Genomic DNA, 137,710 nt, shown 5'->3' with positions numbered 1-137,710 from the left:
AGAGACCTAGACAACCTGACAGAAGGGCCAGTGGCAGGGGGTGGGGTGGGGTGGGCAAGAGCAGAGCCCTGTTAGGAGTCAGGAGTGTATCTGAGACCCTGGACTGCTACTAACCTTACATAACCTTGGGCAAGTCACTTAGTGTTACTCTTTGAGCCTCATTTATAAAGTTTTTTCAGTGAAGCTCTGATATTTATAATTTGATTAAATGGTGTACAGATATAAGTGGCCAATAAACACATGACAAAATGTTCCATATATTGAGCAAAAATGTTCAATAATGCATTAAGGAAATGCAAATCAAAAACCACAGTGAGCTACCACTTCACATCACTAAGATGGCTAGAATCACAGAGACAGATAAAACAAGTGTTGGCAAGAATGGAGAGAAATTGGAACCCTCATCCATTGCTGTTGAAAATGTAAAATGGTGCAGCTTTGGAAAACAGCTTGGTGATTACACAAAATGTTAAACATTTAAAGTTACTGTATAACTCAGCAATCCTACTCCTAGGTATATATCCAAGAGAAATAAAAAATATATGTCCCCACAAAAACTTGCACATGAATGTTCACAGACAGCATTATCTATACTAGCCAGAAAGTGAAACAACCCAAATATCTACTGACTGATGAACTGATACCCACAGTGTGGTCTGTCCATACAATGGGCTATTACTCAGCATTTTAAAAATGAAGTACCTATACATGCTATAACATCGATGAATCCTGGACACACGATGCTAAACCAAGGAAGCCAGTCACAAAGGCCTCATAATGTATGTAAAATATTCAGAACAGGCAAATCCATAGAGAATGAAGTAGGGCCTAAGGGTCGTGGCAAGAATGAGGAATAATTGCTGATGGTGATACAGGGTTTTTCTAGGAGTTAAATCAGGAGGTCTAAAAATTAGATTGTGGTCATGATTGCACAATTCTGAGAATGTACTAAAATCTACTAAACTGTAAACTTTGGTTGAACTTTATAGCATGTCAATTACATCTCAATAAAGCTGTTAAAAATCGGATATCGATATCCACTAATCATTCGTTCATACTTTACTTATTGTCTCCCCTCTGCCAGGAGCTGAGCACACCGAGGTGAATGAGACAAAATCCCTAGCCATTATGGGCTCCTGATCCCTGGGGACGACACACGGACACAACGTAGTAAGTGCCACGAAGACAGCTTGCCCAGGTTACTTGGGAACACCGAGGCCACTTAAGTCAACCAGGAAGTCTAGTAAAAGGCTGAGAAAAGGACAGGGAGACAGACATTGTGTGCTGGGGGTGAGGTGGAGGGTGACAAGACCCATCCCTCCTCTCTAGGAGGTTAACTGAGTGTAGAGGAAGTGCAGATACACAGGGCGGAGTGTGATAAGTACCATGAGAAGTTACTACGTGCCCTGGAAATTCAGAAGAGGGCAATGTAATGACTTGAATGTCATTCTTCTGAATGTTCAGAGAGAAATGGGATATAATTTGGTCCTCTGAGACTTAACAATTCATCTTTAGAACCCAAAATTTAGGGCACACAGTGTGAAAACTGCTGCTATCATCAAAACGTGCCCTTTGTTTTGCACTAATAACCTATCATATTTTTAACCAAATTCTGTAACATGAAGAATATTAAATTCAGTTGCTAAAGAAGTATTAGTTGATTTCTGTTGATCAGAGTAACATGGTCTGTGGAATTAAAAATAATTGCTTGTACCTTTGTGGTGCCAACATGATCAGATTCAACCGCACAAAAATAATTCTCGAAACAAGATACGATTGGGGCAGAATACACACCCAGCATACGGATGAGCTACACCCTGACATTGGGACCCCTGCAATGTGACCCGTGCTGTGAGAAGGAAGAGGGGAAGCTGCTGTGAGTCCCTCAGGGACGAGGAGGAGGGGGCAGGACACTGACGCCCCCAGCTGTTGTCAGAACACCAGTCAGGGTTCCAGGTGACCTTCTGATGCCAGCTGAGAGCAGGTCCTTTTTCCTGCTGGAACCAGTGTGACATCTAGGGAGGCCCAGGGCACAGCTCCTAATATATTGGGAGCTGAACCAGGTCTGCAGCCTATGCGTGGTCTCTAGACTCACCTTGACACCTGGCTCAGGAAGAGCTTCTGGGCTGTCCCTATACGGTGCCACTGAGTTTCAGCCCCACTGGAAATTGTGCCCCTGACTGCAGGGGTGGGGAGAAGATGTCCTCACACCTGTTGGCTGCGGGCATTCACAGCCTGCCTTGGCCCCATTGGTCCTCTACAGAATGCAGCCTCCGTTTCCTGCTTTCCTCGGCCCTCTTGCCATGTTCCACCAGTGTAGGACGGTCCAGACCAGGACCAGGAGGCGCCAGCTTGGGCCCCAGCTCTGTGACTGTGCAAAGCCCAGGGCCTGCGGACCTCGGTTTTCTCACTCATTCAAGAGGGCTAGCTTGCTGTTTGGAGTCAGAGAGACCCGGGATTAAATGCCTGCTCTGCCCGTTGACAGCCTCATGACCCTAACTGAGAAGGGACAGCTACATCGCAGGGTGTTCAGGAGCCGAGCACATGGCACAGCCGGCATTCGTCCAATAGTCATTGTCACCCATGATAAGCTTCCTCAGAGACATGCTGGTCCCAGGGATGCCCATTCCTCCCTACTTTTCAGGCTGACACTTCAGTTCCCTCTGAAAGATGAAAGAGGTGACCTGAGGAACCTGCTCATGACAGATGGTGGCCGCTGTCACCCCTGATTTCCTGACCCTGGCTGGGACAGCCTGGTTCTCACCTTCAGGCTTCTTCCAGGAACCCTGCTCCTCACGTTTGTGTTTGTGCTTCTTCTGCAGCAGCGGGATAGGGGCCCTAAATCCTGTCCTAGAACAAACCCTGTACCCCATGAGATGCAGCTGCTGTGGAGCGTGGCGCCTTGGCGCCGTGATGCTCTGAAGAAACCGTCTCATTCACTAAGCCGAGTCGTGGGCTCCACCTAGGATGAACGCTCAGAAACCTCTTCTCCAGGGAACAGAAACACCCCCAAGTTCTGCAGGCAGACCCCCTGAGGCCTTTGCGTGGATTCTCGGGGGGCCACAGACCCCACGTTGAGAACCCCTCAGTGAGGGACACTCCCTGTCCGTGTGCAGCAGCCTCTCCCAGGAAGCTGGGCTCCAAGTGCTCGCCTGCTCTCTGGAAGGTAACATATTCAGGGTGCCTGGGCCCAGGCGCGGCTGCTGAAAACGCGGAGGACCTGCACCCCTCCTCCCAGGGAGACCAAGGGCCCTGAGTGACCCAAGAGGCCCCCCAAGATGTCCACATGTTCAGGGAGAATCTGGCCCAATGTCAACATTATAATCTGCAAATTGTAAGTAAAAATCTTAAATTTCTTTAATATAATTTTCCTCACAGTAACAAGCTTTCAAGCAGTAGAATGGACCACTGGTGTTGTTTGCTGGATGATGGTAAAGGGTAATTTATATATTGTTCCCCAGACGTAAGAAGCAGCAGAATCACCTGGGAAGTTTAACATAGATGATTGGACCCCACCAGAAACATTTTGAATTTGAATCTTCAGTGGAGGGGCCTAGCAGTCTGTATTTTAACACGTGCTCTTAGAGAAACTGTGATTAACTAAGACTGAGACACAAAGACAATACGTTTAATGTCTGTAAAGAAATTTGTGGAGAAATCAAATACTTTAAAGTTACATATCCCAAATATGTTTAATGTATTTATGAGTTCTACCACATTTTTCTATAACCTAAGGCATGTACATAAAACACAGTAAGATTATTTAACTGAAGTAAGAGAAATGAAATTAGTTAGATTTTAATAGGAGTTAAATTAATGCTGCCTGGTAACTTCATACTTCAGATTCCACGGAGCAATTCCCACTCTCTTATCTCCTCCCCGCCACAACCTCCCTTTATTCCCATAAGTGGATTTAGGGTAATCTCAAGCTGGACCATTTCCTCAAACTGTGAGTCCACATCTAATGACTTTTTTACCCATTAGGCAAAAGATTTTTATTAAAAATCCAGTGTATCTGAAATACTTAGGGCATGTTCCTGGAACATTCCAGACTATCTGTGGGATTTTTCAGTCTGTCCTTGAGAGTGGCATGGTGAGCTCTCCCTCCTCCGTCTATACTTTCCCCTACAGGGCCCCTCCTTGACATCATCTCCTAAAGGCCACTTCATCCTCCTCTCTCCATCCTTCCTTGTTTCAGTGGTACAAAAACCTATACCACAGAGCAGAATGCCACCTCCTCCAGGAAGCCTTTCTCAGTCCTTCTAGGGAGAATGAATGAGAACCAAGAATCCTTGGCTGCATTCTCCCACACCTTTTGTTGAATTTCTCCAGCAGCTCCTACTTCATTCTGCTTTGCTTTATATGCCATCCCATGTTTACACATCCCACACTCCCATACATGAGGAAGGCTCAAAAATGGGGCCAGGGCTTTATTCATTCTGTGAGCCCCGCCCCAGCTGGGGCTGCATGGGTATCTGCATGTCCCAGGGCTCCTGGCTGGCAGAATGCAGTCATCCATTAATCCAGTGTCGTGGAGCAGCTGAGCTTTGCTCTCCTGTGTTGGGTTCTTGGGAGAGATGAAAAGGCCCCGGCAGAGCCACTCCTCCTAAAAAGCTTAGAAATCCATGGTAGGGGTAGGGCAGGCAAGACTAGCATCCTGCAAGTGCTAAGGGCAGTTGTCTCCAACCTGGGGGGAGTGCACACTGCAGGAACACATGACGAGCCCTGGGATGCAGGAAGAAAGGCCCAGAAATTCTGTTTTGTTGTACTGTTTATTTGAAATTTAGAAAAAAATCTAAAAACTTAGAAGTACATATTGTTTTATTCATTCTTGCAGTCTGGCTTTTCCTTAGCACTTCCTAGGTCCACAGGCAGACAGCCAGAGTCATGTGCTAGGTGGCCTGGTCTTTTGCCAGCAGTGAATCACCTCTCACTACAGTTTAGTGTTACAGGTTGTCCTCATCATGGCTACTTTTATAAAGATGAGACCTTTCAATTGTAGGATTTTTATAGTATTTTGTAAATGAAATGATGGAGGATGGGTGTGGCCATGAAAATCTTTTGAACCACATACAGGTTTTTGGATTGCTCATGGCAAAGTACTTAAAGGAATGGCTGGACTTAAAGATGAGTTATGCATTTTTCTTTAACAAACAAATTAAAGAAAAAAAACCTTAATTGTTCTAAATTTGCTGGCCTTTCCTGTGATAAGTGGTTTAGTAGTACGCTACTAACGAGTATTTTTTAAATCAGGACCTTCAAGGAATGGGTGAGATCTTTTTAATAAGAGTGAGAAGAAAGCAGCTTCACAACAGTGGTAACTGCTGCCATAAAGAGTACATTTTGAACATGTCTGGAAATATTGCATCAAGATGTAATTTGTGGCCAAAAATGATGTCATTTATAAAAGTTCCCACATCTGCACACTTAGAAAACATAAAGTTTTATAGTCTTCCAAATTAAGGGTTCATCTGTTTAAAAAAAATAAAACAAAATACCTTCTGGTGTCAAGGAGATGGGAAAAAAAGCTTTGTGTAACTGGTGGACAGAACTGAAAAACTAGTTCCAGGAATTAGTAAGTGCAGCCATTAACATAATTTTGAATTTGAATCCAAATGTCAGTATCTTCTGCTATTAATAGCCATTAAAAAGCCAAGCGTAGATATAAACTTCTAGGCCTTTGAATCATAAAGTATTAAGCTACGATTTTAAAAAGGGAATAAAGTATTTCCAATCACAATCTTGAGAGTAAAAAGCTTTTGCTTTTGCTGTGCATAAATAAGTAACATAAAAACTTAACCGTTTACAGAGGGAAAAGGGTATATAGCTCAGTGGTAGAGCATGTGCTTAGCATGCACAAAAGTCCTGGGTTCAATTCCCAGTACCTCCATTAAAAAAATGATTAAATAAACCTAATTACCTCTCCCCCTCAAAAAAACTCAACTGTTTACAATTTTTCTTTTATTCACCTTTAAAATATATTTTTGTGCTATAGTGTACACATACATCACTACATTAGTAGTAGCTACATTGGTAGCAAAATACGTGTTATGCTTATTGATTGAGGTATGTGATGAAAAATGTTTGGCGACTACACATTAGTGTGCTACAGTGATATGGGCTATACCTTCTGGTATCTACTCTTTTCTTCCATCAAAATTCAGGGTCCCATTTTCCTTGGCGATGTCCCACCTTGCTTTGTGGCAATGACATGTGCTGCATGAAGCTGATCCCACCTCAGCTCCAAGTGTGGCCCCTGTTTGGTTTACACCAGTCAGAGGATCCCATCCCCCTCAGGCATTGTTATTGGTTCAGGGATGAGCACAGGATCCAACCTGGTCCTCACAGAGAAGGGGAAATACCTATCAAGGGCTTCTGACCAAGAAGCTTCCTAGACCTTCCGGGCACTGCTAGAAGAGGTTTCTATCTTTCTCTGGACCATGTGGCCTGCAGCTACGAGGCTCTGCCTGGCACTGCTACAGTGAGTTCTGCAGCCCAGGGATGAGGCCAACATTCAGAGGAGGTCAAAGTAGAAAGAATCACAGAGACATGGACCCAGAACCCTAAGATAACATGAACTGCTGGATCAATCCATGCCTGAAATTTTCCCCACCTTTGGGGTTTTTTTGTTTTTTTTTGTGTTGTTTTTTTTTTTCAGTTATCGGAGCCAAGAAATTCCTTTTATTTTGTTGGTATTTGATATTACTCAAAGTCCTCATTGAAACAGTTAGAGAATAGTCAATTTAGCTGAACCAGAGAACAGAAGCCTCATAAGTGTTCTGGAATATCACTAATGGGCGGCTGCACTGCTGGTCTGGAGCAATGCCCAAACTGGAGACCTGAAGCATAGTTAGCGCTGCACTTCAGAACAAAGTTGAGTTTCTGGGAGGGCCCGATTCTCAGGGCACCTCATCTACCCAGTTCCAGCAAAAGTTCAACTTGTTCAAAAGTTCAAAAGTCAGCATCTGATGTTTTCTGCCTCCCTTTTGGTAACTTTACCCTGCTCTCAGACAATGTTTCTTTTCACCTGTTTCATTCTAAGGGGTAAATAAATTATGACTCCAATGGATTCTCCCTCCTAGAGTGTGGTTTGCAAGAGACAGAAACTGATAATTCAGAGAGCTCAGGAGATGATCGGAATTTGCATGTATGCTCAGCTCCTGGCCACAAGGTGGCAGGAGGAGATCAGTAAACACAGGCAAAGCCCTGCATCTTCTGGGCTATGCAGAAAATGGCCCTGGGGAAGCCTGCTCCACCTTGACTAAACCACAACCTGCCAGCGCCTGGCCAGCTTCTCCTTCCGGGTAAGTTTGTAAGGAGAAAAATAATTTTCTTGTTTTCTAGAGTCCCCCTTAAAACAAGAGGTTCTGGCCCAACCAAGTAGATGCTGCGAGGTTTGATAGCGAAGGTAACCATTAGGGAGGATACGTGTTTCTGCTTCTTCCTCCTGCCCTCTGCCTTTCTTTCTCCCTCTGCAAAATGGGGGTTCTGGTTGTGGCTTATCTCACTGTGATAAAGCAGATAAGAGATGAGATGAGTGAAGTGCCCTGAGTGCTGCAGGTGAAAGATGTTTGTCTGGGAAGATAGGCTTCAGGATGCCGTGTGTGTCCAACCCTCCTGGAACCTTCCAGGACTATGCGAGCTGCCCTGGGATTCCATTGGCTGGGGTACCTGGGGTGATCTTTACATGCTGATGTCAGCTACTTAAGTAAGACAGGGACACCAACTGAGTTACAAGCACTCGCCAGAAAGCCTCACCTCTTGACGAGTGTCGGAGGCAGTGGAGAGAGACTTTTTCTTTGTCAGGGAGGATTCTGGGGAGGACGGATTTGGAGCCAGGTGCTGGGGTTGAGACCTTAGCCTTGTTCTGATCACCCTGACTGTCTCAGCCTTGACTCCCCCACCTGGAAATGCAGGCAAAGCCCGTCTCATAAACCCTCGCAGGCTCAGCAGAGTTGAGAAATGTTCATTCTGATCCAAGCAAACTTTGTACATAATTGTGTGGGGCAGTTAGAGCAGACTGCCTCTTTGTTTGATTTCTCCCTTTTCTCAGGGTATCTGGTTGTCCTCCCCGGGGAAACGTGGTCGCTGTGTTGAGAGGAGCCTTGTGGCATGAGAGGTGTGGTGGGATGCCACTGGTCAGCTCGCTTTGGCTTCTTTCTCCTTCTTGTGAGTGACTTCATTCTGTCTTATAAACATCACTGTTGTTTCTTGGCATCTTAGGTTGTGAGAGAAGCCTGTGTGTTTTCATTTTAATCAGGAAATTCTTCTCGAGACTTCACCAAAGTTCTTTCTGTTCCCCTCCTGACCCTCCAAATGTCTTACATGCGGCGGCTGGGAGGTGAAAATTAAGATGAATTGAAGACTCAAGTTATTAGGAGGAAGACACTAGAGGAGGTGGCAGGTGCTTAGGTCTTGGTATGGAGGGTCTCCCTAGGCGGCTGGTTTTCTCCAAGTGCAGCCACGGAGCAGCCCCTGACTGGGATCTGGGGAACCTGGGAAGCCTGGCCGAAGAGCAAACCCTTCCTTGGCTGGGGTGTTTTCTGGATTGGGCCACGGGGAAAAGACTGGTGGTTCCAATGAAAGGAACCTGAGAGACAGAATTAAAGTGGAGACATGTCATTGGTACATTGGTCAGACTTCAGTAGGTGGGGAGGTGGCAAGTCTATCCCTCCCCCCACTATTCCCACCCTTACCCCAGGTCTGGAAGTCTGTAGGTCTCTTTTTCTGAGGGCCAGGAGTTGTCATGTGAGTGCAGGAGGGCACCCTGGCTAAGCACGGGAGAACATGGTTGAGCAAACAAGAATTTTGTATTTTACACTTGAGTTAGGGACATGGTGGCAACTTTGGGAAGGAAATGTGATTGGGGCATATTCATAATAAATCATGGGCCACCAAGAAGTTGGCAGAGCCCATAGATGGACCAGGTAAAGAAAATCAGACCTTCCTAAAGAGCATCTCTGAAACACACTAACACAGATGAACAGAAAGCAGGTTGCCTTACAGTCATGCCAATTCAGCAGAAAAAGGGATCCTCCAGGGCAGATTTTCTATGGTTAGGAGCCAGATGAGCCTGGCAACTTTATTATAATATTTTCCTCTTCTCCTTTGCATTCAGGAACACTTGGCATCCTTTGTCAAGGCCATGATTACATTAGTGACCTGCAAAAGGCTTTGATAAAAATAATGTAATTTTATCTAGCTCTGATGATTTGCTGATTCAGTAATAGGTCAGAGCCTGCTACCAATGACACCCGCATGAGCAGGACTGTAGTTTAAGTATCTTTGTGTTCAGTGGTATCCCAGGTATGGAGAATTCCAAAGGTCAGTCCTCCCTTCCTTCTACCTGTCTTTCCTTCCTTCTGTCCTTCTGCCTTTGTTGAGTGCCTCGTATGTGCGGATATGAAGACAAGCTAGACACAATCTCTGGCCTCGTCAGGCTTCCAGTCAGTTGGGGAAACAGTGAAGAAGCCCTTAAGATAAAAAGAACTAAATCTAATAGTTATAAGTAGGTAAACCAGGAAGAAATAACAAATACCCTCAAACATTAAACCAGAGAAAACAAAACAGCTCCATGGCATTATACCCAGGTATCAATGACATGGGCCGGAAGTTTTGTTTATAAAAGGGTGCAAACAGAAGGTGTTTGATAAGTGCTTGTTGAAGAAATTAATACAGTCAGATGCAAGTGCTAGAAAGTGCCCCTGAGACTCTCCATTCAGCCCTTTTGTTTTATAGGAGAGGAAACTGAGGCTCAGGAAGGTCAAAAGGCCTGAGTGAGCCAAGGATGGAGCAGAGAATGGCAGCCATGTCTCCTGGTCCCCGTGTTCTTTCCTCCATGTGCATGGCCTGGGCTTTCAACTTATGATTTGTTTATTTTATTTTAACCACTAATTGAGGTATGACCAAAAAAGCTATACATACTTTACATAGATAACTTGATGAGTTTGAAGATGAGAATACACCCATCACCTCTGAAAGTTTATTTCTACCCTATTTCTTCCTTTCTTTCTGCTTTTTTTTCATTGAAATTTTTTTCTTTGGTAGTAGAGCACTTAAAATCTACCCTGCTAGCAACATTCTGTGTATACAATATAGTACTGTTAACTCTAGGCCCCATGTTGTACAGACCTCCAGAATTTATTCATGTCATGTAACTGAAACTTTGTACCTCTGACTGATGCCTCCCCAAACATACAATTTTTTAAAAAGAGATCAAGACACTGTCTTTGCCCTCAAGTATCTCTGAGCCTGGGAGGGAAGATCTCACTGCAAAATGGCTAAGGCTGAAGCTGAAAGAGAATAGTTTCTGGGCATTAAACAAAACACAATAAGCCAGTGAAAAAAGGAATCCTTTAATTTGGGGGGGGGGGATTAGGTTTGTTTGTTTGTTTGTTTGTTTGTTTATTTTAAATTTAATTTTAATTTAATAATTTTTTTATGGCAATACTCTTGGGGATTGAAGCCAGGACCTCATGCATGTTGAGCCTGCACTCTACCACTGAGCAATACCTACCCTCTGAAGAGGAATCCTTTAGAAAGAGAAAAACTTGGTTCTGCCATGTTAGTGCAGTGAGGCCTCTTGTGATGTCTCCTTCAGGGGTGAACACTGTCAGCTGGAGCCGGGTGTGTGAGGTCAGAGCCAGGGCCCAGCCCCCAGCGAAGGCTACAGTGGTCCATGGGCAGCATCCCTCCAACCCAGCCGGCTGTCTTCCAGGTGACAAGGAGCAGAGACAGAGACTGGGGCGGAGACGGCATGGCAATGTGGAGGGACTGCGGTCTTTGCAGTGAACCAGACCTGGGTTCACGTCTCAACTGTGACCTCAATGTCCTCATTTCTGAAATGGGGAGAACATCACCTCCTTTACATCACTGTTGTGATTAATGATAATTAATAGAAGCTCCTAGTATAGGCACTGCTTCTTAGCAGTTGCTCAGTAAATCTTAATTAAACCTAAATTGTTTAAATCCATCATCACTAGAAGAAGAATATAAAAAAATTAAGCAGTCCAACTATCCCAAGTGCTAGTGAGAATGTGGATAAGGAGCTCACTTGAGCGGTGTTGGTGAGAATGTAAACTGTACAACCACTCTGGAGAGCTGTCCGGCATTCACTGACGTGGAAGATGTACATGATTGTGACTTAGAAGCTCCTCTATTAAGTACATACTAAACTCACGCACACATGCCTAGGAACATTCAGAACAACAATGATTGTGGTTGCCCTGAACTGGAAGCAACCCAATTAGCCATCAACAGTACAATAGGTATATATAGATATCTGTACATGGATTATAGACAGATAATTCTTCATGCAATGGATGACCTTGTGAATATGAACAGGAATGAAGTGCAGCAGCACACAGCAACATGGGTTGCTCACAAACAGAACCTCACAAACAGAATATCAAGAGGGAGAAGCAAGACATGAAAGAACATGCAGTGTGATTCTATTCATGTGATGATCAAAACCAGGCAAAACTAAATGGTAGTGTTTAGGGATGCAGACATAGGTGGAAAGCTCTGAGGAAGAGCAAAAAAAACATCACCACAGAAGTTAGGAACGATTACTTTTAGGGAGAGAGAGGAGGGTTTTGATGGGGAAGGTACCCCAGGAATTTGTAGGATGCTAGTAACTTTCTATTTCTTGATGTCGGTGTTAGTTATATGGTGGTTCTCACTCTCTCTCTTTCTTTTACCATGGTGTCCTCTTGATATCATTCATCAAACTGTGTACTGTTACACAGACTGTACACTGTTCTGTGATTTTCTGTGAATGGGTTATATTTCTCAACAAAAAGTGAAAAAAAAAGTACATGCCGAAGAAGGAGGTGGGAGAACCACCTTCATAGATATAGGACAAATAAAAATTATAGGTGTCTTTTAAAACATTTTAAGTGCCTGGGTTTCATATTGGATAAATTAAGACATTAAAGGTTAATAAACTTTTATATCTGAAGGAAAGAAGTAGCATTAGTGGGAGCACATTAAGGACTTTTAGAAGGAATTTTTCAAGCCATCTAACATTCTCATCTTCTGAGTACTTCTTGAATTCAGAAGTTAAGCAACAATGATAGGTGAATTTCCACCTGGCCTAATTTCAGTATTGTACAGCAACTGTGAAAAAGTGGAGGGGACTAACTTAAAACCTATAAGACAAACAAGTCTTATACTTTTGAGAAAGGAATGCAATTCTGGTTGTTCACTTGGGGATCAATTAGTTTGAGAAGAACAATTTATTGGTAATATTGAGTCTGTAGAGGGAAAAGAGGTCCAGATGGCCACCTCTTTTAGATTGGGCCTCATGGAATTCTTTTGCCTGTGGTTTCCCCAGGGCAGGCCTGATTCTCTACTCAGCAGGTAAACCTGTCTTTGCCACTTACCACAGAGAGTTACCAGGTCTGGGGAGGGGGGAGCTGCTGACAATGGTTTCTGAGGCTCCTGACTGTCGGGCCCTCCTCCCCGCCGCCCATCCACTGGAGAAAGGCCGCCTGTGCAGTGCATAGTCCCTCCCATTTTTAGGCTCCAGGTCAGTCACAACCCTTCCAGTCATTGTCACGATAGCCAGTTAACTCTCCAACAACACATTTTTATGGCACAAAAACTTTAAAAAAGGCCCAGCTCAGACCTCATCTTTTTATCAGTTGGCAAGATCCCTACAAACTCCAAAAGGCATTTAACTCTCCATAGAGAATAGGAAAGCCTGACCCAAAGTGTCTGGGCTTGGGCAGTTCCCTACACAGAACAGGTACCCCAGGGTTTGTATTCTTTTTTTTTTTTTAATTGAAATGTTGTTGATGCATAATGGCATGTTAGTTTTAGATGTACTACATAGTGACTTGATATTTGCATACATTATGAAATGAGGGATTGTGGGGGTTTTTTTATGGAATTATTCACTTGGCTTGGTTATTTGTTTCCCAAATACAGATTTTATAAAAGTCATTTTAAGTGTAAAAAAAAGCCTTCAAGTTATACATTTGAGAATTGAAATCATGAAAGGACTCTAAATGTGCAAATGTGTGTGGTTCAAATGTGATGCTTTCACAAAATAACCCATGTTTGGAGGCCTGGATGCTTCCCCCATCACATATGTCTCACTTGTGATTTTGTCACCTACTTTGGTGGCATCAGCTGTCCTTCCAGAAGTGAGCACAAGCAGCCCCTAAGAGGGCACAGAAATGTGGTACTAAAGGAGTGTGAACTACTCAGGAGAGCAGGGAGGGAGTGAAGGTGAGCCCTTTCCAACCTGAGGAGAAGAGCAACCTCCTGAGAAGAGGAGGCTGAACCACCGACCAGAATCTCTTCTCTAGTGGGAAGCTGGGGGCTCTCAGGCCAGACGCCTTGAACGCCATCCCCTGATGTTGGCCAGGTGGGCTCACAAAGCATGTTCCACGAGGACCTGTACTCTGATAGGTCACCAAGAAGGGTTCTACCAGGAGTTAAACTCAGAGAAGAGTCCTTCCAACAAAGGAAAAACGTTCTTCTGAGATGTCTGAACCATCTTAGATGAATAGCTTTCAAGCTCAAATATACCATCCTCACAGCAACGCTGGGAGCTTTTGGTGGTATTTTTCCCCGTCAGGGTTTGCTATCACATAGGCACAGTCCTCATACCTTGCTAGCTTGAGAGTTTAAAACTGTTTACATCATACTTGCAAACTTTGCCGAACTGTAAAAACTGTCATCTTCTTGTTTCACAGGTTTATTGCACTTCCAGGTGTGGATTTGAGAGAGGCAAACATCAGATTCAATGTCTCTTATCACACCCCGTGGAGGCTTTAGTATCAGACTATTCCAGGAAACTTTACACATTAGGGGACCTGCCAAATTGCACCAGGGAGATCCATACATTCTGAAAAGTAATGAGTGGTTCCAAATGGCTTTGATTTCATTTAAGGAACACATCAATGTTTTAAAGTAATTTGTATTTAAGATTCCAATCTCTTAAGCATTTTAAAATAGATTTTCTACCAAGTGGACATGGACACATGCTCACTTCACAAGTTTTCCCAAGATGAGAAGTGGAGTAGATGGACCACTTTACCAAGCCCAGTGCCATCTGCTGCAGGCCAGTCAGCAGGCAGCACTGCATTCAGTCTGCCTTCATGTCTTCCTTTCCCTTAGATGTGATTTATTGGATTTTACAATAGAATATATAAAAAGTAATCACAAACTCAGTTCTGACTGCTGACTTTCTAAAGAGGAGTTGAGTACTTCTTTCCTTCATCTGGCAAACAATAACTTACGAGGTGCTCAGCCTGGTCCCTGTGTTTTCAAGGGGCCTGCATCCCAAAATCTAGTTGGGTGAAGAAAATTAAAAACAAGAAAGAAGTGCTTTTATTTCAAATCAACTCAATTTTTTTGTTTGTTTTGTTGGGGATTTTTTGTGTGTGTGTATGATTTTTTTCAATTGTTTTTTTATAGACTCTTCTTCCTTGCTTATATTTTCAAACTTCTCTTTTACTTTTTGAAATATATTAAGCACACTTACTTTCTACATCTGCTTATCCCAGTACCCCAAATCTTCGTGTGTCTGAGCTTACTTTTTGTTTCCCTCTGCTCTTACTTATGCAGTCCTTCTTTCTTGTGTGTTTTATGTTTTCTGATCATGAGCTTCTGTTCCTGCAGCTTTATCTGTGGGCATCCTTTGGGGCCTAGGTTCAAGACATTCCTCTGAAGAGGTGTTGTGTGTGCTTTTGCCAGCTGATTGGAGGACTTCAAACTTGGAATTGCTAAGATTTTTAAATTCTGTTGTATCATGAACTTGGGTCACAATCTTACATGCAGACCACACCATAGTTATGAACTCTCAAGGAAGATTTAGATATCTTTTTTATTCCTCCATCCAGCACCAGGATCAAGACAGGCACATTTTTCAGGGTCCTCTTCTGCCTAGCAGATCAACTTCACATTTCAACTTGACTCTTTGGACTCCTGGTTTTATGGGAGAGGTTCTTTTTTTTAATATGTAAACATTTTATTTTGAATGAACTTATTTTTTCCTGGCTTTATTGAGATATAACTGACATACATCATTATGTAAGTATAAGGTGTACATGATTTGTTATACATATATATTGTGAAATGGTTACCACAATAAGGTTAGTTAACACATGTCACCTCACATAGTTACTTTTTTTTTTTTTTTTTTTGGTGTGGTGAGAATATTTAAGATCTACTCTCTTAGCAATTTTCAAGCATACAATACAGTATTGTTAACTGTAGTCACCATATCATACCTTAGATCCCCAAAACTTATTCATCTGATAACTGAAAGTTTACACCCTTTGATCAGCATCTCCCCATTTCCTCCATCCCCCAGCTCCTGGCAACCACCAATCTACTTTCAGTTTCTATGAGTTTGACTCTTTTAGTTCACACATATAAACAAGGTAATGAGATCATACAGTCTTTCTCTGTCTGACTTATTTCACTTAGCATAATGCCCTCAAGATTCATCCATGTCGCAAATGGCAGGAGTTCCTTCCTTTTTATGGCTGAGTAATATTCCATTGTATAAATACACCCTACAACTTCTTTTCCCATGCATCTGTTGACAGATACTTAGGTTGTTTCAGTGTCTTGGTAATTTGAATGAATGGGCGGGGCGCAGATATCTTTTTGATTTAGTGATTTCATGTCCTTTGGCTATGTACCAGAAGTGAGATTGCTGGATCATATGGTAGTTCTATTTTTAATGTTTTGAGGAACCTCCATACTGCTTTCCATAGTGGTTGTATCAGTTTACATTGGGAGAGATTCTTATTTTGCTCATGATTTTGTGCAGGCCTGAGGCTTTATCTGCTGTCTCTCAGCCCCTGCACGCCTTAAATTGTGGAAACTCAAGACACTGTTGTTTGACACATTTTCTAGGAGCTTGCTTACTTCCCCAGGGGTCCCACTTTAACTTTGTTTTTGGTTTCTGTGGTTTTCTGCCCAGCTCAATGGTTCATTAAATTTTTTTAAAAAATATTATCCAGCTTTAGTTTTTATCAGGAGGTTTGTTCTGGGAGTCTACCAATAATATTAAATGGACATACTTTAGAAACAAGGTTAGATAATGTATAACCAGTTGCTAAGCAGAGCTGAGGTACAGCTTCTCACGTGCTTCTGTTCCCTTTCTCTTCAGAACCAATCTTTGTCCTCAGGACAGCAGACAGTGGCTGAGGGGAGTAGGGGTAATGGTGTGCTGGCAAACTGGCTCTCAGAAAGAAGAACAGAAGACTTGATTGTTAGCATTTGCCATGTCTATGGGCTAAATACTCCCACAGCAGTCCACTTCAAGCTACCAATCTGATTCACTGAACAAGGAGTCTGGAAGAGACATGCACAGTTATTTTGCCTGCATGGGAAGGGACCAGCTCTAGCATGCCTCTGCAGAGGCGGAAGGTGTAAGGTAGGGTGTCTGAGTCAAGTGTCTGGAGACCAGTCAGGACACATAAATGAGGGAAGAGGGCCTGAGGAGGAGGAGGTGAACTGGAGAGCATGTACCGGCTCACTGTTGCCTTGTGGAGATGGTGCCAGATCTGATTCTTTTCAAGAAGGGTCAGAAATCTGATATTTAGGTGAAATATCCTTTTTAAATGTTGGCAATTGACTCAAAAACTTTAAAAATGTACAAGACAGCTGAAATACAACCTGAGGGAGGCAGATTTGGCCAGATCACCACCAGCTGTGGAGTAATTGGGTTAATGCTTGGGGTTCTGTTTGCCTATCTAGTTCTAGCCTGTTTCTTTAGGCCAGCTGGCCTACATAAAGCAGTGCTGTTGGAGAGGCAGTGCAGGGTTGGAGGAGGGACACATGCCATGGATTCAAGCAGACCTGAGTTCAAATCCTGGCCCTGCCACTTACTGCATAACCTTGGGCAAAATCCTGTAAAATGACAGGGATGATTATTCTACAGGTAAACTGAGATATACTGTGTCAGGAACCTATGTATAGTGAGTTAATGGCTCTGTCCTCATTCTTAAGCAGAAGCCAATTTGTCATAGCTGAGGGCAAACCGTGGAGTGTGCAGAAGAAAGACTTCCTCACCCTTCACTGCCTTGGATTCACCTAGTAAATATTTAAAAAAAAAATCAATGCCAGACCCTACTCTTAAAGATTCTAATTCAGTCGGTTAAAGAATTAGCCTGGGCACCATTATTTTTTAAAGTGCCCCTCCCACACATATTCTAACCCTAAATGCTTTAGATTCATAATCTCATTTAACCCAATCATTCCCAGCAATCTTAGAAGGTATTCTCCTCATCTTATGAATGAGGACCTGAGGCTCAATGGTTAAATAACAGCCCAAGTTCATATAGCTGGTAGGTGAGAGGATTAGACTCAACCTCAGAACCTGAATTCTTAACCCCCCTGCCATTTATTCATTTATTTTTAAAAATTTTCCCAAATAAAAAGATTGAAGTATACTTGATTTACAATGTATTAGTTTCTGGAGTACAGCATAGTGATTCAGTTATACGTATATATATATATACACCTATTCTTTTTCATATTCTTTTTCATTACAGGTTACTACAAGCCACTGAATATAGTTCCCTGTGCTGTACAGTAGGACCTCGTTGTTTATGTATTCTGTACGTGGTAGACTGTATCTGCCAATCCCCAACTCCCAATTCATTTCTCCCTCTCCCTTCCCCTCATTGTGACCATAAGTTTGTTTTCTATGTCTGTGAGTCTCTGTTTTGTAAATAAGTTCATTTGTGTCATTTTTTAAGATTCCACATATAAATGATATCATATAATATTTGTCTTTCTCTGACTGACTTCACTTAGTATGATTATCTCTAGGCCCATCCATGCTGCTGTCATGATATTGATTATTTTCAATGGCTGAGTCGTATTCCATTGTGTGTGTATATATATGTATGTATATACATATATCCCATTTCCTTTATCCATTCATCTTTTGATGGACATTTAGGTTGCTTCCATGTCTTGGCTATTGTAAAAAGTGCTGCTATGAACATTGGGGTGCATGTATCTTTTTGAATTAGTTTTCTCCAAATATGTGCCCAGGAGTGGGATTGCTGGATCATATGGTAACTCTTATTTTTAGTTTTTTAGGGAACCTCCATACTGTTCTCCAAAGTGGCTGCACTGATTTGCATTCTTACTAACAGTGTAGAAGGGTTCCTTTTACTCCACACCCTCTCCAACATTTATTTTTAGACTTTTTGATGATGGCTGTTCTGACCCCAGTGTGAGGTGACACCTCATTGTAGTTTTGATTTGCATCTCTCAAATAATTAGTGATGTTGAGCACCTTTTCATGTGCCTGTTGGCCATCTGGATGTCTTCTTCCCCATGCCATTTAGCACTACTCTACCTATCACATTTGGTCTTTGTGAGGCTTAAAGTGCTTAGTTCAGGGCCTGGAACATATTAAGTTTCACAGGTTAGCTATCATCATTACCTCATAACACCCAAAGAATCCTTCCCACTTTTTCTTGTCTATGCAATTCCATCTCAGGTACATCTTCACCCTTTTTTGGATCTTTTGTATTTTTCCCCCTGAAAACACACATACTTGCCTTTCAACTGAACCACAGGACAGTCACTATAACGACTCAGGAGAGGCTCTGCCAGGGTATGTCAAGCCTGAAAGAGGTAAAGGGGAGGAGGTAGGACAGGAGCTCCAGAGCCTTGGAGAGGGTGATGATGAAACCTGCCTGGATTGATGCCCCAGAGAACAAGCCAAAGCTCAAGGTCTTTGGTAATAATGTTCAATAAGTGTGTTTTTCATTGGAGTAGTTTGCTGAGGAGCAGGGAGGCAGAGGAAGGGACTAATGAGGGTGTCAGACAAAGGATGGGGAGCAGGTATAGACCTGAATATTGGGGATCCTTCTTTCCTTCCAGCTGGATCACGTATTTGCCGGGAGGCTATATTATATTTGTGTTTCCTGCCTTCCTTGTTGAGATGGACACAGAAGCCAATCCAAGAGGGAAATGAGCACTGTGCTCAGTCCTTATTGTTTGGGCTCTGTGGTCAGAGGGCGTATCCAGCTAACACAGGTGCAAGGACCCAGGTGCTAGTGGTGGTCCCCTCCGAGGGAGATCACTGGCATCTACCACCAGTCTCCCATAATTAGATACTTGAGATGGTGAGTTTACTTAGCTTATTTAGGTAAATTAAAAAAAAAGTTTGCTCCTCCAGTGAATGAATTTATAAAATGGAGTGGACAGTTACCACCTGAAATCATTTGTAAGTGGGGGAAGTTTCAACCAAAAATTCTAGTGCATCGGGAATGCTGGCATACCTTCCCGATTAACAAACCATAACTTACTCAGCTTTCCTATACTAAACACCTGGTGGGAGAAAGGAAGGACCAAGGAAGACTTCAAGGCGAAGTGAAAGGTCAAAGCAATTTCAGGCTAAAAGAGAACAATCACTGGGATTCAACCTCTGAGTTTTCAAAGGTTTGCCCACAGGGACACATTACAGATGTTAATTTTTTGGGTAAGATTCACATTTACCAAGCTGAATGTTTATAGTCACTGCCATTTGAAGTTTTGATCCTCAACTCATTTGACACTTACCCAACACTGTACGTACAACCTCTTGTATTTGTCTTGTACTGCTTTTAAACTCTTGAAATACTGAACTTCTAAACATCTCATCACTCCACTAAGACTGTAAAGCTTTTTGAGGGAAATAACTGTGTTTGTCCCCACCCCCTGATAGTTACTAAGAGGGTCACAATGAACTCAGTTAATCTACTGAATCTTTAACTGTTCCATTTTGGGGGAATGTCCTTGGGATATACATTCTGTAAATGGACACTGAACATGTTTATAGAGGAAAGCTAACGGCCAAGAGCCTGGCCAGTGTAAACATATTCTTTCACCGTCTGTGCTTAATGACAAAGGATTGCTTAGATTTAGAGAAGGGGCGATTTGTCTTACAGTGTGTTAAAGTATTAAAAATGAGCAACTGAAAATCCTTTGGATTTTATGCTGTACCACAGTGCAAAGCCCTGGGTGAACTGGCCTCCTGGTTCTTCCTGAAAAGCAGAAAATCAGACTGATGGTGTGATGTATTCTACCCGGCTTTGGGCAGTTGAAGCTGAGTTCTGATTGTGCATCATAGTCGACACTACCAGATTATGAACCAAATGCAAACTCAGGCCTTCTCAGCGGGACAGGTCCACAAGGAGAGTAGAGGTTCCTCCCACGGAGGAGTAAGCCCAGGAAGCGGTCAGAGCTCTTTACCCCAAACTTGCCCCCTCCAAGAACAACCCGAAATAGATGCGCATTTGTGTGTGAGCAGAGGTGTACGTCTAAGAGACGAGCACACATGGACTCAGGTCATTCGAGCAAGGGAGCGAAGGCACAAACCAGCAAAGGTGACGAGAATCCACCTCAGGTCCAAGGTGGTGTGTGCCAGTCAGTAAGTGAACGTGTGAAATCTGCTCCGGAACCAGTGACTGCGGAGCCTGGCCATGGCGAGCCCATTAGCACTTAAAGAAATAGGTGGCTTTGTTCCCGGAATATGAATAAGGGAGCCAAGCAGGGGCTTTAAAAAGGCAGCATTCTGAGGCGGGAGCATGTCCTCTGCGTGAGGCTAGGGCAGTGCGGGGAAACTGCAATCAGGCTCTCCAGCCCCAGCTGTCGGCTGTGCAGGAAGCCCGCACTGAGGACAGTCTTGCTAGCCGGTGAGCAGCGGTTGGCGAGGCCGTGGCGCGGCCCCGCCGCGTCCCCTAGCCGGCACAAGCGGCCCTACTCGCCCGCCCCTCCGCTGCGCGGGCAGCACAACATTCCATTTAAAAATAACACCCACGTGCGCTGGTAAACAAGCGCGCGCGGCTACCCGTGCCGCGCGCCCCGGGCGAGCCTGTGCGGCGCGCGCCCGCCCTCCTCCCGCACGTGTCTGCCGGCTCCGCCCGTGCCCAGCCGTGCCAGCGCGGCCCAGTCTCCGCCCTCTCGGAGGGCCGCGCACCGCCCCCAGCCCCGCAGCTCCTAGGCCCTAGGCGCACCCCGCAGAGTACTCTCCAACTTTCATCCTCTGACGCCACCTCATCGCAGTAGAACCCATCGCCTCATGTCTGCTTCCCTTTCCCTCCCCGTCCTCTCACGTTCCCCTCCTTTTAACTCTCCTTCCCGTCAGCGCGCGAAGGATTGGCTTCTGGTTCGTCCTCTGTCCTCTCCTTCCTTCGAATTTTACTCGATTGTTTATTTGTTGGGGGGCGGAGGCGGGGGGCGGAGAAGGGCGTCTGGGGCCTGGAGACGGGTGGCCGCAGCCAGTCAGCGCGCAGCGTGGCTTGACGAGTAAGCGGCACAGCGAATGGCGACGCGGCACAGAGCTCCCGGGTCACGCGCGTGTGGATTCAATGACATCATCTGTTTGTACGCGTCGAACTAGCTTGGTGCAGGGGCGGGGCCATGCGTCACTTGAGTGACGGGTGCTGCGCAAAGCCTGGAGCCTGGAGACGGCCCTGTGGGCGGACTCTTGCGTATGCTGGGTTGGACCTTTTTGTGTCGGGTTGTACTTTTTTGTGTATCGGGTTATTGCGGAGCCCGCTCTGGACTCTAGGATACTTCCAGTGACTTGGAAGGATTTAAGGGGGAAAAATGATATTTATGAATCAAAGTGGGTAGATTTTGGTGTGCGTGTCGCTTGTAGTGCATTCTTAGCGCACAATGAACGACTTGGGTACTGATTGTAGGATAAGGACTTGTGACGATGTTTTTCTAAATCTAAAGGAGTATCTTTCTTTTAAAAAGTAAAAAATGCACAATTAGCTATTTTGTCGTCATTTAAACATTAGACTTATTATTTCCCATTCACAGTTGTTCAAATTCTGTTCCTGCATTTAGGAATGTGGAAAAATTTGCTTTTCTCCATAGTTAACACTTCTCTCGTTTGCCGTGAAATTCATGAAAAGTAACACTATTGCGATCAAGCGTCCTAGGTTAGAGACTCAGTGGAAACCAACTGGTACCTGATCAAATCTGAGGGCGTCAGCGTATGGAAGTCCTAAGGGTACCAACATCTTTGCTTGTCAGTATTTACACGCCGAGGTAACCCTTGCCATCTGCAGTCAGCATCTTATCTTGGGTGTTACCTGGTGTCAGGTTCTTATGGGGAACAGGACACCAGGGCGGGCCCAGAGCCTAGCGGAGGGACACGCAAGCTGGGGACCCTGGTGCCAGGTACTCTGCTCTGTCTGAGTCAGGCAGGCTACACGACTGCGGTCGTGGGCCGTTTGGGGCTCTGCGCTCCTCCCTCCCTCTTCTCCTGGACCAGCGCCGCGCTTTGTTGTTGAGGCTCTTGGGAGGGAGGAGGAGCCCGCTTGAGACAGCTGCGGGAGCCCGCTTGAGTTCTGGCTCCCAGCGCGCGCCCTGACACCCAGGCCCGCATCCCCGCGGAGCCGGGCCGCGCAGGCGCGCGCGCGCACACACGCACACGAGCACACCCAGGCCCGCCACCCAGCCCTCCCTCTGGGCGGGGACCCGCCCGCCGTCAGCCTAGGTTGAGGCGCCCTGCGTGTGTCTATAACTTTGTGCTGCTGCCGCGGCTGCCCTGCTCGTGGAAGGGAGGAGGAGGAATGTGGAAGGCGGCGGCGCGCAGGCCGACAGGCGGTTCTTCAGCCGGGCTGTGGTGGCGGCCCGAGTGCCTCTCCTTGGCCGAGGTTGCGCGCCCCCTCCTCGCCGTGCCCCGGGCCCGCGCGGGATTGTGCGTCCTCCCTCCTCGTCCCTGAAGGGAAGGAACCGAGGTAGGCGCCAGAGAGGTGCAGCGGGGCGACCGCCTTCTCGGTGACTCCGGATCTGCTTCCGAGCTGAGCCAGGCTCTTCCCTTTTCCCTCCCCGTGACTCGGTGTGCGCGCCCCCTCTTCTCTCCCGCTAGTGTTTTTAAATTAGGACTTGAGTGAAGGGGGGAAACTGTCAAGATGGCAGCAGCGGGAGCACGGAGGTGATGAACGTGCTAGTCCGGGTTTTCTGGCCGCCCGGGATATCTGGCGTTTCCCGACCTGTTGGAAGATTTACGTTATGACTCGCCCCTCCCCCCACCTTTACAGGGAAGTGGGTGGAGGGCAGAACGCCTGCGAGAAAATAAACCACACAAATCCCAAAAGTAGCCGTTCCTGCTCAGCTCGACCCTTTACAAACACCCGCCGAGCTGCTTGCCCCCCTTCTTCCTGTCTTCCTTTTTTTTCTGGAAGTGACATGGGCCTGTTTGCGCTCGGACCCAGGTTCGCCCTCCTGGCCCCCAGGAGAAGAGAGAAGGGAACTGCTGGCGCGGTCCCGGGCTCGGGCGCTCTGCTGTGAGAGGGGTCGCAGGGGATGCAGAGGCAGCTGGGCTGGGGCCGGGGAGAAGAGCCGAAGACGCCACAGACTTTGGTGGCGGCGTCGCAGGAAGCACTTGAGCGGGCCAGAGCGAAACATAAACAAATGCACGCTCGCACGGACTCTGGCTCCGACCGAGGCTCGGCTGCGCCAGCTCTGGCTGTTGCCCGCTTTAAAGGCGCGGCCGCGCCCCTCCCCCTTCCCCCGCCCCTCCCCCTTCCCCCCCGTCCAGCCACCTAGCCGTGGAGAGACCTGCAGCTCTGGCAGCCGCGGCGTTGGCGGCAGAGGGGGGAGGGGGGCTGCCCCGTGCGAGCCCGTCGATTCGCTCCCGTCTCCCCCGCGGCCTGGCCGGGGGGCGGCGTCTGCTGCGCCAGGTTCGCGGGACGCACGTCTCCAGGTCTGCCTGCTCCTGGGAGGCGGGTGCGGTGCAGTCGGGGCGCGGCGGCGGTGGGCAAGGACTCGCGGAGGACTGGGCTGTAGCCCGGGATAACCAACTCTCCTCTCTCCTCTGGTGCTTCCCTAGGCAGCAGCAGTAGCAGCGGCAGCGGTGCCCAGGAGCCTGAGCCTTCGCAGTGTTCTCGTCCCTCCCCCGCCGCACCCCGCCCCAGCGCGAGAGGAGAGCGCGAGAGCCCGAGCTCCGGGCAGGCGGGCGCCGAAGATGGCAGAGGCGCCAGCCTCCCCGGCCCCTCTCTCTCCGCTGGAAGTGGAGCTGGACCCGGAGTTCGAGCCCCAGAGCCGGCCGCGCTCCTGTACGTGGCCCCTGCAGAGGCCAGAGCTCCAGGGGAGCCCGGCCAAGCCCTCGGGGGAGGCGGCCGCTGACTCCATGATCCCCGAGGAGGAGGACGATGAAGACGACGAAGACGGCGGCAGTAGGGCCAGCTCGGCCATGGCCATCGGCGGCGGCGGCGGGGCCGGCCCCCTGAGCTCTGGGTTGCTTCTTGAGGACTCGGCCCGGCTGCTGGCTACCGGAGGGCAGGACGCCGGGTCCGGGCCAGCCCCTGTGACTGGCGCGCTGAGCGGGGGGACGCAGACGCCGCTGCAGCCTCAGCAGCCTCTGCCGCCGCCCCAGCCAGGGGCGGCTGGGGGCTCCGGGCAGCCGAGGAAATGCTCGTCGCGACGGAACGCCTGGGGGAACCTGTCCTACGCCGACCTGATCACTCGTGCTATCGAGAGCTCCCCGGACAAACGGCTCACTCTATCCCAGATCTACGAGTGGATGGTGCGCTGCGTGCCCTACTTCAAGGATAAGGGCGACAGCAACAGCTCTGCCGGCTGGAAGGTGCGTACTCACCTCGGGCAGGCGGCTGGACCCGCCAGGCCTCCTGCGCAGTGCGAGGCGCACCTTCGATTCCTGGGAGCGCGCCTGCCGGCGCCGGGGAGAGGGGTAGGCAGGGAGACTTTGGGCGTTCTGTGTGACCTCCGGAGGCGGGAAACCCGGGGGTGGCGATGGAGGCGGTGGGAGGGGGAGAGGAGGCTCCTGGGGAAGCCTCGGGCAAGGCCAGGTGTGGAGATGGGGCCAGGGACGCCAGCGAGGGAAGGACGGACGGACAGGAGTGCGTTCGTTGGATTCTCAGGTCAGCGCGGAGGAGGTAGGTCCACGGCCAACTTTGGAGTAGAATTCACCGTAGTGGAGGTGCGGAGAGGCCCCTGCTGGTGGAGTGAGGGGATGTCGGGGAATGTTTGGGAGTTGGTGCCTGGACGAGGGGTTAGATTTGTGGTCTCTTGCCGGTCTCAGGAGCATGGTGCGTTGTGACTAGCTGGATGAGAATCCTTCTGTTCAAGTTTCGGGTTTTTGGGTGTTAACTCCCACAGGAACATCGATACCATTACAAAAAGCGGTGGTTGTAAACCTTTTCCTGGCCGGCTCTCTTTCCTTGCCTGTGTTGACAACTTAATTTCTCAGAGATGTCTCAACGGTAAACCTGCCTCCGAGTAGCCTCAGAGATGATCTGGGGCCTGGAACCGGCCAGCCCTGCCACCTCAGAGGGAACTGGCAGCCCCTGCTGCTCCCAGTGAGGCGTGGACTCAGGCGCTGTTTGAGGCAGGGATTCCTGGTGTGGATGACGGGGTCCTAGCGGTTAACCTAGGCCTTGGGGGTGGGGTGGGGAGAGGGGGGTTTGCTGGCAGGGCTGGACCGTAATGGCTTCTACCTGTAAGTGAACCAAAGAAAGGCTCTCTACCGCTCCTTTTCAGCCTCTTGGGGCACTGGACACGTGGTAGGGAGAGGTGTGGAAAGGCCTATGATGTAATGACTTCCTGCAGTTGGACATCCAAAGAGATTAACTCCTATGCCCCTTCTGGGCTGCTGATACCCAGCTGCTTTACTCTTGCCAGTTCCTCATCCTCCTGGCCCCATCTCCCAGGCAAAAGAGTCCTCTGCAGTTGAGATATATATCGTTTATTAGTTGCTTCTATTGACAAGTTAGGTTTTTTAGTGTTTTTTTTCTTTGTTAATTAAAGAGGTAGTCGCTTCCTCCTGCTGTTACTTCTTACATTGTCTTTGGGGAGCCCTGCATCTGCCTGGGTTCCAGTGGGTGTATAAAATAACAGTTTGACCTTAATGGAGAACTGAAGCACTGGAGAGGAGTCTGATTATGAAAAAGCTAAAGAATTTAGTGTATTGACGTATTTGCATTAAAACTTTGCAAAGTGCTTTAAAAGTTTTTTTTTAATGGCTATATTAGAGAGGGCTGGTTTAGATACTTTGAAAGCAAAACATGTGTTTTGATATTGTTCCACAAATCTGTGTGTCCTTTTACAAATGTTGACATTATGAATCTTACATTTGATTTAATTTTATTGCTTTGCAAAGGAATGCCAGTTGTGTGATATGATGGCTATTTACTCAAAGAATGGGAGTTCCATTTCAAAGCAGTGCTAATGTGATACCATTTAAAACTGAGTTTCTAAGTGGATAGCAAGGGTTCATCTCAGTGTACAGTGTCAGTGAGAGGTGAGTTTATGGGATCTAAGAAGATGGATTTGGAATATTTTTCAGATTTCCCACACTTGAAATTTAGTCCTGCATGTTTTGAATTTGGTGCAAAGAATCTCTTAGCTAAAAGTTATTTTTAATTTAAGTTTATGTAGAAAAAGTTTTCACCTTTCTTATGATTTTAAGATTACAAAAGGAATTTTAACTCCACAAATAACATTTCTTATGTTGTGTTTATAGTTATAATACCAGTAAAATGGTATTTGTTTTTTGGTTTTTAGGTTTTTTTTATATTCATGTGAGAAAATGGTATTACCAAAAATAGCCATGAATTGAGACTGGATTAGTTATGTTTTCATGTAGCTTGCAGGATTTGCAATAGAGATTTCAGGCCTAGTCATAAACTCTGGTTTTATGTCCTAACCATTTTTGTGTCTCATGATTTCTTCTTTTCCTTCTCTGCTATCTCATCTATCTTTAACTAAAATCTTATGAATTATTGTAAATTGAAACTGTCAAGCCTCAACATGTTTAATACAGAGCACACATTTTATGATTATTTTTATTTTGAAAATTTACACCAGTTCCATTTCTGAGTATCATGTGAAAAACTAACGCTTAAAGACTATAGGGATATAATTTAAACAATTTTTTCGTGATGACCTTTATCAAAAGATGCAGCCATGCAGGAACTTCCAAATCTTTGATGGAGAAGGCCTTTTGAAACTGGGGCTGCTGGTTTCACATTCCAATTATGACTAATAGCCAAACTTTTTTGTGCTTGTGGTTTAGTGGGGGTGGAAGGAGAGGGAGAGGTCAGGAGCAAATTGTGACCCATTTCCATGCATCCAAGCTTCAGGAGTTGATTCCTATCATGATTAGTCATTTTGGAAACATGAATGTGCCTTTAAACCACACTACTTTCATCCTGAGTTATGCATTCAGGTTTTTTACTTCTAAAAATGTCTAGAATTCAGATTAATCTCCCCTAGTCAGGTGTGCACATTCACAGAGTATGTAGGGTCTAGGCCTTACTTCTTTTGTGGCTTTTTGGGCCATTGCATTGTGAGATCTTGTGACCAGAATTACCACCCTAAAATCATAGAACAAATTAGAAAAGAGGCCTAGGAGATCAGAATCGAGACCAGTGGTTCAAAGCCCTGGGAGCTTTTAAAAAATGCAGATATCCAGAGAATCTGATTTAATTGGGCTGGTGTGTGAGCATTGGTTGGTGGGGGTTTTTTTTGTTTTTTGTTTTATTTTGAAATTTCTCAGCTGATTCTAATGTACAGCTAGGATGAGGTTTGCTGATCTAGTTCACCCCCTTTTTTAATAGGTCAAGAACCTGATTCTTCAAGGTAATGACTTTAAGACCACACAGCTATTTAGTACAAGAGGTAATTAGTAGCCACTGTTCTAGAGGTCTTTGTTCTTTATCTCACTTTTTCTTTTTAAATTGATCTTTCTTTCAGGTTATTTACTGAGTAGTGTTACACAAGTAGATGTTACTTTCCTGAAAAGCGTATTTGCCTCTCAGTCTTAAAACATCTTGGTTATTATTTCAGCATCAGAAGGATGGGCATATATTGACGGAGGCTGAGTGAGTGCACAATGTTTGTCAAGCTGTCCAATGCCTATTGGTTTGGGTACTTAGGAACTATGAAGTGATGAAGGTGGCAAAAAAAGAGAGCATTTTAACAAAAGGAGGAAGCTCTTGGTTAACTTCAGTCTGTCAGATGCACACTGTGCCGGGGAGGAGGGTGATGGCTATCTCACAGGTCTCAATTAGGTATTAAAGTAGAAATGAATAATCAGATGTGGTTAAGAGGGGAAAAGTTTACATTTCCTTTAATTCCGATTAAGTTTACTTGCACTGCACCCAAATTGAACTGGTGAGTTCTCTCATTTCCTCCTGTCTCGGGCAGACCTCTGGAACTCTAAGGTTTACCTGGCCAGGCCCATTTATCGCTAATTCTCCTACACATGCCCACACAGCTTCATTTCCCCTGGGTCAGGGCACGATCCTGTTAAGTAGCCATGAGCTTCTTTGGTGGCTCCTACAATTTCACAGATGTAAGGTACTACGACAACTTCTGCTGCTGCAGAGGATGATTCTTCAAGAGATTGAGTCTTCCTTTCCCTGAGGGTGTGTCCTCTTACAGATTCTTCCCAAGGTGAAAAGATGCTGGTTCACGTCCTCACCATTCCCATTCTTCAGATGACTGCCTCTGGTTCCTTTGCAACGTGCTGTATTAAGAGAATGTTATTTTAACAGCAACTTTGATGTTTAAAAATATTTTTTTAAATTTCAAAATGACAAAGTCATAGTAATTCCATATTGGCCTCTAATTTTGACCTCAGTCACCTTCTGGAAAAACTCATCAAAGGACCAGTTATGGTCATGCCGTGTATGAGGAATCTGTCTTCTGCTTGGCCCATGTTGCCAGAGTGCTGTTTTGTAATTTCCTTTGGCAGTACTGTCTTCGTCAGTGATTCTCAGCTAACATACTTCCTCTTCCTATAGCAGCAGTACAGTAGGGGGACTGTTTTTCTTCTTTTTCAAAGCTGTGTCATCAACCTATGAAGTGAAGAAATTGGCCCTTTTAGACTTTGATCTATGAGCCCCGTGTAACAGAGAGACTCTTAAAAAGAAGTTAAGTCTTTGTTTTGATATGTTTATCTCCTTCTTAGAAAATGAAATGAAACTATGCAGACTTATTTTTAGGAGTTTTTAGGAGGGTTCTATTTTAAGAGAATGACACCATAGAAGAACATCTTGTAGTTAAACTTTTTAATACTTGTGATTCTTACTTGAAACCTGTAAGATATTTTTATTTGCAAAATTAGTGAGGAGGCTTTATCCCACTAAAAAATCATTTACTTGGCATGCAAAAAGTTTAGCAGATACCATTCATCCAAAGATCTTGACAGAAATGCAAAGGTAAGACTGTTTAGGCCTGTGCCTTCTGGTGAGGTACCCAGCTTACCGATTGCTGGTCAGATTCCATATTCCTGGGGCTGGTGAGAATATGGAATTTATTTTATCTTCACACCCATTCATCTTGTCTGTAGGGAACAGACTTGATCCTATTTTTGACTCGTTTTTCTCCTCACCTTTTCCTTTATCACGAATGGAGTGGCCCAGAGGGTCGCTTTGGTTTTAGAAGGAGCTGGGGATGACATATATGTAGGTGGGTGAGTACCAGTGGATGATACAGCTGGTGTACAGTAAGTGAGTAGAAGACTAGAAAGAGCAAACCCTTTTTACCCATTTGCATCTCATGCCATTTTATTCATTCAACAGATGTTTATCAAAGGCATACAGTGTGTAGGGCAGTCTGCTGGGTGCAGGGATATAGCGGTAGCACAAGGCAGATAAGGTTCTAGTTCACAGGAGTTGATGTTCTCCTGGGGGAAGACAGAAAATAAACATGCAAATCTGTGCTCTGTGAACTTGTCATTGCTGTCCCTTCTCTCTGCCTTTTTTCCCACTTGTACTTCTGCTTTCCTTAGTGCTTCAACTCTGTGGAGGTTACCAGAAAATGGCAAAGGTGGTGTTGAGCTCTGGCTGGGTCCTGGCTTTAACTCCCTACAGATCATTTGCAGCTTCCTTTGGAGATGCAAGACCACTGTCCCATGGCTCCTGTAGTTTGGGAGGAGCTGGGGCCTTCCCAAGTCCACCCGGATTAGAGTCCTCCTATGGCCGTGGACTAATCTGGGATCCGCAGTTCTGTCTCGTGGGGCCATAGTGTAGGACTGGCCGCCCTCAGAGTGGGTGTGGAACTTCGTACAAATTATCTGCATTGCCTTTTGCCTCAAATTCAGAACTAAAAGAAGTTTTAGAGTTCATCTAACTGCTTCATTTTACAAGTGAGGAAACAGGTTGGGAGCATGTGAGTGACTAGCTCAGGGACCAGCAGCTAGCAGGGGTGGAGTTAGGATTGTGTCCATGTGAGCCCAGGGCACTAGTGTTCTGTAATGCCTGTTGCTAACCATTGTGGTTTCGCAGCTGTTCGAGTCAGTGCCTCCATCTCTGTAGACTCGCCTGCTCTCCCTCCCCCACCCTCTAGGCCGCTGCATTGCTCCGTTTGCATTCTCCATCAGTGCCCTCAGCTCACCTTGCTAGAAAAGCCTACTTTCTTAACCCTGTCCTACCCTGCCCACCCCCGACTCCTGCCTGTTTTGTCATTTTTCTGTGACTCCTGTATATTCTCAAGTACAGTGTAAAAGCCTTGAAAGCAGGGAAGGTGTCTAGCTGAGAAAAGCATTTCTGATACTTGGAGCTGCTTCTGGGATCCTTATGTCCTCAGCTCATGAGCTTAGCCTTGTCCTGGGACTCTGACACTGAAAGGGGGTGATGTGATTCAGGAGTGAGGTGATGTCCTGTGAAGAGTCTTTTGGATATTGTAGCTATGAAGGTGGATATTGATATAATGTCGTGTCACTACAAAATGATGCCATCTAAGACATTTCTCGCAGTTTCTTGTTTCCTAGGGTAGAAGTCCTTGAAAACTTTTTCAGTGTTAGTCACTACCCATCACAGAAACTAAGAGAAGCCTAATCTGCCAATGACCTTTCCTTAAGAAAAAGTTGAAATCCAATCTGCCCTCTGTGTGTGGACCCTGCTTTATGCAGCATCCATATGCCTGTTTAGAAAGAGTCCCCCTGGCATTGTTCAGCCTAAAATTTATTCACTCGCTTCTTACAGGAACAGAGATCTTATGTAAAACTAAGCTATCTGTGATGTTCTGCATCTGGGGGATAAGTCCCAGATGTACTTGAAGTTTTATATTTATGGCTTGGAAGATGGAAGTCACATACAAAGGAAGAAGAGATAGTGAGTCTGTGAGATGGAGCTTTCCAGGGCCAGGCTGCAGCTTTTCCGAAGTAGTTTTCTGAATAGGTGGTTAGGCTAGTGATTATCATAGAAGACCCCAGTTCTGATCACGTCACTACCCAGACAGACTCAGTATCTCTAACCATTTTATTCTTGAGCAGACAACTTTCACTTCTTGGTATTGCGATTTCCCCAACTGGAAAAAGACGTGCAACAGCACGCACCCATAGAGTATTGTGATGTATCAGTCCTTCCTGTAAAACATGAATGTATGATTAGAGTATGTTTCAAGTTGGTTTTTTTTTCCCCACGAGTATTCATTTTCCACTTTTCTCTTGAACCTTTTTTTGAGGTTTTAATCTGGAGACTTTTTCTCTGCAGTGTGTTGTTCACTACTATGGGATAACATTACCAAGTACACCAACTTCTCTGATGGGCTGTGGGAGTTTCAGTAGTTGCTTCTGCAGTGTTGCCTGTGGTGAAAAAGCCAGGTTATCGTCTGGGGCTCACTGTGCCCAGGTGTCCAGATGCACCCCCATCCTGCCGGGGAGAGGTGAGCACAGAGCAAGGAAAGCTTGTGGCACACTTATAGGGGCAAGGCCAAGGTAGGAAGTGACCCCTGCCCCAAACAAATAAACGGGATGCATTAACTTTCCTCTGGAGTGAATCCTCAATAAATTCAACAGATGCCTTTGGCAGTTTTTAGTATGTGTTTTGTAATTTCTTATTTATTTATTTGAAGGCTTTTGCGTGTGTATGTGTGGGAGAATCCACATCATATTTCCCCTTGTGTTTTAGATGTCTGGTGAAATTAATTACTTGGCTCCTGAAGCTATTGAGAATTTTCTTTAAATTTAGAGCCAGCAGAGGGAGTACACAAATCTTTAAACTGATCTCAAGTTTTTTTCCCCCTACATGGCTCAAATAATATCTTGGTTAAGACCAAAAAAGAACTCTAATACATAGTGTTTCCATGTAGCCTTATGTCATCATTAGAAAAGAATAATTTGGAAAGGGTGGGTGTTTAAAAACCTAAGGTAACTTTTTAAAGGAAACTTTGGTCTTCTAAGACCCATGGTCCACTTCCTATCCCCAAATAGTTAAATGAAAGCATTTTTAACTGAAAAATGTCTCCTTGGCCTTCATCTTTTTGCGACTCCACTCTTGATAATATATGTGAATGTCGATCTCTACTTAATACCAGACTTCACAGTATGTCAGGTGTCTGGATCAGTGGATTGTTCTGTGTTTTTGTGCTATTTTGATAGAGACTTTTGATATTTTCCAAGACTTCATTTTCCTATGGGTGAGAGAAGGGCAAAAGCTACATTATTCCTAATTTAGAGCATCCACTGGAGATGACAGCTTTGAAATTTTTATAATGTAAAATCCTGTAGTTCTGTGCAGCTGGAATTTGTCATCTCCCTCCACTTTGCCCCATATTTTGGTGGTGGTGGCTTATTTCAATTTGGGAGCTGTATTGGGCTGAATAGTATCCCCTGCAAATTCACATCTGCCTGGAACCTCAGAATGTAACCTTATTTGGAAATAGGGTCTTCCCTGGGGGGTAAATTAAGATGAGGTCATATTGGATTCGTGTGGTCCATAAATTTGGTGGCTGGTGTCCTTATAAGGAGAGGAGAGGACATGCTAGATGCAGATAAGACCGAAGAAAAGGTTATAGCAGTGCAGTTACAAGCCAGGGAGCTCCAGATTGCCCAGGGCCTGGCAGAAGCTAGGCAGAGGCCAGGAAGGATCCTGCCCTGGAGCCTTCAGAGGGAGCATGGCCCTGCCAACATTTGAATTTTGGACTTATGTCCTCCAGAACTGTGAGAGAATCAGTTTTTGCTGTTTGAAGCCCCTAAGTCTGTGGTGATTTGTTTTGGTAGCCCTAGGAAGCAAGCACAGAAGCACAGGGATGGAAGAGAGGGGCAGGCAGGGTTGCAGATAGAGGCGGAGAATGAAAAGGGTTTATTTGTTTTTATTGAGACATGTTGGACATACAACATTATTAGCGTCAGGTGTACAACGTAATGATTCGGTATTGACGTGTGTTGCGAAACGATCATCACCATAAGTCCAGTTCACATTTTTTTTTTCTTGTAATGAGAACTTCTAGGGTTTACTCTCTTAGCAGCTTTCAATATGTATAATATTAACTATAATCAGCATGCTGTATTTTACATCCCTGGGACTTATTTATTTTATAACTGGAAGTTTGTACCTTTTGACTCCCTTCACCCACTTCACCCTTCCCAGCAAAAAGGTTTTGCTTAGATTAAAATTAAAATGTTAATCATTCATAGGCTACTTACTAGTAATTTAAATTTCTTCTCTCTTCATCCTGCTGTGAGGTGCAGGAGGGAGGCATGAGTTCCCCAGTGAGAACTACTAGAACCTGCCCCTCCCTCCCACTTCTAATAGCCTGTGTCATGGACTCCCTCCCTAACCCTCCTTCTCTCCTTATTGAATTTCTTCTTAGTCCATTTCGTGAAGCTGGTGAAATGGCTTTGCTTGTGGAGTGTGGACTAAGGCCATGAGACCTGGCTGAGAGCTTTGGTCTAGAAGAGTCAGTCTTTGTGGGGAGGGAGCCTCCTGGGTCCTCAGTGGACAGCATTCTTCCCCGTCCCAGTCAGGCTTGGGAAGATGGAGCTCCATCAGGGTGCCTCCCATCATGGTGGTAGTAAGGCCAGTTCATAATCTCCCAGAGTCCCCTGGGCTCCTCCTGTTCTTGATTCAAAGCCTTTCAAAGTCTTACAAACTTGAGGCTTCAGGCTTACGTCCCTTCTGTAGACATTTATGTCCAAAAAACCCAACATCCTGATGAAGCATAGAACATAGTCCTCACAGAAGTAGCAGCAGGTATTTTCTAGGTACATAGTAGGCCTTTGGGTGAATTGCTCAGAAGTATTTAAGAATCAGAATTGCATCTTTTCTCGTATTTTCAAATGATATTTTTGGGAAGGGGAGCCAGGGTTAAATATCAGTTGGAAATACTGTTTTTTACAGTAAAAGACGAGTGGACACAAGATTTTCTGAAGCCCAGTTATAATAATAATGATAATAAGAGTGACTATGATTTATTGAACACTTACTCTGTGCCAGTTACTCAGCTAAGTATTTTGCATGTAATGATACTCCTAGGCATTTAAATATAAATCCCAATTTAAAGACAAGGAACTGTTTCAGAGAAATTTAAGTAAATTGCTTAAGATTGAAACCCAGGTTTCTTTGGCTGTAGAACTTTTTCCTTTTCTGCTGCTCTACTGCCTCCTGAGTGTGGGTGGGACTTTTGGTGGGGGTGGGATAAAACAATAAAATTAAATAGCTGCCATGTAAAAAGTTGCTACTATGTGGCTCATTCTTTATATATAATCACCAATCCTCACGTTAACCTTCAGAATAAGGTCTTGAATGTTTTATCTTCCCAGTTGTGGCTGACTAACACCTCTCTGTACTGGTGGTGGGGAGTGGACATAGACCCGGGATTTAGGCTCCTTCTCTTGATTTTGCGCAAGCTAACACTTTTTGAGAATTCGGTCAGTGCCTGGGCTCTTAGTGGGGGAGTCTGATATGGGGATTCTCATTTCTGCTGGGTCACTGTCTTGTGTAACTGTGGTTTACTATGGGTCAGATACAAAGTGTACTAGTATTTAGAACTAATAGAGTGGTACACACTGTAGAAATCCTCAGGGTTGGGCTATTTCCTCTGAGAAATTTCTGCCTTGGGAGAACAAGGTATCTGTTTCTGTAACCTTCAGGTGGGTAGGTGAATGGCTACACCTCCACCAGGAAAAACGGATTTCAGGGGAAAAAAAAAGAACATTTATAAGAAGTTTCTAGCAGAAGTGTGGTTGCCAAATCAGAGCTCATAAAGATATTAAACATATTTTTTGAGGTGGTTGACTCTTTGCAGTGCAGTTACTGAGGGGTTTAAAGGCAAGCACCAAGACACAGACAGAAAATGTTGCATAATACAAGTTGCTGGCCAGGCTCAAGTGTTTATCTCTACTAAGGAGCTTACTGCTTTTGTCTTCAAGGTAAAAGTATGTATGGATAGAACCTAAAAGGATGGTTTTAATTGGCCGCTGGAATGCAGCACCCATGTGCCCTGAGATAAAGTATGGGTTGTAGAACACTAATCCCGTGTGTGTTGGAAAAAATTTCAGAACTCTCAGTTTCACAGTAAAGATAGGTGAGTAGTGTCTGGATAGTGTCCAGAAGATAGACTGAAACCCTATGATAAATGCGGAGCAGGCCGAATGGCTGTGCCCGATAACTGGATACAGCCAGGGTGTGGGGGAGGGTGGGGGGCCGGAGGCAGTTGCAAAGAAGGTTGCTTGGCCAACGTGGAATTTTAAAGGTGTAACTCTGGGCACAAACTTGAAGTTTAAGGAGGACATGAAATTATATCCAATACAACTTGTTAGATGAATCCTTGAAAATCAGTACTGGATTAAAAAGATCAAGTTAAGTCATTAATTCACATAATTCAAATCTCAAAACTGCTTTTTTCCTGAAATATCCTAGTAATTGATTTTAAAAATGATACTTCTTTCATCATAAATTATCTAAGTAATTGCCTTGGTTCCATATTTCATATTAAGCTTGGCTCAGTGATGTTTAAAGCTTCCTCCTCATCTTCTTCTCCCTTCTCTTTTTTATTTTTATTTACTTAATTTTTTTTTTAAAAACTTGATATAACTTACTTTTCTTCTAATACTGTAGTGGTTTCCTAAAGTAAAACATTTTCTCTAGATGTCTCCATTGGAACTTGTCATGTTGGTAAATTACTTTAAAAAATGCTATCTAATTTAAAACTCAGTTTTGCTGTATATTTTTCCTAGAATTTTCATGTTATATGATAGCTGACTTGGGGCTTCCTACCAGCATTCGTTTCCGAATTAAGGACTTACTAATCTCACCCTTCATACGTTTGCATCTTGCTCTGTATTTGGGTACCTTTTCCCTCCCAGCTTGGTAGAATGAGAAAGGACATATCCTTAATCATTAGTTATTTGTAAGAATGTTCCCATTGACAGCGTTAATTTGCCATGTATGAATATACCTGTCATGTAAATAAACAGTGACCACAGACTACATTTTAAGCAAGATAATTTTTTTTTCCTTAAGTAAATACTGAAACACTCCTGAATTTATTTAAAAGAACAATGATCAGTTAGTTCAGGGCATCATTTGTGTAACCCTGAGAAACCCGGAGTGGATGCTGGAAATGTTGTAGGCCTGGTTATTTTAAAGTTATCTTCCAGTGGATACAGGTGTGAGCGTGCTTGCTTTGGCACACTTGGGCTCTTAAGCTCCTGATAGATAACTTCCTAGGTGAGCTGGTGTCCTGTTTCTTGAAATTAGTGGCCTAGATCAGGTCTTCTATCTCCAGCTCTGTCCAATAAAGATAAGCTTACAGACTTCTGTTTGAATAGATGCATGTCCTCTGCTGAACTGAATTATCTAAATCAGTCCTATTTAGTCTTCTTCCTTTCCAAGAAAGATCCTTTTTTTCAGGCTGAAATTCTTGGTGATCTGAGCCATATTTTAGGCTTTACCACATTCAACCTTCATGTCTGTTGCCAAGATGAAATTTGGCACCTGATTGTAGGCCTCTTTCAGTAGGTGCTCTTTGGGAGGAAGGGAGAGGTTTCTTCCTACAGTCTCATAAAATCAGGGAGTGCTTTGAGTTAATTTGTGGGCAGTCAGTACTGGATTAAGTGAAGTACCATGTGTCAAATTAGGAAAGCTAATTTGTGCTAGTGAAAACTACCATCTTCCAAATTGATTTTAACATAATGACTTAACAAATGAATGTTTTTATCAAAAACTACCATTGTCATTTTTAAGATGCAGATTTATCCACATCTTGGTTTTCTAATCACATCAAAAGCTTTAAAGTGATGGATCGATTTTAACTTAACACAGTGGGAAGACATCTGGGTTTTTCTCTCTGGGCTCCCAGTGTTGGCCCTGGAGTGAGCAGAGATCATTTCCACCTGATGTCTGTCTGTTACCTGCGCTGAGATTCCCTGCTCTGTTCACTGACCACCCACACCGTGTTCCTCCAACTGGTCTGTTTGGTGTTCATCTTCTGCCTTAAGCAGGATCATAAAGCTTTCAAATATCTTTTCCAGTTTGTTATCTCATGCATCTGTGCTAGTCAAGTAGGAAGAGAAGAAAATAACTCTATTTTGGTTTTATCATCTGCATCACATGATTTTACAACTTTGAAAACTTGCTTGTCATTGTGGTTACTGGGGAGATAATTTCAGTTACCAAGTGCTATGAGAGTTACTGCTTCACTCTCTTCCTTCTTGCCTCCCCCTTTAGAAAAAGACATTTAATTTTGCTAAGGGATATATTTTATTGTTTTTCTGGCACGTGATTTCAAAGTTGAACCTTTAGAGGGTATGTTTGTGAGACGTTAAAGCTCTCTGCCTCAAGTTCCTAGTTATTAATGCTTCTAAAAAAAAAAGTACACCTTATTAAAAGGGTTTCCTGATGTGTCCTTTGGACTGTTGCCATGTCTTTGGCAAATGAGGGTACTTCTTTGATTATCTAGCTGTTTCTGATTTTTGAACCTGAGACTGCCAGCATTGGGTTGACCCTTTGATCAGTCTCAGAATCTAAGCCTCAGTTTTACTTGTCCTAGTCGCTCCCAGCTGCTCTCCCATTCTTTTCTCCCTCCTTTTATGCCATTAGACGGTATCTAAAGGGGACTTACTGCCCTTCTCTCTTTCCCATCACCCGTTCTCTCTCTGTGACCTTGCTCCTGCATCAGTGGTTTTCAGCCTTGGCTGCATTTAAGAGTCACGGGGAGCTTTGGAAAACAACAGTGTCTAAGAAAAAGACAAATATTATATATCACTTATATGTGGAATCTAAAAAAATGATACAAGTGAACATATTATTTACAAAACAGAAACAGACTAAGACTTGGGAAACAAACTTTTGGTTACCAAAGGGGAAAGGGCAGGAGGGATAAATTAGGAGTATAGGATTAACAGATACTACCAAATATAAAATAAACAAGGACCTACTGTATAGCACAGGGACTAAACACAGTATCTTGGCAATAACCTATAATGGAAAAGAAGCTGAAGTAGAATATATGTATCTGAATCACTTTCCTGTACACCTGGAACTAACACAGTATTGTCATCAACTATACTTCCATTAAAGAAAAAAAAAGAAAACACCAATGTCTAGGTGCCATCTTAGGTCAGAATCTAGGTCTGGGGTCTGGGCAACTATATTTTTTAAAGCTTGTAGGTAGTTACAGTGTACAGTTAGGGTTGAGAACATTGTCTTAGGAAAATGAGAGATTTTGGCTGTGATACGTATCAACTATTTCAGTAATGACTTTAAGACCTATTTCCACCCTCTCTTCTGTGGGGAGATTACAAGGTGGAGTCTGCTCCCCGGAAGCTCCATGTAAAAAGGAAGGACGCTGTCAAATTGGGATCTAAGTGAACAGTTGGCTTCCAGGACAAGGGCATCATTACTGAGTAAACTGTGTTTAAATAGGATGTTCTCCTTTCTTTGATGGAAACGAATGTGGTTTCTTAAGAGCTTCCAACTCCCACTTGTTTTTCTAGTCTCCACTGGACCCTAGTTAACTATTTTTGAAGCTTTCAGGAATTGGTAAGAAGAGATGGTACTATTTCAAGTCATTGCATGAGTCTTGAGATCCGAAACACGTACACTCACTCTCCCTCTTTTGTGCAACCTAATCTGATGTAGAAATTAGAGGCAGAGGGCTCCACGGCATTCTCATGCATTACGCTAATGCTTCTCAAAGCACGGTCTCCACACAGTAGCATCAGCATCACCCAGGAACTTGTTGGGAATTCAGATTCTTGGGCCCACCCCAGACGTACTGACTCAGACACTCTGAACCCAGCAATCTGTGTTGTCACAGGTCTCGGGGTAATTCTGCTGCAAGCTGAAGTTTGAGAACCACTGCTTTGAGTCATTTGCTGAGTCTGGAATTCTTCTGGGGGCAGATCAGGAGTGAAAAATCAAGATTCTCATGCCATCCTGACTTCAGAGGCCTGACAGGAGTGGGAAAGATGAACAGAGAGCTTGCGGTGGTATCTGTGGAGATGTACCAGAGTCCCCGGCCCTGGAGAATATTCCAGATCCTTGTTGCTGGGTAGCTTTCTGTGTTATCAGCCCCCCACCCCCACCCCAGCAATAATAAAGAGTCTGCTCGGGTGCACAGAGGAGGCCAAGGGTTCATCCTGGCGCATGTACTGTGTTCAGGACACTTCTGTTTAGGTCGATTCTTGCTGTTTTGTGATCTTTCCCCCTTGTTTGTTTTGGTCTTTGGGGAATGTTCCTCGTGTAAGAGCAGCTGCATGGCACAGGGAAGCTGTCGCACTGACTCATCCGCAGACGGACATGGGATGTGTGGGAGAGAGATAAGATTAAAATGTGCTGGGTGTAATCAATGTGAGAGGACGAGCGGAGTGAGGGGGAAAGTGGTGCTGCTTTCACGCTGAGGTCAGAGGTGAGGCCGTGGTGGGGAGATGCTGTTCCCTTTCCTAACGGAGCAGGGCCTCTCCCACCACGAGGCAGAGCCAGGTGAAGATCAGAGCAAGTTTCTGCTGCTTGTCAGGGGCGTTGGATTCTGGCGTCCACGCTACAGGGCCTCCTGGGTAGCCGCTGGCTTTGGGAATATAAATAGTGTGAAGAACAGTGGGTTGCCCAGGTCTTGGAAGTTCATTTCAGGATCTCCTAGCAGCTGCTTCAGATGTTGCCCGAGATTCATCAATACTCTTATGTCTGACACATTGGGAAAAAAAAACGAAACCGAGATTAGTGTGGATTACAACTTTTTCTGCTACTGTAGCATACCTTTTCCTCCATGAAGCTCTGCCCGAGGTGACATGGCTTTAGTGCTGAGCTTCAGAGGATCAGTGATCTGGGTTTTCTTCTTGGGAACAGGGAGGGAAGGTGAGTCACTCTCAGATTCACCAAGATTCTTGAGAAGGATCAAGCAGGCAGGTTCAGGTGTCGGGACATCAGAAGGGTCGTGCAGTGCTGGGGAAAGCGGCCTTGAGAGACTTGGTCTGGGGCAGGAGTTGGAGGAGAGTCCTCAACGTGGTGCCATTGACACCATGAGCAGCGTTCAGAATTGGACTCCAGGAGAGTGCGCGGGTCTTTTAAGAACAGAAGTCGATCAGATGGACCTGGTGGGAGCCTGAGTGCTTGGGACGGTGGGATGCTTTCCAGAGCTGCCACTGCTCACAGGTGAAATGATGCACATCCGTTCACTTCCATTTCGGTTTTTCTAAAGGATGGACTGCTGCTTGCATGTTTTGGAGGACAAGGTGGAGGGGGGTATGTTGGCAAAAAAATCTGGCCTTTTAAGGATGGATTTACAGAGAAGTAAAGTGCCTTAAGGAACTATCAGCCTCAGAAGCAAAAGCCTGCCTGGCAGCCACATAGAGGGATTGGCTCCCAGCCTGAGGTTCTGAGTCCTCAGTTCCCATGGCCCAGATCTGAAGATGAAAATAAGGGATATAGATCTGCTCAACACCCTTCAAAAATCCTCACTAGGGGTAGAGGAGGCCTCTGGTTTTGAGAAGATCATTGAACTCTGAATTCTAAAGGAAGGTTGTAATTGAAGTTAGAAAACTGTTATCCTCCCCCCTAAAAAAGGCAAAAAAACAATTGTATCTTCTGCCTGCATCGGTGCAAATCGGTGTGATATGTGCAGTCACAGCCTTAGGTTGACCCATCCTTTCCATGACTGTAATGAAAAGCTATTAATTGAACATCTGTTACGTGCCAGGCACTGCTGTGGGCTTTAAGCATATTAGCTCTTCTTTACCGATGGGGAAACTGAGGGACAGAGGGTTACGTGGCTTGCTAAAGGCCACACACTTGGTAAGTGATAGAGGTGAGATACCTCTATCAGCATGTCTCCGCTGTGACTGAATAAGCTCCCAAATCAACAATTAATCCAAGCTCTAATCCAAAATCTATAAGGATTTTGACCTTATAAAACTGCCTGAGACCTCACTGGGCTGTTGCTTCCTACCATATCTCTCATTTTGGCTTAAAAGAGAAAGGAGGGGAGTTTGCACAATCTTCTGCTAAAATTGAGGCAGATGTGTTATACCTGGCTTGTCACTGTTTCAGAAACTGGAAGAACAGATGTGTGTGGTAGTAGACAAGCATTTACAGTGAACAAAAAAGGCTTTTAAGACTTGTATTCTTGTGAAGTGTAATTATTCTTGAGGATAGGATTCTCCAAACTGCCTGTTTTCTCCAGGGTGCAAAGCAGATGTAAGTGGTATTCCTTGCACTCCTCACCCACACAGGAAAAAGGAAAAATCACTTTTCTTTCTTTGCTGTTTTGCATATCCCTTTTATTTACTAGCCACTGAAGCAAGTGCCTACCAGCCGGATTTAGATTAAACATAGGGATCATCCTAAACATCGTGTTTTCCAGGTGTGAGGAGCAGACCCAGGGGCTTGTGACTCATCCTGGTGAGTGGAAGTGGAGGGGAAGGTGTGCCAAGAATGCCACGGTGCCCAGCCCTGTGTGCTAGTGGGAGATGGTTTCTCATCCAAGAAGTCACATGGAAGTCTTTAGATTTAGTTGTAAGAACTCAGAAACATTTTTCTTCTCAGTTGTTTGGCTAATAATATTTTTAAAAGAGGTTAGATTTTTTAAAATGAAAATTTCGCATTCTGCATATAAACTGAGATGTCCTTAAAGACCTGAAGGAAAATACATGAGCTATTTGTAAGATAATGTATTTATCCTATTTAAATTAATACCCTTCAGGTAGATTTTTGTCCTGTGGATGATGAGTGACTCCTTCAGAAGATGTTAAGAGGTGGGGTTCTTTCTTTTTTGAAGAGACAGTCTTCAGGGCTGACTTTTGATATTTTGTTTTCTCTTGATTCCTGTATGTAAAGATAAGAAAGTCACATCTGACCCAGAAAAAATAATGCAGTGGGTTAAGCTACCCTTCGATCTATTATTCACCACCTGTGTTAGGTGTAACTGGCCTCACATCTGCCAGCCCAGCACTCTTGACTCTCAGTACCTAGACCTCCCTTCTCGGCAGCCCCACTTTATGTACTTAACAGTCCCCTGTCCATCTCAGTGGAACCTGTTACAACCTTAGGGATTTTCTAGGACAAGGACTGATCTGAGAAACAAATTAATGCTAAATTGACTATGGAGCCTCTTCTGAGTTCCGGAACTGAATGCCTTAGATGTTATCTGATTCATCCCTTAATTTTCTGGATGAGAGATGCAAAGGTGTTTACCTGAAAGCACACAGGGAGGTCACTCTTAATTATGAACTGGCTTGGTGGTCACCATAAACGGTGGTCACCACCGTTTTTACAGAGGATGACCCGGCCTGCCATCTTGTGAGGGTATGTGCACATCCTGGTACCTGCCTGGACAGGGTCCTCACTTCAGACAGTCCTGCATCACCCTCCAGGAAGGAACAAGCTGTTCCAGCATGGAGGCCTTCTGTGGAAATACACCTGCAGGGGACTGCCTCAGGCAGCCAGGATGCTGCTTATAGACCTCCACACCTTGAAGAGTGACTTGCCTGGTGGCAGCCCTATACTCCAGAGTGATGGGGCCTGAGTTTTCTTAAGTGGTTGTAACGTGGAGGCTTTTGACTTTGGGAAGGAGTTACACTGCATGTAATGTTTCCAAGACTTGGTTACTTTGTGCCAGAGGAGCCAGCGCAGTTAGCTGAATCAGTGGCTTTAATTGGCAGCGATTTGCTGGGAAGGAAATTTGTGGTTCCATCAGTCCTAATGCTGGGCAGCCCCTATATTACATACTTTTGGGTATCTTTGTTGGGAATTAAGCCCCCCATACAGCCTTCTGTAACTATTAAAGTCTGATAATGCTAAGCTCTTTTGTAGGCATTGGAGAAATTTGGTAGTCTTTGGAACAAGCAGTTTCTTTGGCTTTGGCATTGAGAGCAAAAGTGCCCCTTTTTGTCACTTTTAATGTTACCAGGAGCTTTTAGACTTAGTACTGACTATTGACAGCTTTGTGGCAAATGGGATTTCTAATGCTGTGGTGAATTAATCTATATGAGCCTTAAAAGTGAACTAAAAATACAGCAAATTACCTGAATAAAACTCCTGTGAACAAAGTTTTTTTGGCCACATAAATTGTAGAAAGTTCTGGTCCCTCCCCAGCGGGTTGGTGGCCTTGGTGCTGGCTTTTATAGCTTCGGCCAGGGTCTGGGCCTAACCCCGGGGCTCACATGGCACGGTCATTTGGGGACAGGGCATGGGAATGTGTTGCCTGAGTCCCAGCCATGATTACTCATTAATGTGCTTTCATTCAGCCAACGTGGTGATGCGTGGAAGACCACGATGGTTGTAGAAGTGGGCATTGCCTCTGAGTGTTTGGTGTATTGAGTAATAGTGATGTGCACAGAAAGTCACACCGCTTCTTGGGCAACTGCACTCAGGAAGGCTCCTGTGGACCCAGAGTCTATCTCACCTGGAAAGAAAGGCAATCTTGCTGAGCTGTGCATCCTGGCGTGTATTTCTGCCCATCCATCGTTATTTTCACCTCTGATAATGAAAATTCTGACCATGCAGCATGTTGTTGGAGCTCATTTTCTGTTGCTGATAAAAGTAATACAGTAATCAAAGAATTCCTTGCAGAACTTTTGCAACCCTCAAGGAAAAGTGATAAAACACAGACCCTGCTTGATAGATTGCAGGGAACAGGGAGGAAGGAGTTGTCCTTCCTTTCATTTCAGCTCAGCTGTTTGTTTGTGTAGCTGTGAAAGAACACCGAGTCTGCTTTTTGTAAAGAAGATAAGTTGGCTCATCCCTAACACGCAGAGTGTTCGGTGGATTAATGAGTGGAAGGCACATGATAATATGTGGCACTTATGCAGTCTTCTGATGATTTCACCTACAATCTTGCCATCTGGAAACGTGTATTTCCTAGGATGCAGAGCCAATTTTGGATAAAACTGAGTCCAATGTGTACTTAAAAGTGGTTTAGATTTTCATTTGGCTAAAACCTAGGAGGCTGTAGACTAATAGAATAATAATGATAGCTCTTCCTAAGAAGCCCTGAAAAGCCTCAGAAGCACTCTGATGGGAGGTGAAAGGCAGGAATCTTCTATTTCACAGTGATGAAATTGAAACATGTTAGCCTGCACAGGGTCAGAGAGCTGTACCTTTGGAAATGAGAAGCTGGATTCATGATCCCTATGGCTTTGGCTCTTGATTTGCCACTAAGCATTGCAGTCTCCAAAGACTCCAAACCATGAAGAATCTTTGCCGTCTTATTTCCCTAGCCCCAGGGGAGCAGGGGTTTTCCATATGGAGTTTGAATTCTGCTGAAGGTGCCTAAATCCAAGACTGATAGGTCTCAAAGTGGGTCAGGGCTCACAGGCCCCTTGGCCTGGGATCCGGCTGCGAACTGGTGAGTTTGGAGCCCAGCTGGCAGTGCATTTGCGGCTCCTTCGTTCTTCAGGAGGGCCCTCTGCGTGTCTCCGCACTTGAGTAGAATGAGGCTGGGCTCTTTTCCCCAAGACAGCGCAGAGCCTCTGCAAGGTGGGCCAGGTATCCTGCTCTGATTTAGAAGTGCCTTTTACCTCCCATTAGAGTGTTTCTAAGGGCGACATAGGAAAAGCTCTCATTATTATCATTTTTTTTTTAACCTACAGTCTCCTTATTTTAGCCCAGTGAAAGTCCAAACCATGTTAAATACACATTGGACACAGTATCATCTCAAATTGGCTTCACAGCATGGTGGGGTGTGCTGTCCCAGGCCTCCGTGCCCCTCGTTCTGGCTGCTGCCCTCACACATCCTGTAAGCTGCATGGGGGAGAAGTGGAGGTACAGGCCTGGGTTTGCTTCCACCTCATTCCCATCCCACATTCTCAGCTGGCTCTTTGCTTTATTATTGCATCTAAAACCCGACATAGGTCTCCACTCCTGGGCGGGCTCAAGCCTGCAGGAAAGCAAAGACCACCCTTCCCTAAAGGTGTTAATTTCCGATTTCAGTTTGTTCCTGCTCCTCTTGTACTTCAGTGGCAACTTGGAGAGACATATACAGCATGACAGGATGGAACCTGAGGGTAAAGGACAGTATAGTACTTGACACGTGCTAAAGTTAGGCCACAGATTTGGCTCTTGAGTTTCACAGCAGCTGAAGCGAAAAGGGACGTAAGATCAGCTTCCAAATTTGTACTTGTCTTTAAATAAAAACAGATGGGTTTCCACAGAAGAAGCACAGCTTTTTCTGTTACTGAGGAACTCTCTTAGGACGTCATAAAGAGAACACTGATCTAATAGGTGACATTCTCCCATTGGAAACTTGGTTCTCCAAGGTAATGAAGCAAGCCATTTGTTTGAGTGTTCTTTCCTCACTGGTGTATTTATGTCCGTCTGTCTAGCCTTGTAAATCCTTTGCTGACATACCAGGAGTCAGGTTTGGTGTGCGTGGCTTCAGACTTAGGGAGTGACAGGGACTTAGAGACGAAGCAGTAGGGATCAGGTTATTTGGGAAAGTTCTCGGAGCAGCCTGGGGAGGAAACTGAGGCTGGCAGGGAGACAGAATGAGAAGAGGTGGGCTAAAGGCAAAAGTCTTGGTTTAAGGAATTGCCTCTTCCAAGAAGTCACAGGGACTGAGCAGGAGGGAAACAGCAGGGAACAGTGGGATTTGGGCACACGTGCATTGTTGGAGTCCAGCCTCCCCCAGGACTTGGGGTGTGAGACTGGGTTGGTTGTTGTGACGCAGGCCTCAGAGAAGGGCCAGCGAATCAGCAAGGAAAGTGTGATAAGGTTTATTGAGCACCACGTCACGATAAACCTAAAAGTAAAGATGATTCCTTTTTTAGTTGCTGAAGAAACGGAAGCTCAGAGCTGGACTGGGCCCCAGATCGGTTCAGTGGGTGTTTGGTGCACCCAGTGGACCAAGCTCACCCAGCTCCTGGGCGGCTGAGTGAATGCAGACCCAGTCTGCCCACTCTAACTCCTGGTTCCCCTTCCTCTATCAGAGGGAGCCCTGTTACCTTGAAAGATTGCTCAGGGCTGGAATAAGCCTCCAGGCAACAGGTGAAGGGATCCTGACACTGCTTGTCTCTGGGCAGAGTTGGTTCCGGAACTGCTCAAGGGCATGCGATGGTTCCACGGAAGGGCATGAGCCTGGGGATTGATGGGAGTGGGGTGTCAGGCAGCACTGGGAGCTTTGTCTGCCCGCTGGTGGTACATACATTCTACCAATTCATACGACAATGTATCCGTGTACACACACACCCCAGTGCCACAGTTTGCCTTTGAAGTGAGAGCTGGGGCTCAGTACTTGCTTGGTTTTTCTCCCCTCTGTTTTAGGCCAGTCCATGTTCCTGCAAACAGACTAGTCATTGTTTAAAGTACAATGTACTCTCCTGCTTTTGCATTGTCATCAGAAACCCTTGACGAAATGTTTAATTTCTCTTTGAGGTTATCAGTACTTAGTCAATTTGCCTGATGGTACATTTGGTTCTGGAACCTGAAACTTTCCTTTTGCCCTCCTGTGTTGCTTTAATTCAGTCATAGGACACAGAACTATTTTTACAGAAAACTTAGGGATTCCTGCACTTTGAGATGACTCAGACCAGTGTTTCCAAACTAGTAATATTAACTGGGACAACATGCTGGAGAAGGGCTTCCCTCTCTCCTCCCTGCTGCAGCTTCTCACTGGTGTAGCTATTTGTCCTGTTATCCTGTTTGCAGAAAGGCCAGAGGGACCCGCTTCCTAAGTGTAAATTTCCATTTAAAAGTGCAGATATTTTTTAAGGCTACTTTAACAGAGTCAAAAGCTCTCAAGTTCTTGTGACAATCTGCTAACCAGTTGCATTGCTTGTGACCTCATTTAAAAATGTATTTTATTTCACCATCTTTAAATTGGTAAACTCAACAAAGGTAGAGATGATAGGTATGAGTTGATTTTTAAGTAGTTAAATTGCTTTTGAACTGTTCTCTAACATATTTTAAAATACTCCATTCGTGCTTTTTTCTGCACTTGCGCTTACTCTTTTTGCGAGTGTGCTGATTCATTGGCATGACCGTGGGCTGATACCATATTATTTTTTAAGCTAAACTATATGAAAACTTAAGATTTACCAAAGGAGATAACTGAGGTTGTTGTACAGTTACATTTCTTTAATTAACCATTTCATTAAAAAAAATCAGATTTCAGAAATGCTTTACAAGAATGCATTTGTTATATGAACAGAAATGTGTGTGTGGAGACAGACCCAGCTCCCCCTCCCTCTGGTTAGTACTGCTGCTACTTTATACCTCCCAGCTTCCCCCTTCCCCCTCCCCAAAGGGCAGGGGCTAAGAAGAAACTTAGGACAGGACACCCTGATACACTCTTTGTGGTGAGTGAAGATGCAGTGTCCTGTTGGCCGGAAGGCAGTGGTCTGGGCTGGAGAAACAGAAAACAGCTTGAAGGTGCCTTGTCTTCACACTCGGAGCCTCCGCAGGATGCCTTCTGCTCTGTTGGAATTATTTTTCTGCAACTCAGTGAAAGCAAGAAAGATAGTTTGCTCTGGTGCTACTGGAAAACAGAAAAGCTTGAAGGAATGCTGACAGTTATTGGTGGAAAGTCATGACTGTATGTTAGTTCCTTAATATGCATTAGGTAAACAGTGTTGTAGGGTCTGCAGTAGGACATTAAAAAATTGACATCCCTGAGGATCTTCACTAAGACAAAATAGGAAAGCCCTGTTTTTGGTCTGGTAGGGTTGGGGTAGTTTGATCCAGCCATGTTCTGAGAAGGGGTGGCACCCCACATGGTGCTTGGGCATGACTCCTGTGGGCCATTCCACACGTAGCTGTTTGCTGTGTTCCAGCTTTGCTGAACTTCTTCAGAAAATTACTGTTTTTGAAAAAGGAAAACCTAGTGGTGGAGAGAAATACAGGCTGTACTTAAACTGGCCTTTGTAATTTTTCCTGGGCACATGCAGCCCACATTTTGGAGCTCCTTGACGTAAGTGCCCCTGCCTGGGCGTCGGGAGTCTTGACCTGGCCGGGCTTGGCCTCCCTGGGCCACACGGGTGCAGGCACAAGTCGGGTCCTTGTTTACTTCCTCCTGGTGCTGGGGACATCGAGTACTAAGCACGACCGCGGGCCCGCGCTGCGCGAGTGCTCCTGCCAGCACGCTCAGCCCTGCCATTCCTGACTGTCTTGGAAAGCGCTGCATCCGTGGGGCAGGCTTTTGTTCTTCGAATGCAGGCTTTCTTCCCTCTTGAAGATTCCAGAGCAGACCTGCAGGCCCCCTCCCCTGCAGTCTAGCCGCTGTTAACCTTCAGAGCGGGAGGAGGAGTCAGGCCGGGAGTGGATCTAGCTGGAGCGGGTGTCTGGCTCTACGTAGAGCACCGGATCCTGCGACTAACGTTTGGGAAAGCAGTGCTTTCTTTAGATGCTTATGGGAAAGTTAAGGGCCTTTTGAATTATACAGTGTTGCCTAATGTGGATTCTCAGACACAACCTTCTAATTGCAAGTATATTAAAAAAAAAAAAACTGTTTCATACTGAGTATTTGGCTAGTTTAAGTGATCCTTTGCAATTTCATGAATAGTCAAAACACAGAAAGTGTGTTGCCCAGGATGAAACTGTTGCAAAATCAAGTGGTTCTTTTTCCCTGCAAGGAAACTTTTCATCTAGAGATTTACTCTTAATCAAAGAAGACCATCTTTCATACAGTAAATCATAATAAAAATCCTTATACATTAGTATTCAGACAAAAACAGGCACAAGGATATATATAAAGTTAAACGTGAAGACTGCAACTCATTAACAGGATTTGATGTAAATCCTTTTTAAAAAAAATTTGAGGGATAATACTCTAATTAGAGGAAAGGAAAGAGGTAACAGACAGACAAAATAAAAGCACTTATTTACAGACTATAATAGCCAAGAATTATGAGTGGAGACTTGAGGCTGATGTTTCTGTCAGGATTTTGGATGCCGCGTTCACAAATTCTGTTATGGTTCAAAAAATGTGCAGCTTTGCTCATTTTAGTCTTGGCATTATTGCTCTTTTGTGAAACTCATACTGCTGCTTTCAGACTGGAGAGAGTATTAGAGCTCATTTTAGGCCAGCCTCCTCATTCGATAGAAGAAACTGAGGCCCAGAACTTGGTGGTGGGTACAGAGCACCCAGCTAGTTGGTTAGGCAGAGTGGTCAGAAAACTGTCTTCTCACTCTATACCTCGCCTTTCCTTAAGAAAATGTTACTGCCTGCCTTGGTGACTGTTTTAAAGACCTGCCTGGGGCATGGGTAGGGAATAAGAGATGGGGGCGAAGGGATTTCCTTTTGCTTCTGGGATGCTGGAGTTTCTTGTTCACAGCCCAGGTGTAGCTGGGACTCCTTGGGAGCTCTCCCAGAACCTCTGTTTTCATGTTTGTATCCAACAATGGGGGGTAAGTTTGGTCCATTTACGTTCAGGATAACCATCCCTGTTGTAGCTAGGCAACCATCCTGAAGCTAAGTACCATGTGAGGATGTACTTTATATCTGTTAGAAACAGTGTTTCCCAAACTGTATTCCCTTGGAAACAGTTGAACAAAATTTAAGTTGCATGTTTATTTTCTTTTCTAAATAAGACTTCTGGGGGCAATCCTGTCACATCCTTTTGGTGGTAAAGTAACTCAGAAGTCAGCATGAAACCCCAAATTTGGACTAATCAGGCAAAAGCAGAAGGATGAGAATAAAGTTAAACGTAGCCCTGAAGTTCATTTTTGGGTCAGGCATTCAGGAAGCAGCACATGAAATTTTGCTTGGATACAGTTTCCTTGTAGTTCCTCAGCAGCTTGAAATAACATCTTGTGCTGGCAATAAACAAAAATCTCAGGTTGTCTGGTTTTTTTTCCCCCCCAATCTTATTGAGCAAGTTATTGTATAGGGAGGTGAAAAAAAACAAAACTTTGTGTTCCTGAAGCCAAAGGTTTTTGAGAGTTGTACTTTATACAGTTACTTATAGGTTCCAGTTACTTTGAAAGAAAGAAATAATGGTATTCTTTAAAAGGTTTTAGGTATATGTTTTGAAGTTAACCTTTGCTGCCTTTTTATTTTAAAAAAGTTTGGAAAATTGTGGTAGCTCAGTACAAAGGAAGTACTACTCAGCAATAAAGAGGAACAGTCACTGATACAAAACATGAGTGACTCTCAAAACATGCAGAAGGTACATACTGTTTGATTTCATTTATATGAAGTTTTAGAAAAAGCAAAACTAACTTACGGTGATAGAAAGCAGATCAGTGGTTACCATGGGTTGTGGATGGGTATGGGGGTGGGAGGAGACTGACTGCGAAAGGGGCATAGGGAACTTTTTGGGGAGATGAAATTTTCTGTATCTTTATGGTAGTGGTTACATGGGTGTATACACTTGCCAAAATTCATCTAACTGTATGCAGAAAATGGGTGCATTTTTTGGTGTGTAAATTTTACTTCAATAAAGTTGATTTAAAAAGAAAAGTTTAGAAAAGGCTATGACTGGAATTTCTTTGTGAAGCTTGAAGAATGAACTGTGCATTTTGGTCAGTCCTTCCGCACTGTGAGCCTGGCCTCTGCGTTCACAGCTCTTCAGTTAGTCCTGTGTTCACAGTTACTCAGGAGTCTACCCAGCTCTTCTACCTTCCTCCTCTTTTTGTGATTGGAGTTGTAGAAATTCTTTCCTTTCAGGAACTTACTGTCCTTGCTAGTAGTAACCAAGAATGTGGTTTAAACTCACCTGGAGTTATTTTTCAAGCTGGGGATTCTGTAAGCACTGGTTGTTTTCTGGAATGGGAGTGTGGTGGAATCGTGAGCGTCTGTGAGTGGGAAGAGGGTGTGTGTCCTCTGAGAGTTGTGCCTGGTTCCTCATACCTGTCTAAGCTTCTGTGTGCATACTAAAAGAGAGTGTCATGGATTTTGCTTCTGGTGTTTGTGTGCCACAGCTGGGGCCTAGGGTTGTACGCGTGTTGTGGTTTCGGAGTCTCCGAGAAGCCATTTGCTGAGAGGGCGCGGAGGCTGGTTGGTGCTGGTGGGAAAGGGAGGAGGACAGGTTTTAGTGCTTTCATTGCCCTCCAGGCTTTAATCTCAGTCTCAGCACCAAGTTTTAGAAAGGGCATTTTTCTAGTGTGTCCACTGAGAAATGGATGCATGCTTAGGAATGTATAATTTATTGGGTGATTTGAACATCTTGGTATCGGGAACATTGTTGAGTGTTTGTTTTTCAAGTTCAAGTCCTCCATGTATAATCAAAGTTAGGCTCTGAGAAAGAACGGGCTTGTTCTTAATGGATCATGTTAGCTGGATTTGGTTCAAGTGTTTTTTCTTAGAAGGGAGGATTACGCATTATAGTAACAAGATGTTCTTTTATTTCCTAGTTTATCAAAAGACGATTGTGAAATAGGGTGTACAGATATTTTAGATCTTACTGTTTTTAAATAGATGAGCTCGGAAGAGTGAGAAAAGGTTGTGTCAGGTTAACTGTGCCAAAGAAAAGCTAAATAATTGGGGGTGGGGGAGGGGAAAGTAAATATCTTTTTTCCTTTGCTGTGTATTTCTCTTGGACATCTTTTGGTTTTGTGCTTGTGTTTTTGTTAACTGACTTTCCTGAGGTCTACTGAAGTAGAGGGGCAAGGTGACGCAGAGTTATATGCTGGCGTTCTCCCCTCTTCCTGGTTTTTCCCTCCCCAAATGTTGTTGGCGAATTAACTTCAGGTGGTTGGGGGGCACGGGCCACCTGAGGGTTTTAGACTGAAGCTGTGTTTGTCTACCAAATGAAAACAGGTGAAGTTTGTGAAACTTAAGAGAAGAAAGGAGAGCCCCTTTTCTCCTCCTTCCCCTTCTCAGGAGAATTGTAGAAAATCTGAAGCTTATTTTATGCTCCTATGTTTGGAAGCCAAATAAAGAAAACAAACTGAAGAAAACCCCAGTCAGGTTACTGGAGTGCTGGCTTCTTATTAATAGAATAAAGGCGTGAGTGGCCTCCTGGCCCCACGCCCCCACTGCCCGCTACCTCATGCCCCCTCCCTCGCGGGCCCTTCTTCCCTGTGCAGGGGGCCATGCTGCTTTCTTATTCCTGCTTTCCAAACTCCAAGAATACAGATGGCAGACCCGGGCTGTACCTCCCTTGCGGTGGCCTTGGTCATCTGTGCCCCTCGGGCCCCAGGGGCCTCTGGGCCCGGCCGTCCTGTCGCTGTGACCGGGTCAGTGTAGTCAGGACGGCTGGGCCTTGTCCCCAGGTCTGGCCGTGTTGACTCTGGCGGAGACCCAGCTCTTTCCAGACGCACTCCTGCCTCCCCTGTGCTGTGAGATAAGAACAGGCTTCACCTGAGCCGTTTGGTGGGCCAGCTCTCCCTTCCTTTATGTGCTTGTAGAAACCGTTTCAGAACATGTGTGTTAGTGGTCCGTGCATGTCAGGGGACACGTGTGACTCTGGCGGAGAGGTTTGTGATCCAAGGTGTTTTCACAGTGGTTCCCCAAACTACGCCAGCCAGAACCAAGAGTTCGGTTTATCCTCCTGGCATTTTAATGTCGTGCTCAAGGAAAGAGGTTTTTTAGAGGCGTGACTCCCCTCCTTCCCACTCCCCTCTGCCCCAAGCAGCTGGGTTTTGCAAACCCTTGTCAAGCCACAAGTCCAGTTGTTGAGGCCAGAAGCCTCCTGCTTATTTTTGTTGAGTTTGTGAGAGGTGTGAGCATACAGTGTTTTAAGGTTGTGCTGTGGAATGCAAACTGAGTTTTCAGGAATACTGGAAGTATTTCTTAAGTAGGAGATGGAGTGAAAATACTTTTCATTCTGTTACCTCTCTAGCTCTTCAACTTGAGCTGAATTTAACAAATGATACAGAAAGACTTTGGTGCTTATCATATTGAATTCATTTCCCAAGCATTGTTATTGGTTTGTATGAAATACAACATAAGTTTCTGTTATTAAAAAACAACAAAAGCTACTGGGTCCGGGAGATACGTTTGCCCTTTCCTTATTTGATGTTTTCTGTGTCCTAGAAACATGTCTTCTATAGAGGACGGCAAGTTTGTTAACACAGTTCCCGAAGATTGCGTGTTTACTAGAGGACAGAAGGGCATAATAAGAGCAGAAACTTTATAGAATCTGCCTACTTACATCTCCCATTCCTAAGACTTTAGGATAAAACCCACTTTTTTTGTTAACAGTAATTGGTGTCTAAGGGAGCTTTTTTGCGCACACATGAAATCGTAGTGACCCTTGTAAAGCCACGTGTTGTGAGTGGACTGCTGGTGTTAATCATGCCAAGCTGCCATTTCATCTTGTCAGTGTTAAGCTTCGTAGTCCTGCTGGAAATTGATTTTGCCTCAGTGTAAAATATACAGCCAAGTATAGGATATTTCAAGATTCTGGTAAAATAAATATTTGAATGGCGGCAACCCTGTTCCCTGTCATTCTGTTAAGACTCTGCCTGGACTCTGCTCCCTTCCTCTTGTCTTCTTTGTATAAGTTTACCATCCTTGTTTTCCCTTCCTAAAATGTTCTCGTACTTTGGAGAATGCTCCCCAAACTTCTGACAGTATGTATTGTTTTACTGTAAAGGTCAAGTGCTTTATTTTCTACATGTCTCCTCTCCATTCTGTTATCTTTTAGCATTGAAGACATTTTTATAATACCATATTTGCCATGATTTGCAATTTTGAGGCATAGTAGACCCCTTTGAGAAAGTTGTGCTGCTTAGCTTCAGAAAAATTTGGTTACATAAGATGTTTTGCATATGATTTGCAGATGATTTCAGGGGCTTATGGATGCTCTAAATCCCATCCTAATTTTTTTTAAAAAAAATTGCTCAAAGTAAAAGTAGGAATGTGGCCTTGGAGACATAGGAAAAAAGCCATGTTCAGATTACTTGAAGAGTTAGGGGTTGATGAATGATGAGGTTTTTAGATTGAAGTATCTCAAGTATGTTTTTTAAGCAGGGAAGCAAAATGTTTGTTGTAAAGGGATGGGAGAATTTAAGCAGGAAGTGGTAATCCGAGATAGGAGCCCCGAGAAGGGCCATTTAGGGGAAAGAGAGGGTCACTGTGCACCGATCCAGAGGCAAAGTTACAGGGTGCTTGGGGGGAATCTAGAACCCTAGCCTAATCACATATTTTATTTTTAAAAAGATTTGTGATTAGACGAGCTTGGAAAATACTTAATGACTGTCACCCCCTAAGATGCATATCGGCAGATTGAAGTCCTTGAGAAGTCCTGCAGTAAAGAAACCTGTTTTACATGGTTTAACCTAGCGTATCTCAGTTTTAGGTCCAAGAGATGCTTTCTGCAGAGAACAGTATCAGCAGAACACACATTGGGAAATGAAATACTGGACTAGATAAACTCGTCCTTTCTGACCTTCTGGAGTCTGAGGTGTGGATGGTTTCCTGAACCACAATAAGTAGAGAAAATCCCAAAGGACTGGAGAGAAAATTTCACTCTGGAGGTGGCAGCAGCTAAGTGAGAACATAACTAGGCCATGCATTTGTGCCTTCACGTGCCCCAAAGGGGACATGCTAGAACTCAGGTGATGCCTTGCACTGTGTTGAGAGACACAGCCCAGAGGCCCGTGAGTTCTTACCACAGCTCAGTGAGAAAGAGAGCAGACCAGACAGTGTCCAGTTGAGCCATCAGAAATGATTTCACCTTGGAAATTTACTCTTTCAACTTCTCTGTCCCTATTAAATCCAGAAGCCCACCAGGCTGAGAATAGGTAAGATGCATAGGCACAAAATTTTTACTTGTGATTCTGAATGTAAAGGGCTCCCCCCACCCCAAACTGCGAGGATGCCCACAAAAGGGAAATTGCTTTCTTCTTAAGCAAAATGATTGTGCTGTCTTTAACAGAATCAGGACATCTCTGTGCTGCCTTGGGGTATTCATACCATTCTGGATAATAATTACATAAAATTATGGATTCTGTGGGCTAAATTGAAGTCAGCAGTAGGGTAAAAGAATGCTTTGATTCCACTGTGCATTGTTATCAGTCTCCTGAGCACAGCATTCTCTTGGTTAGTACCCTGGCAATAATATGTTCCAAGGATTTTTAAACACAGGTATACTGCAGTCCTAATAGGCTTTGGTGGCTCATCTTGTAGATCTGAGTCCAGCCGCAGCACGTGCGGTAGCCAGAGAGCTATTTCAGGAACAAACCTCATGTTTCCTCTAATTTTTAATAAGCACTTAGGTCTGCCTGGCTCTTGAGATGTATCACAAGAGTCCATCACATGCCACCTACTACAGTACTGAAGAGGTATTAAAAGCAAGAAAAAAAAACATAATAAGAAAAATAGAAACATCATTCCTTTCACACAGTTTTGAGGTCCCCACTTATTTGGTTGCGCTTGTGTTTTCTTTTAAGGATCCTGTTCCCACGTGGTTCTGTCTGCTGTAATCCTTGCCTACGTCCTCTGGACCCTCCTTTCTTCTGTTCCCCAGTTTAGGGAAGGATCCCTCCCCCGCCCATGCTTCTCTGTTTGAAGCTGTCTTTTTGCCCTAGAATTGTGTTCTTCAGTGGTTTCTTCATCTTCACTTGAGTCACCTCAGCCCCAGAGGAGGAACGGATTGGCTGAATTCTGCTGACTTGTTGCTGCCCAGCTCTGCTGATACGGACACTCGTAGGGTGGGGATGACAGGGGATTACCGAGCAGTTGCTGAGTGATAAACTGAACTGAGGCAACCACAAGCAGAATGCACAGAAGAGAGCCGCTGAGACACACTGACCCATTGCTCTGAACCAGCTGTCTGTGCTGGGGCCCTCTGGGAAACAGGAGGAAAATCTAGAGCTTTCTCTTGAAGTTGTTAAGTACCGCATGAGTCAGAAGCGTAATTCCAAAAAGTTTGGGGCGATCCAGATTTGGGGGTGGGGCGGGGGAGAAGTGTTACACATTTTATGGCAATTGACTTACTGGAAATTCACCATCATGGAAACAGAAATTTAGGGGAAGAATTCTAGCTATGTTCCGGGAAGGCTCCCATTCATGGAATTGGTTTGGCAGACAGATGACTTCCAGGAATGCCAACCAGATTTATATAGCGAGATGAAGACGCTGATAGTCTCTTTTCCTTTTACTGCAGCCTGGTGGTGGTTGAAGACCTCTCTCCACACATGATCCTCTACTTCTTTCTCTCTTGGCTTCTCATGATGGTCAGGAAGCGATTTCTCTAAGTCTCATCTGTGCATGTTCTTTTTCTCTTCCTTTTTAGATGTAACTAATACAAAGATTATTGACAGTTACTATATAAGAAACCTGAGACGTAAACTGATTTTATTAGAAAATCGAATGAGATCTGTTTGCGCATTCTTAGATTAGAATGACTTTGCGAGAGCAGGTTGTTTTTTTATTCCCTGTTCCTTTCCCCTGTTATTATTCCAGTTAATAAGTAAATGACTCTTCTGAATTGAAACAGGTTCGGGAATGTTCTTTTGAAAGCATAGCCTTTTTAAATGGGGATTTTCTTTTAAAACCAGGCAATTTTTTTTAAAAGAGGAAAATATATATAATCCTGCCAGGTAGTAACTTTGTTGCTTATTTTAGGACCAAAAAATATTTAAGTTCTATATATTTGTATGCTCTCAACTATGCCTAAAATAGTGTGTGTGTGTGTGTGTACATATTACAACTATAGTTTGTGGATTTGTGTTTTGAATACAGTTGTTTTTCCTCATTTGAATGGTATTAGTATTTGATTTAACATTGAATATTTAATTTAAATATTTTTATTTTTTAATATGTAAATTTAATTTAAATATTTTAACATTATAGGCTTTTCATAATACTTCTTATAATGATGTCTCATACAATATGTGCCTTGCCCTGAAACTCGATGGGAATTTTGTGTTTCTACAAAGATGCTTCTTCTTCCCTTGGTAATCTGTCACAGAAGATTTTTCCAAGTTTAATGTATTTTTGACTGTATTTCAGTGGATTTAGTTTTATAAAACCTATCTCCCACCCTCCCTTAAAAAAAAAAAACACCACCAACCACAAACCTTAGCCCATTAAAATCTGATTTACAAACTTAGAAATCTTTTGGAGTAAGTATCTGAGAAGCAAGCCCACTCCACATCCACCATATTGTTGTTTCTGTTAAGGGCCATCCCATTTCTTGAGACAAATCCTGGCCTCTTCTTTCCATCCCATTTATTCTTGACTGTGGATGTGGATTGTCCCATTTCAAGTTTCCTTCCAAAATGTAGCCACGTTCCGGCGGGCAAATGCATGTTAGCTGGTTCTTCCCTAAAAGACCCCCTGGCCCCCGTGGCCCTCTGACAGAAGATTGAGTCGCCGCCCAGCACCACTTGCCTCTAGATACTCTTGACTTTCAAAACTTCCAAGGGGGAAGCTATTTACTTATTTTCTTTTCTTGTCTTGTCTTGTCTTGTCTTGTCTTTTCTTTTCTTTTCTTTTCTTTTCTTTTCTTGTCTTTTCTTGTCTTTTCTTGTCTTTTCTTGTCTTTTCTTGTCTTTTCTTGTCTTTTCTTGTCTTTTCTTGTCTTTTCTTGTCTTTTCTTGTCTTTCCTTTCTTTCTTCCTTCCTTCCTTTCTTTCTTTCTTTCTTCCTTTCTTTCTTTTTCTTTCTTTCTTTCTTTCTTTCTTTCTTTCTTTCTTTCTTTCTTTCTTTCTTTCTTTCTTTCTTTCTTTCTTTCTTTCTTTCTTCTTTTTGAGATATAATTGACATAGAACATTGCATTTGTTTTAGGTATAATGATATGATATATGTATATATTGCAAAATGATTGTTACCACAGTAAGTTTGATTAACATCCACGGCCATGCATAGTTGCAGTTTTTGTAAGCCATTCACTTTAACAGAATACTGACAAAACCTAGTTGTGTTACCTGGGAGGACTAGCTTAACACATATTGATGCTTCAAAGATATAAGCCTTTAAAAGCTCATTTCCTTTCTTTATTAAAATATATGAGTTTGTTAAAGAAAATGTGAAAGCTGCAGATTGCAAAAATGAAGGAAATAAAAATCACCAGTAATTCTGCAGTTTATAGTTAACACTTTATTGTGCTTTTTTCCTGGTTGGTTGGTTCACTAGTATTATTATATATTATACCTATGGCCTTAAAACCTGGTTTTCCCCTTAAGTCTCAGGAACTTCGTGGGTCGAGGTCCTGGCTAATTTTCATACAGGAGGAGGGATTGTGGATACTTTTCCATGTCATTCACAGTTGTTAATGACTTCATTAAAAAAAAAAAAATGAAACATCTTATCTTGAGATAATTGTAGATTCACATGCAGTTGTAAGAAGTAATACAAAGAGATCCCATGTTCCATCCCTAGTTTCCCCAAATTGTAGTATCTTCCCGAGCTATAGTACACACAACCAAGTTGCTGACATTGATATAGTCAAGATACAGACACTTCAATTGCAGGAATTCTTCCTGTTGTCCTTTTATAGCCATACCCACCTCCTTTCCCCACCTCCACCCTGACCCCTGGCAACCACTAATCTGTTGTCCCATTTTATGATTTAGTCATTTCAGGAATGCTGTATACGTGTACATAAGAACTGTATCACATGTGACCTTTTGGGATTGGCTTTTTCTAGTCAGTCTAATTCCCTGGAGATTTATTTGAGTTACACATGTCAATGGTTTGTTGCTCTTTACTTGCTTAATAGTATTCCATTGTATGGATCTGTCACATTGTATTTAAACATTTATCAGTTGATTGGATATTTGGGTTATTTCCAGTTTTGTTGCTATTCTGAATAAAGCTGCTATGAGCATTTGTGTACATGTTTTTGTGTGAACATAAGTTTTCATTTTTCTGGGATAAATGCCCAATGACTTCATTTTAATGATGGCATAATATTTCATTGTATGACATTGTTTTTCATTGTATGAAATAAATGTCATTTACTTAGCTGCCTGTGCCAGATGGATTGTTGAGTCGGTACCCCCACCTCATTTTTCTGCTGTTATATCACTAATAAGAGTCTTATAGGTAAGTCTTAAGGTACATCCAATCTGTTTCTAGAAGTAGGATTGATGCCTCAGAATATGCATAATTTAAAGCTTTGCTTTTTCCCTGGCATCTCTCTTTTTTCTTTCATTAAAAACTTACTAGACTCCTACCAGCTGTGCCCACCTCTCACGCCCTTACCAACACAGAGCATTATTGACTTTTTAAAAAATCTTTGAATTTCTGCCTTACCTGTGGTAGCAGTGTACACTTACAGCTCAACTGTTGGTTTTCCAGTCCCACTTGCCTAAGAAGAAATCTTTCAGAGTAACAGATTATATAGCAAGATCTTGTTTTGCATGAGGTTTGTGACTGCTCTAGTGGTTTTGTAAAGCTTCAGAGGATTTGGTATGAGATGGGAACAGAGAATTACAGGAAATCGCTCTGAGTCCAGCTTTTCGTATGTATTGTCTCCTATTTGTACCTCATATTCATCCAGAAGAGCTAGACAAGTCCGTAAAAAAAGAAAAACCTTTGAGATGTGAATCACTTTTTATAAAAGCTGATTAATATAAACAATATGGGTGTGTGTGTCTGTGTGTGTCTGTGTGTTCTCTGCCCATCTGAAGCTCTTAGAAGTGAGATTTAAGTATAGTCTTTTAATGGAACTGTTAAATATAAAGGGTGGTAAGATGCTTTTCTTCCTCTTTCTTACGCTGAAGTGTTTTAGTATTTCTTTCTGTTTGATTAGGCAGTGATTTTCAAGGAATAAGATAGCTACTAAAACCCAGGAAATCTATTTGTGTCTTTCTGAGATAAATGAAATCTTTGGTTTGAAAATTGGTTGGAATGTGGCAAACTGACATTCCTTCCAAGGTAAGACTTTTTTTTTCTTTTTGTGTTTCAAGATCTATAATTATTTGTTTTTTCTTCTTTACCTGTGGTACTATATTTAATATGAATCAGGCTGATTTCAGTAAAAAATTGTTTTACTGTTAGAATGGCAAATCACTCTTACAAAAGGTTGGACAATTTCAGAAGAGATTGTGCTTGCTAACTTGTTTGGTGCTAAATTTTGATGTCCCATGACAAAGAAAGACCTCCTTCTTACAAATAAATGGATAAAGTAGGCTGGCAGAATCTGGCATTTCTCTTTTTAAAGTTACAAGAAATCCTTATTCAGCCATTTTAGATACCTTCTGTAAGTTCATAGCTGAAGGCTAATAATGAGCATGACAAAATGAGTAGATCAAGTAAAGCATCATTCATGAAAACTATTCAGTTTTTCAGGGATGACAAAGAAAAGCATCTCTTTTCTTGTCCTTTTTTCTAATTATCCTGATTCCTACAGGATTGATGATGTTAACATTAAGTATCTAGACCTAGTAAGTTTACATGCATTTTGGCCTAGGAAAGAAAGTGTTGTATTGAACATCAAGTTGGTCATTCTTTTTTTTAATCTATAAAATGGGTTTATTATGAAATTTCCCTGAAATCAGTGTCTTAACCTAGTATTTGGCTTACAAGTAAGTACCCAGTAAATGTTATATGATTGACTCTCATTATTTGTAGATTTTAAAACTGAAGTATAGTTAATTTACAGTGTTTCAGGTATACAGTTAAGTGATTTGGTTATATATATATTCTTTTTCAGATTCTTTTCCATTGTAGGTTATTACAAGATATTGAATATAGTTCCCTGTACTATACAGTAGTCCCATCTTATCTGTTTTATATATTATAGTATGTATCTGTTAATTCTAAATTTCTATTTTATCCTCCCATCTTTCCCCTTTAGTAACCATGAGTTTGTTTTCTATGTCTGAGTCTGTTTTGTAAATAAGTTCATTTGTATCATTGTTTTAGATTCCCCATGTAAGTGATATTATATATTTGCCTTTCTCTGACTTACTTTTTATGATAACCTCTAAGTCCATCTATGTTGCTGCAGATGGCGTTATTTCATTCTTTTTATGGCTGAATAGTATTCCATTGTGTGTGTGCATACATAAATGTTGTATGTGTGTGCACATATACACACACACACACACAACATCTTTATCCAGTCATCTGTCAATAGATATTTACGTTGTTTCCATGTCTTGGCTATTGTAAAAGTGCTGCTGTGAACATTGGGGTTGGTCATTCTTATCTCCAGGTGTTATATATAACCTGAGAATGCAGGAAGGGGGCTCTGCTTAATGGGGGAGAGAGGAGTGATCCCTGGGGGAGTTTTGGGTAGAGCATTTTCTTTGAACTCAGCCAGTCCAGCTTTTGCCAAATGTAGTGTGTATTGTCATTTTCCTTCAGGACATTAGAAGGGCCCTGGAATCTATCAACTTTATTGAAGCTCAGAGTTTAGTTTTATTTTTGAAATAAAATTTTCTGTACATGGCACATTATAGGCAATATTTTAATTAAAAGAGAAGTATTTTTGTAATGATCATGGAAATGTCTACAGGCCTGAGAACTCCTAGAAGAATCTTTGACTACAAAATTGACTAGGCATGGCGACTTAAGCTACCCTGAAAGAATATGTATAGCATTGGATTAAATGCAAACAGTAGCATCAGACATGCAGACCATTTTGACTAAAATGATGATACTTGATTCTAATCTGAGTGGTTCTTTGGAGGTGAGTCAGCATCATGAAAATTAATTTATTGAGGAGATCAGAAGGTGCTTGAGGAGAGAAAAACTTACACTTTAAATAAACAAGATTTACTGTATAGATATTTCAGGAAAGGTTTGATTATGAAAATCTAGAATTATGGTGGGTGTAATAAGTAATAAAGAGGAACTGAAAGACAACAATACATTTCTTGGTGCATAAATGAGGCGAAAATCATTGGGTTCCCTTGCCCTCTTTAGTGACAGGTTAAATTTTTGTGGATTATTATACCTTTGGGTGACTATGTGGAAGAACTTCCTGATATATTTTGTGTACTTTTTGGATTTGGATAACGTTTAACAGTGACCGTGCCTTTGCCTGAAGTGAGTAAATAGTTCTGCTCTTAAACTGTATTGGAGTGTGGTGGTTTCACATGATTTATTAGTTCATAATGTCTGGCACTGACCTGTTTGTGAACATGGAATGGTCAGTTCCCATTCATTGTTCATTATTGTGTTTGAACAACAAATAAGTGTTACAGTTTTAGAGTCTGTGTTAGAATTGAAGTTGGAACAACAGCCTGTGAATTCAGCCAAAGAAAACAGCCAGCCTGGATGTTTCAGGTTTCCTAAAGTTTTTGAAGGTTGATTTTTGGGGTTGCTGGGTTTTTTTTTTTTTCCCTGTTTGGGCTTTTTCTTCCTTTCTTTTCTTCCTTTTCTTTCTCTCTTCCTTCCTTCCTTCCTTTCTTCTTTCCTTTCCTTCCTTATTTCTCTCTCTCTCTTTTTCTTCCTTTCTTTCTTTTCTTTCCTTTCTTTCTTTCACCTGGAGAATTGTCTTAGCTCTGGCTTATCCCCATGGAGAGGTTTTCATGTGCCACCTCTGAATGTCCAGAGCGGGTGTTGATTTTGAGACTCTCCCATTTTCTCGTGATACAGCTCACCTGAGGATTGTAATGGCCCAGTGAGAAGACAGAAAGGGGTATTTAAAGCCAAGTGCTTCTGTTTTGCACATGTTCTTCACACTGTTTTCCAAGGGCATGGCCTTGGCTTTACCAAGTTTTATTTTTAAGCTTAAAATGTAGCTGAGGCCAAAATAAACTTTTTAATTGAGATAAATGAAGCTCACAGTCATACTCTTTATTATGCGGAGGCTTCTGTTTAACTACTGCTACTTTTTTTGAGCACACACAGTGTATCACACACCGCACTGGGTCCTTTACATATACTGTTTCTAACCCACACCTTGAAAATTACTCATTTCTCAGAGAAGGAAGCAGGCTTAGATCAATTAGAAACTTGTCTAAGATGCCACTTCCAGTAAATAAAGGGTGGAATTTCAGAATGAATTATCTTAATTTCACAGATGGTTTGGGGATGATTGGAATCACCCTAGAAAGAGAACATTCGTTTATTTTTCTTTTTAGTTTTAGCACAAGGAATATTGGGATGTTTCCTGTTACGATTACCTGCTTAGGTAAAATGAGGGATCTGGCTAGGATGGCTGAGGAGGGGAGCATAGAATTGGAGCATGAGGTTGAGGTAGGACAGGAAATTAGAAGAAAATTAGATTGAAGGGATAAGTCACAGGATGCAATTACTTTGTAAAATGTGGTACTTTCAGTTCACTCAAAAGACCAGAAAAACAACTATTTTTAATCTTGTAATGTGAGCATATGATACTTGATAATTAACTGCTTTGCAAATTGTCATTGATAAAAATGTCTTAATTTTTTCTAATATATGAATTATAGGTAAATTAAAACAGTTTGTGCCCCAAAATAACTTCTGTCTGAAACAGAACAATATAAACTCAAGGGAGGTGTGCAGGATGGGAATACACCTGATTTGGTATCAAAGTTTGAGGACTGGCATTCTATGTAGTTTGATAGGAGGCTGATCAGGGCCTCTTCCTTGGTTGTCAGTAATGTTTCTCTCTGACTAATTGCTGCTCTTGCCTAGAAATCCAGAAACTGGTGATGAGTTCTTTCTAAAACTAATTCCACAGTGCATCACCCCTTTTGTTCACCGCCATGGACTGTACCCTGGCTCCTCTTCCCAAGGGCGGTTCGTTGGCACGTCTGTGTGGTAGGGTGGCGTTTTCTGCATAGTAATCAGGCCTCTGCAATTGTGACATTCCTCCCCCTCACCCCAAACTCTTTGGGTTCTTGACGCACAGTGGCAGGGCCACTGGTAGAACAAAAATCAAAAGGAAAACAGGGGGGAAAAAGTTTTCTCGAATTTGATGTGTCTGCATAGTTCTACTACGCCGTAATTAAGGAAACTCCATTCCAAACGTTCTCCTTCTTCTTCCTGGGAGGCAGTCTTGTGAACAGGCTGGTTCAGAAAGCCAGGGAGCCAGTGCTCTTACCAGCCTGTCCTGCTTTTACCAGGGGCTTAGTGATCAGTCTGTATACATTTCAAGTTGTTAAAATGCGTCTTTTGATTACCTTTAGCACCTTCTGATTTGCACAACTTTTAAAAGCTGGCTGTTTGGCCACTGTTGTGTGTGATTCTCATTTTTGCTGCCTGCTGTGATACCAGGGCTCAGGGCTCAGGTCCCATAAAGACAGCTCAACAGGAGTAGTTCAACGAGCAAGTGTCCATGTTGGTTTTTGTTGGTTTTTTTGTTTTGTTGTGTTAGAAAACAAATGAACCCTTAGGATGGTAGGATATTGAAGGGCAAGGTGTCATCGTTGGTTCTCAGACTCAACGGAATTTAGAACTGGACTTTTTAATTATTAACTTGTATGTTTGTCTTTCATACCCCAAAGGGCATACTTAGGAGATGAAAGTTTTTTTTTTTTAAATCACAGATTGAAATACTGTAGAAGAATAACCTTCCCTACACTCCCTTCTCAGAAATTTGTTTCGCTAATACCATGTTTTTTGACCCTGGTAAGGTTACATGTCTTGAAAATGGGATTGTTAGATGCATTTGTTTCTAGACCTGTTTGTCTTGCTCTATTCAGATGCCCAGATAGCTGGATAAATTGTGCTCAGTCTCCAAAGCCCAAGGGAAGCCCCATGTTCTTATTTTTCTGCCATCCTGACATGTAGTAGGATATAAGCATCCTTTCAGCGCTCACAGATTAAGTTCTTTGGATACTTTATTTCAAATGTTAAGGAAGAAATTTATTTATTCACTCAGTGAATGTTTATTGATGCCTACTACGTGGCAGGCACTGAAATGTGTATTCTTTAACTGTGGATTATCCTGGAAGAGCTAATCTTGATCATTAGCAGTTTCTTGGTGCAGCACAGCAGTGTTTTGCAAGTTGATGGCAGGTCTGCCCTTCAGTACTATTTATTCTATTTGCTGCCATTTTCCAAGGACATTGAGATCATAGAATGTCAAAGCTGAAAGGTATGTAAAAATTCTGTTTTAGCTCCCTCATTTGATCATTAGGAGTAATGTAGAACTTCATCTGCATACTCCCAGTTGGCCTCAAGATCACCTCCTTTCTCTATTTTAAATGTAAGTGTTTGTTTATACTCAGAATCATCTTTAGAACACTTGAGTGACATCTCTAGTTCAGACCCTTGGAAAACTTGGTGTGTAGATAAATTGACACTCCTATTTTATTTAACGATGATTAAGAATTGGCTTTCACAGACTTATTTTCTGATATTACAAGTAGTCCTACCAAAAAGGTGTAGTCTAACTGGGAATTATCTTTTCTTCCCCCAGAGCGAAATGGATCATGAACTAGATTAGAGACACAGTCCAAACAAAGTAGAAGGATACTCAGAGAACTTTTCAGAACTTGGGTAAAAAAAAGCAAAAACCAACCATTTTCTGATGCTTCTGCAGTTTCTCTATCAAAAACAAAATCCGGAAACAAAAATACCCTGACAGAAATCAGGAAACCAAATATCCTACCTGTTAGCCAACTCCAGGGGTTCTGAACAGAGTGTACCACTTAGGATCCCTTTTAGCTGTCTTTGGGTTTATTTTAAAACCATTCCGGTGTGTGTTTATAAGTAGAAAACAATTTAAAAGCTCTTCTTTTGGCCTTGATACTTTTTAGGGTTTAACATATGTAATCCTCAGTTCTTCAAAGTTTGAAGAGAAACATGCTATTCTCAGAGAGAAAAAAAATTGAAAAGCTGAACTTTTTTCTTTTTCTTTACTCCTACCCTCTCAGGGTCAGAAAATTAGCCCTGAATTCCTAGGACAGATCTGTTTCAACTTCAGGATAGCTGCTGGAGCAATTAATGCTCAGCAGTATAGTGTGTTTCCTTTTAACACTGAGGTAGCCAGAGCGCTTCCTCCAGCTGTGAACGTTTGTTCGCTGGAACTCAAGATTTTGCCTTAATCCAAATGGACAGTTTGCAGAGGATATGATGCAGAAGAGGTTATTAGAGGTTAGTTCTTAAATGTCTTTAAGATTGGCCTACCGTAATTCACATCCAGTAAAGCAATGGTTTATAACTGGTAAGTTGAGTAGATTGATTCTCTCTAAGCCTTACTATTTTTAGCATTTGCCAAAAATAAATTGTAAATTGTCACGTCGCTTCCAAAAGGTTTTGTTTCAGCGAGGGCTTAAGAGATAAGACTGGTCCTCTGGGTTGTTCTAGGAAAACATGGTGAGTAGGAATGGACATGTTGATTGGGGGTGATGTCCACCATTCATTCACCTAGAACCTGGGTTCTAGGCCAAGTTTAGCTGCTTTGGTGGCTGCGTGACCTGGGACAGAGTTGTGAAGTGCTGGGTCTGGATCTCTTTAGTTTTATCATTAGCCAAAACACTATCTATCCTATCTAATTCTTTCAAGGCAGTGGTGAACATAGAGTATTGAAATTGGAGTTAGTTCTAGTATGTTGTTAATATATCCATTGAGCTATCTTGACATCTTAGTATATCTCTGGACTATTTTTTCTGTTATACTGATGTACATATCTTTTCTTATACCAATACCATACTGTCATTATTACTTTAGCTTTATAATAAGTCTTGAAATCAGATAGTATAAATCTTCTGACTTAGTTCTTTTTCGAAGTTGTTCAGACTATTCTGGGTCTAGTCTAATTTCTCCCGGATGTATTATATGTTTCAGAGTATAGATCTTGCACATATGCTGTAGAATTTATCGCTAAGTACTTAATGTTTTGATGCTATTGAAAATGATTTTTCAAAATTATACCTTCCAGTTGTTCATTTCTGGAATATAGAAATATAGTTGATTTTTGTATATTGACCTTATCTCTTGCAGCTTTGCTAAACTCACATATTCTAATTTCGTTTTTTTGTAGTTTCCTTAGAATTTTCTACTTTGATCATATATGTGAATAAAGAAAGTTTTCTATCTTCCTTTCATTCATATGTGTCTTTTTTTTTCTTGCTTTATTCCACTGGCCAGGATCTCTAGTACATTTTGAATAGAAGTGGTGAGAAATCCTTGTCATGTTCTCAATCTTAAGGAAAACATTCACTCTTTCACTGTTAAGTATGATGTTAGGTATAAGTTTTTCATGTGTGCCCTTTATCAAGTTGAGGAAATTCCTCTTAATCATAGTTTGTTAAATTTCTTTTCTTTTTTAAAATCATGATTAGATATTGAATTTTATCTGATGCTTTTTCCACATTTATTGATAGGATCATATGGTTTTTCTTTTTTAGTCTTTTAATATGAAATGCATTGATTGATTTTCAGTGTTAAACCAAACTTGCATTCTTGAAGTAAAATCTTTGTCTGGTTTTGGTATCAGGGTAGTGGTAGTCTCATAAAATGAGTTCGAAATTGTCCCCTCTTCTGCTTCCTGGTAGAATTTGTATTATCTCTTTTTCAAAGTATTGGTAAAATTGAAGAGTGAATCCTTCAGAGCCTGGAGTTTTGTGTGTGTGTGTGTGTGTAGTTTTTAACTACTAATTTAATTTATTTAATAGACAAAGTGCTGTTATTGACTTTTCTGTTTTTTTCTTGAATGAGTTTTGGTATTTTGGGTCTTTTTAGAAATTTTTCCATTTCATCTAAGTTGTCAAGTTTATAATAATAAAGGTGTTTTATTATTCCCTTATTATCTTTTTAGTACATGTGTGATCTGTAGTGTTTTTGTTTTTATTCCTGATGTTGATAATTTGTCTTATTTCTCTTTCTTCTTTATTAGTCTGGCTAGAGCCACATGATATTGATCTTTTCAAAAATTAACATTTGGTATCACTGATTTTTCTCTATTGCTTTTATGTTTTTAGTTCCATAATTTCTTCTCTTTATTATTTCTTTCTTACTGATTATTGTGGGTTTAATTTGCTTTTCTCCTGATAACTTAAGATGGAAGCTTAGATCATTTATTTGAGGCTTTTCTTCTTTCCTAACATAAACATTAAAAGATAATAAATTTCTTGCAGACAGCTGTTTTAGCTACATCCAACAGTGTGTGTTTATTTTTATATTCAGTTCAAAATGCTTTTTATTTTACCTTGTGATTTCTTCTTTGACTTGCATAGTTTATTTAGAAATGGATTATTTAATTTCCAAGTATTTGGAGGATTTTCCAGTTATCATTCTATTATTGTTTTCTAACTTAATCCTTTTGTGGTCAGAAAACCTACTTGGTATGATTTCAATCCTTTTTAAATTTATTGAGAGTTATTTTATGACCTAGAATATGATTGTCTCGGTGAATGCTTTATGTGTACTTGAAAAGAATGTTTATATGCTGTTTTGGGTGGTGTGTTCTGTAAGTGCCAATTAGATCAAGGCTGTCAACTTCATTTTGTGACTTCTTGTTCTGTCAACTACTGTGAAGCAGTTGTTGAAATAACCAGCTATAATTGTGGATTTGTCTCCTCTTTTCATTTGTTTTTGCTTCATGAATTTTGAAATTCACTACTGACAAACATTTAAGGTTGTTATATCCTCCTGATATGTTGACTCCTTTGTTATTATGCAGTGTCCCTCTTCATCTGCAGTGTATTTTGAGCTGATGTTAATGTAGTTACCCCAGCTTTCTTTTGATTAGTATTTTAGTGGGATATCTTTTTTCCTCTTATACTTTTAACCTATCTGTGTCGTATTTAATTTATCTGTGTCTATATATATGTAAACAGCATGTAGTTGGGTCTTATTTTTGTTATTGTTGCTCTTGTTTGATCCAATCTGCCAATCTCTACCTTTTATTCGGAGATTTTTTTACAAGACTATTTCATATAATGTAATTTTGATTTCTTTGGGTTTCAACCTACCCTTGGTGGTGTTAGTTTTCTGTTTGTCCTATGTGTTCTTTGTATCTTTTCTCCTCTTGCCTGCCTCCTTTTAAGTTGTTGTTTTGTTTAAATGAATCCCTATTATCTCTACCCTTGGCTTATTAGCTGTACCTCTGTTATTTTGTAATAGTTGCTCTAGCCTTTGCACATCTTTAACTGATTATAGTCAATCTGCAAATAATATACCAGTTTACATAGAGTGTAAGATCCTTGAAACAATAAACTGCCATTTCTCCTTTCTTAAATTATTTATTCATACTTTACTTCTACATATATTATAACCCCCATGATATATTATTATTATTTTGCTTTAAATAGTCATTGTCTTTTAAAAATATTAAAAATGAGAAAAAATCTTTATATTTACCCAATTATTGATAATTTCCAGCTCTTCATTCCTTTGTTTAAATTCAGATGTCCATCTAGATGGTGTCATTTTCTTTTTGCTTGATGAACTTTCTTTTAACATTTCTTGTAGTGCAGCTCTGCTGGCAGTGAATTCTCTAAGCTTCTATTTGCCTGAATATTATCTTCATTTTTACTTGGTATGGAGTTCTAGGATGATAGCTTTCCCCCTCCCTAGTTAAGGATGTTCCTCCATTGTCTCCTGTCGTACATAGTTTCTGAAAAGCAGTTTGCTCTCATTCTGTCTTTATTCTTTTTAGTGTCTTTTTTTCTCTGACTTTTAAATTCTTTTCTTTATCACTAGTTTTGATGTGATGTACCTTCTTGTGATTTTCTTTATTCTACTTAGGATTTGTCAAGTTTTCTTGGATCTGTGGAATTTTGGGTTTTATCAACATTTTAAAAAAATTACCATTATTTAAAAATGATTTTTCCTGTCCTCTCGGCCTCTCCTCTTTTTGACCCTAATTACATGTATATTATACAACTTAATATTGTCCCACCGGTCACTGATACTTTGTTAATTGTTTTTCAGTCTTTCTCAGTCTCTCTGTCCTTCATTTTGTATGGTTTCTATTGTTGTTTCTTAAAGTTTCCTAATCTTCTGCAGTGTCTCATCTGCTATTAATCCTAACAGTGTATTTTTTATTTTAGATCTTGTATTTTTCTTCACTGGAAGTGCCACTGGATTTGTTTATTTTGTATCTACCATTTCTCTGCTTCCTTTTGCTTTTATTTCACATGGAGTATATTTATAATAACTTTTTAATAGCTTTGTTGGGACATAATCACATTGGTGTATAATTTACCCGCTTAAAGTGCATAAATCAATGGCTTTTAGTATATTAACAGAGTTGTGCAATCACACCCACAGTCTAATTTTAGATCATTTTTGTCACCCCTCAGAGAAACTCTATACCCATTAGCAGTCACTTCCCATTCTGTCCTCCTCTCCAGCCTAGGCAATCACTAATCTACTTTCTGTCTCTATAGATGTAATTATTTAGGATACCTCACATTAATGGAATCATATAATATGTGTTCTATGGTGCCTTTTTTTTTTTTTCACTTAGCGTAATAGTTTCAAGATTCATCCATGTTGTAGCATGTTCAGTACTTCATTCCTTTTTATTGCTGAATAATATTCCATTGTATGGATGTACCACATTTTACTCATTCATCAGTTGATGGACATTTGGATTGTTTCTACTTTTTGGCTGTTATGAATAATGCTGCTTTGAACATTTGTGTACAGGTTTTTCTGTGGGCATACATTTTCATTTCTTTTGGGTATGTACCTAGGGAATTGCTAACTCATATGATAACTCTATGTTTAACCTTTTAAGGAATTGCCAAGCTGTTCCCAAAGAAGTTATACCAGTATAGTAACTTGTTTAATACTCTTTTGTTGGCTAATTCCATTATCTCTTGTTATTTCTGGGTCTGTTTCTATTGATTATTCTGCTGGGTATGGGTCATAATTTCTTCTTCCTTTGCCTGCCTAATGATTTTTGCTTGGATACCAGACATACATTGTTGGGTGCTAGATTTTGTTGTACTCCTTTAAATAGTGCTGGACTTTGTTCTGGGATGCAGTCAAGTTACTGGGACTTAGTTGTATCATTTTGAAGCTAGTTTTTAGGCTTTGTTAGGGTGGGTCCAGAGCAGCTGTTAGTTTAGGGATGATTTAGTTCCAGTAATAAGGTGGTACTCGTCTGAGGATTTTATCTGATGCCATGTGTATCAGGAATTATTTCCACTCTTACTGGTGGGGCCATGAACTATTCCTAGCCCAGTGTGAGCTCTGGACTTCTTAAACCAACTGTTTTCTAGTGCTTTTCTCCCCAGCTATAAATAGTCTCCTTTTATATGGGTCAGAATTCAGCCTGACCCTAGGAGACCTCTATGCTGCCCCTTCCTCCCAGGAGTGCTATCTTGCCAGATCATCCATCTTGACCTCTATGAATATTGATCTCTACCCCGCAACTCAGTGTGACTGCTGTCCTCTGAGTTTCCCCTTCTTTGTGCTGTGGCTTGGAAACTGCCTCCTGGCACTAAGTTCAGGCAATCATTGGTCTTGCCTCACTTGTTTCACCCTTCTCAGAAATTAAGTTCTATGCTCCAGGGAGGGTTTAGCTCAGTGGCAGAACATGTGCTTAGCATGCATAAGGTCCTGGGTTCAATCCCCAGTACCTCCATTAAAATAAATAGATACACCTAATTACTTCCCCAAAAAACACCCGAACAAAAAAACAAAAAGATCTTTAAAAAAAGTTCTATATTGCCTTTTGTCCAGTGTCTGAAAACAATTGTTTCATATATTTTGTCTGGTTTTCTAGCTGTTACCCCATCATGGCTGGACTCCATGGATTTGTTGATGCTAAAATCTGCTACTGTATTAACTGTTTAAATCAGAACCTTATACAGAGGAAAAGAGGAGTTTGTGTGGGACCAAGTCAGAAAGCATTCCACCTATCCACAAAAATGGTACCTTTACTTTCTAACTTAAGGCATTTGTGGTTTAAAGAAGAGATACCTGAATCTTCAATGTGCTGCTCATTGTTTGAATAATTGTCCCTTTTAGTCATCCAGGTAATATTTATTAAATACCCTCTGAGTACTCTGCTAGACATTACTTCTCCTTATTCCTACTTCTTAATGGTTGGAGCATGCCAAACAAGTGAAATAAAAATATGTTTCCTATTCTGGTTACTAGTTGGGTTCTTGGATTTCTCTCTCAAGCTTTGACATTCAGAAACTAGAAGTGGGATACAGTATATTCTCAGCTGTAAAATTTATCTCATTTCTTCACTGACCATCTGTTTATTTGTGTCTAAGAATAACAAAAATTTCATAGCCACATCTGTATTATTTAATTACTTAAAATAATGAATGGGCTGAACCATTGATCCCCCCACTTTGAAATAGTTCCTCTCATAGGCTGTTGCAGTGGGAAGCTAATACTTAGAAGCTCTGATTAAGAATAAAGACCAGACCTACATAAGCATATGTAGGCTGTATCTGAAGTCATGAGGGTGTGATTAATGGTCCTTAAGAGTTTTAATTTGGCGTGTCTTACTCTTAAATCTCACTTAAGCTTGGTTGCAGAGCCTGACAAATGAGTCTTCCATACATGCCAAGCTAAGACATGTCACTGCCTTCTTGCAGCCCCATTTCCTAAACCTGCCTGGGTTTCTTACAGGTTGAATTACAGGAGCAAGCCCTATGGAGTCAGTCTCCACCGATCATTCTTAGGGCAGAATACTTAAATAACATTCTTTGCCTGAGAGCATCGTTTATTTCCCAGACCAATTCTAAGAGTTTCCTCTGTTAGATCTTTAAGTTAATTAAATCCTTTCATTATATTTTTAGGATCAGAAAAACAGACCATGCTTGTATTCAGGAGCCCAGAAATACACAGCATCATTGACTGATTCCTGTCTTAGGGTCCTGCACAGTTTCATGTTGCCTTTTTGATTTGTTTTTATATGTGAAACATTTTTCCTCAACACATGTAATAGTACTTTTTTTTTTTTTTTTTTTTTTTTGCCTGCTCTTTTCCTTAAATAGGAAGGGGACAGTTTCTTTAGGAGGAAAATACTTGATGGTAAGTAGCCTCAGTCTATTCCATCTGGGATATAGATGTTTTCCCTAGAAACTAAAGTCACTTGCTTTTTACAGACAAGACCCCTGTATTTCTTTACAGGTGGAAGTACTTTATAGTGCTTTGTAGATGGAAAGGGCTCCGTGTTTGAAGGCATGGAACTTTTCTGGTGGAGCTGGGGTCATTTGTATCATGAAGTCATGTTTCTGAGTCTGCAGATGAGAACACCAAGTTATTATTTGTCTTGGGCAGAACTAATAATTTGTTTATAGTAAAAATTTTCTTTTATTTTTCAATGGCAGCTGCTGTTGGTAGCTTATTACTAAAAATTTCAAGTTGTAGTCTTTAATCTGGGGTGGGAGTAGAAGAGAAGAAAATTTTAATTTTTACTTAATTAAAGTTGTTTTATTTGATACAGGGCCTACCTGGTTACTGACACTCAGCAAATGATTCTTACTATGCTTGTGACCTGCCGCAATATCCAAAATGTAGGTGCTTCTTAAATGTTTGAATGAATGGCACAACCAAAACTATTAAAGTGCTTATTAAAATCATGTCTTATTTATACTTCCACTTCCAAACAAAATTTTGGTGATAACTAGTATTTCAGTTGTTCACATTGGGTAATTTGTTTGAATTGAGAAACTATGTTCTTATGAAATTGGAGTTTATGAAATAAGATTGGGAAAAAATAGAGTATATAATTGGGCACATCCTGTACTGCTTAGTGAATCACCAAGCCAGTGTAACTGCCATTAAGCATTTTGGAAACCAGGCTTGCATGTGCTTGCTCTGCCTGAAAAGCTAGGAGCTGCCCATGAGAAGCAGCAGTTCATCCAGGCTGTAGTCATCAGGGTGACGGAGTGGATCCCTTGCTCCCGTGAGTAAGCTGGTTGCCCTGCTGACTGACTGCTCGCGTGAGTCACAGAGGCGTTGGCTGCCTTTAAATGAAACTGGGGCCTTCCTTGGTCATTTCTAAGGCTACGTCAGGAGTCACGTTCGAAATACAATTTATGAGGCAACGTGTGGAGGAAAGAATTAACTGTATGTGTAGTGCATGATGGCCCTCAGCTACTTCAGGGAAAAATCATTGGAATGACTCTCACCACAGTGGCCAAATTCAGATCAGGACTGAGCTGCTTTGATAGGAGTAGATGGATCATTAGGATGAAAATGCCTGCAAAAAGTCAAATCCAAACCTAGGCCAAATGAGATATTTGCATCCTCCTGCCCTTACAAAGTGTAAATGCCTTTTAAGAGTTCTTAAAAAGGTATACAGAGGATGTGCGTATGGACGTTTTTCTGAAAGTGGGTACATAGCATTCACCGGAATCTCAGAAGAGCCATGACTCCACAAGATGAAGATCCACTGACCTAGAGCACTGGATGTGGTTGTGAAAAGAAAGTTAAAGCTTTAAACCCAACAGAAAGGGTGATCCTTATCCCTGGAAGAAGAACCAGTACTTACTGGCCTTCATTTGTGCCTGCGGGCAGCACCCCCCTCATTCCAACACCTAAATGCTTTTAGGAAAGACTGATTTCTCTTGTGGGCAATAATGTTTCCAATAGCTGATTAGGCTGCTGTGAGATCTGGAGCTAATTTTTAAAGAACTTTTTGGTTTGGTAGCACTTTTTCTTCTCCTTTGCCAACCCCAATCCTTGGCTCTCCTTGAGAATCCCAGCAGTCTACCAGTCCCCAGCATTCTGGCCCTCGTGCGCTCCTGTGGTGTTGTGGTCTTTAGCACAGCATTGCGCATTGGTTATAAATGAGCCTGGAATTAAAGGGATCTGTGTTTGAAACTCATCTCTGCCACTTACTAGCTCTGTGACTTTGGGCAAGCAGACACTGAACCTCAATTTTTCTCAGCTCTGGAATGGGGATAGTAATACTCCCTATGTTATAGGGTTGTTTTAAGGATTAGAAAAGATAATGGATACAAAGTGACTTGCATGGAGCTTGGCACATTATAAGCTTCTAGTAAACTTCAGCTGCTGCTGTTAGGTGGTGGTGGTGATGAATATGTAATTACTCTTTTCTCTTCCCAACTTGATTATCAGCAACTTGAGGATAGGAATGATGTTTTACCCTTTTGGATATCATCTAGAGCCCCTAGAATAAGTGTCTGGTTGCTTTTTCAGTGTGATCTCGGGTCCCTGTGAGGCCACCACCAGAATCACTCCACATCGTAGACTTGTGTCTTGGCCTCAGTTTTCTATGGGGGCACCAGGGTGCTGACCAAGGGCTCCTAGAGACAGTTCTCAGGCAGAAATGCTGTAATTGTTGGCTTCATTTCATTGGCCAGGCCCACTCTGACCCTTTAATCATGGATGTTTGGTGAAGTTCAGTCTTTGCGAGGTTCTGTAGCTTCTTACAGCATCAAGCCTGAATTCCTTGGATAAGACAGAGATATGGATTCCATTCTGTTCCCTCATAAACAGGGGGAAGGCAGCTGCAAATGGCGGGTTAGGGGACAGCTGTTTCTTTTTGTACCATGTTTCCTGCTGGTGGCATTCTCCATTCCTATCTCCCCCTCCCCCCTGCTACGAAGGCCCAGCCCTCAGTGTAATCACGTCCTTGTCAGGATATATGCCTCTCAGAGCATAGATTTATCCACACCAAAAAGTCTTAGTAGCTTGTAGCAGCTCATGTCTTCTCCCCTGAAAAAAACAGGAACTTACAAAGAGAATAGGTAGAAGTGATACCTTAAACCTGTGTGTGTGTGTGTGTGCGCGCGCACACGAGCGTGTGTGTGCATGTGTGTGTGTGAGAGAGAGAGAGAGAGAGAGTGTTTTTTACCCCCAGGGGACATTTAGACACTGGAGAGCTGCTACTGGAGCCTGGGTAGAGGCCAGGGAGGCTACTAAACATACTCCAGGGTACAGGACAGCCCCCACCGCAGAGAATCCTTCAGCTCGAAATGTCAGTAGTGCCAAGGCAGAGAAACCTTGCCTGAATCCTGACGGGAGCCCTGGCCATTTCACAACTTGCGAGGGGAGAAAATTGGAAGCAGGAGGTCTTGAGCTGCCCTAAGTCAGGCCACTCAGTGCCTGCCAGGTAGGCAGTGCCTAGTGGCAGGGCATGCTAGGAGGGCTTCTCCTGAATTTGGCTTCAGGCTCATGCAGTCAAATGTATATGACCTTAGGGATGGTCATGGGCCGGATGCCGCTGAGGAGTAAACTGCAAGTTCTGTCTGGAGAGTCAGGAAGAAGGAAGCAGAGGCATCTGGCGCTTTGAGGAGTGGTTAGGGCAGCTCTCCTTAATTTCCTCCTGGGGACCAGGAGAGCCGGGGAGAGTGGAAACTTTCTGCCTTGAGGTTTGCCCTATACCCGAGAGTGCACTTGAATCAGCTAAGAGAAGGTGGAGGAAGGAAGGAAGATGGATCTTGTTCAGTACAATTTCTGCTTGGGATCAAATCAGAGGAAGGAGTCCTGTTTCTTGGAGAGTTATGAGGATATGGTTGAGTTGAGATTATTTTCCCCACTAATGTATATATTTTTTGGTGTTTTTGGTTTTTCAGCATCTCTCTCTCCTTCCCCTTCCCAGTATTTCCCCTGTGCCCCCTTTTCCCCACAACCACACAGACACTGAGGGGAGCCTTTCTGCTCCTCTGGGGAAGGAGCCAGCATGTGTGGAAGCAGCAGGCATTCTCCCTGAACCCTTCCCTCCCCAATGCTGTGAGAATCTTACTCATCCAGTTTCTGCAGATCCCATGTGGGTCCATTTGCCTGACTCGTTTGCTCTGAGCAGAGGCGGCAGCAGCAGACGTAGATGAAGTGACTCATTTTGTGTGATGTCTGTGAGAGAGACAGGGCCTCCTGTGCACCATGTCTCAGGCACTTTCTCTCAGAAACATGCTTCTTTGGAGTCCTGGAATCATGCATAAGAGGGCCTTTTATTAAGGCAAAAAAAAAAAAAAATGTAAGCATTCTCCTTCCTGAGCTGCAGCAGAGGCAGCAGGAGGGCCAGCCACTTCCAGGACAGGGACAGCCCCAGAGGGAGGTCTGAGCCGGGCAGGTGCTGCGTGCGCGCCTCCGCTCTGGGGCATGGTTCCCTTTCTCGTCTTGGGCACATCACAGGACTAAAGCGTGCCTTGGAAGCCTGCCAGAGTCTGCTGATGGTTTCCAGAGTCTGGTTTGGGGAGGATTCTGTGTGCTTCAGGGCTGGCCCTCAGGAGGGGTTAGGGTGGACACCCTGAGCCCTAGATGCCTCTGGAGTCTTCCCTGATGAGCTAGTAAGCTGGCTTCCTTTCGTGGTTTCTGGGTCATCGGTGAGTGTGGATAGGAGTTGGAGGATATCTTGTGGGTGAGTAGAAGATACTTGTGGTGAGTAGGTTTTTGTGAACCCACCTGCACATGCAAATCTTTCCTTTATGTCTCTCCTCAGTTTGGGTGGAGACATTTGCCACCTCCAGGTTCCTCCCTAAGGACAACTCAGTGCAGTCCCAGGTTCAGAACTGAGGGCTCACCCCGATTGTGGCCGCTGGGCCTGGCCTTCAGTTATGGAAAGTCTTGTGTCTCCCCTGGGCAGGCCTTGTCAGACTTCTTGCTCTCAGGTATTTGCTTTTTTGATGTTGTTAGGTATAAGATACCACACAGCCTTTTTCCAGGAAGGCAAAGGAATATACCTCTGTCAATCTTCTGACCTTGGTAGAAAACACAGTTGTAACAAATCAAGTATATATGCCAGTTTGTGCCAGTTCATTAAGGAGTAAAAGGTTATCAGCTAATAAAATTCAGGTCTTTGGCTGTGGGTTCATACACTGGTCTTAACAAGAAAAGTCTTCCTCTGTTCATGATACTGACCATTCTTGATGTTTCCTTCTTTGGGAACAGTTGATGCAAGAGTTTCCTCCTTTCATCAAAAAAAAAAAAAAGGCAACAACCTGCAAAGTTGTGTTGGTTTGTTTGTTAATTGGATTTTGAAGTAATGGAGAAATCTGTATTCCTCCGTGAAAATCAGCATCAAGTTAATGGGTAGGTAGGAGCCATCATACCACGAAGATTTTGACATTTGGTTTGTATACAAAAGATGAAAACATCAGAAGATTGTGTCTTGGAACAAGGAAATTTCATTCTTCCCATGAACCTGATATTTTGGGAATGTTCCGGGGAGAAGTTCTTTCTCTTGCTTAGAGACCAAGGTCCAGATCAGACTGTACCTGTGCTTCCCAGGGACTTGTGTCTGAGCTTGGAAGCCCAAGGATGATAGGATTTAGGATGTGTATCTCCTTTCCTTGTTCTGAGGAGACATTTTTTAGGATAGACTAATGATTAAAAAAAACAACAAAAAAAACCTCTTAGTTTACTCTAGGAAGATGTGACTCCTTAGGTACATTTCCAAGTGCTCGGGTTAGGTTTTATAATTATATTTCAAGATGCAAAGGGGGAAATTAGCAAGTTTATCAGACCAGTAGGTTGCTTGCTTAATAAAAAGCAGCAGGAATGAAGCTATAGGTCAAAGATGAGTGCTCTTTTTGGAAAAGATTTGTAGTTTCAGGGTAAAATCCTGTATGTGGGCTTGGAAAGATGAATTTAAATTGCTACTTCATTTTGGCAGGAAATACTCAAAATATAAAATAAAAAGTTGATATTACACTTTTGTAAAGCTTTAGATGTATTTTAATCTCCTTTAAAAAACTTTTTTTCTATGCATAAAAGTGAGGGTCAAAGAATCACAAGTGTATCCCCTGAACTGAGTGAGTGCTGGTGTTTCTCATGTTTATCATATTTTTTGCAACTACTTGACATTTTTAAAGACTCCAACTAAAAACTAAGAACTCTAAAAAGTATTCACTGAACACATGCTGTGTGTAGAGGATTAAATATTTTATCTGGTATTTGTTGTAATTTAAGCAAGAGTATTGATAAAGCCATATATAATGAACTGGCATATACTTGTAGTTATGATTTTCTTAACTTTTATTTAGTTTCCTGTAAGAAGTTCAATTTCCAAATAATTCCATGCTTCTTGGTGAGCTTGCTCAATTTTAAAATAATGTTTGAAGTAACAATTTTGTTAGGTCATTAGGTAAGTGGTCTCCCCTTTTGTAAAGTCATAGCAATTAATTTCTTTAGGTTTGTCAATGAAAACTGTAGTAAAGATCCTACATTGCTCACAGCACCCTAGTTAAAAGTGCATTCTTGTGTCTGGTAGAAGTACTTGTCTTTGCTACATGAATCATTTGCACTGGCCAATAAATGTTAACATCTGAAAGATACAATGGTAAAAGGAATTATTTCTCTAAAACTAAAGAAATCTTTCCTCTGTGAGGTTGGGGTGAGAAGAGTTCTAAGCTCTACAGTTTGAGTCAGGGTCTTCTGGCAAGATCTTCACTTCCCTGACTCACCTTTGGTGGAACAGAGGGATGATGTGACTTGGAGTCAGAAGGCTGGGACCCAGCCCCACCCTGCTGCTACCAGCTGTGAGACCTGGAGTGAGCCACCAACTTCACCAGGACTCACTTACCTTACCTCTAAAATAGAAATAGTATTACTGTGTGCTGGGTTGTTTAAGTGGGGTTATGGAATGCTGAGATGGTGCCTCCACTGCACCAGTGCTTAGTGTGTTATGGTTTCTTTCCCTGCCTCTCACCTCCTTATAAGGGAGACCAGAGCATGATGACTTAGAATTGTGTCTAAATTCAGCCGGTGTGTTGCATAAGCTGAGTTATCTGCTTTTCCTTTGGGTTCTTCTTAGGTAGACAGCTGGTTACGGGGAGGTGGGGCTGGGGGTGGCAGGAGGAAGCTACACAAAGCAGGCTTTGAGGAGAGGAAGTTGTCTGAGGCTATTTCGTGTAGGTGCACACTTCAGTATGACTCTAGATACCCAGAAAATGTTAATTTATGTCTAGTACACTGTTTTAAATTGGCTGACGTTTTAGTGTTTTGGCATTGAGAGATAAACGTTAGTTTATGAAAATTGCACTTATGTGTAATTCCTGTATTTTCCTACAGTACAAGATAGGTAAGCCTGGGTCGACTTGAAGTTACTGCAGTGTGATCTCCAAGGACGCTGGCTTTCTTTCCTGGGGTGTCAGAACTCACTGGTCGTGTTGCCGGCCCAGGTACCTGTAGCAACTCGTCCTCCTAGCAAGTGGTCGTTTTCTGAAATACCTGCTACTACCTTGAGGCGCAAGCCTCATTATTTTAATCCATGTTCCTAGGTTACTTAATGACTTGAGCACATGTATCAGAGATACATAGGCAGGACACTGATTATTGAAATGAAGAACTATGTAGCCAAGGAGAACAAGATAAAACTGTTTTTAAGTTACAGTGGTTCAGGGTCTCTGCCTTCTGAGATTTTTGTTGTTGTTGTTCTTCCCGGGAATCATTGATTTCATAGACTTTTTTTTTTTTAACCTTTGCCATTCTGCATATTTCAGAGCGAAATGTCCTTTGAGAATAATCTTGCTTTCTTTTATCTGGAATTTTATGTTCCCCAACTTTTTTTTTTCCCCATTTTTAATGGCAGTTGGCCTGGCCAACTGGCCATGCCAGTGTCTTGATTAGGAATTGAGGTGATTCTTAAATCTACTACACGGACATAACTATCAGCCAGTTGCTGAAAATGAAGGGTATCCACAAAGGTTTCACATAGGAGGTGGCATGTGAACTGAGCCTTGAGTGAGGACCAGAGCTTCTTAAGGTGAAGAGGATGATGAGCTCCATGAGGGCACAGACTCTGTGTCTCTAGTTCACTCTGTATTTCTAGCCCCTTCCAGAGAGCCTAGTGTGTGGTGGATGCTCCAGAAACAGTTGTCAGAGGAGTGAAAAACCCAGGCAAGGGTAGATAGTGGGGAGGAAGGGAAGAGGTCTGCCCGGAGCTGAGCAGGAGCCTGCGAGAGGCCTTGGGTGTCAGGACAGGGGCGTGTTCTTTATGCCATCGGGCAGGGCTGGTTGGTGGATGCCCTCTTGCATGCTGACATACTGGTCGATGGTGGCTTCTGAGGTCACTCCTGGGTCTGACAGGAGGGAGGACTTTGAGCTCCTGTGGACGTCAGGCAGGGGATGGAGCTGATGCCTAGTTGCTGTGCATTTGCTCCCCAGTGGTTTGGAAATGGGGAGTAAAGGAATCTAACCTTTATGTTAGGTCATTTTCAGTCTGTACCAGTCTGCCTTCACATATCCCCAGAATGAACCCAGGCTTGTCAGGGGGCTTCGGGGGCTGCTGAGGTGGGAGTTGCTAGAGGCCTGGACTGGGGTACCAGTCCTAAGCAAGGCGTTCCCAACAGTCAGATCCATCTCTGTGTTGTACTGGACTCAATTACAGTTGACCCTTGAACAAGGTGGATTTGCACTTGCATGGGTCCACTTATATGTGGATATTTTTCAGTAGTAAATATTGCAGTTGAATGATCTGTGATGGTTGGTTGAACCTGCAAGTTGGGAGGAACCATGGATGTGGGGGGCCAGCTATAAATTATATGCAGAGTAACACACACCCTCAGCTCGCATTGTTCAAAGGTCAGCTGTATTTGCTGATGGCTCTGCCTTAGCTGGTTCACGCTACTGATTGCAGAGTGTGATGTAAAGAGTGGTGCCTATTCTCCAAGAGCTTGCAGTCTTAATGGAGAAATAACAGCAAAGGAAAAAAATAAAAAAAGGTAAAACAAAAATGGAGGTAATACATTTGTAGTCTAGCTCACTGACAAGAGCACAGATGGTGGAGCTTTGAGTGCCTGGGTTTAAATTTTACTTACCAGCTGGCCTTGGGGCAAGTGACTGCCTCTTAAGTTTGCTCATCTCTCAACAGTATCACCTACCACATAGGACTGTTGTGAGGATTAAAGGAGTCCATATACGCACATAAAGTGCCTGGAATGAAGTCCAGCACGTGGTAAGTGCTGTATAATTACTTTGATAGTAGAGTCCCTAAGCCTTAGTTTCCTCTTTATGATAAAAACTGCACAGCCTCATGAAGGTTGAGTGAAATAATGTCCAGAAAATGTCCAGTGCAGAGTCTGGCAGAGACGGGGTGCTCAATCAGCAGTAACCATTCTCATTCTTTGATACTTGCCCCTTGGTTCTTACTCCACGGAGATATGGGAAGATACCATATATTTTAGTTCTCTGTTTTTACTGTCAGTATCAAAATATGCTTTTCAGTATAAAGTATTGTACTGAAATTATCATTATTGGGCTGCTCCATGCCAAGAAAAATGACAAGATTGTCTCTGTGCACTCTTCTCCCATCCTCCAAAAGTCCTGTATGAATTTGAAGTTTCTGACTTGCATATTTAAGTATTAACTAAGATAAAGCATGAGCTCAGCAGGGGCTTTCTAATGGCTAATCCACAGTAACCCATTTTCTCAACCTTTTTCTCCCACACAAGAGAAGAACTGGCAGCGACAGGACACTTGGGTGGTCCTTCAAAGGGGCCTGGATGGGGAAGAAGAGTGGTGTTTCACCGTGGAGTTTTGTTGCCCAGTGCATGACTTCTCTGGTCCATTTGCTTCATCCAGGACATGAGGTGGGGACAGGCAGGAGGAAGGAGGCTCCATCAAGGTTTCTAAGCAGGTTCCATGGTGTTGAAAGCATTTAAACCTACACTCTCCATCCCTTATAATTAGGAAGAGGTGGAACAGTATTCTACCCCGGGACAGGGTGGGGAGGACACCTCCTTCCTCCCACACTAGGCACTGGCAGGCAAAGGCAGAAGGTGGGAGAAAGCTTAGGCAGGTGAAAAGGTTTTTCTACAAGGAGTGCTGGTGGTCTTCTGATCTCTGGGGGACTTTGAGCTTCTGCAGTTGGGATGGAGACTTGGAGGATCCTTTCTGCCTAAGATTGTGTAATGTTTTAGAGTTTGGGTTTTAGGACAGACCTGGGTCCTAGTCTTAACTCCTTGACTTACTGGCTAAGACCTTGAGCAAGTTCTGTAACCTCTCTATGCCCCCATTTCTCAGAGGTAAAACCCCAGTTGAGGATTACATTCAGGTTAAGCATATTAAGTGCTTAGCATAGTTCCTAGGAAAAAATAAATTAAAACTTATCCTTTACTATCAGTGGTGAATTGTAGTAATCACCTACAGCAGTCAGAAGTGCCAAGCAGGGAAGGTAGATCAGAGGAAGCGGGCAATATTCTCAAGGGCAAGGGATCAAAGGTGCCTTCTAGATTGTGAAGGACCCTTCTAAGGCCATCTCCAGTTCAGTTCGGTAGGAAAGGCAAGTAAGGTTGAGGATGACAGTTGTATGATTTTCTGGCACCTTCTTCCTGTGATTTCTTAAGATCTGAGCCATGATGGAATCAAGCCTGGTAGGGGAGACACAGTAGAATCAGCAGGGAGAGGTTTGGTAGTTTGCGGTATCAGTTTGATGCCAGTTTAGAGGGAGGTTTTCTGTTTATCTCTCCTCTTACCATCTTACCATCATGTACTTTTGATGGCATTGTGAAATCAAAGGATGATAATGGTATAAGCAAATATTCTCTTTTCAGAAGGGATTAAGAGGAGGTAGAATATTTGTTTCATAGTAAAACCTCTCTTTCAGCAGTATTATTCTGTAATCTTTAAAAACACTTCTTTTTCCCCCCTGGCAAGTGAGGTAACTGCTCTTTATGTGCTTTTCTCTGACTTTCTTATGAATAAAGTAGCACTTGTCTTTAAGCACCTTTGAAAAGAATTTAGATAATAAACCAGTGAAAAGAGATCTTTTAAAATCCATAAATCCCTGAGGCCTTAACGGTGAACCCATGATAAAAGGATGAGAAATACAGACCAGGAGGTTGATTTGGATACATTTGCCTGGTTATATACATTCTGCACTTCTGGCCCTGAAAGTGAAAAAGCCCACTTGAAGTTTTGGGGGCCTCCTTACTACTTCCACATCATCCTTGAAGAGGTTTAAAACAGTTTTTAATGTGACCAGTTTTTAAACATTGTATTGGTTTAAACCCTGTGTTGGGCCTTCCTTGGAGAAGATTGTTTCCTCTAGTTTAGTGGTAAACGACAAGTGGCTTCAGAACCGGCTTCTGGATACAGACTGGAGAAGGGGAGAGGAGGAGCAGGTTGGAAGGGAAAGGGAGAATGAGGGCAGAATGGTGAAAATAGGGAGTAAGGAGCAAACCCGAGAGGATAGAGAAGGTATCAGGTCTGGGTGGCCAGAGGTGAGGTTGAGACACAAGGTGGAGATGGATGGATGGGGAAAAGCGAATGTGTTCGATTTGAGGGAGAGACAGTGTCTGAGGGATGCCTTTGTGGCTGTGAGATTTTCAAGAGAATGGGAACCTTCTGGGTGTTCAGGGTGACATTTAGAACCTGGTTGAACTAGGAAGCGGTGGGGCGCTTGTGTCTGATGGGATTGCCCGGACGTCTGTGCTTTGGAATGGGCAGGACACGGCAGAAGGCAGCTTTGCCTATCCTGTTAGGTTAATTTTCTTGTGATCTCGTGACTCAGGTCTAGCTTGTTGGGTCAGCTAGTTCTACATTTCCACCTCCTCAGTTAGGTCAGCTCATGCATGGGTCTTGCCACTTCTCTCTCTAACTCTTGATGACTTGTTTCACTCTAAAAATAAGAAAAAGTTCTACCAGACTTTCTCAAACTCTACTGTTCTTTGTTCCTGCTTTCTCTTCTGTTGCTGTCAAGGAGCTGTTCTTTCTCAAGGAGTCATTACAAAAAGGCGGCTGCGTTTGTTAATTGATTAGAATGCATAAAATAATCAAGAACTCTAGGTTCCTTTATTGCTTTTCATTGGATAGAGGAGTGTGTGTGTGTGTGTGTGTGTGTGTGTGTGTGTGTGTGTGTGTGTGTTTAAAAGCATGTATAAGTGTCCGAGCCCATTTGTTTTAGACATTGCAATAGTAGTCTTTCTAAAATATATTTAATTGTACTGCTTTGTTAAACTCAATCTATGAGACTTAGAAAATATTGATGTCCATGATGATAAAGTAAGTCTTCCAGTTTTAAGAGGACAGAAGAAGGCTGAGGTGGTTGGGATTATGGCTGCATTTACTCACATTCATTGGAGTGTGTTACGTGCTGAGCACCTGGGGATGTGTTGGTGAGCAAGACAGACGCTGCTTCTGCACTGTTGAAGTTTAGTCTGCAAATTCTGAATGCTGATGCAGGCTGGTGAGGGTGGGAAATACCAGTTTTACTTTTCAGGCTGCCTTCAGATAAAAGGGGTATTACTTTCTTTAGGGACCTGACTTACACATGTGGTCATTTTCACCTCTGCTCTGTAAACACCTAACCCCTCGATCTGTGTGCACTTTGGGGTTTTATTTTCTTGGGAGTGAGGGGAACGAGTGTAAAGAGAAGGGCCCAGGTTAGTTTGTATGGAGACACGATAGTGCTGGCTGAGGACTTTTCTCCTCTTTACATAATTATTCTATAGTCTTTAAAAAACACATTTTTGATTTCTTACAGAAGACATTAAATAAGTGAGGAATCTACTACTTACGTAATTTTCTCAAACTTTTTTTTATGAACGAAGTAGAACTCTTCAAGCTCCTCTGAATAGGAATTTAGATAATAACCCCGTGAAAAGTGTGGTGCTGTGCGTACAGTCACGTACCCTTTTGTGTTACCCTCTTGCCCTGCCTAAGTTTATCAGCATCTCTCTTTCAGAGCTGCTTCCTGGGGCCTGGGTGTAATTGATGTCCTTCTTGGTATCAGAATCGTGTGAGTGGTCTCCTGAAGAAAGTGTGTAAGGCTGGGCACTGCTTATAGAATTACTATTTATTACTCATCTGACTGTATGTAAAATGTTTTTTCCTTATAAAAAATATTTAGTAGAAGTGATCAGAAAAGAAAGTTGATTTTTGTCTGTGGAGTGAACCAGCTCAGAAGTGAACTTGTCTCATTTCTGGGTGTTCTCAGGAGCAGACCCTCCCTCAGGATCTGACTGTCAGGGTGTCTCCAGCAGCTTGTCAGAGAGCTGACTTTTGCACACCTGTTCTACCATTTTCCCCTTCCCCAAAGCCTTAGGGGGGAGGATCTATGAACAGTGTGCTGGTTTAAACTACCTCACTGATAGGCATGAGAATGTAATCAGAGAGGTTTGAAAATATTTGCTTCATTTATGCACCCAATTTTAAATTACTGCTTTTGAGTCTCCTTAAATTTAAAAGTTACTTATGAAAAAATTCAAACATGTTCTAAAGTACAGAATATATATTCAACTGTAATAAGAATTTTGTCATATTTGCTTAATCTATTCTTTTTCTTTTTTCCTTTCTAAAGAATTTTAAAGCAAATCCTAGGCCAGTTATTTTACATCTATATGCTTCAGGGGGCCTCTTGGAAAGACACAGACGTTCTTACATAGCCACAGTGCCATTATCATGATTATATTTATTATATTTTGTTGGTATCATCTATTGCCGAGTTTATAATAAAAAAAAATTTGTGTGTGTTTTTAAAAAGTGGTTTTTTTTATAGTTGTTTTGTTAGAATTCAAACAGGGTCCACACGTGGCATTGGGTTGTTAGGTCTCTTAATCAAGAGCGTCCCCCCCCACCCCTCCCCCTTTCTTTTTTCATGCCATTGACTTGCTGCAGAAACTGGGTCAGTTGTCCTGCAGAATGTCCCGCATTCTGGATATATCAGTTTTCTTGTGTCATTATCTTGTTCTTCTATCGCTTGAATTTCCTAAAACTGGAAATCAGCTCTTGCTCTAGGGGCTAGGGGCTCAGGTTCAGCCTTCTTCGTAGTGCTATGTCCTTCACATTGCTTCACACCAGGGAAAACCTCCTTAATTTAATTAAAGAAAAATCTTTATTAGTGAGCCCTGAGTTTGGCTTAGACACAGGGCTAGGCACTCTGGGGACTGCAGAGATGCCCTACATTCCTTTTTGGAAGCAGAGTGTGACCAGCAGCCTGACAGAGGATAAGTAAAGTGTAGCTGGGTGCCAGGAAGCAAGAGTTAGCCAGTCAGTGAATACCCAGTGAATCAGGAGAGACTACCTAAGAAGCCTTTGAAATTTTAGCACTCTGAAAAAGTTAATACAGAAACGTAATACTTCTCACTTACAATAGCAACTGCGCACTTTCCCACTGCAGTTTTATTTCCTTTACGTCTTTCCAAAGTAACTTTTACCTCTCCCGTAACCCACCATGCATTGCATTATTCAAAGTATGGTAGCATTGCTGTAGGTGCCTTTTAGTGCACCTGGGACAGGACCTGCAGACATCCCTATGACTTCCCATACCCGGTCAGTGAGACACACAAAAGGCAAGTACAGTTCTTGGTAAAAGAGAAAGCTGGCACCGTATTTGAACTGGAGGATCACCGGTGTCAACCAGCTCTGTGTCTCCACCTCCTACTGCCCGACCCATGTAAATTTAGAGCACGGAAACAGTACAGTGTAGAAAACTTCCAACTCTAGTGAACACCTTTGTATTTCTTTCCCTTCTTTGGAGGGATATTATGGAGAGGTTTACACTTTATCAAGAATGAAGCTGGAGCTTTGAAATTGTTCATGTGGCTTTTATAAAACCATTACCTGAAACCTCTGAAAAAGTATCTGTTATCATATTCCAATCTTTTTACCTGTCTCTACCCAGTCCCAACCTCTGTAAATTTTTTTTCCCCATAAGAAAGTAGAATTTCAACTAGATATTCTCTCAACTCAGGCTTCATAAGTCAAGAATGGAAGCAAAAGAGGAAATTCCTTTATATATTCAAATTAAAAGCTTTCAAGGAATATCTTATTCACTGTTGTATTTCAATATTTAATGCAGTGCTCAGTAAATACTCATTGAATAAATAAAATGAGACATTGGGGCAGTAGTGTTTACCCTTATTTAGAAATTGCAACTAAACAATGTGATCACAGTGGAAAAATCCTAGTCCACATTGGATAAGGAACTTTGGCTCTGGCACTGGGGGTATGGATAGGGAGAAGTGTGTATGTGTGTGTGTGTGTTGCATTGGCAAATAGAAGTGAAAGGTTTATCTTATCTGCTAACTCATTTTTTAAAAAAGATTGTTTATAGACAACATAACATTTAAGATAGATATATATATAGATATATATATATATATATACACACACATACATACATACATATATATAAAGCTGCTCAGTAGAATTCTGGATTTTGTCTTAAAAGCAAAGTGACATTTCTTTCTTAAAAACCAATTTCTGTTATAAATCACCAAAAATTGTAGGGACCAAGCTTTGATGCATTTACTGCATGAAGGTCAAATACTTAGGTCACTATAATTCTGCCCCCTTTTGTACAGGCAGTACAATGGGCTCTTTGATAGGGCGATACCACATTCTCAAGATGAAGGGAGGTCACATGTTTTCAGGCATTAAGAGCATGATCTACTCTTTTTCAGTTCCCTGTTAACAAGTGGCTGTTGAGGGTAAATTTGATGGGGGAAAGCTGTACTCATGAATGGCTTTTCTCTACCTTTGTACTGTTTTTCACTTTTCTTTCACAGAAGTCCATTTGATTGCAGCCTCTTAAAAGGGGAAGTCTATGAGTGTCATAGAGCTGAGAACCAACTGCCCAAAACAGTCCACAGACAGCCTTCATTCTGGCTCAGTTTCTCTGATTTTTATCACATACTTGCTAGTGAAGTTTTGATTGCCTCCAAATGTTCAAGGATGTGGCTTCTTTGCATTTCATTGGGAACTGGTCCTTGTGCTAAGGAGGCTGTGACGGGTTGTTACATGGGCCCTGGAGCCCATCCACCTCAGTTGAGTAAGTGGTTCCACTTCTTAGCTGTTTGACCTTGGGAGAATTACTTAACTCCTCTGGGCACAGTTTTCTCATCTGTAAAATGGTTAACAGTGCAACTTTGGCCATGAACAAAATTCCTGGCACAAAGAAAGCACTTGGTAAACATGAACAACTGCTGTTATGTGTATGTGTAAATTTATTTAGAGATGCGGTTGAAGTGTCGAGTATGGGAAAGAGGGTGAGGATGGGGTTTCTCTCTAGGTGAGAAGAGGATATTCATCTGTATTCGACTATTCAAGTATTCACAGATAAGACTGAGTAGCAATGGAAAGGTTCAGGAATGACCTCCTCCCTGCCTCACAGTCACTGGGAAGGGCTCATGTTTCAAATGGTGGGCCCTAACCAAAGCTGGCATTCTTTTTTGCCCTGTTGAATTCATTTGCTAATGATTTGAGCTCTACAGTCATCCTTTGGAATCCATGGGGGGCTGGTTCCAGGACCCCCATGGATTCTAAAATCCACAGACACCAAATTCTGTGTATGCTCAGGTCCCTTATGTAAAATGACATAGTGTTTGTATATAAACTATGCACATCTTTCCATATACTTTAAATCATCTCTAGCATACTTACAATACCTAAGACAATGTAAATAGTTATAAATACAGTGTAAACACTGTAAAATAGATGCCAGTGTATGGCAGATTCAAGTTTTGCTTTTTGGAACTTTCTGGATTTTTTGATCCAAAGTTGGTTGAATCTGTTGATGCAGAACCAACAGGTAGGGAGGGCCAGCTGTAATTCCTAGAATGGTTGAAACTAGGTTGTGTATTTGTATTTTTTTTTCTCTTCTGCCTTGGCTTCTCTTAAGAACAAAAGCCAACTCCAGTAGAAACTAGACGTTTAAAAGTTGTTCGTATATGGGATTTGTTTCAGAATAACTTGGTGGGGGATGGCAGAAAGGGGATTGAGTGGATGGGGGATAGATATAATAATCTCTATATATGGATGTAGTAAGATTGCTCTTCAGACTGGTTGATGAATAGGTATGGATTTATTGTAACATTGTTTTCTACTTTTGCATATATTTGAAACTTTCCATAAGAAAGTTTTTTTAAAAATCGAGCAAAAAATGCAAGTTGCATAACAGAAAGATAGTGTGATGCCATTTATATAAAGTTTTAAGTGCAAAGACTATTATGTATTATTTATGCATATATACGTATATAGTAAAAATTTTAAGTTTTATAAAAAAATAATAAATACTAACTTTAGGATAGTGGTTACCTCTGAGGAAGGTGGAAGAGAAGTGAAATGAACAGGAAATAGATATACAGGGTGTTTCACCTGTATCTGTAATATTTTGTTTATTTTTTAAAAAGTTATTTGAAGCAGTTACGGTAAAATACTAAGATGTATTAAAGTTGAGCAGTGGGTACATGTGTGTTTGTAATATTCTGTGTAGTTTTTTTTTTCTTGTTTAAAATATATCACAATAAAAAGAATAATAGTGCTATGATTCCATATCAAGAAGTAACTTTTAATTGGAGTATAGTCAGTTTAAATGTTACATCAGTTTCTGGTGTACAGCATAATGTTTCAGTCATACATACATATGTTCATTTTCATATTCTTTTTCATTGTAGGGTACTACAAGATATTGAATATAGTTCCCTGTGCTATACAGTAGAAACTTGTTTATCTATTTTATACATAGTATTTAGTACCTGCAAATCTCGAACTCCCAATCAGGAAGTATTTTTAGACATGTCAGGAGCCAGGCCTTGGGGGTGCTGAGCGGTGCCGTCTCTTTCTGTTGGAGATGCATAACCTGAGCCAGCTTGACTTCACACTGTGGCCAGCACGGCCCCTCGTGCAGCTGTGGTGGCAAAAGCCCCCAGGAGTCAGGAGATTTGGAGGTAAGGGAGTCAGTATTAAAAGCAGTTAGCTAGGGCACTGTTTTCTAGAATATGCTGACCTGTTGCCTTCATGAGAAGGGTTGGGCCAAGTCATGGAGGATGAGTTAGTTACAGTGACTTGAGGGTTTAGAGACAACAAGGAAAAGAGAGATTTTTTAAAAAGCATATCTTTTGTGTATAATTTGGCTCCCTTGATAAGACTTCTCAGAAAAAAAAAGAAAGCTGGTTCTACTACTGATTGGTTGTCCATGTGGTAATCTTGTTTCCAGCCTTTCCACACAAAGCAGGATTCAGCTGTGTCACCCCTCAGCCTGGCAGGCAAGCCCTTAGTCTGGGGAGTGGGAAGACCCATGGCTGGCTTCATGGCCAGCTTCCAAATGTCCTCAGCACCTCCACACCTCCCCGCCTGCTTCTGGGGAGGAAGACTCGGAGGTGGGAGTGATCCTTGTGCCCAGGCCCCATTCTGTGTATGACTGAGTGTACTTGTAGGTGTTGGGGGCGGTGGGCATGTAATGCGCACACAAAACATTAACTCGATCTCGTAGGGAGCACAGATGTAAGATGTTCATTTCTGGGGTATTTCTGTTCACTGAACCTCTGAACAGGAGCTCACTGTTTCCTACACTCCAGATAACTCATGTAATAGTGGGAAAGGATGAACCCAACATACCTTACAGGTTAAATGTCCTACTAACAGAGCAAAGGCCTTGTTGAGCCCACATGGGGCTGTGGAAGGGGTGCATAGGCAGGAGCCAAGCCTCTCAGAGACCCTGCTTTGAGCACCGGCTGCTGGTATCCTAGAGTCTGAGGAGCGAGGTGACTAGAAGACCAGAGCAGCCCGTCACCGTATGTCTTGGGAAGTGGCCTCCTCTAAATAGAGATGGAGGTCACTAGGATGTGTTCTGGAAGTTTGTGAGGATGAGTGTTGGAGTGAAGGGACCTCCCTTTGGCGTGTGCCCAGTGAGAAACCACGGGAAGCAAAGACCTCTGGACTGGCCGCCATCAGTGTGAGCTGTATTTCTGGGGAGGACTCACTTCACGTGCTGTGTCCGTGCAGGCTCGTTTGCATTCCCTGGAAGAGTTTGAGTGGTTACAAGACCCAGGCAACATGGGCAGACCTGCAGCTTCCTCCCAGGCGGGCCCACTGAACTGCCTCTGTTTAAATCCCAGCTGTTCTGATTGAGCAGCCCTGTAAACAGATCTGAAGACGTGACGTGCAGGAAGGGACAGGGGAGAGATGCAGACTTCTGCAGAGGAAGAAGTTTCCTGGATGTGGGGCAGGGTTCTGCTACACTTCCTTTGCCCTTTGATTTAATTTCCGACTTTGTCATTCTTTGATAAAGTTTTCCCCAAAGCTGACCCCTAAAAAATAAAATAAACTGAAGTATTAAAAGAACACACATAAAACTGAGAGGTTATTTTTATGTTGCCCACATTTGTCTTCCTTAATTGCTTGGCCAGTAGTTTAGCACCACCTTGAAACAATATATTTAAATTTGACGAGTTCACGCGAGCATGTGAATCAGTAGCTTCTTGAGGTGCTGCTGGGTCCAGTGATGAAATCTAGGACACAAAGTTGGAAAGCTGGAAACCAGCCTGGAAACTAGGCAGAGGGCTTTGTCTTAGAGTCCTGCTCTACGTGTACCTTGTTATGGATTTAAGTGTCTAACAGAATGGTTTGATTCACCTCTGAGTGTCCTCATGGATGTACAAAAGTGTTGTTAGATGAGTTAAGCCTGTTTGGATTTACTACACATCACAGACTGTTGATAAAGATCAGAATAGTTCATTTTTCTGGAGTCGTGGTTCTCTAAGGCTGCCTTTCCACTGAGACTTTCTCAGCATCTCTCCTCCCCACTGAATTTTTCTGTCTCCATGGAAGTCGGCATTGTGTCCTGTTCTCTTGTCCTGGTTTTTTTCTGTCTCCTCTTCAGTAGCTTTTTGGTTGACTCCTCCTTAGCTAATATTATCTCTCTTAAAAAAAGCTTTTTTCCTCACTTCAGTTGAATGATTGTCTAGATTTTCTGACATATTTCCAAAGGTAGGCATTTATCAAAAAAATTCTGAAATTCTTATGTTAATAAGAATTTAATTTGTTAAGCAAATGTAGGTCTAAATGTCAAGTCTGTAAAACAGGACAGAAAATAATGTTTTCATATTTGTAAAACAAATATACTTAGGGAAAAAATGAAAATAAAATATGCCAAACTATCAACAATGGTTAAGTTAGGGAAGTTGGAATGTAACTTTTTACTTTGTTTTCTAACTTTTCAGTAATGTCATTTGTGTGTTATATTTACCCCCTGCCCCCAATCCATATGGCATTTTTAGGTGTGCAAAGTGTAAGGGAAGAGTGTGGTGTATGAGCGGTGGTTTTCAAATGCAGTCCCAGGAGACCACAGAGATCCTCAAAGGGGCTGCAGGGCCGAGGGAAGGTCGGGGCTGTGGGAAGGGCCTCTGGGTCTTCCAGCTCCCACCTGAACCAGAGTGTTGCCACTTTTACTTGCTCTCTGATTTCACTTGGGAAAAGGATTCTTCTATTGAACATAAGGTTTGAAAACCACTGGTATAGAGGGAGAACAAACCTTGGCGTCAGAGCCAGGAAACCTGGGTGTGGGCCCTGGCCAGCCCTTAACCAGTAGCGTGGGGCTCTGTGCAAGTCAGTTCCGTTCTCCGTGCTCTGGTGTTCCCGTCTCTGAAATGATGGGTTAGGGCGAGGTGGTGTCTGAAAGTCTCTTCCAGTTCTGACATTTCAGGACATTTTATTTAGGACTGTATTCAGGTGATGCTAAAAGTAATTTCTGGAAAGTGGGCTGTGATTCCCAGCCTCCTCTCACTGCCCACACCTGGAGGACCAGACACCCCTTTAGCAAGCCCCATGTTGTGGGAGTTTTGGATTTGACTTGTTTGTTTTCTAAGAGGAGCATGTGGTTAGCACAAAGAGCAAGAGGACCCAGCACAGTGATGTGCGTTGCAGTTTTTAAAGATGACTTACTGGTTTAGATTAGAGGTCCAGGCTCTTTAGAAAAAGTGAACAGTAATTTCTCTCATCTTAACGTTGTTCCAAGTTGACATAGGAAAAAGGCCAGAAACGTGGCATCTTGTCCTGGCTAACGGGTCTGGGCTGTTCATTTCCAGAACCCTTTCCCACTACCATGTAGCACCATCTGCATGGCCTTAGATGAGCGTGAGGAGGCTGCACACCCTCTGACACGCGGGCTGTGACAGGAGACTTTCACATTAATGGACCCAGAGGACAGGTCACCTCGGGATCTGTCCTTTCTCACTGGAGAGGCCTGGAGCCCAGGCACTGGTCTGCTCCTCTGACCTGAAGATAGGGCGTCCACCTCTCTCAGCAGCCTCAGGTGAGGCCCAGGTCCTGCTTCCTTTCACATGCAAAGCATCATCTCTTCCCCAGGACCCTCTGGGGAAGGAAGGAACACTATTGGTTGCTATGCTATTCACGCGTTAGCTTTTTGACTTTTTGGAAGAACTCTCATCGCCATGTATATAGAGCGTATGGTGTTGTAAATAAAATCTGAAGCTCAGTTTGTGGGTCACAAGTGCATTGCACTGAAATGTGAGAAAGCCAGATGAAACTGTCTCGTTTCTTACCATGCTCTGCTCAGAAAGCATTCCTTGGGACAGAAAACCCTGCTTCAGCGTGAGTGCAGCGACCCCCGGTGACAGCAGCGGCAGGGGCCCTTCAGAAAGGAGCAAGTGGAGCTAGACCCTGTTTCAGCCAGTTACTTAGGCACCTTCCTTTTATAGTTAATTTGAATGAATTAAGTATGAACTAGCTCTCCCTGAAAAGTGTGGTGAAGTTTAAGAGGACAAATCTTGGATGATCAATGTATTGTGGTCCCAGTCCTATAGTGTAGCTATTTACCGAAGTTTTTACTTTCTAAATATTGATTGACCAACACATTGCATATACCCAACTGTGTCAGTTGCTCTGAGGAACAGAAAAAGTAGAAAACATACTCGTTGGGTCTGCATGAGTTTACAATCTACATGAGGAGGCTGCAGCAGACAAAAAACCATACACCTGTGAGATGGAGACTGGTTCAAAACTGCAGACCACAGAAGGTAAGATAGTTATGCTTTCAAATGTGAAGTTCTTTCTTCCAGAGGCAAGCCCACAGCAGTGACCTGAATGGGCTGCAACCAGCCTTGCTGCAAGCAGTGAGCTTCGAGCTGGACTTTGAAGGAAGCGATGGGTCGTGAGGAGGAGGAGAGGTGGTGTTTCCAGAGGGATTTGTGGAAGGACGCAAGCAGATCGTTTTTACTGGAGGAGACAGGCAGAGATGATGATGTGTGTTAATAAGAAAGGTTGAGGCTTTGAAAACACGCAAGACTGCTGAGAAGCCTAGCTGTGCTGCAGTGGGCATGAAGATTGTCTTTGGCAGGAGAATTTTTCAGGTGCCATAATTTGAGCAGCAACACATATGGGCTGAATTAAAACAGAGATACTCCCTGATCCCCAGGCTGGCCCTGTGTTTCCTCACGTAGGCCTCTGTGTTAGGTCACCAGATGCTTTAATGGCAGCGCACTATACTTTTATGAACACTATGCACATATTAAATTCATAAAGATAGGCTTCATCAGTAACAGAAATGTCAGTATTTCATGTGGAAGTAATTCCATTTATCCTGATGTTTAATTTTTTTCCCATCATTTGCAGCTATGTGAACCTTTTAGCATCTGTTATATATACCATGTTTAGGATGTTTAATTAATTTGAGTTTTTTGATCCTTCATAATTTCATATGTACAGTTAGAAGATTTGAAATTGGCTATTAATCATACAGCTCATTAATGCCTTCCAGGCTTCCTTTCTACTATTTTGAATGGTTGTACCCACTTTTATGTTGGGTGTTTCTATAAAGTTGATAGATCGCATTCACTCATAAGTTCATTCAACAAATATCTGTTTGGCCCTGCTATGTGCTGGGCACCGTTTTAGGCACTGAGCTCCCCGTTGTTACTGGTTAGAAACAAAACTGAGTATTTCAGTGTGATGGGATTGTTTTAGCTGATTTTGACTTCCTTAAGATGCCTTTGAATTTGTTACTGATTTATTTTAAAATCATCATCAAGAGTAAAAGGCAAACACTCTTACTAATGCTATTAAAACATTTCTGAAAATGCTTTTGAAAGCAATCAAATTTGGTAAATTTGCTGCATTGAGTTTTGGTAACTTGGTCTGCTTCCCTCACCTAAGGCCCTACAGGACCTCCATGAATCTACCAAGCAGTTTAAACACCTCTGGGTTAGCTGATCTCTGAAGTGCCTTACCGTTCTAAAATTCTGTCTTAACTTCTCTGTGCCTTTTTTTCTCCCACATTAAATAGGATGGTAATAATACTTGACTTACCAACCAGACAGAGTTGTGATGACTGCTTGATCCAGATGTAAAGTGTAATTCCCTTTAATTTGTTTTTGGGCCTTCTCTTCCCTTTAGTGGCTTGTTTGCCCCCATAGCAAGCAGAATGGGACCTGAGGACTGGGGAGTGCAGACGCAGCCATTCAAACACTGTTTTGGACAGTTGCTGGAAGAGTCATAGGAAGGACTGTCTCATCCCTGTCTGAGTAGAGGGAAGTCCAGTTAGTGGTCCCCAAGCTCATTCATCCCCAACTAATGCAGCTTCAGCCCCTGTTATTGCTGTGGCTTGTTTCTAGTCCTTTGTATACAGTTGGAGCTCATTTGTAAGAATCTAGAACATAATGTATATTTCACATGATCCGATAAGTGCACCTAAAATTCCTAGCTAAAGAATTTCTATGTGTTCTCCACTTCCTAATCCAGAGAGAATAACTCATTAAATATTATGCAGGTTTTCAGACTTTCATTTCCTCACCTTTTGGGAATCTCTACAAGAAATTTACTATAGGAGGAATTTTATTTCACCCCAGTTTTTGTGTAGTGCTAGTCTACAGGGATGACTTCATTTTTCATTCATTCTCATAATTTTACTGGGTAAACAATAGGTATCTTCTTTACCCAGGACCAACTTGACGTTTTTGGACTTAGTCAATGTTAAACGGTCTGAAGGCAGAAAGGATGAGGAAGGAGGAAGAGGTCGGGAAGGCTTAGGGAGGCTACCCAAGGACCCTAGCTTACTTACATGACTGGTGTTGACCACTGAGGCTGTCTCAGGTCTAGCACCCCCCTCTCAGGTACCTCAAAATGATACGAGGTGAAAGTAAAGGCAGTGGGGTTGCTAGGTCCTGAAAACAAGATGAGCAGACCTCTGAAGAAATCCACAGTTGCTCCGTTTTGTTTATATCTGTATGTTTGTTTTCCTGGCTACAGATTGAAAGGACCACTCAACAGCAATCCAACAATTTCTCCTCATCACTTAACTTTCCTTCCTGACTAAACTGTAGAGGGAGAAGACGTGTGTTTTGCTTTGCTTTGCCCCTGCCCAGCCTGTGGCAATGGAGCCCACTGATAAAGCATGTGTTGTCTGAAGCCAAACTGCAGAGAGTGACAGCGTGGAGCAGGGGCTGGTAAGACCTGACTCCAGCATAGCCTCCAGCTGTGTTTGCCCCTCAGGGCATCTCTAAGGTGACATAATTTTCAGGGGTCTCTCTACTGATGAGTAGTGGAAAATTGCAAACTGTGCATTCTGGGATGTAACGTTCCTTAGATAGTCATTATTTTCCCAGGGTTGGAAGGACAATCCTGTGGCTGTTGTACCAGTGGAGCCCATTCATCCATGTCCTCTGCTGGGAAAGGCCTGCATGAGACTCAAGAACAATGCCAGTCCCAGCCCATAGGCCCTGGGTCTGGTTCCCTCTCACCCCTTTCATTGCATAGTGTTTGGACTCGAGCCAGACTCCTGGAGTTCTAATCCTGGGTCCTCTATGCATAGCATGCAGTCTTGGATAGATTTTCTCAAGCTTCACTGTTCTCATTTGCAAAACAGGAGATAATATTACCCCTATTATTAGAACAGTGCTTAGCACATAATAAGCACTCAATAAATGTTAGCTTTATGATTTTGATTTATGATTTATTATCCCTTGCTCACATCTTCCCTGGCTTCTGCCCCTAGCACTCCAGATGCTGCTGTTACCAAAGTCACCAGTGTTACCTCTATTGCCAAAACTCATGGACATCTTTGCCTCCTCCTCTTTCTGCACCTTTCAGCGGTGACTGCAGTCTCCTTCTGGAAGTGTTATGTTCTCACAGTCATGGTCGCCTTGCCCCCCTCCTGTCTGGTGGCTCCTGTTCATTTGGGTCCTCATCCTCTACCTGACCTCATGTTGCATGATTTCAAGGAGAACATCTCAGATTCTTCTTCCTTTTTCTCTCTAGTAAACCCATCCACTCCAATGACTTTCTTTACTTGGCTGCGCATCCTGCAGATTTAGGTCTTCCTTGACTTTCCAGTCTAAATCTTAGGTCCATCCAACCAACCCTGTTATTTTCCCTTGTGGTACCCTATTGTTTTCCTTCAGAGCACTTTTCACAGTTTGTAGTTATATATGTATCTGTTTAATTACTATCTGTCCCTTATCTCCCCCTCACCCCACAAAACTGTAAAGTCTATGAATGAGACCAGGGACCACATCTTGTTCACCAGTGTTTGTATACCTGGTGCATGGAAGGACCTCCGCAAATACCTGTTTGAATGACTGTGTGTATGTGAGGCCCCTCTACTTCTGATAGTTCCGGTGAGGCTGGAGGGAGAGGCTGCCCCTTTGTTGTTACTCCTTCGACCTCCTGCCACCCTAGATCTACCTTCTGAGTCAGGGGAAGTCCTATGAAATTTTGCCATTTCCCTTTTATCTCTAGTGTGGTCACCTTCAAGTGACAGCACCCTCAAAGTTAATGATCAGAAGACTAACAGACGCACCAGGTGCTAGCTCTTGGGAAGTGATCAGGATGGAACATCCAGGGGGGATTGCTCAAATCCCTCAGTAAAAGGAAGTTGCGACTTGATGTAGGACATTTATACGTAAGGACAAAATGTTAGTAAACTAAAAATCACTTTGAAAAACAGCTGTTAGTCCATTAAACATTTATTGTGATTTGGAGGGTTTTTCACTTTTTAAAGTTTCCTTGAGGGTTAAGGGTGGTTGCAGCTTAGTGAAAAAGAGTGCCCAGCCCTGTGCTGGGAGTTTCATGGGAGACACCAGAGAGGTTGGTGGTCCTGGCCCAGTCGCCTTACCCGCTAGCAGAGTGTTGCTGATGCCACAAGGGCCTTTTCAGAGCCAAGACTTTATAGGTTTGTTTATGAAGGAATGGACTCAACAGCATATTAAGAAGGGGTTAAAAGATGTTGGAAGGGACAGTTTAAACTCTGAAATAATCCTTTTCATCCCACACAGGCTTGGAGAGTAACAATGCAGTATTTATCGGTGAGATGTATATAAGACATCTTATATATGTTTACTAAGTCACCTCCTTTCCTCTGAGTAAATCGCCCATCTTTTCTTCTTCTCCTGGGGATGGTTCTGTTTTCACCAACAGTCAGTGACTACAGCCCAGCAAGTACTCACCTAATTGGGAATATTCATGACCAGCATGTTTCTTCTTACATTTCAATGGAATTAGGCAGCATGATTAAACATTTGTAATGCTGCCCTATTGAATAGGCCTTCATAGACAACAGTTTTCAATATCCAGCCTTTAGACATGAAAAATTGAGACAGTCATGTGGTATCTTAATGCAATAAAGTTTCTATTCTTATGTAGCATTCATTATTCAGAACATTGGAATAGCTTTGTGATAGATTTCTTCGTTTATTCATTTCCTGATTTTTGAACATTCTTTTTAGGGATAGATAACTGACCACAGTTTGGTTCAGTGGGAGTACAGAGTTGCTTTTTTTTATTTTCAAAACTCCTGCTGGATGCTATTCCATGATGTCCAGATATGAGACTGCTGGTTTCTTATTGGATAGCATTTTTATTTTTTGGATTAATGCTCTGAGCTTGAGTAGAGACTGGTATGTCACTGTGTCTGCCTTATTTTCCATTCATTTTATGTTGCTCCAAAGTCAAAAGAGCAAGCCTTTGTCCAAGTTAGAACATTGTATTATGTTCTAGAAATTCTTTGCTCACTGGTTGTTGAGGTTGTTTCTGATAGTTTTGTGAAAATCATTGCTAAGACATGGCCTGGCATAATTCTCATGGTTGGTGGAAATATCCTTACATATTATCTTATCATAAAATCAATTCCAAGAAACTAAGACCATATATCTCACATGTGAGATGTATGTGGAGCCATAATTCCCACAATTCATTTTCATATCTTGAAACCCCAAAAGTGCTTTCTCTTGCAACCCAGGTGGACCCAAAACAAGAAGTGTTAAGAGCCTCACCATAGTCCAGCCTCTTCATTTGCAAATGTGCTGAGTCCCTATCCATAGTGGCCTCCATATCAGAACTTCGAAAAATTTAGAAGGGGCCACAAGGATCACCGCTTGCCCTGACAGCCTTGTAACACAGGAAGACAGTGGCACACACACCATCATTCATTGGAAAGCACTTGCAAAATGCCTGATGACTCATGCATCAAGTTGGGAGACAAGCCCAGAAGGGCCTCTCTTGCTCGGTGTTTCTGTTGCATTATTTCATATGCACTTGATGCGATTAGAAACCTCTAATTGCCATTAATACCTGTAATTTTGTAGTCAGCTATTTTCCATTATCAATCTAATATATGCAAAAGTTGAGGGTGGTGGGGAGAGGGAGAAGGAGGGAGGGAGGTAATGTGTGTATGTAGAAGGGTGTATCAATAAGATTAATTCCTAAAAATAGAGTTTTGGTGTCTGTCAGTGAGGATTAGGTGTGCTATGGATAACAGAAAACCCAAGTTTAACATTGAGTTATTTTCGTGTAAAGGAAGTCTAGGGCAGATACGGCCACATTTAGACGTGATGGAGGAGCCGCCGCCTCTTATATTCCGTCCCACCGTGGCAGGTGGCTTTCACCTTCAAGGTCCCCTCATGGCCCATCTAGAAGTTGGCCAACAGAAGGGAGAAAAGCAGAACAAAAAGCTCTCTCATCTGAGTCAGCTGCCTCTAAACAGTCTTGCTGGAAGTTGCGCAGAATTCCCACTATCGTTGGCCCAGAACTGAGTCACATGTCCACATCTAACTTCAAGGAAGGCCGGGGAGTTTGGTCTTGTTCTTTTCTGAGCAGCCATGTGCTCAGCTAAAAATCAACATTAGTAGTAAGGAAGAAAAGGAGAAAAGGTCTATTCCACTCAGTCAAAAGTTATGTACACTTTTAATATCAATAGATTCTGATTTTTAAAAAAAAAGCTTGCACCGACTTAACACTTTTTACCAATTAATCCAAATGTTTATTTTCCCACAGTTACCAAAAAAAAATCCTGAATCTTAATTAAAGATAAAATATTCTCTCCTAATGTGTTTAAATTGTGTAGTTCACTCAAAGCATGAGTGTGATTTCTAATAAAATGAATGTCTACATTTTTATTTTCTAAGTGCTTGTGAAATTTACAGCAGACTTAAATTTATTTAAATCTGATTATTTACTGTGACTTTTAATGCTATAGGTAGATTTCCTTGGAGATGGAGGACCTAGGAAAAGAGTGTCTACACTTCCTGAATTGTATTGCAGATGCTAACCTTATTCAGCGTGGTTTAGTTCAAAAGAGAAAATAAAGGGGAAATTCATTTATCCTTTCAGGAAAGTGTATTGAGAGTCTTCCATGTATCAGGCACCTTCAACGTAGAAAAAAAGATGTAGTTGTGCTTTCTTCTGTTTAACTCTTCCCAGGTTTTCTTCTGTTATGAGCTTATGTAACTTCTCCATATTTTTATGTACCTTCCCTCTCAAGAAATGGTTTAATAATTATCACCAAACATAGTACCACATAAAAGAGAGCTAGCTGTCGGGAAGAAGGACAGAAAAACCTGTAAGACTTTTAAAATGTCCAAATAGTATCTAAATTTTAAACCTTTATTTTTTTTTCTATTTTTAGACCTCCTATATAGACCTGGAGATACAAAATAAAACCTATTTACTATAGCAAGAATTTCGTACTGTAGCTTAAATTGGTGTTTTTAAAATGATGGCTTTTACCGAATTCTTTTGGCAGCTGCTCTAGACTGAAAGCACTAAAAATTGATTACTTGCAAGTTGTTGCTAATAATTCCTTACTGATGTAGCTCTTGCTGCCCAGCCCAGGCTGGGGTCCCCATACAATGCTAGTATCTGGAGTGCCTGTGCGGGGACCTGCTGCCCACGTAGAGCAGGTTGACTCTAATTCACTCCTGGACCCCTGCATTCTTTTCCACATATATCCACAAATAGTGTCAGAGCAAATTAACGTAATTTTCTGATTGATGTAAAAAGAACCAAAGAAAGCTGGTTGTGTTTGGTGGCCAAAATACCACACAGTGTGAGCAGAGTAGAACTGCTGGCCCATTTTATAGCACTCTAATTGATCATTATTTCTCAAAGGGCACATTATTTGGCCATATGGCAATGATCCAGTATCATTCCAGAGGCATTGGACATGTAGGTGCATGTGAGCACTATAGTAAATATACGCCTCCTTCTGCCAAGAATAGAAGTAGGTTATCCAAGAGGAAAGGGGAGGGAAAAGAAAATACCAATTTCCTATGTACCAGAACTTGTCTGGCTTAAATCAGTAGTTGAAAACTGTACAGCACGAAATCTTGAAGATTTTTTTATTTCACAGTAGAGGCTCCTGGTTCATATTTAATAAGCTAGAAAATTAACTCTTTTGGAAACTTGGAGAGAGTATGTAAATGTGTGTGTGCCTGTGTTTTGCTCTTGGTTCACGGGAACTGCCTCTCCGGTCTTCATTTCCGCACGTCTGAAACTGCTAAGTACTGTCCGAGGAATGAAGAAAATGTATGTGGGAGAGCTAGCCTGGAAGGAGGAGGGAATCCTGGGCTTGTGCCTACGTGACAGGTTACAACGACAGTCGCTGTGGCCAGGAGGGAGACCTTGAAAGGATTTCCATCAGGGTTAGATTTAGGGCAGCCCATGGGCAAGTCATGGAGACTAAGGAGAAATTATTCCGTCTGAGAATGGCCCGGGGCTCCCGATGTAGATCTGGCCCCTGCAGAAACCCAACAGACATTATCCGGAGGACTGCTGTGCAGTGGGGCAATCGGTAGTCCAGGAAATGGGGAAGGTGGACAGGATGCAGTCTACTCTTCACAAGCAAACCGCAGCGTTGAGCAATGGCTGAAAAAGATGGCAACTGATGCAGCTGCAATGCTGCAGAGTGACTGCATTCGGGAGCTCCTCTTTTTTCCCTGCGCCTCCTTTATTAATGGTTTGCTTTCATCAAGCTTTATGGGTCCTCAGCAGAGCCAGGTCAGAGCATTCAAAATGCTGGAGCCGCATGTGCCTGCCTCTTCCTTGTGACCTCATCCCCCCTGCCCCATTATCTTGTGTTCCTTCTCTTTTAGATAGAAATAGAGAAGAAAGTTAGCTGGAGATGAATTGCCCAGTTTTATCTGTTGTAGTTAAGGAAATGTCAGCAGTTCATAAACCAAAGCAGTAGACTCAAGAACTGGGAGAGTCTGAGATTTGACCCTACCAGCCACGAGACTCTTGGGTCAGAAGCAGAGGAATTTATTACTCTCTCGTGGCCCAGCAAGCAGCGTGAACAGCAGCATATTTTGTGTCAGCTCCATCCTTGCTTCCAACTCCCATGGGAGTGAGTGGCACAGATGAGCCCAGGTTGATGCCTGCATATGCCATGGGTTCTGTTAAAGGGAGAGGAACCCTGAGTGTGGGGATCCTAAATCTTCTGTAATGAGCAATAGGCGTATCTGCCCTTTGCACTGGAGGACGATGCTGTCAGTCTTTCAAGGCTGTTCACTGTGCAAATGCAGACATCCTTGAATGATAGTCCAAAGCAGAAAGCCATTAGTACTTTGCATGCAGGACATGCAGATACATCAGAGACCTATGGAGAATTGCCTCCCAACTTGGATTTGTTAAACTTAGAAGAAGCTCAGTGTTACTTCCTGTTCTATCCACGAATTGACATCAGGACTTGGCTGTCTTTCTTACTTGGGGAAATTGCTGAGGTCATGGCTGTTTGAAAGAACCTGATGAACCTGTTGCTGGAGAAACAGGTAATATAGGGTGATATTATTCCACGTAATGCCTCAGAGAGTCGGAAGTATGTTACGTGAAGCTACCTTTGAACCTGAAATGGCTCAGCAACATCTGTTCTTGTGTGTTTTTCCTTCCTTGTCTTGATGTGAAGGGATTAACTTCAGTGGGCCCCATATGCACAATGATTTGTTAAGTCATAGGGGAAGACCTAGTCCCTGTTGTGCTATGAGCTCGCATGCATTTCCTGTTAGCAGATGAACAACCTGAGGGGAAAGAATTGGAAACTTCAGGGAGTCTGGATGATGGGCCCCAGGAAGTTGGGGGAGAGAATCTGAGGGCTAAACCTGCCAAGTCAGACTCAACGAAGGAGGCAGTTATAAGGCCCAGGGGTCCTGCATCCTCAGGAGTGGTCTTGGAATCACTGACAGCTAGTGTGTGGGAGCCAGTGGGCCCCGCTGGAGCACTGTGACACCTGCTGAGTGAGGGGTGGCTCAGCCCCCACTCTCCACCACACTCTTGAATAGTCTCTTATGTCTTACAGACTCTTACGGGGTATCCTTGCCGGTTAATATGATCCCTCCTGCCCTTTGTGACAGATATTACACTACCGATGCTAGTGCTTCCAGTTTCTTAAGTGCCTTCAAGCTTACCTAGCAGTGTACACAAAGTAGATTACAGCCCAGGATATATTAGTATCAGAATATTGCATTCTTGTCGGTTTTTAGAACAACTGTGATTTATCCCATGCACATTCAACCCACTTCATTCATCATAATTTGGGGAGTAGTGCTACTATTAACTTGCATGTTTAAGCACATCCTAGATTATAAATTAAAATGCACAGTATCAGAATGGCTCAATGAATGTTTTCTTTAGAAAAATGGAATGCATGTCTGGTTCTTTGGTCAGTGGAAATATCCTCTCTGTTCTTTATTTGATCATTTCATGTGGACTTTGGAGCTGGCTGGTGCTCATCTGTATGTGTAATTGGCACCCAGGAGTGTCCTGGAATAAGTGGTTGATTCACTCAGCATTTGGCAATATCATTATATTGGTCATCAGCCACTTTTGCATCCTGTGGTTTTAAACAAGAAGAAATCTTACAAAACCAGTACAGTGAAATGCGTGAGGTTTTGGGGTAAAGGAAGCAGTTCCTCAGGAGATTCCCTGTTAGCTGAGTTTCACTGGGAAATTCACTGGGTGTTGGCAGTGGGGTGGGGGGTGGGGAGGGTGCTGCAGGCCTGAGTGATTTTGCAGAGTTAACTGTTGTACTGTTTATCCTGTAAAGAAAAAGTCCATCGGTGGTTGTGTTTGCAGTAGCCAACATGAGATACTCTGTTCCGTGGCATTTACTTTCTCTCTCTGCTTCTTTCATTGGTAACACCTTGATTTTTGATGACTATTAGAATAATTAACACTGACACTTGGAAGGTAGCCTGCTTCCAGATGCATCTACATTTGTCTGTTCTGTAAATAGGAGCCCCAGCTTTTTCCTGCCCTAACTGAAAAGTGTGCCTCCACCCCTCCAGCCTTTCCAGGGTGTGGACCTGTGCGTAGCTGTGTGACTGTTCCCACACGTTGGCATATATTTCAGAGCTACCAAAAAAGAAGTTTGTTGCTCTTGAAATAACAAGACAGAAAAGAAGCATTTTTTCTGAACCATAACATCTGAAGCGCTGGAAACAATCAACGTTTGTATGTGTGATGCTGAAGCCAGTGAGTTCCACGTGAAGGAAGGGATTGTAAACTAAGAACAGAAAGGCAGTTTTCCTGGATTTCAGATGTCAAACTCTCAAGCTATCTAACTCACCCACTCAGCACCTCTACATCCATCCTTCTAATGCACTTGCATTGTCAATGATTTTTGTTTCTGCAGGTTTTGATGCCAGAAGACAAATAATAAAATAGCATACATGTGAAGCCTTAAAACAGTTTTCTACCAGTTCTTGATTGAAGATGAACAGAAGCATCCTGATCGTGCTGTCAGTTGGCAGGCAAAAGGCATCATATTTTAAAATTCACATAGTCTGAAAGCAGGCTACTCTTCTCTGACTCAATAATAAACTAATTACATGTTTTAAATAGTATAGAGCTGAGTCCCTGTTTCAGATTAAGCCTTGTAGTAGCAAGGTCCAGGGCAAAACAGACATTTGCCTGATGTTCCTGGCCTGAGGACCTGTAGCTTGGTGCCAGCTGTTTGGGGGCTTGGATAGGCCTGCCAGGGACAACTAGGTAAACGGGCTTGACTCAGCCACGAGGTGATGCTCCCTGAGCACAGAGGCAACCAGGCATGCCACTGAGGAAGACCTGGACACTTAACAGTTTATGGCAGTGATCCTGTTTGATCATTCCCTACAAGTAGTAATCCCAGGTCTAGGTAAGACGTGTCCATAGTGTCCCCTTTGGGGCGTGTCTGAGTCAAAAGGGGTCATTTCTAGAAATGATCCCATTCCAACAAGCCTTGCTTGGTGGCTAGTCATTGTTCCACCTTTCCCCTCCCTTTCATAGTTCTCAGGACCATGTATGGAAACTTAGAGCTGGAATGTTGAAGTCAATGATACAGGTTTGTATAGTCTTGAAAGCTTCACATTCCTTGGTCACCTGTGAGTTGTGCCTCTTTCCTTGGGCAGTTTGGTGACTTTAGAGGGACACACACAGTGCAGTGGTGAGCACTTTGCTACAGAAGTTAGCCTTGGGCTTGATTCCTGGCACCGTTGCCTATAGAGAGTTACTGTTTTGCACCTCCATTTCCTCCCAACAGTCTTGCCATGAAAATAAAATGAGATTAGATTTGTCAGGCACAGAACGTTGTCCCTGGTAGGCACCAAATACAAGTTCCTTCAGCCTGAAGGTGAAGTAGACTCTATTTTGATGGTAGATGTTATCCATCCTTTGTGCTCCCTGCACTTCAGCCTTTCAGTTGTCGTGGTAGTTTAGACATTGGGACTAATGATGTTTCTAGGAGATATTATAATACCTCAAGGCCGGGAGATCTGAGTTTGTTTCAGCTTGGTTGTCACTTCTTAGCTGATTGAATTCAAGGTATGCCTTGTATCTCTTTGGTCTTCAGTTTCTTTCACTGTAAAGGTAAGGCTACTTGTTACTAGATGGGTTTCACAGCCCTCTCCATTTTCCACAGTACTACTTTTTGCTGAGCTTCCTGCCCCGATGATCACTTACATAGTGCTGTGAAAGTGATTAGACTCTGATGTACTCCTGAATTCTGGGTGTGTGTTTCCAATGTCCTTTATTTTTTCTCTCCATTTCCACCCACAATAAGTTTTCAAACTGGAAAAACTTACAGCTTACTTTTTTTTTAATCTAAGTGAAAATTATGTTAATAATAAAATAATTTCTGTTCCACTTTGTTGTACTTTGCGGAGTCAGTTTCAAGAATGTTCTGTATCTTCATGGCTTTTAAGCCTTTGAGGCATCCATTTTGCATGGCTAGTCCCGTGTGATCTTAAAGGGGAATTTAAGGAGCGTGTGTTTGCTGAGCCCCTTTTGGGAAGGGAAAAGGATTCAATCACATCAGGAAGAGGCCTGGACAGAGAGAGAGAGCAGGGGCGGCCAAATGCAGCCATGTTAGCCTGCTTTCTGGAGACTTTCCGTTGACTGCATGCAGTGAGTTTCTGCTTCCTTAGCCTGTGGGGACGTGGGCTGGAAGCAGGAGCGTTTGGGGGCGGGGAGTGGGTGTGGGCAGAGGGTGCAAGGCTGCCAGGGTTCTCTGTGTGCCGGAAGTGCAGGTTTGGCTGGGAGGAATGGAATGTTCCCTCTTGCCCTCCAAGAGCAGAAACAGCTGTGGAAGGGCTTGGATAGGTCGCTAAATGAAAAAAATAAAAAAAAATATGAAAATGAAATCCACACTGGAAAACCTAACCAAACTGTCTATAATAGTGTGGTAGCTCTTTCAGAGAACTTTCTTCCCATCTAGGATTTCTTTCTCACTTGAGGGCAGAACAAATTGTCTGCCTAGCCCTTCCTCTTCGAAAGAAGGCTTCATGGATCTCATGTTGCTTGGGTAGGAAATGGGTTCATTTTGCTATTCATCAGGTTATCATTATTTTGTTCCTCTGAAGGATGGACCAGAACCTGTTGCTGACTGCATGAATACTTGAAACAAACGTTAGTTTTCCAAGGAGTCTCTCTGGGTAGAGGATTATTGTCAGCAAATTTAACAGAAATCTTGTTTCTAGCTGAAAATTTAATCCATCAGCCAAATTCCTGACAATATTTATTTTAGAACATCATCTTTTTAAAATAAGTCCCTTAATGATTTAAACTTTTAGTGTTTTAGACAAGACTAAGAGTGGAGCTAGCCTGGAACTTGTCTTACAATCAGGGTTGATTATGCTATCCTTTATGTGAATGTTGAAGTTTTCTTCTCTGACTGAAGGCTTGTTTGGCTACTATAGCTGGTATTCCACATAGTCAGAAAGAATAACTCTGACTTCAGGTCTGTTTTGTGTGTTGTACTTTGCATATTGCTTTTGAACAAGTTAGCCCCAAAGCAGATAAAATGTAGGGAAGATGATAAGCCAGCTAAATGTCTAATATCTAATAAGAACCAGCCCTTTCATTTCTCCCTCAGATGGAGGCACTGCTTGACCCTTTGCAATGCCTCCCCCTGTGAATCCCCCAGGGTCTTTGCACTGGATGCAGTGATGTAGTATTTTGTACAGTCAAGGAAAGAGAAACTGTGTGATTATTATTAATGTTCTTGAGGCTGTCTGCATATGTACTTTGGTTCTCAGGGAAGTTCGTTCATTAAGTAATACTTTGCTGCATTCCGCACAATGGAAGCTAATAAGTACCTCAGGATTGGGGTATGGCTTTTTCAGTGGTTATTTTTATGCAGTCTGTCTTTTTGGCATTTTGTGTGAAGGACGGTCTATCATAAAAGGGATTATGTGAGGTTGCATGCTAATTCAGGGAGGGTTCTGAAAATTACAGGGATCAGTTACTGTCCCAGCTCATGCCTTCTTCAGCTGATATCACTTCTAACTTTTGCCACAAGTCCACTTGCCCTCTTTTCTGCCTGTGCCTATCCATGCTGGGCGGAGAAGTGGCAAAGGGCAGAAAGGAAAACTGTCTACAAGGCAGTGCAAGGTCAAGGACCCTTCCCCCTACCTTTTTTTATAAATAAAAAAGATATCTGGACCCCAGTGATCTGAAAAATTGCTCTAACTCTCCATTTTACTCTGTATCTGTAAGCACAGCTTTAGTCTGTGAGCCTAATTCTCATTCTTACCTTCTAAATGGTGGAAACTTGGAATTAAAGATCATCTGCTGTGTTGTGTCACCGGACCCGGGAAGACTAGGGATCATTAGCTTAGACGCAGAGTCTCAGCCAGTAGAAACATAAGGGGGCAATTCCAGTGACTGTCAGCTCTAATTGCACATTGGAATAATCTGGGGAGCTTTAACAATGTACCTCTACCCAGGCCTCCTTACCTACATCAGTCTCTAAGAGTGAGTACTTAAAGTCTCCCCAGGTGACTGCAAGAGACAGCCAGGGTGGAGAACTGATACTTAAGAGAAATTAGGGCCTCGTCCACAGAAGTGCCTTTGAAAGAGCCTGTCATTATAAATCAAAAGCAGTGTCCCAGGACTCATGGTTTTCACTGGGCTTTTCACGTGACCTTTATCATCTCCCCGTTCGGCAGATGCATGTATTAAGATTCAAGCCTTTGGCAGCCTCATTCTGAATTATTGGTGCCCACAAGTCAAAGCAGAGACCTACTTGAAATGCTGGTCCTGCGTGCAAGGTGGATGAGTACTGGGTTTAAAACCAGTCCTTCATGGATTGTCCCCTCCAAAATCCCTCCTGAGGACCAGGGCGATGCCTGCAATTTGCTGGTGGGAAGCAATGAATCTGGTTTGGGAGCTGACAACCATATGTCATTTTGAAATACCATCCCCACCCCCACACACACACCCCTGCAAAAAAAAAAAAGAAGAAAAAAAAAAAAAGGCAAAGGCCTTTGAGAGTTAAATTACACAACTCCCTTTTTATTTTTAAAGTCAGTGGATTCCTTGTTGCCGTTGCTGAGAAAGATAAATTGATACCACATGTTGCTTCCAGACAAAACCCTCTCTGTGTTCCAGGGGAAGCACATGCAGCTGGTGTCTGGGTTAGTGGACAGTCTTTACAAGGTAAACATGGGTTGGAAGGGGCTGGAGCGGACATAGGGTAGTAACAGTTGGGAAATTGCCAGCTACCCCTGAGCACCTTTGAAATACTTTTAAGAGTTTGAAGTCTTTTCCTGGAAGGAGCCGCCCTCTCACCTTTTGGCTTAAAGTGTATGATGCTCGGAAAACAGTAAGTGAACGTTTGTGATGTCACTGCTTCCATATGTGGGATCTGATCATTGAGAGCCTCTTTTGTTGCTTGGCACTCCGATGAGTACTTTGTATGCGTAATTTCTCTTAATCTTCCCAAAGATCCCGAGGTTAGTCAGAAAGGGTGTTTTTATCCCCGTTTTATGTAAGGGGCAACTGAGGTTAAGCCCACGGCCACAGGACAAATGCCAGGACCAGGAATCCAGCTCCTACCTGGCTAACATCGAAGTCTGCCTCCCTCCATTGGCCACCTTAAATCGCATGTGTGAATTACCCGCTTTGTGAAGTATTGGTGGAATACTTACTCATTTCAGGCAGCTCTCTCTGACACTTAATCTAATCTATTTTGGGTCCTTCTGTCCTTACAACCAGTGTGACTATGTGCACTTTAGCATTAGGGATAAATGTATCTTGCATTAGAAAACTGTCTTCATTATAGCAAGAAAAAGAATTACCAGATTCTGATGAGGACAGTCATCTTTATACTAATTTCTTCAAGGAGAGCCCAACAAAGGGATCTCTAGGCTGTGGCCCACCCCGTTGCAGTCAGCACGGCTGTGAAAGGTGCATTCCCTCCTGCCACCTCCTTCCCTTCACACACCTTCTGCACATCCTGCCTTGAAGGATTAGGCCACTAATGGCAGCTGCAATCACACAGGACAGGTTTGCCAGCTCTGTTACTAATTAACCACACCTAAAGCACTTCTGCCCCATTGCAGGCCTTGCTTCAGTGTAAATTGTTTTGTAAAGGAGAAGATTGACGTAAAAATGAAATGAAGAATATTCTTATCTCTGCTATCTCTTTAGACACATTGTGTTACAGTTACTTTCAGGGTTCTCTACATCTTTGGGCCCAAGCTGGGGAAAAAAAAAATACTGGCCTATTTGTCCCTGACAAAAATTTCTTCCTAGAGATGTTTGCTATAATTCATCAGTCTCTGGATTTCTTAGTTGTGGTTTTAAATAACCAGAACAATTCACATGGTTTGGGGTTGGGTTATAGTGACTTCTTGGCTGCTTTAGTAAGCAAATGTGATGACACAGTGGCCTGAGCTCCAGTAGTGGGAGTCCTGGCGGGTAACATTTACCTTATCACCTTAACCTTAAGGAAAGCACATCCTTGGTACCTTGGCCAATTAACACTGGTCTGCCTCACAGCATAGTTCACAATGTGTGTATTTAGATGTGATGAGAAAAATTACTCTTGTCCTATCAAAACATTCCTCCTTTACCCTCAGTTCCCAACCTCCAAACTAATGTAAAATCTTAGAAATTTAGAACTAGTGGAAAACCATAGAATATTTTTAACAGTAGCTGTATGGTTTAAAACATACACATTGGAAACTAATTTTAAAAGCCCCCTTATGAAGAGAACTTCTCTTCCCTAATTTAGAGAACTTAAACTATAGATCATAAGAGAATTTTATAATTGACTTATCTATTTTTGTAAATTCCACTTCTTCATTCCTGGGTTTGAGGCAAGGGAGAGGCTGTTTGAAATCATACAGAAATCACATCACCATTGACTTCTGTTACCAGGGAAGATGTGGGAAAACATTGCAGTTCTGATACTTTCTCTGGCATTCATTTATTTACCTATTCCTGCTTCACCAAAATTTAGTTAGAGAACCTAGTGATTAGAATTATGACCTGTGGGGCAAGACAGCAGAGTACATTTCTGGTACCTGACCTTGTTAGGGGAGGGACATTGAGCTACAAATGGACCGACGGGCCACATTGATTGGCCTCTGTCGTTCCCCCACCCGAGGCCCCCACTTCAGATTATGGATTTTATAAATGGAAGGCTGCCCAGCTCCAGTGGATAGAAGGCCACTGAAACAGGGGACTGTGAGGATGGTGGTGACATAGTTTTTGTTTGTGCTGTTTTAGTAATGTAACTGGAAAAGCATGAATGTTGTGGGGGTGGCCTTAGGGAATGTATTCTGCCACTAGTAAGTAACCTCTAAAACAAGAGCTGAGCTAAGATTGGACACTGAATCTAATCACCTATTCAATAGATTGGGTTTTGTTTCAGAATCTAAGGGCCATTTATATTGGTTTGTCTGGTAACCACTGTCCTCTCTAGAATGAAAGCTACAACAGGTGCCTTAGTACAAAAATGCAGGCATAGGCTGTCGACGCGCCTTTGCTTTCAGGCTTGCTCTTCTGAAAGACTTTCTTTTAAGAAGTTTTTAGGAAAGACCTACCAAATTTTTACTCTCAACTCTTTCGCAAACAAAATTACAGTCATAAGACTGAGCCTTTGTATCCTCCACCTTTCTTAAATGTTTCTTTCTTTAGATATTAGCACGGATCGTTGAAATGATGACTTCTGAATAATTCAAGGACAGACCTGTGAAAGGTTGTAGGAAAAGCATTGGAGTTGGGAGAACAAATTTCAGTTTTGGTTCTTACAAACGGGAGTTGTGTGGCCTTCTGTAGGTTATTTAATAGTATCTCTCAGCCTGAACCTTCACATATATGATGAAGACACCAACTTTGCAGGTTTATTAGGATTAGAGACGAGGAATCTAAAACCTGGCCCAGTAGCTGACAGTGCTGTAGTCAGGCAGGCTCTCATTCCTCAGCCTTACAGTTAGGGACCTTGGCCCCGACACCCGGTGGTTCTCGTCCTCAGTGTGTATTCCAGACCCTTTATCACAAGACCTTGTAGAAGCTTGATTTCTCCCCCCAAATTCTAACCAATATTAGCTGGTAATTTTATAAAATCACACATATGCATTGTTTGGGTTTAGAGTTGTAATGACCATTAGAAAATCCAATAGGGCATTTTGGAGGTCTCTGAAGTGTTTTACTTTTTTCCTCAGTTGGTTTGGAATTGGTGAAAGTAAAAATACCTTGAAGAGTATTGTCCTCCAAATGCTTTTTAAAAGGGGGATAACTGGATACTTATGATTGGTCTTTGTTAATTCTGGGTATTGCTATGAACTATTTCCAAAATCTAGAGCACAGGGGGCTGGGGCTGGCCAGGGGAGGGGTAAACCGGCCAGAATCCACATTGCCCCACATAGCTGCAAAACCTCCCTGCTTTTTCACCAAGAAGCTTGAGTTTGAGTTTTTCCTTAATATATCTAGTCATCTGAGTACTCAGTAGTAGAGCTGCCTTGCACTTGCCTGCTTTTTGAACCCTGTGGAGTGAGTTTTAAGAGCACCCTTCATATCTATTATAGAGAAAGTGTTTTACTTTTTAAAGAAATGTAATTTGTGAACCATTAGTAGAGATGCCATTATTTTAAAAACAGTAAGAGTGAAAGGGGAAGCAGAATATATCGTCTCCTGGGCAACATTTGTCTTATCAGATACTCAGCATGTTGCCTGTTTTCTTCTTTCAAATGCATCTTTGCAGCCGTGGTAGAAATGCCTGGATATGGCCCATGGTTGCTATTGCTTATTGCCCAGCCGAATCTGTCAGCCCTCCTTGCGTGGGAACATATACATGGGAAACTCTCAAAGTATTTTGGGTTATTTACGTATGGTGAAATCCTGCTGACTTTCTGTGTTTTAGAAACATTCTGGTAGAACACATGTATTTGTATCTTCTACATAAATACAGTTGGTGATTGCCAATTTTTTTTTTACTACGGTAACTTTTAGGATAGTTCATATTTAATAGACAGCAGTAGGCAATATCTTGTCTTTAACTTGCAAATAAAAACTCATCTGGCCTGCAGGTGCTGTTCCAGATGTGGCATATACTATCAACTCCTCTCTTTTACTGCATATGAGGCATTTTACTGATTAAAATGAGCCTGCCCCAGGCGATGGGCTCTCTCCACCATGGACTCTGTGCTTTATGATAGTAAGAACATCCTGACTTGGTAGCATGACTGGCTCCTGAAGTGGAGTATCATATATCATCCTTACGTCATCCCTGTTAGGGAGGGATGGTTTGGATGTGATGGCTGTAATGAAGATGGAGAACTGAAGTTGTTGCAGACAGATTAAATGATTTGTTCAAGGTCATATGGTTGGTCGGTGGCAGAGATAGGACTGAATCTGGGTCATCTCTGTTAACTGGGCTTATCTACCAAGCAAGGAGGAAGATTCTTAAGATGAGTGCATTTGTTAGGTTTTCAAGATATTTTTCCCTTTTTTCTTTTCTCTTTTTAAAAGAAACCTTTCAATGTGGTTTTAGATTTACAGAAAAGCTGCAAAACTAGCCCAGAGAGTTTTTGATGTTGGGTAGCAACATCAAGTTTCCCCTGTTGTTAACATCTTATATTAGTTTGGGACATTTGTCACACCTAATGAGCAATATTGATACATTATTATTATTAACTAAGGTCTGTGCTTTATTCACGTTTCCTTAGTTTTGCCAAATGTCCTTTTTCTGACCCAGCATCCCATCCTGGATACCACATTACATACATTTAGTCATCATGTTTCCTAAAGGTCCTTGTGGATCTGACAGCTTTGAGGAGTACTGGACAAGCATTCTTAAATGTCCCTTATTTGGGATTTGTCTGCTGTTTTTCTCATGGTTAGACTGGGGTGATGGGTTTTGGAAGGAAGACCACAGAGGAAGGTGCCATTTTCATCCCATTATATCAAGAGCACATGTTATCAGCCTGACCTCGCCCTGTTGATGTTGGCCTTGATCACCTGCTGAGATGTCAGATTTCTTCACTGTAGAGTTACTACCCCTCCTCAATTTCTATACTGTACTCTTTGGAAGGAAGTTACTATGCTCAGACCACATTGCCTTGAGGAATGGGGTGTCTATATAAAATATTTAGCATTTTTCTGAATGGAAAACTTGCCTACTTCTTCTGTCAACTCAGCAAATCCTACTCTACCTACTACTCTACCTTTTTTTTTTTTTTCTTATGCCTGTCAGACAGGTGTGAAATTGTGGCAGGAGGAGATGGAGTCACAGAATGGTTAGGTAAACATTCACACCAGTTCTGAGTTCATAGAGGTGGTTAAGAAAAGGTGGGTGCTGCCTCTGCTAGAGGAGGAGGGAACCATGAGAGAATAAAATAGTCCCCCAGGTGATTAATTGCCCTCAGAGAGCCAGGGAGGTTTGTTGCAAAGTGCAGGGAGAGATGGTGTGGTAATACATTGTATGTATGAACTTCAGTATGGGAAATACAATTTCAGAGAGGACAGTGAAACTTAAGAACTTAAGAAAAACAATGTCAGTGAACTCCTATATATCTCCTGGATTTGAAACCATGTCCCACCCCCCAAATATGGAACTTTTCATTTACAGTGTTGTCATTTAATTCCAAGATGCTTGTTTTTTTTTTTTTTTTAAGCCTCTGAAATTGAGGCTTTAAGAAATGAGTCTGATTAATAACTGCTTCTTCAGGGAGCTCAGTTTCGGACCATTCCGGCTCATCTTCTGCATTCTCCCTTCTCTTTGCAGAACTCTATCCGGCACAACCTGTCGCTGCACAGCCGGTTTATGCGGGTCCAGAATGAAGGGACCGGCAAGAGCTCTTGGTGGATCATCAACCCGGACGGAGGGAAGAGCGGAAAGGCGCCCCGGAGGCGTGCTGTCTCCATGGACAACAGCAACAAGTACACCAAGAGCCGTGGCCGCGCAGCCAAGAAGAAGGCAGCCCTGCAGACGGCCCCGGAGTCAGCAGACGACAGCCCCTCCCAGCTCTCCAAGTGGCCCGGCAGCCCCACGTCGCGCAGCAGCGATGAGCTGGATGCCTGGACCGACTTCCGCTCTCGCACCAATTCCAACGCCAGCACGGTCAGCGGCCGCCTGTCCCCCATCCTGGCAAGCACAGAGTTGGATGATGTCCAGGACGATGACGCGCCACTCTCCCCCATGCTCTACAGCAGTTCGGCCAGCCTGTCACCCTCCGTAAATAAGCCGTGCACCGTGGAGCTGCCCCGGCTGACCGACATGGCGGGCACCATGAATTTGAATGATGGGCTGGCCGATAACCTCATGGACGACCTGTTGGACAACATCACGCTCCCCTCGTCCCAGCCATCACCCCCTGGGGGGCTTATGCAGCGCAGCTCCAGCTTCCCATACACCACTAAGGGCTCCGGCCTGGGCTCCCCCACCAGCTCCTTTAACAGCACGGTGTTTGGACCCTCCTCTCTGAACTCCCTGCGCCAGTCTCCCATGCAGACCATCCAAGAGAACAAGCCAGCCACCTTCTCTTCCATGTCACACTATGGCAACCAGACACTCCAGGACCTGCTCACGTCGGACTCACTCAGCCACAGTGATGTCATGATGACCCAGTCGGACCCCTTGATGTCTCAGGCCAGCACCGCTGTGTCTGCCCAGAACTCCCGCCGGAACGTGATGCTTCGCAGTGACCCAATGATGTCCTTTGCCGCCCAGCCTAACCAGGGGAGTTTGGTCAATCAGAACTTGCTCCACCACCAGCACCAAACCCAGGGCGCTCTCGGTGGCAGCCGTGCCTTGTCGAATTCCGTCAGCAACATGGGCTTGAGCGACTCCAGCAGCCTCGGGTCAGCCAAACACCAGCAGCAGTCTTCTGTCAGCCAGTCTATGCAAACCCTCTCGGACTCTCTCTCAGGCTCCTCCTTGTACTCAACTAGTGCAAACCTCCCTGTCATGGGCCATGAGAAGTTCCCCAGCGACTTGGACCTGGATATGTTCAATGGGAGCTTGGAATGTGACATGGAGTCCATTATCCGTAGCGAACTCATGGATGCTGATGGGTTGGATTTTAACTTTGATTCCCTCATCTCCACACAGAACGTTGTTGGTTTGAACGTGGGGAGCTTCACTGGTGCTAAGCAGGCCTCATCTCAGAGCTGGGTGCCAGGCTGAAGGCTCACTGAGGAAAGGGGAAGTGGGCAGAGCAGGTCAGTGCCCAGTGCTATGGCATAGTGATACCAGAGGGGTGGTGGGGGGGGGGGCGCTGTCTTTTATTTATGTGGTGCATCGTAACCTGGCTCCCAACCGGTTCATTCCAATTTGTACCTGCAAGACAAATAGAGCTGTCAGGTGCCCCTCTCCACAATTTGCTGACAGCTCAGGACTTTTACTGCCAGTGAAAAGAACACATGTTCAGAGGTTTCCTTCTTTGTATCTGGTCACCCTCGCTGCCCTGTAACACAAGTCCTTCTACCGGATGGATGGATGAGGATGGAAGGGAAGGGAGGTAGGGGACCTTAGGTCACACAAACATCAAGGCTGAGGATCCAGCCAGAGGACTTTCTTAGACTCTCACGTCCAGTGCTGCCATTGCCGATCTTCCATGCTGTGATTTCTACATCTTTTTTTCCCCCAGTAAAGTCACAATTTTTAGGTACTTCTAATTTAACTGTAGGCTATGTATTCTGGACTCTTTCATACAGGAGTTTTTCCACCAGAAGCAAGATCTATTAGATTCTTCACCATGGTACTAAGCATCTTTGTTAGTTAGCACTCAGCATCAAAGCATTTAAAAGAGTAAAAAAATTAAATTGAAAATAGAAGTTTTAATGTGAGAGAGCACTTAACTCATTCAATTCTTGTTCCCCAACATATATATGATGTCAGGTTCCAAACAGTGACAAGGGTTGCAAATGGTGACAGATTTTTTTAAATTGTGGCATTTTAATTCTGTTGGAACCAGAAAGATCATGCAACATGATGTGGCAAGCAAAGCATTTGGTTGGAATCAGAAGTTGAGGGTTCAGAAGTCCCACTTCTGCTACTTTCTGGCTGCTATTGGGAGTGTGTCACTTAGCCTCTGAGCCTCAATTTCTAGTTTTATAAAATGAGGATAATAGCCCCTGTTACTTCATGGAGTTATTTCAAAAATCAAATGTGCTGAAATGTGTGAAAGTGCTTTGTAAAACTGCAGTGGGCTGAAGTATGTACGGTGTAATTAGGTGAACATACTGATTGACAGGTGAGTAAACAGGGAGCCCAGAGAGGTTAAATAGTTTGCCCAGGGCCACACAGCTGGACCCAGAATCCCTATTTCTGGAATGATTTGAACCATGATTGTTCTTCCTAGTAATGTCTAGATGGTAAAAATGAGAAGTACTCTGAACTGGAGCCAGAGTAGCAGGTAGTACACACACTTGCTCTGAAACTCTCCTCCTCAAGTAGTAGGATGAGCACTGGGGTCTTCTGCCAACAGATGCAACCCCAGACTCTGCCATGTTCAGGGGCTCTGTTCTATGCCCCAGTTCCTTTTTTTTTTTAAGATGTCAGCAAGCTACTTAACACTCTCCTTTAAGTGATGTGAAAGAGAAATGGGATTCAAAGCCATAAAAAGCTGAGTTTTGTTTAACCCTCTGCCCTGGTGAAGGAATTACAAGGGTCTCCTATGGTGAGCTCCGCCAGGTCATGAGTAGTTGTAGAAAGGGGAATGTCAGGAGAGTCGTGATGCTCAGCGTCTCTGCTCTCCCAGGCAGGAACAGGCTCCTAATGGCACTCAGACATGTTTCCAGTCACTTAATAGACCTTGAGATGGTAAAAAGTCTGCAACAGAAGCTAAATAGGGTGACACCCGTTCATGCAGCCAGAACTCGGACTGGTGGAGACTCGCCTTGAGAAATTTAGATATTTGGCTTTTAGAAGAACAGTTTGCCTTCCTTTAAGAAGAGGGATGTGATTGTGGCTTCTAAAGACACAAGTAGGTTTTAATTTTGGTTTAGTTGTAAGAGGTTACTTTCTAGTTCACTGAAAAGGACAAGTTCAGAAGAAAATGTACTACCAATTATTGTCTAATTTTTCAAGTATAGGTTTTCCTTTTGGGTGAATAACAGACCTTTGTTGTCTGTGTAATTCTAAAAGATTGTATAGAAATATTTTAAAGGAGATTTAAATACTTAAGTTTTAAAAATATATTTAATGAATTATTGATAATTATTATTGATAATAAATACTTCTGAGATTACACATTTTATTATTTTGCCCTCATGGACTCTTATGGTTAGTCACCTTTTTCTTGAAACATTTTGTGTAAAATTTTTTTGAGAAGATATTTCATAAGTGAAAAATATGAAAAGTTGAGGGGGTGGGTATAGTTCAGAGGTAGAGCACATGCTTAGCATGTTCAAAGTCCTGGGTTCAATCCCAGTACCTGTACTTTAAAAAAAAAATTTTTTTTTAAGAAAAAAATATATATGAAAAGTCATCAATTTTTTGTAAATGTAAACCAGCTCAGTATGACCAGAGCAAGAGAAGAAACATCCTAAAGACAGTGAGAGGCTTTGAGGGAGTCTGGTTTCTGGGTTTCATGTTTCCATCTTGCTTTGGAATGAATTGCTCCTCTAAATAGCCAGGAGCCTACGTATATGACCTAATGTATATTCTTTACTTTTAAACTTAACTTGTGCCTATCACTTTGTTGAAGATTTCCCTAAATTCACAAAATAGGCCTTAAGTCACAATCTCAGAACTCACTTTTCCCAAATAAACCACCCCAGCTTCCCAAGACTTGTTCTATGATGACTTCCTTGGTTTGCCTTTTTTTTTTTTAACCAGTAGTTATGGTATTCTCTAGGCTTACTAACTGAAGGTCATGTGACCCTAGGTGGGAGCTGTCTGCTTGTGGAGTTAATGGAGCAGTTCTGTCCACTTGACAGGCAGTCTTGCTGGGGCGTTGTGGTGAGATGCTTCTCTGGAGGGCTGGGTGTTTCACACATGTCATTCATTTTAGATCACGTGTGAAAACCTTTGCCCTTCGGGTCTATCTGGAAAAGAAAAAATAACCGTACTTCTTATGAGTGCCAGCTACTAGGGTGTGAAGGGCACTTTCTTCTCCCAGGCACTCCTGAAGCTTGGTGCACACACTTAGACGTTGGCAGCAGGCACGTCTGGGGCCGAGTATGGCGGCTGCCAGGCCCAGTGTCCCGTAAGCCCTCCTGAGACTGACGTGTGTCTGCTCTCAGGGGGAAAGCAGTTTCAGTCTTACTGTAGTATTGATGTCAAAAGATGACTAAATTCACATGCTTTATTTTGTTCATCTTCATCTTTTGGCATTTGGGGACCCTAAGGGAACAGCCCAGTATTTAATTGGGTTTTAAACTACTTAATGATAAGGACTGGAAAACAACTGGGAAAAGCCTAGGTGGAGAGGAGAGAGGTATTTCTCCTCCTCTTTCTGCTACTGGCCACACCACTGATGAATCTCCTGGAATAGTAGGTTTCTCATCTGTCGAAAGAGGACAGAATCATAGAGGGTTTTTTTTAACCAATAAGATTTATTTTTAATTGAACTATAATACAATATTATGTAAGTAATAGGTATATAGTATACTAATTCATAATTTTAAAGTTTTTATTGCATTTATAGTTATAAAATTTTGGCTGTAGTCTCCATGTTGTACAATATATCCTTGTAGCTTATTTTATACCTACTAGTTTATACCTCTTAATTCCTTACCCCTATCTTGCCCCTCCCTCCTTCCCTCTCCCACACTGGTTCTCTATATCTGTGAGTCGGCATCTTTTTTGTTATATTCATTAGTTTGTTGTATTTTTTTTTTAGCAAAACCATAGTTTTAAAGGTGCATAGTATGTATAATTTTAAACCTGAAATGTAACATTCTGTCTATGCAATGGCCCTAGTAAGGGACATGTAATGCTAATATGTGATGACATGGAACTATAAAGAAACAGTGGCATACTAGTGTGGAAACAGCAGGTTCCAGTGTTGGAAGCCATTTGGAATTTAAATTTAGGCTTCCTCCCAAAAAAAAGCAAATCTTTGATACTTGTTGGACTGATGTTTCAATGCTGTGATTCCATTATGTCTTTAAATATTCATGTTGGAGGACAGGACTAATTCTAACCAAATACAGGCAATACTATAGGCTACCTATGTCTTGCTTTTGTTGATGTAGTTATTTGTGTTAGGGAATATAACATATGGTACGTATCGTGTGGAGAATTATACTGTTACTTGTACTTCTGAACTGTAGTCTGGTCTTTGGTTATAATATGCCGGCCTCGAGAATTCTGCATCTGCAGGGATCTTTATTCCTACCTTTTTAAAAGCCTGAAGGCTGAACTGTCATTTTTGGAGAGAATGGCTATCTGGATCTTTAGTGTTGATAACCGTGAAGGAAAATTGACCCAGCTATGAAAAGGGATTTTCTGTGCAGAGGCTGGTACACTCCTTACATACAGCCTTTTCCCTGGAAAGCAGTGACATCCAGCACTAAGGCTGCGCTTCCTGGGCCTGTTGGCTTTATAATGCACCTGTGGTCACCTCTGGCTGGCCTGCTAAGCATGGGGACAGAGCCTGAGTGACTCTTGCTCTTCGAGCAATTGCACTTATAAATGGCTTTCTAGAAGGTCTCTTTTAGCCACAGAGCTTATCTGGAGCATAAATAAATGGAGTGAAAATCACCAGAATTACTACTGGAAATTCTTATACACTAAGCTCCCAATAAATGCTTCTTTTCAGAGTGTTTATAATGCTCAATATTCACTCAATATTCAACTTCTTATAAATAACATTTTCTACAAGAATAGTCTTCCCCCAGGGGCCTGCTTCTCATAGGCTGACCTTTCTGTACAGAAATGGGAGAAGGGGGCTTGTCGGGACCTACCTCTGTGCCCTGGCCAGGTAGATTGGCCTGCCAGAGGCCCGCCTGGGCCCTGGGCTGGTGGGAGGATGTTTACTGACTCCCTTCTCTTCCTGACGTGGAGACACATGTCTGTCTTAATGCTGGGTTTTCACTCCAAAATGGAGATTCCTGCAAGAGACATCACCTATTTCATGCTGATTTTGTTGATGTGTTCATTCGATTTGAAAATACTGCTTTCCCCACCCTCCAAATTGTTTTGAAGTTTAAATTTTAAACAACTAAAGTGAATGAAAATTTTGCATTGTGAGTTAGTGACACTTCAGATATTTAGAGGTCCCATGGGTCAGTGTTTCTCAATGTTTCACAAAATACTCGGCCCTCAGGATATTTATGGCTGTTTATGTGGGTTATATGGAAAGTGGATTGATTCTGTGGTCAAATGTTCGAGGAGCGCCGTGTTAAATAAAGTGAAAGAGGGCTGTTTCCTGCAGGACTTCTTGGAGCCACAGAAGTTAATATACATTATGAACCTTCTAGGATTGGATTGCAGAGTTTCCGAAGTTTATTTGACGTCTTGAATCAAACCCTTCTTCTTCCAGAAACCATAGGACCAGTGTCCTAAGGAATCCTCTAAAGATCCTGAAAGAGGTCAGCAACCCTTTGAGAACTAGGGACTCTGCTTTTTTCTCTTTTGATTCTTACTGAGTTTTCTGTATGGCCTTGTCTTATATCAAGCTTTTCTCAGCCATGGGGTGGGTTCTACTCTTGGATGAGCTGGCTGCCTGGCAAAATGGCAGGCCACACGTTGGTAGACATGCTGGAGAAGAGTCTGAACTCATTAAACACAGTTCATTTATTGAGTACCTGCAGTGTGCTGGCCACAGGGGATAGAGGGAGGTAAATTACTCTACCCTTCAAGGTGTGCATGGCCTGGCTGGGAAGGTGGTGCAGTGGTGGTGGCGACCATTGTCATGGAGGAAAAGACTGCTTTTCATGCAAGGCTGGAGCAAAGGATCCCTGGCAGTGTGGCAACTTTGCATGCTTGGTTTTCTGGGACAAGCCTGCTTTCAGCATGTCCTGTTCTGTTATCACGTGGTCTGTCCCACCTGTCTTTGTCTGGGGGCTGAAAAACTAGGCTCTTTACTAATAGGGCAGAGTTCAGACTAAATTTGGATGCTGGTTCCTGTTAAAAGCCCTGCTGGACACTTGCTTTAGCTTATGTTTGATTTCTAGAACTGGTTCATCACAGTTGCACATGAGCCAGCCACTCTCTCCCAGCTCGCTGTCCCGGGGACTCTACTCTGAGGGGAGCTGTGGATTTAAAAAGCCTCCCCTGCAACCCACCCCAAGTTAAATAATGTCTCTGCATTAGGAACTGGATCTGGAGCAGAAGGCTGCCGTTTTCACGGATATGTATCACGGAGTCAAGTCACTCAATTTCTCTTGAGTCTCAGTTTGCTTATCTGTAAAATGGGGTTAAAATGGAAACCTACCCCACAGAGCTCTTATAAGGACTAGCTCTGATATGGCCTAATGTCCTTTGGCAACTTTTTAAGAAGTTACTTAATGTTTATTGTTATTTAAATGGCTCCAGAGGTTAATACGGATAAAGGAAGCACCCAAGCCAGTCTTACACTATTGGCAGAAAGAGCAACTACTTTCCGCAATAAACTGGAATCAATTAGGCTTCTTTTCATTAAAAAGGTACACCAATTGCCTGTTGTGTGAAACCTTTGATGTTCCGTAAAAGTCCTGCCTACCAGGTTAGGGGTACCAAGGATAGAGGCTACTTTTTCACTAACAGAGGAATGTGGTACCCAAAGTGTTCCATTAGCATCTTTAAAGGGTTGCCTGAGAAATCCTAGCTGTTCAGCCCGCTTTCCTTAGGGGACCTGTCTCTCCACAGGGGCACACTCTGCTGAGGGGAAGCCTTGCCCTGCCCCTTCTCTGCTACCTCACAGTGGAGCTTCTTCCTCTTGGGAGGGAGCCTGAAAATCTGATCTTCCCCGTCCCACCACCAGGCCATCCCAGCCATGCAGAGAAATGAAGAGCTGTTCCAGTTTTCCTGGGAGCAGAAAGATCGCCACACAATAAGTGGTGTGACGCTGGCAGTGGTCTGGCGGTGGACCCCGCCTCCCTAAGAGCTGCCGGTTTATCACCTTATTGACTAATATGACACAATTTGGAGTTTAGAAAATATGGTCGCTGTATCCTTAAGATCTCCCAACTCTAAGTTCGATGGAAACCCAGAGAAATTGGGCTGTTTTCCAGGAGCTGTCCTACTAGAGAGGCTGGGCCAAGCCTGGAGCTGAAACACCACTCAGAAGAGCTACTGCCCACTTGGTTGCGGGTATTTTGTTTTGTTTCTCTTCCCAGTGATAGAATGGACCTTACTCTGTAATTCTAGATTTTCTGGGTTTTTTTAGTAACCTCTTTTTTTTTTTTTTTTTTTTGCAAAAATCTATGACATTTATTAAAGGATGAGAATTACTTAGTCACAAAGCCCTCAGAGAGTAGTTCTAGTGTTTCTGAGTATAAAACTGTAACTGCCAGTCCTGGTTTGACTGAAGGTTTGCTTATCAGTATGTTCTCTCTCTATGTCCCTCTCTCTGTCTCCCTCCCCTTTCCTCTCTTTTCTATTTCTCTCTGATGAAAGAAGTCTGGACCATAAGACTTTTTAAGTATTCATGTCTCTTTGGCATGTTCAGTTTGATTCCTTAGCAGAAATTAATGGCCAAGAAGAGGCCAGAAGTTCTGAGGTTGAACTTTTAAATTAATTTGCCCTGGGCTTCCATTTATGTATATGTCACTGTACTTAGAACTTCCATTGGTCATTTGTATGTTCAGAAATGATCAGAAAGCGATACAGCCCAGCACACCTCTAAGTAACCCAAAATATGTGTTGACTGGTAGATCTGTTAGAAAGTGTCCCTTAGGTGGTGGTGTCCCTGCCACCTGAGTGCCAAAGCACTCCCTGCTCAGCCCCAGTCAACTCAGGTTGTTCTGCTGGCCCGGGTTGGGGCCCATGGCAGGGAGACCCTGGCACTCACCACCACAGTGCTGGTCAGGCTGAGCGGGGAGAAGAGGGCCACCCCGGCCACCGATAATGTGGATCCACCTCCCTCCTGGGATCTGCACTCCCGCCAGACCACTGCCATCAGAACGACAGTCCTTTGTCTCTGTCCATCTTGGAGTCACTCTGAGACCCTCCTTTCACTTCCTTCTTGGATTCCTTCCTCTGTTGCGCTGGTGTGGTGGTTGCTTCTTGACCACAATCTGTGTTGCCTGCATGTCCTGGTCATACCTTGCAGGCGGACGAGTGGTTTGGACTATTTGTGGAACTAAAATAGCTGATTTTGTGTTTTCAATTTCAGAATCACTTTTGGAAAATTTAGATTGTCTTCAAAACTCTGCATGTCTAAAGCAGGGAAAGACGACCTCAGAGACCCTGCTTTCCTGTGCTTGGGAACAGAACTCTTAGAAGGGCTGGGGTTCCACAGCTACACTTGCACCCAGCCCCCAGGGCTGTAGGGCATCCCAGTCCAGAGGTGTGACTGCACACACCCCCCCCCCAACTCTGGCCAGTAAATGCAGTGAAGAGTCACACACTTGGAGTCACACGCTGTGTAGTCATCCCCCCACACCCAGCAGACATAAACATTGTGAGAGTCAGGTCATGGTTTATGGCTTTAAGCATTTCCTCCTGGACTGCAGTTCCCTTTTTTGTAAATGGTGAAATCACTTTAGTAGTGACAGCAATTTGAGAGAGTAGCAAGACTCTTAACTTGGCGGGCTGGTAATAGTGTGCATGGTAGATGTACAGAAGGATGGGAGAAGGTAAATTCTTTATTACATGCTTACTATTTAAACTTTTACTAATTACTTTAAAAGTTAAATTAGTTGGATGTTAAAACTGTGTCTTGTATTGATACTTAGGAGGTTTTGTCTTATAAGAAATAAGAGTTTTAGAAACTGAATCAGAGGCCATCGTCCTCCCAGAAAGAGGGCATTAAAATTCTAGGTCTTGTCCCACAAGCAGTAGGTTCTGTCTGGATTCAAATAAGATTAACTCTTAGCAAATGTGAGTAGGCTTAAAATGCTTCGTGAAAGCTGTAATGCTTAAAGGGACGTTAAGTATTTGAACTGGCAGAGAGGAAGAGAGGGCTGCTCCAGGAGTGTGGTTCATTCATTTATTCAGCCAAGATTTATTGCTTGCCTCTCCTCTATTTCAACTTTCCAGGCTACCTGGGACATCAAGAATAGTTTGTGTCCCTGACTGGAATATGCACTTCTTGTGGATAAATACCATGTCTAAGACAGTGCTCTTGAAATAGTAGATGCTCCACGATTGTTTGATTTGATTTGAATGCTTTACTCTGCTTTAAGTATATTGGGAATTCAGCGTGCATGGAAAGTAACCATTCCAGGCGCTGTATGATGAGGCGCCAGGTAAGTGGCTTAGTTTAGTAGAGGGCAGCCTGGGGAGGGTGGGGCCAGAGGAGCTGTCAGGCTGTTTGGGTGAGGAGAGCAAACCAGGCAAAGGGCTTGAACCTGACCCATCAGGTGAGGAGGGTGGGTTCCCATCGGCAGGAGTAGGCGGGAAAGCCGGGATGAGGGCAGCAGAGCCTTGAGCCCGCAGGTCTCTGCCAGCCAGGGTTTTGGGCTGTTGTAATTAAGGTTAAGGAAGCATGCATCCAGAGAGGGTCTAAAGGCCCCTTAAAGTCTTTCAGCTTGAAGACAGTTCTTTAAAGAATGTAATCCCAAACTTTGTAAGTTGTTCTGTGTGGTTTGAAAATCTAAGAATCTTAAGAAAATATGACATCTCTGCAGCTTTGTTCTTGATAATAAATCAATGTGTATCATATTTCTGCTCAGATCACCACGTTCAAGTCTGGATGCACGAAGAATATTGGTCAACATAGTCTCTGCCCCACTAGAAAGACAGAGATGGGACATTCTTCAGCTAAACTTACATTAACCGTTGTTAATCCCTGCAGTTGAAACAGGAGGGATGTCAGTACTCTGTGCAGGTCACCCCCTCTTTGTCCCTCAGCCGTGAAGTGCCAGGGTGGCTGCTCCTCCCCTCGTGTTTCCATGTTTCGTCGGCACAGCACGTGGGCTGGCTGGAGGGCATCCGCACCAGGTCCAGGTTCTGAAGGGTTCTGGAGGCAAACGCTCTTCAGGGGCCTGTCACCAGCCTTCACGGACCTGCCACCTGGAGAAACCCAGGAGTGCCTGGGAGGGAGGGAAGGAGGAGAAAGAAGTGCTTACACAGGGCAAGCTTTTACACAAGTGAAACTTAAAAAAAAAAATGTATACTGAGTATGTTTTCAGTATCTTCCAGAGTGTCACCTTTGCCATGAAGAGTTTATCTTAAGCTTCCCTGTAACATCCCACCTTCTCCCTCAGTACTTGCCCACTGGAGAGCACCAGAGCCTGTGGGCCCTTCTTCCTCGAAACCTGACTTTGCTTTAGCAGAGGCTTCTCAACTGAGTACAGATTTGGCCTCCAGCCTGGCCAGAACTTCTTCCTTGCCTGCTCTTTCCCCTCATAAACTGTTCAGTGTCTAAAATGGCAGGTTGACAGCATTTGCCCAAACATGTTTGTGTAAAGCTGCCCCTCCCCCCTGATGTGCCTTCCCAATTTGTCATGGAGGAGGCCTCGGTTGGGCCAGCGCTGCAGGCAAAGAGGTGCATTTTAATCAGCAAGGCCCCAGCTATCTGGGACCACCAGGCTGGTGTTCACACACTTCCATGAGTCCTCTTTATCACCCATTCCAGCCTGGAAGATAGTGAAAAATTACCAAATTAAGCCAGGCTGTTGTGCCCATTAGGTGTTTCCTTGAGTTGCTTCATGCTGGGGCCATAAAGATTAGCTCCACTGGAGCTGCTGCCGTTTTGGTGCTTCAGAATTAGATGTGGCCGCCTAAGCAAAGCCCTGCAAAGAATGATGTTTTTCCTGGGGTGACACCAGCATAAGCCTTGGCTGCTGGCAGGTGGCTGTGGTCTATGATGGGCTGAGTGTCCCTCCGACCCCTCAGGGTGAAGCAGAGATGCAGGTGGGCTGGCAGGCAGCTCTCTGCTCGGATGGAGAAGCCATACTCTGAAACCCCACCCGGTCTCTGGACGCCGCCTGAAGTTTCCCTGTCAGCTCCAGTGAACATTAATTCGTTTCCTTTTCTATCCTCAATGTTCCATATTTAGTCCCCAGCTGAAGAGTTGCAAGTTTGGCTCAAATTATCTTTATGTTTAAAGAGTGAGGAAAGTGGTGTTTCACTTTAATTTGATGTTTCAGGCAGACTTTCCTCCAAACGTCTTTTAGTTTTAGCTGGGAAAGCAGGGGATAGCCTTTACGGATGTGTGGAAGTGAGCATTTCATCCCCCCTGGCTTTCTTTCCTTCCCTGTCATATTTGGTATCGGGGTCCTGTTCCTTCCCTCTCTGCCAAGAAGATAAAAACTGCTGAGAAATCCAAATTTATGGAGTTAAGTTGTGGGAGGACAGCAGTCGGAACGTTTATGTTTTATTCCCAGATGAAAGTTGATGGGGGTTATGTTTTGTGTACAGTTTTTTTGGAGGCGTTACCCTTTCTTAGAACATCATGTGGTTTAGTGGTGATAATTAAGGCAGAAACTTGTCTCCCTACAGATGCCAAGATTATAGAGGGACTTACTCTCACCAGAGACCAGGTGACAGCATCCATAGATATTTTTAGAATGGGCCTCATCATTTGGTTTCCCCATTTCATTTTCCTTGCATCAACAGCCTGATTTCAAACTTACTTATTGGGCAGAGGGAGGTTTTCTTCCTGTTAATGAAAGTCACTGATGGGACAGGACATTTTCATATTTATCGTTAGTTGGCCCATTGCCTAATAACTGCAGAATGATAGCTGCACTTCCCTTCAGCTGTATGCTTCCTTTTCCTTCCAAAAGTTTGGCTTAACCTGATGTTTTTAGACTTACAAGGGCATCATCATACACACGTCAACTACAGTTAACGAAACTGTCTTACTTTAAAGAATGTAAGAGTGGTGAGAGCATCCTTGAGATGCAGGAAACTTGTCCCCAGCCTAAGTATCACTGAATTCCCACCACTTAATGTGCTCCCTCTATGCTTTCAGACCTTGATGGAGTCAGATGAACACGTGCAAACACTGAGCCACCAAAGAGCGGTTAAAAATCTAAGGTGGTGGGGGTGCTGCTTTCCTTACGACGATTTTTAATCCTAAGGTCGTCCCAGTGAGTGGGAGTCCTGGTGTTTGTCTTAGAACAATGAGTGCATTTCTCTTCAACATTTATCTGGTTCTTTTATGTTTTCACAGTATTTTACAAACTATTTGCCCTCTACTGCAGAGAAACAAGTCTCCTTTCTGTCCTGTGGAGTGGGAGTTTCTCTGTTCAGTCTGTCCTCTGTGAGAGTGGCCTCTTAACCTGGGCCTGGCCTCTCCCAGCAAACCCTCCAGGCACAGGCCACTCCCTGAGCAGTTCCAAGGCATGCTGGTGAGACCTTGGGGGCATGCCAGGAGCTAGTGCCACAAGGAGTCCTAAGCCCATTCTACGAAGAAGGAAAGAGTAATGATCAGTATTTCTGTTCTTAACGATGAATTTCCCTGAAGATTCTGGACCTTTCCATAAGGGGATGAGAATTTGGCCCTAGGATTGTGATGGTTGTTGCTCTAGGCTGGCCGACATGGGCCTCCTGCCCCTGGTTTCAGGGCTGATGCCCTGTCCTGTTAGAATAATGCCACATTGGGGGGGTCATAGGTGCCCCCTGCCTTCTTCCCTCGTATGCTGACCCAGCACTAGCACTAGAGCAAGCTGCATGCTCTGCTTTTGTACTGGGGAGTGAAGTGTGTCACCCTCCCAGCATGCAGTGGTTTCCATGGCTGAATAATTAACACCAAAGGGAACCGGGGGATGGGGTCTGAATTAGGTAATACCTTACAGCTTCTCTCTTGGTACTTACAGTAAGTCAGGATCGGGATTTGGGGACCATAGTCCCCTGATGACTAATTGCTTAGTGATCTTAGATTGTGGTTTATTAAACGTTATTGTGAAGAAAAAAACCAAATCCCCTCCCCAAGAACCATATCTGCACCCGTCCCTTCATGCCTCTGGGTCCCAGGTGAAGGAGCTAGACAAGTCCTGGCTCTGGCAGGCTCAGTCCCTCGCAGATCCTGAGAGCTGGTACCTGTTTTACTTTTTCTCCCTCTGAAATCAATTATTTTATAGTCCAGGATAACATTGCCTAGTACCCTTCCCAAGCAAAGAATACCTCCAGGAAAGCCGTCAGCCAGGGAAGCTAAATATTTGGGGAAGGGGTAGGAAGTAGGGGCCTTTTCCTGCTTCATTGTCTCTGCCGCCAGTAAAACAATCTAAGTTCTCCTGTTTGGAGCTATAGCGAGGCTAACTGCGACCAAGGGTATGGAATGTTGCAAATACTAAGCCTTGCTGCCTTTTCTGAGTATTGGTAATAAAAGGTAAGACTGCCAAGCAGCCCAGCCATGGAACAGAATTGTACGTTTGTGAAAATTCCAAGTGAATTTAAGATACTTTTTTCTTTAAAGAGGAGAGAAGCAAATGTACATAATGTGTGTGAGAGCTTCCTGATGCATTTTTCATCACTTGTTCACCTAACCTGGTGAGACAATCCTGAGTTCATGTTGCTTCACTACCGCTTTTCTCTCCATTTCTTGGCCCAGAGCCATTTTTTTCTGGCCATGACTGCTAACACTGTCTCCATGAACAAAAGGTCCTGAAGCCTATCATGTCAGTTCCTTTAGCTACATCTCTATGAGTATACTTTTTTTTGTTAATCCTCTAACTTTTCCTGGCTCAATGGTGGCATGAAGTCTGGTAAGATTTGTATACATTCAGATGCTTTGAGAGGATTTACCATTTGAAGACTGAGGCATAATAATAATGTTAATTGTTAAAGGGATGTTTTGTGGGAGGTTTTTGGGGGCCATATTTGTGTATAATTTTTTTCTCTGCAGATTTTTAATATAAAAAGCAGATTCCTAAGATAGCCCACTTAGAGATTACTTCTTTTATAGTGAGGGAAGTCGAGATTGCCCACCCCCACCCCACCCCCAGCAGGGCAGACTGATGAAGCCTTTGTAGAAAGTGGCTATTTCAACTCCCCTGGTCTTGGGGTATCAATGGGCAGGGTGGTAGGCAAGGTTGGTCAGTCCACATAGCCAGTGGGGGAGAACCAGAAAAGCACAGCTGGTGTGCTTGGGGTTTTAGCATGAAAGTCCCATGTCCCTGGACACCCCTCAATCCACACACTAGGGCAAAACCCCATCTGCACCCTGGCCCTCCCTAACCTGGCAGGGGCCACTGAGACACCCTGATTTACCTTGCTTTTGTTAACCTCCCCAAGTGAATGACCCTGGTTCCTCTATGCTTTTTAACCTGAGGGCATTGTGTGATAAAGCACAGATACAAGGTAAGTGATCTCCATGCTTTGTCCTTAGGTTTTCAGATCTTTAAAGCTAGTGCAACAAAAAAGCTTTACTGCGAGTGCTCTTGACCAGAGGTATGAGAGGGGATGGAAGCTGATGAGGTGAGACCCTGAGCCGCCCACTCTTGCCATCTGAATGTTCTTCACCGTCTCTGATTTTCTTTTCTCCTCCTATAGACCCTCAAACTGACACAAGACCTACAGAGAAAAACCCTTTGCCAAATCTGCTCTCAGCAAGTGGACAGTGATACCGTTTACAGCTTAACACCTTTGTGAGCCCGCGCCATTTCCTAACCCAGCAGAGACTGTTAACGGCCCCTTACCCCGGGTGAAGCACTTACCCTCGGCAACAGAACTCTATCAAGTATGCAAAATCTTCCTTGTACGGGGTGACAGCCACCTGCCAGCAAAGGACAGCACCCTGCCAGCACCGCCCACCCCGTTCAGAGCACACCGTGAGCCCTCGGGCCATCCTGTGGTGTTTTAATATCGAGATGGTTAATGGGATGTTTTAAGTGTTGTTTCTGTGTTTGTTTTCCTTTGACTTTAAGTTTCTCACATACATTAACTTGCAGTCTTTTTATGTTAAAATGTTAATCATGCTTCCCCTGGCAAATTTAAAAACAGAAGGAAAATGTACCAGGTACGGTGCTGGCTTTGGGCGTCACAAGCGTTTATGGAACTCCCCAAAATAATGCATTACATAAACTAGAGGGGGATTTTCTTTCTTCTTTTGTTTGGTAGAAAACTCCTTTTCTAAAAACTGAACAATGGCACAAGTGTTTGCCGTGCACCCTGCCCTGGTCCAGGACGGAGCCCTGCGTAGGCAAAATGAATGGGGTGTGGCGTCCCACCCCGTGTGCTCGGTTCTGAGTCGGGGCGGGGGGGGGCTCGTCCCCTGACACCTGGTCTGCTGTTGTCAGATCAGTAGGGCCTGTGGTCTCCTGTCAGTATCCCAGTATCCTCAGCTACCACAGTCAACCGTGGTGGTATGTTGGTTAGAAATTAGGATTTTTTCAAGGAAGAAATCACCTCAGCTGTCTGCTCATTGCCAAATGCCACTAACAAATTTAGTTTTAAGGAGAAAAGAAAAAAAAGTAGTTCCATTTTGTTTTGCAGAAGAAATGAACTTACAGGTGAGCGTGAAGCCTGCAGTGAGAAATGTGTGAAAAGTACGCAAGTCACTATTTCCCTAAATGCACACCCTTGATTATTTTCAGCCTTGCTCTGTATAATCTGACCTACTAGATGTGTATGAGTGAGAGGCAGTAGCGTAGAAACTGATTTTTTTAAATATATATACTCTTAGATTGTAATTGTACAAGTGACACAATGGAAGTGCAAGATAGGGCAGTTTTGACCTTTCCTCGCCTCCACTCTCCTGCTTCTATGGATTTCATTTTTTCTTTTCAAAAAGTTATGGTGCTGTATAGGTGCTTTCTGTTTAACCCGGAAAGTGTGATTATATTAGTTACTCTCTTTAGTAGACAGAATAGTTGGGCACACCTTTGGTACATATGAAACTGGTGTAATGACGCTCTGATTAGCACAGCATACGCATACTTCTCCAAAGTGATATATGAAGACTCTTTTCTTTGCATAAACAGCATTAGGCATATAAATGTATAAATATATTTTATCATGTACAGTACAAAAATGGAACATTCTGCATGGATGTTAGGAATACAGGCTAGTATTTCAGCACAGACCTCCCTGCATGAGTTCTCGCTGACGCTTGCACCGTGCAGTGGGCACTGACTCCCTTCCACCAACACAGATGTGCCACCCAACCCCCTGCACCGCATCACCGGCCACCAGGGGCCCCCTTGTGTACCTTGGCTTCCTAATTCCTCTGGGGGTGACACCGGTGGTGATAACAGCTCTTAGCATAATGAAAGTTCCATTTGGTGTTGTCACTCGTCTCTCCCGCCTCACTTGAGTTGTCATGTTTGAGCAATGGCCCTGTTGATTTCACCCTGCCTTTTACTGAATCTGTAAATTGTTGTGCAATTGTGGTTATAGTAGACCTGTAGCATATCGCCTTTCCTAAACTGCTACAAGTTTATAATCTTCATTTTGAAAGTATGTATCGTTTTTTAAAATATGTATTCTATTTACATGGTCTGCTTGTCAGTGAGACAGACTTTTGCTTACTTTATTCCTTTGTAATAATGCTAGCCACTTCCTTGATTCTTTGGTAGTCAGCTGTGCACAAGAACTGGCCAGTGTCACCAAAAGAGGGCTGCCTCTCTGGGTTCCTAAGTGATGCTACCCTGAGTGGAGACACAGTTGAGAGACAGTGGAAATAGCTCGGGGTGGGGTGGGGGATATGGGACACAAGGGAGAATCCGGAGTGCTTCCAACACGAGGGCCCTGAGAATTTCTCCCCTGAACTCAAAGAAACAAGAAAACTTAACAAAATAGCTGTTTGCCTTTGCAGCTTCATACCCCCCTGGAACTACTTTAGGAGTAAGAGAGGCAACCTTCAAATGTGTTTCGACTTTAAAATGCTGAATTCCTTTCAGACATGTGGCATCTCACTTACTCTTTTTTTCTCGATGTTTGTTAGATTTCAGGCAGAATGTCTTACAAAATGTCCTAGAACCAGATTATAATTTAATCTAAAACAGCTGAGGGAGGGACAGAGGCAGTATAAGAGCAGGATAGCCACAGAGCACATCAGGAAATGGGGAGGAAGGGGATTTTTAGGTAACTCTAACAGCATCTATACCTAGAGGGTCATAGATGGCTGAGATCAGGGCAGAGTCGAAGCATCAGTCCTAGGAGGAGTCTGGCAAGAATGGAGCAGTTAGGCCTGTCCAGGATCACAGCAGCCCCACTGTCACTCCTGGCCACCCTCTGCTGGCCACTCACCCAGAGGCCAGGCTCTCTTAGACTAGCTGGGTCCTAAGCCAGTCAAACTGTGCAGGGGTGCCACCTAAGCCCTCTGCCTCTTCTATAAAGACCCTACTTTCAGGAAGGGCCGACCAATGGCCACCACGTGGAGTTCTGAGTGTCACGGGCCCCTCCCAGGAAGTTTTCTGAGCATCTCAGTGGAATACTTAGTAGCCGCTGGGGCCTGGCAGCTGTAATGTTTGCATCCTAATAAGAACTATCCAAGGCTACTCTCAGCCCCTAAATAAGCCTAGGGAGCCTTCCCCTTTTTGATGAGAAGTTAGAAAGAAGAATGACAGTATAGAAAATGTGGCCAGCACTCTGAGGCTCCCTTGTTCTTATCAGAGCTCCAAAACCAGTTACCTTTTACCAAAGTTAGACAAGAGCTTTACCACAAGCCTTCACTGCTCTGGCATGAGGACTGACCACCAGGATCCCACTAACTGTGAACAAACCTGATTTCCTTTATTGCATCCCTATGACATGATGATTGCTGAAATATAGTTTTTAAAATTTCAGAAGTTTGTCTTTCCTGCTTACAGGAGGAGCATGCACACACGTGTAGTACAGGCAGACGTGTGTGTGTGTGTTGTGTGTGGTGGTGTTTTGGTGTGTGTGTGTATGTGTGTCACTTCCCCACCCGGAGAGGACCTGGTGACTCACTGCTCAGGACAGATATGCCCAGTCTCAGGGTGTCATTACAGGTGGCTTCTGACCTTGTTAAAGATGGTAGGAAGTCTATCTCATGAACCCCACGTAAAGAGGAAGGAGCATCTGAATCTCTTGGAAAGACTGTCAAGAGGAAAGCAGTCAAACAGCCAGGGCTGTTGTGCGTGCGGATGCCAAGGGCTGCTGAGGGGGAGTAAAAACGTTACCCTTTCTCTAAAAGCAGAAATAAAACCGTGACAGCTCTGAACTCTGATTTCTTTTTTCTTGCTGTGTTTGGAGAACGTTGTATGATTAGGCATAACTTTTTTTTTTTAAGAAAAAATTTTTTGTAGAAATGCAATCACTGGCAAAGAGGTACGAAAAAGCCAGTCTCTCCTGGAGACCAGGGGCTGCAGGGCACAAGGAGGGGAAAGTGCAGTCCTTGTGAAATCATGTCTGTCAAACAGGATCTTAACGCAGATGCCCAAGTCACTGAAAAGAATAGTCGGCTCTCTGTATACACGGTGCTGCATCTGAGAATTCAACCAGCCGTGGATATGGAGAGCTGACTGTGCTACGCTGTTTTATATAAGAGATTTGAGCATCCATGGATTTTGGTATCTGTGGAGGTCCTGAAACCGATCCCCCACAGATACCAAGGGACGACTGTGTATTATATTTGATCTAGATCTTTAGTGGGTCATATTTTATGCAATTTGAGTGAATATTTTCCTGTTTAGTTTTATTTGTATGTATTTTTCTTTGATGAATGATTGGTTCTGAGGCATCTGCCACACTCCAGAAATATTTGTGCGGCTGCTTAAAAAAAAAACACTGTCTGGTCACTTATTTCTCTAAAAATTATCTCATTGCCTGGCAATCAATCTTCTTTCAATATACTTTTCCTACACAGGAAATGTAAACAGATGTGAAGGAGGACCAGAAAAATTAGTTAATATTAAAAAAAATGTATGTTTTGGCTTCACATGTTTAACTTTTTTTAAGAAAAAAGTTGCATGAATGGAAAAAAAAATCTGTATACAGTATCTGTAAAACTGTCTTACCTGTTTCAATTTCTTGCTCATACCCCATACAAACTAGAATTAAATATGGTGCATGGCCATATTCAAGCACCTAAGAGTCATGCAGTTGATACTTTGGTTTGAAGCACCTCATCCTTTCTTTCAAAGCGAACACTATCATATTGCATTCTTACGGAGGATTTTGTCTAACCATATGTTGCCATGAATTAACTCTACCACCTTTCTTCACAAGAATCAAAACCAGTTTGATTTGGGGATCTTCTCCTTTCCAAATGACATAGAGATGCAGTACTTAAATTTCCTTGGTGTTTGTAGATAATGCCTTGTGTATTCCATTTAAAACCGTAATCTAGTTTGTAAAAGAGATGGTGACGCATGTAAATAAAGCATCAATGACACTCTGTCTTACTCCAAGAAGTTTTTGTTCTCCCTCCCCCTTTCTTTAACCCCAGCAGTGAAACAGCTGAGTTTGTCTCAAGGTCTTCCTGTGGAATTAACTTCACAGGCTGGGGGAGGCACAGAGCAGAGATTTTATCCTGAGATCTCTAAACTAACGAAATGAATCCAGCAAACTTTTTCTCTGACCCACTTTTGACGTCCACAGGCAACCAGACAATTTAATAAAGCAGATTTACGGCGTTCATGGTGGCTGAGAGCCATTTACGGGCGGGCCCAAGCCACATCGCCCTGGAGGAACATTTACATAGGGAGGTGAGATTTAGACTCTGCCCTCACTGAGTGTCAGAGGTCTTGACCTATCAAAGTTTTAGCCCTAAGGAGTTCCTGCTCACGTGAATCCAGCAGATGAACATCAGTCATCATAGTGCCATCCTCCCTATGGAAAGTCAAACATGATACCTCAGGCTGCTGGTGGCAATAGCATAGATGTTTCCTCTACATTTAGAGTTTCTCAGCTAAGTTAGGGGGAACTCCACCCTACTGTAAAAACTATTCTTAGTAGCCTGGATTGTGTTTTTCCTTTTAATCGATGTTATAAAAATTATTTGGCTTTTGGGTTCAACGTCCTAAGCAGCACAAAGGACTCATTTCGGATCAAGTAGGTAAAAAAGAATTTCAAGTTTCTCCTTACCGTTGTTTTCATTACCCATAAAGGTAAACCCTCACCATCTTCTAGTATCAGAGCCATCTAGAAGGGATTTCATTTGAAATTGCTTCCCAGTTTTGATCTGTCTCCCAAAAGATTACAGCTGGAAATCCAACACCAGGTATCACAAGATTCTCAGTAGAGTATTCCTCCAAACCAGGTAAAAATTCAACTAAAAGTAATTAAAGTTAACTTCATGAACAACAGTTACTAAGTCGTCAAGTGTGGCAGTGGGTCAGAGGCTACTACGGGTACCGAGGGAACTAGGACCCAAGCCCCGCCCTGCATGAGTTTATCCTCAAGGAATCAACTGACCTGTTCCACCTTGAAGAAGAGCTAATTCTTACCCATTCCCCTACCTCAGCTTCTTGTTTAAAAGGAGAATTTTCACTGATTAAGCTAACTTCAAGGATTTGATTTCACAAATGTTTGAGTAGTGAGGGCAAACCTTTAATCTAGCACATGTGACATGTATTGGGCAAGTCATCCCCCAGCACAGCTGGATACAAAGGTCACAGGTGGAGGAAGGTAGAGCATAGAGTTCACAACCATGGTCTGCCAGACACTCCACCCTCTGTCCCCATTGCCACTCCCCTAGGATGTGGGACAAGGGAGGTGGCAACAGGAAAGGGGTGGGGAGCTGTCTGGTGCCCTGGGTGCCTCCCAGCTCAGCCTGAGATGGGCATGGGTAGGGGAGTGTTTGAAGGGTGCATGTAAAGAGAACTGCGTCCCCAGGGGACCCACCCTCCCTCTGCTTCCATCAAAGAGAAGCACTGGTGCTGGGCTCCGAGGACTAGACACCTTGAAGCTGGAGGAAGGAGCATCCTTCCCCCTGAATTTTCCTCATTTGAACGTTAAAAGAGAAAAACTCTCAGTAATACTTAAGACTTGGAGAAAATGAGATTGTGTCTGTGTGTCTGTAGATCTGCCTAGTGTCTGTTACATAGTAATGGCTCAAAACAGCTTTTGCCCTCCTTCTCTGAGCACCTACTAGAAACACTACAAACATCCCCACTCCTACTCAGGGAGAAAAATCTGGATGTTCTTGTATTGGCACAGGCCCACTTCTGTGGTCCTACCTCCCTCCATCCCACCAGCCCCTATGATGTGCCAGGATGACAGAGAGAGCTGCCTAGTCTCAGGTCTCTCCCAGCAATGGCCCTACTGCCCACTCCAAAGGCTGAGGGGTCAGTAGCTCTGCACACTGGTGATTTTCCAGCCAGAGAGCCCCAATCCAGAAGAA

The 137,710-nt window shown here is 43.0% G+C and overlaps 1 protein-coding gene across 1 annotated transcript; it reads left to right on the top strand.

The window, feature by feature from the left end:
* The first annotated feature begins 22,465 nt into the window (after positions 1 to 22,465).
* FOXO3 (forkhead box O3) lies at positions 22,466 to 135,763 on the top strand. The gene is made up of 4 exons (XM_064486803.1): positions 22,466 to 22,724; positions 23,819 to 24,574; positions 115,204 to 116,639; positions 130,954 to 135,763. The coding sequence occupies exons 2-3, from the start codon at positions 23,954 to 23,956 to the stop codon at positions 116,602 to 116,604; spliced, it is 2,022 nt and encodes a 673-aa protein (XP_064342873.1). The 5' UTR covers positions 22,466 to 22,724; positions 23,819 to 23,953; the 3' UTR covers positions 116,605 to 116,639; positions 130,954 to 135,763.
* Positions 135,764 to 137,710: the final 1,947 nt, after the last annotated feature.

This window comes from Camelus dromedarius, chromosome 6 (genome assembly GCF_036321535.1).
Source record: "Camelus dromedarius isolate mCamDro1 chromosome 6, mCamDro1.pat, whole genome shotgun sequence".
NCBI classification, from domain to species: Eukaryota; Metazoa; Chordata; class Mammalia; order Artiodactyla; family Camelidae; genus Camelus; species Camelus dromedarius.
The sequence above is the reverse complement of the archived record's forward strand: the minus strand, read 5'-3'. Positions and strand labels throughout refer to the sequence as shown.

Excerpts from the sequence above, each read along its gene's own strand:
- FOXO3 (XM_064486803.1), top strand. The coding sequence starts at position 23,954 with ATGGCAGAGGCGCCAGCCTCCCCGGCCCCTCTCTCTCCGCTGGAAGTG. Across the intron at positions 24,575-115,203 it reads ACAGCTCTGCCGGCTGGAAG|AACTCTATCCGGCACAACCT; the intron begins GTGCGTACTCAC and ends TTCTCTTTGCAG.